The sequence below is a fragment of the Pituophis catenifer genome, unplaced genomic scaffold (assembly GCF_029215685.1).
Source record: "Pituophis catenifer annectens isolate HBS135680 unplaced genomic scaffold, rPitCat1.0.hap2 SCAF_1, whole genome shotgun sequence".
Classification (NCBI taxonomy): Eukaryota; Metazoa; Chordata; class Lepidosauria; order Squamata; family Colubridae; genus Pituophis; species Pituophis catenifer.
In genome coordinates, this window is record NW_027256881.1 from 243,120,958 (window position 1) to 243,265,136 (window position 144,179).

The 144,179-nt window shown below is 38.6% G+C and overlaps 2 protein-coding genes across 3 annotated transcripts; one reads left to right on the plus strand and one right to left on the minus strand.

Moving 5' to 3' along the window:
- Nucleotides 1-957: 957 nt before the first annotated feature.
- On the minus strand, nt 958-60,949 carry HRAS (HRas proto-oncogene, GTPase). Of its 2 annotated transcripts, XM_070932568.1 has the most exons (6): nt 60,678-60,949; nt 29,434-29,588; nt 16,017-16,195; nt 10,435-10,594; nt 9,189-9,313; nt 958-2,590 (listed from the first exon to the last, which is right to left on the minus strand). In XM_070932568.1, the coding sequence occupies exons 2-5, from the start codon at nt 29,542-29,544 to the stop codon at nt 9,194-9,196; spliced, it is 570 nt and encodes a 189-aa protein (XP_070788669.1). In that variant the 5' UTR covers nt 29,545-29,588; nt 60,678-60,949; the 3' UTR covers nt 958-2,590; nt 9,189-9,193. The 2 variants fall into 2 exon arrangements, with proteins under 2 accessions (XP_070788669.1, XP_070788679.1); XM_070932578.1 differs by lacking the exon at nt 29,434-29,588 and having other exon boundaries at nt 60,678-60,696.
- Nucleotides 60,950-71,522: 10,573 nt separating this feature from the next.
- Nucleotides 71,523-122,949, plus strand: LRRC56 (leucine rich repeat containing 56). The gene is made up of 13 exons (XM_070957376.1): nt 71,523-71,541; nt 80,870-81,036; nt 95,175-95,262; nt 100,454-100,514; nt 104,273-104,369; nt 106,239-106,436; nt 110,339-110,516; nt 117,075-117,272; nt 117,919-117,983; nt 118,535-118,665; nt 119,762-119,964; nt 120,975-121,326; nt 122,757-122,949. Exons 1-13 carry the CDS (start codon nt 71,523-71,525, stop codon nt 122,947-122,949), a joined length of 1,950 nt encoding a protein of 649 aa, XP_070813477.1.
- Nucleotides 122,950-144,179: the final 21,230 nt, after the last annotated feature.

The window sequence follows — 144,179 nt, forward strand, 5'->3', positions numbered from 1 at the left end:
TGGCAGATAATTAATTATGCATAGTTAACAGGAGACTGTTTAACAGCAACAACATGTTGGACTTGATCTGGTTTATTAATTAGATCTCAATGCCTTAATTCAGGAACATTCCTTTTTTCATGTAAACAGATGCTTAAAGTTTGTTAGCCATTACAAGCAGCAATGAAACCGAAGCCAAGAGTAGAATTTGTGAAGTGGCAGCCTTTCTACTTTGGCCAAATTCTCCGGATAGCTCATAACCCATGAAAAGATGAGCTATTTTAACAAAGGGGAACAGCGAAGGAAGAAATCCTGCTGCTTTATAGTTACTCCCTTAGGACATTCCTGGGCAGCTACCTTTGGGTAGAAGTGCAGTTATCAATTTCTGTTAGAATTCACCTTGCCCTGCTAAGGTACTATAACAAATTAGGAAGCATCTCAAGTCAGTTAATTGTTCTTTTGAATTATATAGATGGAAATCAATGGATCAAACTCAATTGCAATCCCATTATGGGAACTCAGTTCTCGGAACAGTGAAAACAACCCCAAGAGATAAGCTTTTTGAATAAGCTGCCTGTAGATCTGATGCTGTGGTGCCATTTTCAATGTTTCATCTTGATACCGACATTATAATAAACGCAGAGGTCTCTCCCAATATCTGGTCAACATCTACAATGAGCCATTCTGCTATTAAGGCAGCCTGGATCCAGAGTGTTGAGAAAGACTGATCAAATAGTAAAGTCATCCAGAAATGAAACAGGTATTTTTAGCAATTAACAGAAATGAACCAATTTTTACTTTTTAAGATATATGTTCCAGTGGCAAAAATGTGTGGTCAACGAAACTGTTTCTTGGGGTTTAAATATCGATAACTATTTTCATCCTGAGATATAGTACAGGGAGTTTGAATAAAAGGAATATAAACCCCAAAAGGTACAGTATACACACCAACACTTTTGAGAACAAAATCGCTTTTAATGACATTTAAGGCTAGGTTTGGGTTCTCTTTAATACTCCCAACAGTTTTAAAAAATCATGCTTGTTATCTAATTATTAGGCTGGTTTTCTTTAATTCAGCCAGTGATGAGGGATCTGGTTGTGATATCTTACCAGAAGAGCTTTGAATTACAGCAAGTACAGTCACAGACATACAGAGGAACTGCTCCCTGACAGCAGGATTCGGAGCTGTGCATGCAATTACGTAGGCACAGCAGCTACAAGGGAGAGTGGAGAATGGAGCAGGAACACGGAAACAGGCTCCCATGTCTCCAAAGACCAGCTCCACCTCCAAGTAGTACACAAATTTTGCAATAAGCACACCAGGGAAGACAGCCTTGACACAGGCAACAAGCATAAAAATCTGGGGAGGCTGGTGAGGTGGGGTGGGGAGAGAGAGACCATGCCAACAACAAACAGGAAAGCCTACATACAAGTCAACCTTTCTTGCCCACTGGATAATTCTTCCCAATCAGCCTGTAAGACACAAAGGTTGTGGAAAATAAAATACAAAAAGTTTCCCGGGTCTCCTAAACGGAGGGACTGTTTCCTTTTGATGCAGCAGGGAATGAGCAAAGGTTGGGCTCACTGAATTCAGAGTTGGAAAATCCAAGATCCTCCAATCTCCATCAGCAGGTTCAGGTAGAGTCAATCTATACATTTACAGGTTCTCCCAACACCATAAAAAGGAAGAAGAAAAAAGGTATACATCTAAAAACTGGCACCCTTCTTTCCCTCCACCCCTTCTCAAATACTCCTGAGGGTACTGTCCAGGCCTGAAGAGAATGTCCACCAGACTGACCATCTACTCTCTGCAAGAACGACTCAGTTGTTCTAGCACAGGGGAGACAATATTAGCCCAAAATAAGAGAGGCATTATTACCTTCTCTGTTTACACAGAGATAAATCAATGGGCAGAGACATGTGGAACTAGTTATAGATATAATTATTTTTATGCCTTTCCTACCCACTTCTTGAAAACAAGAGCATATTTTCCCACTACACTTCCCCCCCCCCCAAGTGGAATGACAGGCACGTGAATCTTCTTGGCAGTACCTTCCAAAGAGCCTTGATCTTCTGCTGACAACAGCTAGCCGCCTTTCAGATGGAGCCCTTCAAGCTGTGAATTAGAGTTTGCTCCCTGCCTTACATGCCTTGCAGCACCAAAGTGGGAAACCAGTCCACCTGCAGATGCATCCAGGCTTTGGCCTTGGTGAGCTGAGCTCAAGCTGATTGAAGAAACAAGATGGGTCTTTCCCTGCATGAGCTTCCTTTCAGACACTGTCAATCAATCCCTTGGAACAATGACAGAGATGGCAAAACCAGTGTCAAGACCACCAAATAATAACTTACTGCAATTCCTTATGTGGCTTTGTACACACTGCCAGGAAGAGGGGGGGAGGCAAAAAAAAAAAAGGGGGGGGGGTTAAACAATAAAAGAGTTCCTTGCAGGCCTTGGTGAATTTTTAAAATTGTCCATGTGGAGCACTTGGGGGGGGGGCTGCAGATACCACCCCATCTCTCCTTTCCCCGAATCCATTTGATTCTATTTTCACATCGCCTCCATCTCCGTGCTACACATAGTAGAAAGCCTTCCAAATCACAGTCTGGTCCACTGCAAACAGAAAAAAGCAATGAGTAAAATAAGCTGAAAGGCCTTTACAAAAAGTTACATATTTATACAATTCAACAACATCAGAGTACAAAAATTAAAACAGATCAATACAGTACACGAACTAATAAAACTATTAATACAGGGGGAAAAAGTAATCAGAGGGATCAATTTAAAATGCCAAGGATGGTATGTGTATATATTTATTTAATATGGTCCTGAAATTATTTCATGGTTAATCCCGGTCACACATTCCTAAAAGGGAAAAAGCTTGGACTTCAGAATTTTGTTAACTGGGAGTGGGAGTGGGGGATAAATCTATACACCAGTGTGTTGTTTGCTTCACAGGATGGCAGTTCTGATTTGTTTGCTGCTCTTGTTCAAGAACTGACCTCAATAGTTTGATTGCGGATAACAGACCCCCAGGCAGTGTTGCACTTAACATGGTATGCAGAAGCAGTAGCTCAGCAGCAAGTGGTAAATGCTTAGAATAGAAGCATTATGCTCTCCTACAGTAGCATTTCACAGAGCAGTACATTTATGGAGTTGCAAAATGAGAGCCAGTGGCAACTTACAGTGCCAACTATATTTTGCATCCGCTGAACTTATCTAGTAACTATGAAAGTCCTACATTTGGTTTTCATTCAAGCCTTCTTCAGGCTGTCAAGTCTACCTTTTCACTCACTTACTGGTGAATGGGTAAAGGGTCTCCAATGTGGGGTGAGGACTACAATTGCCTCTGAGTGTTCCAAACTCATTCATTGGCATCCTTCAGTCTCAAGAGACTATGGTATCGTGCTCTGGAAAGAGGTCCTAAAACAGCATCTGGTGTGACTAAAAAGGCCAATTTGAGAGTGGCAATCCCTCCCACACCGAGCTCAGATACATTCTGTCCCCTGCACCTGGTTCCAAACTGTTACACCAATTAACAGTCATTAATTGTGATAGCTTAACCATATGCAAACAATGGATCTCATTAAGATACCACTTCCTTGATCACTGCTGAGCCGGAAAAAAAAGAAAACTGTCCTTTGCTGACACAGTGGAAATTTACTTACCAATGTAGTTCATTGTTTAAGTAAAAAGTGACTGTAGTACTATTTACTAACCTCAAGATGATGCTGTGATTACATCAATGTTTTGATTTACAAAACATGGCGATAACGGAGAGAGTGGGAATTATAAGCCTTCATATTCTTTTTTTTTTTAGTTTCAAGTTTTTTTAATTTTATTTTACAATATATCCGTATCAATGTGTGAACAGTGTGGCACCTGGGTATCATACATTTTAGTACAAATAAAAACAGTGATATTAATCATATTTGTTACATTCCTCAAGCTTATGTAGTTTTTGTGTTAATACACATCTTTGTATTAAATTATACTTTCCTTATTTCGTTATTCAATGTTTCAATACGTTATTCCAATGCCAATCACAATATTGTTTAAGCATACATAATACTATCATTCACTTTCTAATCTTCCCTCTTATTACTTTTGTCTTATTGTATAAAAATGTGTATACTAATATTCCCCCTCTCTCTTATTTCTATCCCCATTCTAACTTTTAATCAAACCACCATTATATTTAAAAACAAATCCTTTCTATCCGTCATCTCTTGACTGCTTTAAAGCTTTGTTTGTTTTTTAACTTGCCTCCCATATTCCTCTCTTGGATCTTATCCTTATCTGCATCTACGTCCCGACTATTCATTTTAAACATTTCTCCCATTTCTGCCCTTTTCCATTGCCTAGCTTTCAAAATATCTACTACCCATGCCCCTATCTCCCTTTCAAAAATGTCTTCCTGCATCTCCAGTTCCCTTTATAAATCTCTTAAAATGTTTTCCCCTTGGTTTATTTCATCAGTCATTGTTGTTTTTGTTATTGTCTCCTTGTCATTTTGTTTTGTTTGCTGGTTAATCTGTTCTGCTTTTTCATCTGCTCTTTCAATTGGCTCCTCCTTTTCCTGGGTATCTTGGTCACTCATTGTCCTTTGTATAATATTTCCCAGTTTTTTGTCTATGCCATGCATTAATTTCTTAATCTCCTTGTGGTTTCTTATCAGAATGTCCTTGATGCTTTGAAACATCGATGCCATTTCTTCCCAAGTTCCACTCATTCTTTCTTGATGGAGCATCTCATTTTATTTTAATAAGTCCCGCTCTTGTCTAGTGATTCAAAAACCTTATATTCAAGCTTAAAGTTACTCCCCCCAAAAATTCAATGTTCACAATTTTTTTGTATTCCATAGTTAATCAATCTGTTCCTTTAAATAGTCACAGAAGCTTTCCAGAACCTCCTTAAATCCCCTTTATGTGTTCAATCTTATATTATGGCATTCAGGGGTCTCTTTAATGAATATATCTTCCTTATTCTCATATTTAAATCTCCAGTAGTGACGTCGTAGGTGCATAAAACATATCCTTGTCAAAATTTTCAAGGATTTAAGAATATGTTATACTTTCCTTTCATCAACAGATGGCACTCTCAGTTTAGATTTCAATGTTAACCAGTTTTAGTCAAATAATCAGTCAAAATATAGAAACAAAGTTAGTTTTTTAGGTAAATAGTTCCAGTATTTTTAAAATGCCTTCCCAAAACAACGCCTGCTCAATTTAAAAGTCCAATTTTCTATATTTTTAAAAGTTTTTTTTTTTTTGCTTTTCTCTCTTTGATTCTTTTCTTTCAATTCTGAAGTTTTTCTCAAAGTGCTTAGTCGCTGCTTTAACAAATAGTTGTGACCCTCTCTTTTCCTGGATTTTTTCCTTTTGGGGTTAGATTTTAAATAGAAAAGAATCCTCTCACCCAGTTCCAGACACTGTTCACTAACTCTGCTCCAGCACCAGTCTTAGGTGTTCCTCAGCTGCCCCAGCTTCGTGGCAGCCATCTTTAGGCCGCCTCTTCTCCTCATCGTGGCTGAGAGGGAAAGAAACCCCAGGTCCAGCAGAAGAGTTGCAACTCTCTGCGGTCTCACAGAACGCCCCTCTTTGCTTCGCTGCCCCGCTTTGGCTCTTTTCGGAGCCCACCAACAGGGAGAACTTGACCCAGAAGCAGGGAGTCCTGCTCCTCGTGTCCAATCTCGCTGCAACATTAGCCAGAAGTCCAAGCCTTCATATTCTTGAGTTCCCCAGGTTAGGGAAATGAATTCATTGGATTTGTAGTATATGCTCATTTGCTTATAGTACAATATTGTAGATGCAGCCCAATCTCTATTATCTTCTTCTGTTTTAGATATAAGAACTCTTTCACATGGGCAGACCTGCTGGTCTCACTATTTATTAATTATGCAGAGCACAAAGGCTCTCAAACTTCTATTTACATGCCAGCCCTGCTCTGTGAAATGTCATAGGTACACGCTTACTTTCATCCACCATAAATTCGAAAATAAGAATAGCTGTTTCTCTCCCACCCATTGGTGATTTGATACAATAACAGTGAATACGATCATCAACCAAATTGGTACAGTGATTAAGGTACCAGGCTAGTAACCAGGAGACCATGAGTTCTAGTCCTGCCTTAGATAGGCATGAAAGCTGGTTGGGTGTCTTTGGGTCACTCACCCATCTCAGCCCAATCTACCTAACAAGGTTGTTGTTGTCAGGAAAAAATAGGAGAAAGGAACATTACATATGCCACCTTGAGTTGTTTATAAAAATAATAAAGGCAGGATATAAATAAAATAAATGTATTTGATTTGGGTTCAGTAGTACAGAGACTAGTATGTACATGCCTAGTTTAACTTTTTGTTGTTGTTGTTATTATTTAGTGTAAGATCAGAACATGACAGAAGTGAAGTAAACCCAATTTAATCCTTTATATTGTTGCAATGGCATACTTTTCGGAGCTATGAAATGGGAGAAGAGCTCAAGTACAGCATACAGTTGAGTCAGTCCCAGAGAAATGTAAAATATGCATACCTATAGGTGAGTACTGTACTTCCTCAAGGCAAACTAACATAATAAGGCACTCCTCTTAGGCCTGAGTCACCTGTGCTGCTGCTAAGCTCAAAGCATACTCTTCTCACAGCACACGTGGGTATCGGGTGCCTGAATGTGCCCTGTGCCCAACTCTTCACAAGCTCATGTGAACAAAAATGGCTCAAACACTAAGGCAAAGACCGTTAAAATGATAATGTCTCCTTCAAGTGGTTTCACCCTAAAGAACACGAGACCCAGTTTGGTATAGAGGTTCAGACACCAGGCTAAAAACCAGGAGACTGTGAACTCTAGTCCTATCGCCATAAAAGCCAGCTGGGTGACTTTGGGCCAGACATGCTCTCTCAGCCCAATTCATCTCACAGGGATGTTATTGTGGTAAAAAACAGGAGGAGGAAGGTATATTTGCCTCCCTAAGTTATTTATAAAAACAATGTAGGCACGTTTCTAAATGTGTTATATAAATAAAATACATATACACGTATAAAACAATGAGAAAGTAAGAGCGGATACAAAGGCAGTGTGAACAGAGAGGAAAATGAAGAACTCCATAACCTCCTTTGTGTTTACTATGTGCCGTGCTTTTTGCCTTATCTCCACCTTGGTATAATTCTCCAAGCCTTAGAGAGAGAGAGAGAGGGTCTTCTTAGAAAGATCCTGTTTGACATAAAATCAGATCCCACTTATATTATAACTAGTTAAGGGAAAACCAACTCCCGTCCCTCTCCTTAAGGGAGCGCAAACCACACCTAGATAAATATTGCCAAGTTATGTTCCCCTCAGAGAAAAGAAAGATTTCAGGCAGGCCAGGGCTCTGCCTTCAGGACACAGTGTGAGTATTTGCAAAGGATGTAGGAATGAAGACACACTTGGCCGACACTGGCTTTTCTCCTCCCCTCAGCCTTTGGCAGTAGCCTCTCTCTTAGGCCAAGCATTTTAAAAAGCATTTGGGATTAATCTGCAGTTTCAGCAGTGAGAGCACAGGAAGTTACCCCCACCCACCCCATCTCACATCACAGCCTACAGGAAATACTGAGACATCTGGATTATTTGCACATCTGGACACATACAAACACACACACACACACACACACTTTAACAATAGCAGCTGCCCTAGGTACATTTAAGAAACTAGGCCTTCTGGGGAATCTCAACTGATGAAACTTTACATCCATTCACTTCTCAATTGTATTTTTTTTTTTTGAAGGAAGTGTTCTTTTTATAAAGGAACACATAAAATAATATAACCATAGAAGGAAGAAATTGCTCTGATTCATGCTCATCTGCTATCCTCTCTCCACTGAGATTCAAGGCTATACAGAATAATCTTAATAGTCATGTTCAGAAATTTAGGAGGATGTATCTATGGCTCTATAGGCTCTATAGGCTCTAATGTTCTCCAACAACATTTCCACAATCATGTGGCCAGCATGGCTATACACCAAAATCATACAAAATGCTGTTACCTTCCCACCGAAATAGTATTTATTTATCTACTCACATTCGCATGTTTTCGAACTACTAGGTGGGTAGGAGCTGGCTGGGGCAAGTAACAGGATCCCCAGGAACAGAAACGTGGCTCTTGAATCTTGAATCTTGACTGCCAGATGACAAGCTGGGCACCTTTAACCACTGAGCCATCACAATTTGTGTGTGTGTGTGTGTGCACGTGTGTGTATTGGCACCTGACTCCTGAATAAAAAAAGAGTACTCTGGCAATGAAGAGTTTTTCTTCTAATTCTATAAACTATGTACAATGTATCTCCAAATGCCATTTTCTTCTCTTAGTTTTCTCCTAAATAACAAATACACTGGAGCGGGGTGGAATCATTCCAATATGTTATCTATTTGTATTTCAACCACAGGTCTCAGAGCTTGAATTTTAAATATCTGGATTTTGAGTGCTGTTAGGCATTAATTCCTCCCTATAAAATCTCTCAAATAGATTCTGACCACCAACATATACATTTTGTTCTGTTATTATTAAATCCAGGACAAACTTTGGCTCTTTAAAGGTGACTTCATGCAGCATCCAAACAAGAAGCACAATGTATTATCTAAGGCGTCCATTCAAAACCTGGAACTACAACCATCATCATTCCCCTTCAGAATCATCAATGCTAGTTAGGATGATGGGAACTGTAGCCTGAGCCCTAGCTATAGAAGATATATATGACACCTATCCACAGAGGAAGACAGGACTAAGATATGGGAGGGCAGCAGTGCAAACCTCGCCTAAGAAAAGCAACAGAAATCATACGTGGTCAAACCTGGAAAGCAGGAGGAGATAAGAAAAACAGAGGCAAATAAAGTAGGGTATCCAGGTTAGAAGAGAAGCAAATACAGATGCAGGCACTTTGTTTCAAATCAGTCCCATGGATAAAGAAAAAAATGGACAATGTCTCCTCATTCGTGACAGTGTTCTAATTCAAAACATTTCCCCCTCAAGAAGTGTAGTAAAAATAGACTTCCTTTTGAGGAAGTGGCCAGTTTTGCAACCAGTGACAAGACACATTCTGTCTTCTTGAAGGGGATCAGACTCATAACACTGAGAAAGGCAGGGGTTGGGACCATGCATGGGTCCAAGGGAAACAGTTTTTCGGTATATAATCTGAGCAGCCTTTTTCTCTAACAAAACTGCTCCTTTTCTCTCAGTGACTCACCTTGGTCATGATATTACACACTTGCAGTTCATGCAGCCTGGACCACTTTCATCTGGGGGATTCAATTTACGTAGTTTGTGCTGCCGGATCTCTCGCACTAAAGTATAGAAGGCATCTTCGACTCCCTGCAACAAGTCAATGAAGTGTTTTGAACATCATGTAATTTGCGTGTATAAGCAAACGGAAAGGACATTTCCAAGAATAGTTAAACATATGTTTTCTACTGCTGCTGAGTTCTGAATGCATTACTAGAGCTAATCTAGGATCTGGTTCAAAGACGTAGCTGTCCTCCTTCTCCTCAAAATACAAAAAACAAAACCATGTAATTGTGAGCTGGTAGACGTTATAGAAATAACTGGCAGAATTGATAGATGTGACAACGGTGTGACTGTTTACCAAGTGTCCCTATTTTGAATCCAAACCATAGACTCAGAGTTGATTGTTTCAATTGGCACAAATACATGCACTTGGGCAGAACAGTTTGGACAAATGGCAGAGTATAGAATACCCCCATCACTGTTGGCTGAACAATTGCCTTTGTTACTGCTACTGACAACTGCTAAACCTGGTTACCTGCCAGTCATGTCCCAGCATCACCTTAATGGAACAAAGCCACTCTTAGTCCAAACTTGCTGAAATTTTCACTTTTGTTGCCTAGTGCTCAGGAACCATTAGCAGAAACTACACAACCTGCTCAATAATTACCAGCTGGAACCCTAGTAACCCAACAGTAAATACACATTATTGGCTAAATGGAGCTAAGGGCCAGCTCCAGCCCAGTTAAGTCAGGCAACCACAATAGGCTTATATAACCAAAGAAAGTAAGCTGAACAGCCATCTGTTTACACAATTCAGAAAGGTATGTAATTTCCTTGAAGGGGCATGGGTTGGACATTTTTCAGAAGAGATAGTCAGCAAAGGTGGAATTTAAACCAAGCTTTGGTAAGTTTCTTTGCTTTTTATTACTGCACAATTCAAATCCAGGGCCAACAATTCAATACAACAAAACTTCAGCTGGTTGCAGAAGCAATGCAGAGGAGCCAAAAAGTTTCCCTTGACTTACAAGGACAACAATGAAAAGTTCAACTTTTGGAACTTCTGGAAGATAGCTTGGTTTTCACCACAGAAACACCCTGAAGATTACATCTTGCAAGTATGGAGTAGATTCTTTTCTAGAGTGAAGGTAGAAAAAGTGAGTCTGCATTGTTTGCACTTTCCTCCCCCCTCCACTCCAACCTCAGTATACCTGTCTAGTTTTGGCTGACGTCTCTATGTATGGAATCCCATAGCTCCGAGCCAGCTCCTGGGCTTGCCGTGTTTCCACAGTCCGGGCAGGAAGGTCACATTTATTCCCCACCAACACCATGGGCACATCATCGGAGTCCTTCACTCTCTTGATCTGCTCTCTGAAACACAGAAAACAAAACTGGGACTAATTAACGAAAGCCAACATTTCTATACATGGGCCATGATTTTTAAGAGCTTAATGGCATAAGAGTATGATAAACCTAACCTACAGAGAGGTCGAGTTGAGGCATTATCATCCCCTCATTGCCTTGCGTGCAATCATTGATGCGTTTGTCAGTACAGCTTTTAGGCCAAAATACACCACATTCCTCCTCTGGACACTGTTTGCCTCAGAACCTAAGTACATGGGATTAGTCTCAATCCCTGCTTCATTCCTCCAGTAAAACCAAATTCTCCAATTCAAGTAAACCAGGTAGGGAATTACTGAGGTCAGAGTGTTCACATTTAAGATTTGTTCATTGTTAAAAGACCGGTTTTCCTGTTCCTGGAAGAAGCTGGCATCTTAAAGAAAATACAGCTGATACAATCTAATTAAGCAGAGTATTCATTTATGCAGATAGGGAGGTGTTGGGGCAAATCCTGTAACAGGAAGAATTGGAAAGGCAGATTTTATAGGCATCAAGGCCACCAGCTGTCCTTCAGAGTTCTTGCACATCAGGAACATAAAGCTCCCAGAAGATCATTGCAAAGGGAACAGAAAGGTAAGCTTTCAGGACAAATAAAAACGGGAGTATCCTAAAATTCTCATTTGTATCCCCAGGAATTTTGTTTTACTTTTGCAGGAGACTTTAAAAATTCCTTGCAAACCTTAAGACATCTCAGAGATATAATTTTGTTAATTTGCTACAGAAAAACAATAGCCCAGATTCCTATGGTACCTTAAGCACTGCTATCTTTCACAATTACATGAGGCAGAATGAATTTCAGATTGTGCAACTGCATGAACAGATTCAAACTATGAAAATATATACCCTGATGTATTTGTAACCCTACAAAAAGGTATTGTGTTTGAAACACCAAAAGCCTCAGAGTCTTATACAGAATCTCTCATACTAACTAGGCTTGCCATCACACTGTATGCAAAATCATGTGTAATCTGCAAATATGTGGCAGAGAAGGCAGAATAAAGATACCTGCTTGACAATGTAGCAAAAAGTCCTAAACTATCACCAACCTCAAAAGGAACAGCCACATGGGACAGAGAAGTTCTCTGATTTTCTACTCTTTATTTTAATAATGTTATCAAAAGTTTTAAAAAGAAGAAAAACTAATACAAACTAAGGTCAGGAAGGAAGAAAAAAAAGAAAAAAGAAAGAAATCAAAGAGAAAGCTAAAATGCAAGAAAAGAAGAAAAAAGAAAAGAGAGAAAAGAAAGAAAAAAGATTTCCAAAAGTGGTTTCTAATCTTCTTTACTGCAGTTACAAGTACAATTATAAATTTACCTCTTTCTTTAAAATTACATGTCTGTCTTCTGTCTAATTATCAAATCCATAAATCACAACCTCACTTTTTAATGTTTTCCATAAAAAGTGCACAAGGGATTTCCAGTCAGCAATAAACAGTAACTGTCATTTCCCTAATAAAAGAAATCTATTTAAGCCATTTCAGCAAGTTTCACCACTTTAATTGGCCATTCCTCCACTGTGGGTAATACTGAATCTTTCCATCTTTGTGCATAAAACAATCTTGCTGCAGGTATCACATACAAAAAGAAAATTCCATGATTTTTTTCTCAACTGTTTATTCATCAGTTTATTCAAAAGACTGACCTCTGGCCTTAATTGTATATCAAACTTTAAAATCCCCTGAATCAGTCTATATATTTGAATCCAAAATTTTCTAGCTTTACACCACATCCACTAAGCATGATAAATTCCCCTTCTTGTTGTTCATGTGCATTTGAAATGCTCCGATTTTGTACTCGTAATTAACATTTCCCACAACAACTGATAACGACCAAACCTTCTATCCATCACAAGCAGCAGTGCAGGTCACAAAATAGCAGAAACTGGGTTGATGTAATCAACTGGTGGTTACTGATAATTTCCTGGTAATGGCTAATCTCTTTGTGGAAATTGATAGATTCTTAACATTGTGATTTCCCTGACATAGCAAGTTCAGCAATTGCAACTTCTGAAAACATGTCAGTTAAGGGCTGCGGTTATCGTAATTCAACCTTGACATTTCTAGCCGAATTTGCTGATCCAGAAGCTCTGAGTGTGGAAGATTTAATTTTTTCCCCTCTGCTATCACATAGTTCAAAAGTATTCCACCATAGGAGGGAGATCCTCCTTTCTTTCTTCCCTGAATCATGATCTCGTTAGCCATCTTTTTTTCAGTTCTACACATGCTGCTCCCAAGATGCTTTTATTGTAATGGGGGGCGGGGGGGGGGGAAGGTGTCCAGCTGTCTAACCTCATCACACAGAAGCAGCCCTGAGTCATGGCCCTTTTCCTCCTGCACCATAATCTGGACAGACACGCCATGTATCTTTGCTATTCTGATTTTTTTCCTGGTCTCTTCTCTCTCATCATACCCACAATCATACCTTCTTTACAGATGACATCCTCTTACAACAACATTTGAATTGAACAGTGATCAGGCCTCCCTGAACAAGGAATAGAGCACAAATCCTTTGTCGGAACTCAATTACAGCTTCAGCCAGCCTGGAATCCAGATCGCCAACCAACCTGGCTGCCTTACAGGTGCAGGGAAAAGTTCCCTTGTTCCCCAAGGAACAAGCCTGGCCTCTTTTACTCAAACGAGCCACCACTGAGCTCCTTGCTTCACAATAAGTGAAGCAAGGACCCAAGCGATAAGCACTCAGGCTTATCAGAGCCAATTAATTTCCATTAAGCTTGTAGATTTTCTAGGTGATTTGAGCAGTTTTTCTTCAAGGAAAGCTATGACTATAGGTAATTCTCCAGTTACCACCATTCATTCAGTGATCGTGCCTACCTAAGGATGGCCCTGAACAAACGGTACTTAGGCCAAGTCTCTGAAGTTATGGCTGTTGTAGTGCCCCTCTGGTCATATGATCAAAATTTGGACACTTGTCAGCCCACCTACCACAGGGGCACTTCAACGCCCCCATCCGCCTGCTTCCGGCTGCCCTGCAAGCAGCAATCTTCAATGGCAGCAGCACTGGGGTTGAAACAGAGGCTCCAGGCCTTCATCAGTCTCAGTCATTTGCCACATACGCCTCCCCTCCGGAGCTCTACTTCAGCCCCAGTGCTGCTACAGCCCCAAGCACCTCCCCCAACCTGCCTGTGCTCTGCTGGCCCTGCCACCATGCACTCACTGGCCCTGCGCTCACAAAAATGGATTGCGCAACTTGGATAATGGCACAAGCAGCCTCAGGGAGACGGTCTGGCACAGCCACACATAAGTCCAGGTCAGGAGCATTTCAGCAGCAGCAGCAGGATGGCAGCAAAAGTCACCTGGGGATGGTAGGGACAACAGAGCGTAGGGTGGGAAGGACAGCAGAGGTGCTGGAGAACAGGGCAGCCAAAAGGGCAGAGATGGGGGGGGGGAGAATAGATGGGAGGGGGAGTTGAAGAAGAGTCCTTACATTACCAAGGCTGGGGGCGAAGTGGGGGAAATAAGTTGGGAGTGGGATCGGGGTGAGTCCTTCCCTAACAATCTTTGGGATTCAGTTATCAATATCAATGGGGAGTGTCAGGATTGCCATCACTGAGTAATGCAGTCACGCAATGTCATGCTTTACAATCACATTATTTAGTGACAGAAATGCTAGTCCCAATTACCATCGTCATTTGAGGAATACTTGTAACATACTTCTCCCCACTGGTGAAATGTAAAATTTGTTACTACCGGTTCTGTGAGCGTGGCTTGGTGGGGGAGGGGGGTATGTGACTGGGTAGGTGTGGCCAACTTTTTTTTTTTTACTTTTTTTAAAGCAATTTTTTACAACCTATTTGGGTGAATAGGTTGTAAAAAAATGCTTTTAAAAGGTTAAAAAAGGCTCTGACAATCGTGCGGCACAGCTGTGATCGTCAGAGACTTTTTTTACCTTTTAAAAGTAAGAAGTAACGACACCCGGGTGGGTGGGCGGAGCCTTGCGCCACCATTGCTACCGGTTCTCTGAACCACCTGCCACAATCGCTACCGGATCACCTGATTCAGTCCGAATCGGGAGCATTTCACCCCTGCTTCTTCCTCATGTACAGTATGTAGATTTTTTTTCTCTTCTTAGCAGTGAGCCACAGAAAAACATATACTATTTGTTTTATTTAAGACTACTAAAATCCTATTATCAGGGTAAAGTAATGTGCATTCCCTGTCTTACTTGAGGAAATATATTTTGTATGCAGCAATTTGGGAATTCTGTATGACAGCTATCCCAATTGCACCCTAATTGCTCATAGGTGAAAACTGACTATTCAGAATGGCCATGCTGACTAAGTATGATGGGGAAAGAATTCACTAGAGAGCAGTACAGGAAAACAGATACAGGAAAAGAAAAACAGGCTCCCTCTGTAGGCCTCCAATGGAACACCCATTTATTTTTTTACATTAATTTAGAAACACGGTGACAAACAGCAGAACTTAAATTCTTCCTACATCTTACCAAGGCTTTTTTTTTAAGACCCTTTGAGAAGCCATCCTTTTCTGATAAACTCGCAGTTAGATCCCTCTGCATTTTAATGATGTCTCTGAGAAATAGTATTCTTTTTTCGTACCCATGAATGCAATGGCCATTAAGCAACGAACAAACATGTTTCAGTACAAGATCTTTAAGAAGTCTAGAGGAATCAAGAAAGAAGTAGAATTCCTAACTAAAATGGAATGCATTACTAGGTGCAGGATTTTGTATCTGCTGAATTACATACAGGAAAGGAAGCTTGTGGATGTTCTGGTTTAGCCAGTCCTAAAACACAACCTATAGGAAAAATCAGGCACAGGGAGAGGGGGATTGGGGGGGGGGCATCTCTATTGACAGTGAAGATGGGTGGGGGCCATAGGATGTCAGTGCTCCTGGCACTCAGTTACTCGATTGATGACTTCTAAAAACAGCATCAGCAAAAGCGCACACATTGCTAGGAAAAATATTAGCAAAGCCTCAATCAACCTATCCATCTCTCTCTCTCTCTCTCTCTCTCTCTCTCTCTCTCTCTCTCTCTCTCTCTCTCTCTCTCTCTGCCCTTCACATGCAATCGATACAGGTTTCCTTCTCTTAACACGTACAGCACAGCACCCTTAATTAAGGACAAAGGGAACAAACAAGAGAGGATGTCTCCTGCTAGTCACAGCAAACATTTGAAGGCTCCCACCTTGGGACTTTTCCTGATTGACCAGCAATTTGCTTGGATGGCATCTCAGCAGAAATGCTGTTGGAAACTTTCTGCTTTGATCAGACCAAGAGGAGAGGCTTTTTATTTTTTTTAGGATGGGCTGAAAAAAGGGTTAGCCACGTATCCCCTTATTCCAGATGTCTGGAATAAAACAGGATACACACTGTCCTTCGCAGACAGTATAGGTGAAGGTTATTCTACTCACCTATACTGATGAATATCTTCAAAGGACTTGGTGTTGTTAATAGCAAAGACACAGAGGAAGCCTTCTCCTGTCCTCATGTACTGGTCTCGCATGGCACTGTATTCCTCTTGGCCAGCGGTGTCCAAGATGTCCAGTAAGCAGGTCTCCCCATCGATGACTACTTGCTTTCTGTACGAATCCTGCAGTCAGGAGAGAAGTAAGATTGATTAGGGGCGGTGTCAGCCATATTTGCTTATGGTTGTTATCCCTGACTGCTCCTCTTTTTGCTTCTCACAAACTTAGCTATTCACCATTCATTTCCCTTTTTGCAAGTTTTTGCACCATTGCCATCTCCATGGTTCTGACGTTGCTGCTCTCTATTCCTGCAAGCCTCTCTTCTTTTCTTTCACATGCTTTGCTTCTTGACCAAATCTCAACTACCTTCTCCCCAGCCCATTCTCCCCTTTCATTTGCATCGCCCATAGGTCTTTTCTGTGTCTCCCAATCTGCACCTGCTTTGTATAACATCCGTCTGCCTATAAATGTTCCCGCTGGAGAATTCTGGCTTGGCACAGCCCTTTGGGAGGACAATATCAAAACAAACTAGTTGCTTATAATCCATAGTTCGTGCCCTGGGACACATTACTCTGGGTTTGCTAGAGCCAGCAATCTGAACCACATCGAGAACCAGAGGCAAGGGTACACAAATTTTCGATGGCCAAGGAACCACTTTTATTCTGTCCCCCTCCAGTTATAATTGATAGAGGGCAGTAACATTTCAAAGACTTTTTTCTTTCCTGTTTTGAGGAAAATGGAGAGGTTGCACTCTCCACCCACATTTCTCAAGGTGCACTTCAGAGAAAGGATAAGTGTTCATACGATTAGTGTCAAAGCAGCAGCTTGTGTTTTAGAAGCGCCAGTATTCTCCCCTGACAGACAAGGTATGTCTTTGACACCACGCTGTTCAGGCTTTGCAAACCTATTTTCTTTACTTTAGTTAGTATGTACTTATCCTTTTAAAAGTAGCTGTGCCAAAGGAGGATCACAGTCATCTTCTTTGACCTGTGCACATATAAGCCGGAGAGTAAATATGAACGTGAGCAAACACTGGGTGGAGTTCATGAGCAATATAACCATGTCTTCCCCACCTAGCCATAATATTGTCCACCAAGATAAAATTATCTTGGGGAAAAAATCAGCATAGACCTATTTCTATTCTTCTGGGCTAGAAGTATTCTAATTCAAAAGGCTTTTCTCTATTCCTAAATAAAACATATACCCATATCACTTGCTTTACCTTTCATTTTAAAATTTTAACAGCATCTTTAATATTTAATGATTTTTTCATTTCTAATAATTTATTTAAAAAATTAACTACAGGGTTGTTTTTTTTCAGATGTTCTAAGAAAATGAAATGGTGACATTCACTTTCTGAAAAAGAAGTTGTAAGTAAAAGGCTAAATACTGAAAGTCCAGAATTAAGAGACAAAAATGTAACCTGCTACCGTAAAATGTTAAAAATGTTAACTACACACAAATCTCACTTGGCTTTTTTTAAAATTAAAAATACCTAATCATTACAATTCTCAATAGGGGGATTTTCTCAATGCCTTACTTTACTTTTTACTACATATTTCCTAGCAAAGCATGTAAAACACCTAATCATAGTGTCCCCTGTCTCTAACATATGCTTTTTCCTCTGGGTCTTTTCTCTATATTATGTTGCTATTCACCCACTTTGACTCAACAGAAAACTATTGGTGTGAAGCATCCTTACTGATGATCTTTTCTATTTCCAAGCTCGGTTACCTGATTTCCCTCCCATGCAGTGTGTTTTAGATTTTATCCACCCTGAGGAATCCTTTAGATTGTGCTGGAATAAAAGAAAAAATACCCTTCAAGACTGGTGCAATTAAGGACAGCTTAAGCCTAGCTTATTTATGAGCTGGGAATGAGATGAAGACAATGTCACAATGACACTCTCTTTGACTGCCAGCATGGTCTACTTTATGCACGCTGCCTATTTCCTAAACTTGAATCCCCCGTGGGAATAATGCAAAGTGTAATCCAACCTTCCATTTTGTTTGTGTGAATTTTCATTGGGTTTCACCTGCAACAATGCTGTCCTGCAGAATTTGCTACTTAACTTGCTTGAAAAAAAGATCTTAAATATCTTAATTGTTCAATACATCTTACACAAGTTAACTTCAGTGCTTTAGCAACGAGTACATCCCTGGCCTGCTTTAGAAATGCACTGAAAACCTGTTTTTCCAATGAGCCTTGGGCCGAGGTGTTTTGTGAATTGGAGCAATGACTGATGAGGGTTGGCTGAAACTGAGCTTTATATGCTTCCCCCACTGCATGATATCATTGCCATACTTTTTGCATTTTGACTGTTTGCACTGTGTTTTAAATGTAAGTTCAGGGGTGAAATGCTACCGGTTTGCTCCAGTTCGGGCAAATCGGTAGTGATAAAAACTACCAATTCAGGTGAACCAGTAGTAAAAAAAAGCTACCGGTTTGCTGGAACCGGTAGTTAAAAATAGTTACCCATTCATCCGAACCGGTATTTCTGACGATCAGCTGTGCTGCCCGGTTTAGCTTCACTAGAAAGCAGGAAATCCTGCTGTTCCCCTTCCCCTCGCTGTTCTACTTACCTATGAAGTCTTCTTTTTCCAGGCAAAGCACATTTGGTGCACATTGCACATGTGCATATAGTGTACTTTTGGTGCACGCTGAGCCTGTGTGCATGCAGCACGCATTTGGCGTGCACCACGCATGCGTGGGAAGCGAACCAGTGGTGATCCAAGGAGGATTTCACCACTATGTAAGTTGCCTTAGTCTTTCTGATCTGGCAACAATGTAGGGCAACTACACAACCAAATGAATGGCTGTGGTGGAGATAAAATGAGAGCCCCATTGGACCATCTTGACCTTCCAGAAGAAGTCAAGCGTTCCGATGTTATTCCAAACGATTGTTTAAAAGAACAAAATGAAACCCTAGTGACATCTTTGCATGCTACTCCTCAACATCATCCCAAGGAGGAGAATAAAATGTCCCGTTCTCATTGTAATTTAACCACAATTTAGAATTATTAATTAATCTTCCTTCAGATGACATGTCAAATGAAGGTTAATGTAAAACAGAAGGAAAAATGTCAAGGTTCTTGGAATTTGATGAGGAACACAATGTAGGCAAACTCAAGGATCCCTCTGGTTTGATTTTGTCAAACTTGTATTATAGTACTGTACACCATATTATACAAAAAGTTGCCACTGTTCTTATGTTAAAAAACAAACAGGCCAAGGGCCAGGGACAATAAATGACTTCTAAGAAAACTGTTAAGAACTGACCTCCAAGTTCCTTTTAGAAACAGAAAGCAGGAAACTTTTGTAATCCATATGGCTTAAATCCAAGAGCTAAAAATACTTTAGATTTCAAATATACTTTTCTGTAGCCTATTCAAAACTGGGATCTTTTATCTAGGCACACTGGAACTACAATAACCAGAGTTCCCATGGATTTGTAGTACCCCTTGGTAAACAAATTCCAAAGGAGAATCTGGGACACAGAACAACGGAGCTGCTGCTCGGTTGGATACTGTTTTTAAGATGACTACTACCTGATTCTTTTATGGGGAAAAGGCATTTTATGTCTCTATCAATCATGTATTAGCAACCTCTCTTTATCGCTTGGCAGAGGAATGATAAAAATGGTTGCCCTGTATCCACCTTCGTTTACAGTGCTGCCTGCTTCTCTGTGGTTTGCTGTAGAAGGAATATGAAGTGGCCAAGCAAATTTGGTTCCATTTTCCTCAAAAAAACCAAATAGCAAATTCTCAGTCACATGTACTTCCGTTACACATCAAAAACTTAGGTGTGATATTTGAAAGCATCAAAAATAATATGGCAAGAACAGATCTAAAAAAGAGATATCATTTGTATATCAAAGACATTTATTAGATAAGCATGATGAATAATGACATAAGATGGTGTGGGCCAATATTTTTTTCTAAGACGAATCTAGACAGAGGAAATATTGAATATTAAAAAAAAAAAAACAAATTGCATCCAAGGGGAATTCTGTGAAGCAGTCTGGTGGAGACAACAGTGGCATTAGAACTATTTTTTATTTATGTATGAGATTTAGAGGCTCCAAAGTGACTTTGAGTGGCTTACATCAAATAAGAACAATCAAAAATAATTGGGGAAAGTTGGGGTTTGATATCTGGAAACATCCCCATACTGGCAAACAGAAGAATGGAGTGGGGGGATGAGTGCCCCGAATTTCGCAATTAAATATATATTAAGTCAAGGTAAGAACTTCCATTAACAACTGAATGTATCTGTGAAGCTACTTCCCAGCTTCTACAGATATACTCACATTTGGTTCATTGTCAGTTAATGACAGTATGTGAACATTTTAACAATAGATCAAATATAAATGTCACAGAGGATTTTTCAATTAAAGCAGCCTATGTGTGTAGCTTTCAATCGTTTAGAAACAAAAACTGCAAGGGCAGCTATTAGCCTTTAAAAAACTCCAGTGAATATTTTTAAAGTTTTCATCTCATACAAAGGGATTAAAAAATAGATCACTAGAAAACAGTCCATTTTTTTTTCTTTAGTTATTAAATAAATTCTTGGGTCTCTTGCCATGCATCTGAAACACTGATTCATCCAATGCATGATACAATAATTCCCAGATATGCCTCATTAGCAGATCATCAATTTATAGGAGACAGCCTCATTTCTCAGTTATATACAGATAGTCCTCGACTTATAACAGTTCATTTAGTGACCGTTCAAAGTTACAACGACACGGAAAAAAGTGACTTATAACCGGTTTTCACACAATCGTTGCAGCATCCCCAGGGTCACGTGATCAAAATTCAAATGCTTGGCAACTGACTCATATTTATGACGGCTGCAGTGTCCTGGGATCGTGTGATCACCTTTTGTGACCTTCTGATGAGCGAAGCCAATAGATTCACTTAACAACCGTGTTATTAACTTAACATCTACAGTGATTCTTTTAACAACTGTAGCAAGCAAGGTTGTAAAATGGGGCAAAACTCACTTAACAAATGTCTCTCTTAGTAACATAAATTTTGGGCTCAATTGTGGTCATATGTCGAGGATTACCTGTATGCATTCTTATTTATATCAGCTTGTAAATTTGAAAAAAGGGAAAGTTTATTACTAAATTCTCATGCTTGAACTTTAAAAAACATTTTTCTACAAAACTGTCCAGTCTTTTTTTTTTATTTCCTGTGTTCAAAACACAGCTTGTAATCATTAAACCATATCCATTTCATGGATAAACTTACAAAAGAGCTACAAGAGAAAGATGACACAGAGTACTACTTAGCATGGCAAAAATGGTAAAACTGGTTGGAGAAAAAGTTAGAAATACATTTGTAGGGACACTAAAGAATAAGGTCAATTTTGAGACAAAATTTTGAGTACCAATTAAGGAGTGTAACAATTTAAAGATGGAACGTACATTAATGCTTCACATGTAAATACGTAAATATACAGATACAGATAGATAAATAAGGGAAAAGAGTCTACTGATGTGACAACTTTAAGAGCAAGTCGTAAGACTTGATTGATGTTTGTTTGTTTGTTTTGTATGTTGTATTGTTGTATTTATGTTTGTTTGTACTTTTTAACTAATAAAATTTATTTTAAAAAAACCCATATCCATTTCAACTAATCATATAATAATAGCATAGCTTCACGTTCAGTTTCTAGTCATAAACTATGTTTTTTTTCTGCTTTGGCACTTTGTAAATCAGAAAACATTTGCTGAGAAATCTTGTTTTAAAACAAAAAGAAAAAACATTATGTGATTCCAGATGAAAGGAAGGTAATTACCTTGCTGGAGTATAAGACACACTGAAGTATAAGAGGCAGCTTAATTTTTGGGGAGGATAATAAGGGGAAAAAATCTGCCTATCAGGTATTCATCTGGCTAGCGTCCTTGGTCTGGTCAGCTTCAGCACATTAGTTTGCCGGTTTTGAGCCCGCACATTTTTTATCCCCTGCTTGGGGATAAAAAACAGCTTCTAAAGCACAGCTGAGAGGGAGCAGCAATGAGAAAAGCAGGCAAAGCAGGGGAGATCGCTTCACTTAGGGCTGAAAAAAAGCTTCTAAAGCCCAGCTGAGAGTCGGAGGGAGATCGCTTTGCTCGCTAGCGTCTCATTAGGGCTGAAAAAAGCTTTGAAAAAGCTACATTCGGAGTATAAGACGCACCCAAATTTTCAGCCTCTTTGGGGGGGGGGGATAAAGTGCGTCTTATACTCTAAAAAATACAGTACTGCCATCCAGTGTGAGGAAGAACAATTTTACACAGGAGAGGCACATTGCTGTTTCATTAGCTCAATACACACTCAAGAAATCAAAATAGTCTACGCTGTATTTGTAGTAGCAGGTGTGCCCCTTTAAAATTATAGAATTCCACATGTCTTAGGTCAGGGGTATCAAACTGGTGGCCCGCAGGCCGGATGCGTCATGCGCGGGCCATGCCCACCACAGCTCCGCAAAAGGAAAAACCATCGTTATACATTACATGATGACCAAGTGATGCTGCGAGTTTGACACCCTTGTCCTAGGTGAACAATTAAGACAGGTTTTCCTTCCAGCTGGAGTACCTTCCAGCTGTCTTGAACTCTACCACCTACAATTCCCAAAAGCAATGTGGGCTGTGAATTGGTGTATTAAAATCCAACACTTCTCAAGAGCACCAGCTTTTGGGGGGTGTGGGGGGAAACTACATTGAAATTTTTAGAAATGCTCAAAAGCTACAAACTGAGATAATAGTATTCTCTACCTCTATTACAGGCTTGGAAAATAAGGAGATTGAATTAAAAGCAAAAATACCTACTAGGCAAGTTGATCTGCACCAGCCTACATTATTACCTCCACTTTGTCGCAATAGGAAAAAAAATCTTTTTTCTGACCTCATCTGCTAAACAATAGGAGCCACACACATCTGGAAAACTGACCCACAGCACTGGCCCTTGAAGATGGAAGCTTCAGCCTGGCAATTGTGAACAGAAGAAGAGAAGAGAGCCAGATTCAACTGAGTCAAGCCCCAAACAAAAGCCATTCAGGCCCCCTCCCCAATTTTCTCATTTAATTTTGCTGATCAGATTTTATTACACTGCTCCCAACTGATCTTCCTGAGAACAATACAGGCTACTGTTTTGCAGTTCAAAATGACAAAACCAGACACTTAAGCCACAAAGCAGAGCCCGCAGGATGTGCAAGTGTGTGAGCATACACACAGAAAGAAAGAGAGAAAGAGAGAGAGGAAGGGAGAGAGAGGGGAAGGGAGATAGAGGGACGGAGAGTTCTTCTCCAGGCAGCCTATCCCTTTCACGAGCCTAGCTGCCTCCATCAAAGACAGAAGAATGCGCAGTGGGATGTTGTAAATGTAACCTTTCCACCTCTTTCTTTGTAGGCAAATTTGAAAAAGACACCAGAGAATGCTGAAAGATGCCCCAAAGTAAAAAAGCAGGCATGAAACACAACCTTGCAGCTAAGAACCATACCCAAGCACAATGACACTTTCCTCTAAATACCTATTTTTAAAGTGATATCAAGATATCAAAAAGTTCAAGGCTTCCATAAACAACAAAACAGTTGAAGAATGTCCTACTGTTCCTTTTAGAACCTACTCAGAGGGAGATCTGGGTTTCACAACAATAAGGCCCAGTTGATATACAAACAAGGATGAAGTCATCAAGCTCTCTTGGGATGAATTCACACAGCGTGACATCATCCCATCAGGATGCAGGTTCCAACACAATATGTGTGCTATTTCCCCTCAAAAATCCCCCTTTTCCGTATTTCTGTAATGATCTGGTTTAGCTATCAAAAAGTATTACAAGGTCATAATACCATTGGCTTTCCTTGGGGCACTCTTTGAGGTAGAAGGGTGAGCTACTTACAAACCAGAAGAATCATGCTGGGTGTTTCTCTTTAAGCATATGAAACTAACTACAAGAGAATAAGAAGGAGGATTCTCCGATAAGAGGGAGTTGTGAAGTTGTCAGGTTTCCACGGAGAAGGTGGAAGGGGGTAAGGAACACTTTGTATACTCTACTCAAGGAAATAGTGGGTAGAAATAGATGTAACAAATAAAAATAGAATTCCCATTAAGTGCACAGGGATAAAAGAATGATGGCTCTAACCTGTGCATTTGACAGAAAATTGGTCAAAAAACTCCCTCAAAACAGCCTCGGCCTCAAATGAAGACGAACTACAATGCTAAAGGTTGCCAAAAAAAGGGGGGGGGATAATCTTTCTAGTATTACTTTTCCTGCTGCAGTTACATATTATCCACCTCTTGTTCACGTTCTAAATATAGCAGATCTTGCGCAGAATTATTTGTCACATGCAGCTGCATTTTGAAAAGCTACCACCATCACAATCCTGCCTCACACACAGACAAGCTCTGCTGCAGATCTGGATGCCTGGGCCATACTATCCCACTCTGCAAAAGGGGGCCCGACTATCACTTGAGAAAAGAAGAATTCAGTCAATAAAAAGACAAGAGAACATCTGAGGTAACCATCACCAAGCTCTCAGACAAATCTCTCAAACAGTGGGAGGCCTGACGCACCAAGGCTGCTCCTCAGGCTGCAGCAACCGAAGGTAGCCTGGAGAAAGAGAGGGGAAGATTTACATGCTTACCTTCCCCACTTCAGCAGCTGACTTGAACCCACAAAAGTGTCCCCCTCCACTACCTCTTCTTCTACCAAGAAGGCACAAGAAAGAAACTCATCAGCCTCAGAGCTGACTCAACGAAGGCAGCAGAGGAGGACCTGGCCAGTTAACTGTTCTTTTGACTCTTATGCCCTCAGTCATTCTCTGGTTCTCTACACCCTACTTTTTAAAGCAAAAAGAAAAAAGAAAGAAAGAAAATGAAGGTATGTGATGAAGTACTGACATGGGGGAGCCCAAGTTCCACTTTCTGCTGGCCCCAAGGTCATGGTCCCCTTTGCATTTGTCCTTTGTTTGCCATTGTCTCATTAGACCAGTGTTGGGCAATTAATTTTCCTCAAGGGTCACATGGGACTGTTGTGGAAACTTGAAATAAGAGGGCTGCACGCACGCACACATGCAAATGGAAAAAAAGAATAGCAGTCACCTCAAAATAAAAGCAAGGCAATTGTATTGTGTGCATGGAATACACTTATTTCCATTTGATTTCGAATTTCTGGCTGACCTCATGCGGGCCAAATAGGGACAGTTAAAAGGCCAGATGTGTCCGGGGGGAGGGGAGACATCAAATGCCCAGGTCTGCATTAGACCCTAAAATCTCCATTGGGAGAAAAAAATATCTAAAGCACAAGTGACTCCCCATCTCATCTTTCTGCTTTTTTGGATCACAGCAATTGACACTGAACCTATAAACTCTGCTCATATGGCACCTGATAAGCTCAAATTTGGATTTCTAGTTTACATCAGAGATCAGCCATAGCCAGCTCACATCTTATCAAGAAGTGAGCCATTCATGACAAGAGATGACATGCACGAACCCTACCCTGCCAATCCACCCTATCCCAAATCAGATCAAGAAGTACACCTGCAAAATGCAGTTCTATTGTGAGATATGTTGCACTTACAAACACATTTCTGTGTTAGAAGCAATCTAAATTTCTGAGGTCTTTACCTTGAGTTCCCTGTTCTGTCTCTAACACACTTCTTCTGCTACAATCTGGCTATATTTCAGTCAAGACTCAATTATGACTCTGCTGGTTGAAGTACTGGCTTAAATAAATGAGGGGAGGGGGCAGGCAAATCTTGAGCATAATTAGTTTTGAAAGACAGGCATCAATCTTGTTGAAATAATAGATGATCCCTGTCTGCATCCATGCTAAGCTTCAATGAAGCCCAGAAAAAGTTCAAGCATGGAATTTAGATTTTGATTTACCAAGAGAGAATCAACACTTGCCATCACTACTGCAGTAAGCTCACACACAATTCTTTTTCAATTCCCCCAATATTGTTATCATTTATCAGTCCCACCTCACAGGAGGGTCTTGATATTGGTCATTTGAATGGGATTGCTGGGCAAATAAAATGGCATTCCTTTCCAAGAGCATTCACATTATCTGCTCAGACTTTAAAACTGGTATGGTAGCTTACATACTTTTGGAACGCTCTATATCAGTTTTGGAGGGCAGTGCTAATCTCCCCTCTGTTTACAAACTGTTCAGACCACTCTCATAGGATAGTTTATTTATTTATTTATTTAATTTATTAAATTTATATCCCGCCCTTCTCCCCGAAGGGACTCAGGGCGGTGAACAGCTGAGTAGTAGTTGCACACTACTTATATTATAAGTATAAGTAGTTGCACACTACTAATATTAAATGACAAGGATTGAGAAGTTTCTAGAAATGGAGCCAAATTTACTACTAAATTTGAACCTATAGGCAAGTAGAAGTTTTTGAACCTGATTGCTTCCTTGGGTATACCTACTTCAGGCATGAATAGGTTTTTTATTGGATAGGTATGCATTGTGCTGTTTTAACTTCTATGTTTGGTCTGTGATGATATTTTTAAAGGCCTAAACCAGTGATGGCTAACCTTTTTAGCACCAAGTGCCGAAACTAGAGCGCACTGGAGGGTCAGAACCTGGAAGAGAGCAGCTGACCGGCGCACATGCGTGCGACGGAACCCGGAAGAGCAGCTGGCAATGGCGCACATGCCCACAGAGAAGGCTCTGCGTGCCACCTCTGGCATGTGTACCATAGGTTCCCCATCACGGGCCTAAACTACGCCCTGCAAAGAGTCTGGGATCGATGATGTTCTGAGAAAGCCCCAGGGTTGCCATGGTAACCCTGGAATCCTGAACCAGACAACATTAGCATAGATACCAATATAATTGTTCTGAGATTCTCTAAGAATAGATACTCTATTTCTAGTCCACCAATCTAGTCCACCAACAAGTCCCCTATTCCACTTTGTAGGGTTGGATGTCTGGTGAGACAAAGCTATAGGATTTCTATAGATGGCTGCAACCCTTCCTTGCTCCTCCACATATACAAACACCAGATAGCAGCACAGGAGTCAGTAGACAGGTTATCTCATAAACTTAGTCCAGGTGGAAAGAAGTTCAGGAAGAAGCATTTCAGAATGCTTAATTAACTCACTATAAATAAGGCTAGGAAATTCCTGATTGTTTCCAAGACTTTGTATTTACCCATATCTTACTGAAATCTTACACTTCCCATTTCCTTGGTCTTGCCCAGTTTGGGAGGGAGAAAGTATATAATGTATCAGTACTATCTTATTCCAGCATTTTCTAAAAGAATCACAAAGTGAGAGGGGAAGTCAGCATGGAAACCCCAGGATTTGTTGATGGTGTAGGCAGAGTGAGAAGTTTGAAACATCCAGATCAGAGGTGGGTTTCAGCAGGAGAACCGGTAGCGGAAATGTTGAGTAGTTTGGAGAACCGGTAATTACCACCTCTGACTGACCCTGCCCCCATCTATTCTCTGCCTCCCAGCTGATTGGGAAGAAATGGGGATTTTGCAGTAATCTTCCCCTGGAGTAGGGTGGGAATGGAGATTTTACAGTATCCTTCCCCGGAGTGGGGTGGGAATGGAGATTTTACAGTATCCTTCCCCTGCCACGCCCACCAAGCCACGCCACCAAACCATGCCATGCCCACCAAGCCACACCCACAGAACTGGTAGTAAACACTGTTGAATCCCACCACTGATCCAGATCCTGGAGCTCTTAGATAATGTATTTATTCCCTTTCAGCATCTTTCTCTTACTTTCCCGTTAGGAAAAAGTAATAGCAATAGCAATAGCACTTAAGACTTATATACCGCTTTACAATGCTTTACAGCCCTCTGTAAGCAGTTTATAGAGTCAGCATATTGCCCCCAACAATTTGGGTCCTATTTTACCCACCTCGGAAGGATGGAAGGCTGAGTCAACCTTGAGCCTGGTGAGATTTGAACTGCCAAATTGCAGGCAGTCGGCAGGCAGCAGAAGTAGCCTGCAGTAGTGCACTCTAACCACTGTGCCACCGTCGCTCATAATCATATAGGCATGCTAGAATATCCACACAATAGATGACTATGCCAACCCAGTTTCTTTCTTCTAGAATACTGCAAGTTCTCTCATGCTGATGGCACACCACTGTTGTCATCTCAAAAGGAGGGTAAAATTATATGCTATTGTTTTGCAAAGCTGCCCATTATTCATTCTAATGGATAAAACAGCTGATCAAGGAAGGCTTAAGTCACTAACAACTGTCAGTGGGTATGCAACTCTACAGTTTTCCTTAAGGCCACACAAGTATTTACCAACTGGGGGCATGGATTTCACTTAAAGAAAAAAGGGTGCATTTTATAGCTTGTATACTGAATTAAGATCCACTAAATAGGCTGCAGTTACTTCTGAGAAAGCTATATAGGATTTGGGGATATAACTGCAATTTTATGCATACTTACTTAGAAGAAAACCCATAAATAAAGCACTATGATTTGCCTCTATCAGACTGAAAGTATCAAACTAGCTGGCAACAAGTTCCTTTTTTGTGTTTGGACTCTAGTAAAAATCATTTAGAAGATGCACTCTTCTTGGTGAAAAATAAATGTGGCTGACTTGAAAACTACAATTCTATTTTTAAACTATTTACATTTCCAAAAAAGAAGCCAGTTGTATGTATTAATATTATATATAGGCAGACTGCTCAGCTTTCCTGACCTATCACAAATCAGTCCTAAAATGCAGGTATAGCTCATAATCCCTATTTTATAAAATATATGTGTGTGTGTGTGTGTGTGTGAGAGGGAGGGAGGGAGGGAGGGAGAGTGCATGTGGTGGAGGGAATTTAAACATTTCCTTGACAGCAGAACATTCCTTTGCAAAGTCATGTAATGGAATTTCAAGATAATCCAATTCATACTTAACAGACCATGTAGATTAGTACAACATAAGACATAAATTATATAACAGAGCTGGCTTGGATTTCCAAAGTCCATAGGACCATCTTAACCATTAACAAAAAAAAAACAAAAAAAAAAACATCAATACAAGGATGATAAATGATGCTCCCAGCAAAATGATAGAATGCCAAAGCTAGTGCCTTTCAGAGGAGCTAGACTGCAATTTCCCATTACCCACAACCAGCATGACTCTGAAATGGCAACTGTAATCCAAAGCACATGGAAACAATCAGGTTATAGATTTAATGGTGTATCTTCTATTGTGGTTTATTTTTCTTTGGATCACCTATTATCTCATTAGGAAAGAAAACATCAGTTCGTTTCTCATTCTTCATTTACATTTATGGTGGAAAGAATGATTAAATTCAAATTATAAGCATGGATTGTGTACATACAAATATTAAGGCTAAGAGAGAAGGAGACAACTTTGTGAAGAAAATAGCGGGTTCCTCACCTCTATGGTAGGATCATATTCATCAACAAAATGATTCTGAATCAGCTGAATAGTCAATGCACTTTTCCCAACGCCTCCTGCTCCAACCACCACCAGTTTATACTCTGTCATCTTCTGGACTACCCCAGCTCAGGGTCTGCTCACGACACAAGTGCCTGGAATAAAAAATAAAATAAAAGAATATGAAGATCATAAAGATCGGGAAAGTGTTTCTCTCCATATCCCAAATGATTGTCATTCATGCTACCTTACAAAAAAAGCACCCAGAAATAACTACAGGAAAGGCACTGGAAGTCAGAGCTGTAGCTGCAGATAAGTACATCCTTAGATTCTTTTCATTATATAGACAGGGTAACCACATTATCCAAAAGCTCTAAGAGGGAACAGAGCCCTCTGAAAAGCATTGTGTAAAACAATACAAGGCAGGCAAAAGGTGCACGATGTGGGGAAAGGAGCTATTCATTATTCAGGGCCAGTTAATCAGTATTTAAAATCTATTGCTGGCCTGGTACAGTAAACAGAGTGCCAGGATGAGCTATGAAGTCGTCGTCCTCGTGCACCTATGCCTTACTTAAATTTATGTGGCTGATGCAACTAAGATAAAGGATAAAAATACTTGTAAATACGAAACTGCTCCTCTTTTCATGCTGGAGTTTATCTCCCATTTCTCTCTGCTCATAAATAATATTTTCCAATTCTGGAAACAAACAATTGGATGAATTTCCTAGACATTCTAAATGTAAAAAAAAAAAAAAGGCTTTTAAAAAGTAAATTTGTGGACTATTAACAAATTGTTCTAAACACTTTTTTCTCCTTTCATATATGTGAACGTGAGAAGCAATCACAGATACAGCTAGCAGCAATTTCCACAAAGGAACTCCAAAAGCATTGCTATAATGACAGAAATTTTATGATGCATCCCGATGGCACCAAAATTGTGCTCTCCCTCTCCTCTCCTCGTCTCCTCCCCCCGCCCAGACATATATTTATTTTGTGCTGTATGCTATATGAAGGGACCTGGCATAAAGGTAAAGCTAGAAAAGAATCGTACAGGTAGTCCTTGAGTTACGACCACAATTGAACCCCAAAATTATGTTGCTAAGTGAAACATTTGTTAAGTGAGTTTTGCCCCATTTTAAGACTTTTCTTGCTACAGTTGTTAAGTGAATCACTGCAGTTGATAAGTTAGTAACATGGTTGTTAGGTGAATCTGGCTTCCCCATTGACTTTGCTTGTCAGAAGGTCACAAAAGCAGATGACATGACCCCAGGACACAGCACCGTCATAAGTATGAACCAGTTACCAAGCGTCTGAATTTTGATCCTGTGACCGTGGGGATGCTGCAACAGTTAGAAGTGTGAAAAATGGTCAGAAGTAACTTTTTTCAGTGCCATTGTAACTTTGAACAGTCACTAAATAAACTGTTGTAAGTCAAGGACTATCTGTAGTTTACAATTTAAAGCATAATAAAGAATAGCTAATGAAACTATATCCAGGGGTATTAATGTCAAACACTCTTAGGAAAGCCTGAAAATATCATCAGCCAGGTGTTTTCTGTTTTCCCTTTTTACTTTCTTGATATACACTACACCCAGTAGGACTTCAGAATATTATTTTATACCTGAATAAGCATTTAAGACAATGGTGAAATCCAATTTTTTTTACTACTGGTTCTATGGGCGTGGTTTGGTGGGCATGATGTGGCTTGGTCTGCGTGGCAGGGGAAGGATACCGCAAAATCTCCATTCCCACCCCACTCTGGGGCCAGCCAGAGGTGGTATTTGCCAGTTCTCCGAACTGCTCAAAATTTCCGCTACCGGTTCTCCAGAATCTGTCAGAACCAGCTGGATTTCACCCCTGATTTAAGAACTGTTACATGTGTCTATGGAGAGCTTACAATTTGCTCAAATTACAGATTTGCAGAACCAGTGTGTGTGCTTCTTAAAATAGCCTTGCTCCCACACAGCCATATTTTTCACCTGAATTGCAGCTGTAGGTGTAAAGATGGGCTGTCCATTTATGCTTCAACCTGTCCTCCCCAATACCCGCTCCGAGAATTGAAGAACTTCAAGAATAGAAGACTGACTCTAAAAGCGGCCTGGGTATAAATCATATTGTCTAAGACTTTGTTTAAAAATAAGACTTTTATTGCTCTCTTTATCTGTTCCTTTCACCTTTTTCTTTGTTGTCATAATTCCCAGTTTCCAAATCATAGTTAGAATGGGAATGTTACATTTCCCAATTGACATTTTCATGACTAAGAAAATCCTGCCAGAACAAGTTAGATGTAATCTGCCCAGAGAAGTCTTTGAATTAGGAGGATTAGCAATTTTAATAATAATAGTAGTAATGACAACAATACATTTTCCTCAAAACCGAATATACGAGTGTTTTAGATGACATACATGAATCTTGGGAAAAAAATCTATGAATTTTACATGATGATGATGATATCCATTCAGTCATGTCCGACTCTTGGTGATTCTATGGGCCAGGTCTCACCACATCTTCTGATCTGCATTACTTCTTTGAGTGTTTCTATGCTCTGGCTGGTGTCAGCTATGATGGTGTCCAGCCACCGTGTTCTTTGATGGTCTGGTTTCCTTTTACCGCTAACTCTTCCAAATATAATTGCTTTCTCCAGGGAATTCCCCCACATGACATGGCCAAAGTAAGTGAGACAATTTAATAATAACACTTGATAATACTCAATTATTAATCAATACTTTGCTTTTTGTTTAATAAATATATTTATTTATTAGCTTTTTAATTTATTAATACTTAGCTATACTCTTCCATTTTGAGTAAGTACCGGTCAACATCAGAGACAACTAGCACAGTGTTTTATTTATATAGGACTCATTCTTCTACACTACTATAGTTACCTGCATTTTGTGACTACAAAAAAAAAAAAATGGAGACAGAGCCAAAATACTGCCTGTATCCACAGCAATGTTTTCATGAAAAGGTCCCATTTGAACAGAGTATAGGAAACTAGTTTGCTTTTCTAGAAGACCAAGATTCTCTTAGATAACAAAGGAAATAAATTAAAGAGAGGGACATATTTCATTCTGAAAAGAGGGCCACTGTTTCCCAATTACTCCCATTACATCCATAGCTTATTGCAGAAGGAACAGAAATGAGTAAGAAAAACAACTTTCCAAAGTTGCTTATTTAGCAAATTAAGTTTGTTAAAATGATTGCTCATGTGCCTCTGCCACGCTGTTGCTTGGAGTGTTAGTTCATAATTTGGAAGAACAGATAAGAACAGATATATGACTGGTTTGGATCGGTACTTTCCAAATTCATTTTGAGCATTGTAAGTTGATTATAGGGTTGAATTGTGTTAACAGGTGGATTACTTGCTTCTGAATCTGGTCATTTTCTCCTATGGTTCTCTTCTTGGAGGAGGTAAATCTGCCTTCCACTACCTGGAAAAGACTGCAGAGAGAAGAATCCCAGAAAGATAGATAGAGCTGCAGATGAGTTGGTAACCAAGCAGTTGATGGTTGGGGGAGAAGAAGAGACGTTAAAGTTCCTGTAACTAAGGCAATTCTCACTGCAGCTGGCTTTTAGCAGTTTACTGCAACAAAGTAAAGTGAACTTTTAAAGAGGTAATCAGAAAAAGCTATTTCCCCATCATTAGGCGTTTCACACACATAATAAACTGGTTTTTTGGACCACAACATAACTACATTCCATGGTACAATTAGAAATTCTTTGATGTATTTTCCACCCACTTGGGCTGCCGTGAGATCCCTTTGAAACACAAGACGAACCACAAAAAGACAGACTATTACAAATGAGAAACAAAAAGTACTTTATTATGGAATGGATTACGTGTCCCACCTTTTGCTTTGGGTCTTATAAATACCAGCACACAATCTTTGATGCACACTAATGTCATAACACAACCAACATTAAACAGCTTTTAGTAGTGCTGAAAGATAAAAATCCCTGTAGAGCCCCCTCCCCTTTGTCCAGGTCACAGAGCAGCCCAGCCCACCTCTGATCTGCAGGCACACCTCAAAATAAAGATACAAACAAGCCACTTAAACTTTATCTCACCACATTGACACTTGGGGCTACAATTGATTAAATGCACCTCTTCAGCACCAAACATAAAACAGAATGCCCTCCAGATAAGGGAAATAGCTGCACCCTGATGTTAGACCTGTCACAAAAATCCAAATCTAGGCAAAGATCAACACAGGGCAAGAAATGATTTTCCTCCCCGGATTTCACACACCTCCAGGTAGGAATTCCTTTATTTATGCATGTTTCTCATCAAAGTCTATTACTTCACGTTTAAAGTCCATTGTTACTATAAGTACTACCAGTCTCATGTATTAATTTGATAGCCTATCTTCAACTGCTATTCTCTATGTTTAAGCCATTGAATAAATCTTCCTTTTCAAGCAGTTGCCTTGCATGTTTAGTAGTGACCCCGCTTGAATTCTAATCCAGAATCTTTTCTTCTAACAATTGGCAACCACTAAGATTCTTGATCAGCAAGAGAGTAACTTGGCCGATGTGAAATTTCATCCAACCATCCTCAGACCATATTTTCTGGAGGCTGCTGCTTTGAGCTCTGCCATGGCACATAGTGAAGGGAGTTTTTGATTGGGACCAAGCAGCTTGAATTGGATGACCCAGTTGGTGACTACCTCACAAATTTGTCTTTGTGTGCCCAGTGAATGAGTGTGTGTTGCTGCCCAGAATCTACACCCCATGTCATCCTCAATCACACCCCAACTCCTATGTTGAGCCTCGTGTTGAGCCATGATTGGGAGACATTGGAAAACAAGGTAGATTGACAGGGTTCTGTAGGTCCCAGCAGGCTGTGAAAGGCTGAATGAGTGGGCTTCTGTCTGGGCAATTGCTAGCCTAGTCCCTGCGAAGTCAAAATAGAAAAGGGAATGCCCATACTCTGTTTAGGGAGTCCTCCCAGAGTCTGTGGCACTTGAAAACTGACTGGTGGATAGGAGTGCCTATACTCTTCCAAAAAGAGTCCTCCCAGGTGCATGGCACCTGAAAACTGACCATGGATAAAAACTGACCTTCTTCATCCTGTCTGACTTTCAAGCACCATGCCCTACATTTTAACTCATGCAAAGGATTGAATGAAACCATGAGACACTGAGCATCAAACAATGCTAACTTGTCCATTGGAAACAGGGAGAATTTAGCAATAGGATAACTGCATTATTTCAGCAGTTTGGAGATAGTTTCATAAGCATCTTAATGCTAATAAGAGTTTCTTTGGATCTGAGAATTAACTGGAAATCAAGTTTTGATCACACAATTACTTTTAATTTTAAAAAAGGCGATGAAGTGGCATTTCTTTCCTTGGGAAAGCAAATAGCTTCAAAAGAGAATACAAGAAAAGAAGGCTGAAGAGTCTTCAGGCGGATTTAATTCACAAGAATGGAGAAGAATTCATATGCCCTGAAAATTCTCTCTTTGTGTTGGGTTCCTATGCCTCCGGAAATAGATTCAATTCCTGGCGCTAATCTGATTTCACTCACGATAACTTAATCCCTTAAAATGAGATAATAACAACAGAGAAAGGGAACTATTGGCTTTGTTCAATAGGAAAGCCATCGGTATCATTTGAGCATGGCCACTGCTTGGCTCCTGGTGCTTCAGAGCAGCTTCTCAGCAGTTGGTCAACCACTTCATAGTAGGGCCTCCCAAGAAGAGTGGCAGCTTGTCACCACCCCAGAGTGCTAAATAACCTCCCAGACAGGTCAGCCCCTCCTATCAATTACCCTGAAGATATAACACAAACATTAGGAGAAGGGGGGGGCCTAGCATAGCAACAGCAGGTCAGCTGCGTTTCTAAGAAGCAGTCCAGGAAGCATGTGACCAAGTCAGTTAAAAAGGAGACATTACCATTCCACCAACTGTCACACTTCAATTTCTAGAGCTGGACCTCCATCATAATACTCCTGACAGCAGTCTGACCACTACATCACCCATCCACTGCAAATGCCACTGCTAGGTTTAACAGTTGCCTGTTAACCTGTTAAAATTTGCTTTTCAAGCAACAATTGGATAAACTGCTTGGTGCCCCACAATAAGGGAATAATTCCAGTAATGTCTATTCCCTTTCCATATTGAAGTATAACTATAGAAACACACAACCATAATGTTTTCTGAATAAGAAAATATCTTGCATTAATTAAATCATTAATTAGGATGCAGGAAAAGGAGCCCATAAGAAATTAATTAAGTTTGGTCTAGTGGTTAAGGCGCCAAGATAGAAAGCAGGAGACTCTGAATTCTAGTCCCGCTTTAGCCATGGAAGCCATGCCAAGTCACTTTGGGTCAATCATTCTATCCCAGCACCACCTACCTCAGAGGGTTGTTGTTGTGGGGAAAATAGGAGGAGGAGGATGTGTTGGATATGTTCACCACCTTATTTATAAAAATACTAAAGGCAGAATATAAATAAAAAATAAATAGGCTTATTTCTTATAAAGGGGAACTGTTTCCCCAAATAACATCATTCAAACGCATTGGAATTACAATCCCTAGCAAGAATGACAAATATCTGCACCTGCTGGGATTTATACTCTAGTCTAAAACATCTGGAAGAAACCAGGATGAAAAAGTTCACCTCTGTCTTGGCAAGAGGATTTTTAAAAAGTCTCGTAAACTTTGGGATGTCCCTTAGCCAATTACTCTTTTCTTCCCTCTAGCTTGGCTAAAAACTCTAGAATAAATACAACGGAGTAAAAAGTCTATAAACGACAAGAATAACTCCCCAGTTCAGCGTACCTTCAAAGATGCTACCTCTCTTCTTGTGGTGTATTGACAAAGACTCAGGTTAATTAACCAGGCAATCCATTAAGCAGAATCTGATATCTTGGACTTAGAAGGTGAACTTAGATTTTCACATTCTATAAATAGACAGGCACCATTATTCAGCTTCTGGGATTGTATTTGTTTACATGCTGATCCATTCTTCCCATAGCCAGCAGAACATCTGTACCTCAATTTGGCTCCAGAAAGACTACTGTATAAAGCCAGCCAGCACACTCAGAATGGAAATCGATCACGGGACTTCACTCTGCTCAATTCTGTGAGTCAGCACCACACACACAGACACGGACACACACTCTAACTGGAGTCAGAAAAATAATTCCTCTATATTTCCAAATACTCTAGGAAGACATGGTGTAATTTTAGTTCAATTACCCTTGAAAATAAATAATTCATTATACTCTAGATATTGTGAACTACATGGGAATAAAATTCATGAAGTTTTATGCCATATTAAATATGTCACACTTTTAAAATGCCATGAAATCCTTTGTTGGTTCTGCTGCAAATGTACTGTATTTTTACAGCTATACTACTTTTATCGAAAAACAGGGTAAATAATTATGGAACATAGAAACATAAAGCAGCATAAAGTTGGAAGAGGCAATTTAAATTATGTTCAACTGCTGTTCATTTTGGGATTCAGGCCTCCAAGTTAAGCAAGCAGGAGAGTTATTTCTACTATGGGGGAAACTTGGACTTGAAACTTGAAATATATGTATCTGTGTACCTCAGATTAAACACTGCATCAAACAATATGTAAGAAAAGTGTTCAAAGAAGACATGTGTACTAGTGCATTAGCTATTATATATCTTGAATGCCAATATGAACTTCCCGTGTGACTCTGCTGAAATGCTATGTTCTTCCTTGAAAGTCTAACATTAGATGTGTTCTGTTCTTCTCCAACAGAGCTTGCTAAGGTTATTTTTTAAAAATTTGGAGCCCCAGATTCTAGAACATTTGTGTAAAGTAAAATAACTCTATATCAAGTCATTTCCTCTGTCAGGTGAAGACACAAGTTTGCCCAGGGATTTAGATCTTCTACTCTATTATATTTTAATCTAAAATTTAAAGCTGAGGAAGGTCTGCCTCCTTTGTATTATTGCTTTTGCTTTTCCATTTATCTGTTTGCTGCAGTTTTAAAATCTACTTTGTAAATGACACTTCATAACCATCTTTGGCTGAGGTGCTTTCAACCAGCACTGACTTGCTACAATGGATTTATAATCAGCCTCTTTAATTTATTGTCCTCTATCATCACCGATTAAGGTATTTTCTACTATATACATATTTTAATCTTGAAAAATGCACTTGTACACAAATTCATTTGTTACCCAGACTGTTGTAATTCCTTTCTGCATGTATGCTATTTTCATAATGCCCAAGATTACGACGTCACTCAGAAACATCACCCAAATATATGCTGCTAAACCAGAATTTGGAAAAGAGGCCTAATTCAACAACAGATCATCATAAATTTCTATGCTGCCTCCCAGGGTTACCTCATGGTAAGATGGGCATCCAATAAATTTATAAAAAAGCAGATAAACAAATAAATGTTAGTAGTCTTCCATTTTGTTATATTTTGTAGACTTATTGGGTGAACTGGATGGTTGCAACTCCTTACTGGTATTGTCTGTGACATGGCTGGAGTCCATTTTGACAGATTTTGTAAATCTGCTTTCACAGAAAACTTGGTCAGTCCCCTTAGCAGTAAAGTAAGATATTCTGCCATGCAAAGAGTCTCAGGTTCACCCCTAGGCGTGACCAACTGCTAGGATGAAGCAGAACGTGGTAAAAGATCTTTGAAAATAGTGTTTCCAGGGGCAGAGTTCCTAGAATTTATTAATCCAGCTGCATTTTACCCAAAAACCTTTCCTCCCAACACATTTACTCTAAAAAGAAAAAATGAGGGATGAAGTAATATGAATAGAGTTGGGGAACTGCCTACACATGTTACCTGGATTCTGAAATTCTGTCTACCAGGCAGGGTGACCAAATGATGAAACCTCATCTAGAAACAATAATGTGCACTATATTCCAATTACAATCCATGCGTTTCAGTGGTCCACTCCATGCTCAAATTTAAACATGAGTATTTCAGATATTTTTCTTGGTAAACAGAATGAAACAGGGCACTTGTATTCAGGATACATACCAAAATATAATTAAACTGGGCAGAAATGAGCCAGGGAGAGGGACCACAAAAATGGGGGGAGGGGATCAAGTTGAAGGATTTTCTTAGTGAAGGTTGCTGAGGAAATGGAAGATGCTGGCAAGAAGGGGAGACAAAGAATTAGATATCTACCCTGAGAGCCAGTTTTTGAGATCACTGGGGTAAGAAACAGAGGGCCAGGGCAACTGTACAATGATGGTGAATAGAATCAAGAGAAGGAGAAATTCTGGGAAGACTGAAGAGTTAGCTATGTCACAATGAGATATCAGCAGTGGCTGAAGAGAGGAGGCAGCGGCAAAAAGGAACAGAAGATGTTGAGAACCCGAAGAGGTGGACATACAGACTATGTGGATGGGGTGATATACACCAGCTTTACTTTACCCAACATTGTATATCACTGTGGGAGCTCTTCAGATTTTAACACCAACCAAAATGTTCAAAATTTGCCTCTTGTTGTAGAACTTCAGGAGCATGGTCATTCATTGTATGGTTGAAACGAAATACATTTACCATTTTATAAATATCCCTATTTAGGAACATCAAGAAATTCTGCAGAGGAAAGTAAGTAATATGAAACTAGACAGCCCAAAGACCAGACTGACTGTAGGTCAGCTTTAAATATTCCCAAAGGAGATTAAGAGGATGGTTTTGAGAATCTTCTGTAAGCAACAACTCTCCCCACCAAAAAAGATACACCCACATTTTCAAGTAACATGGGATAGCTACAGGAAAGCATTATCAAAGGTGCTTGGATAATTTAAAAATTACTGTAATTATATGTTTAGATTAACTATATAAAATCTTTTTGAAGATTTTTTTTAGCAACCAGGACATAAACTTTATTGACTAGATGTATCTATTTCACCATCATGGTTTTATAAAATGAAGCAAGAGATTCTCCATTAAATGTAATTAAATGTTTATTTCACTTTTCAGATCACAAAGAATGACTAAATAAAACGAAATGTGTTCCCACAGTAGGCACAAACAGATTAATCTATGCAAATACATAACTGGTTATTGAGACATCAAGAGTGATGCTGTATGAATTTTCATTTTATATATTAGGGGTTGGATCTAGTGTTTTGTAGCATGACATGCTTGCCAGTAAGAGACAACTTTAGCTTATATTATTCCTATGCCCTTAAAAATCTCCAGAGAACAATACCATGGAAAGTGATGGAGATGGGATGGGGAAAGAAATACAATGCCAGAGAGAAATCAGCAATTCAGGGTGAAACACTGCTGTACCCAAGTCACTTGCATTCACAATGAAGTTTTTGTGTAGGTTTGGAATCAAGCTTATAGTTTTACAATGACTATCTTTAAATACAATGTGGGTGCATATAACTTGTAGGAACATGCATAATAAGCAGGCTTTAAAAGGAATAAAATAACTCAGAATTAATTGTAGCTCTTGAGTCATAATGGAAAACAAGATAGAGAGAAAAGAAAGAGACAGCACACTTATTAAAATGAACACCAACGCCATTCCAAATTTTGTTCAAAATAAACACATTAAAACCTAAGGCACAGTAAAGCCATTTCAATAAAACTTTAACATACAAAACTCCCTACACCTTTGATACAATTCACTCCCACTTAATGTATAGTAATCCTACCTGCAATACCTTTCACTCTTTTTTCCAACTTTATGGGTCAAATGGTAAACACACAAAAGAATGGCTTTATAACTTCCAAACAATAAAAACCTCAGAAAAAGTGTATGTCCATTAACCCTGATTTCTGAATTAAAACTAAATACACATGGTACTCCTCACACATTCAAAAACAGAATACAATTTTTTTTAAAATAGTATACCTATAAAGAAGTTCAGCCCCCACATCTCAATCATTACTCTGGAGTTGGAAGAACAATTCCAAAACAAGTATCTCATGTGGAGTCATAATGAGCAATTCAATCATATTCAGTGCCAAAATGTGAGGCTGGCTGGTCTCCTCCAGTAGAATTTCATGCAAGTAAGCAGCAAGAAACCTTCCTAAAGTAATTGGGTTGGCAAATACTTTTAATAGTTTAATTATTTATTTATAAACATACACAAAAGCAGTTTGCTGAAGCAGACTCCAAAAATTATTAGACTACATCCTTTTGCTTCCATCTGGAATCCACAATTCAACAAGAAAGTCCACGATCAGAGAAAATTCAGATTTGTGCTGACTGTTTCCCTCTGTTCAATCTTGGCTAATCCATGAGAAGTACATAGATCCATGAGTAATCTTGAACTAGGAATTTAAATATTGCCACACTGCCCTGCAATGGTTTGAAAGCACTGCAGATCTGCGCCTACAGGAATTGTTAACCCTGAGGGAGATAGACTTTCAAATGAGCTTAGACAATCCTTAAAACCTGCCTAGGTTATATGATTACCTAAAGACCAAATTAAAGCTGATGCTGCCCACATTCCACAAATAAGTTTAAGATTACATTCTACCTTAGATGAAAGGATTCATGTGTGTGTATGTACTCACCTATACCTGCATTCCAAGCAGGGAAGAGGACAAAGAGAGCCTCTAGGCAAGATTATATGTATACTATATTGAGAAATAGTGTTTCCTTGTTTGCTTGCTTCTTCATCACTCAAAAACAGCAGAACTGAAACTTATATCATTATATTCTCTGCTTACTATATTGTCAATACATGATTTGGAACAGAATAGAACATTTATTCATGGATTAAAAGCCTACGTTTAACTTTTCACTCATTCCAGCTACGTATTTGTTGAGCTGCCCTATGTCAAGATTAGAAATCTTGAAGCTTATAAATTTGACAATATTAACATTTTTACAAATTTGGCATTCTGGTTTAGAAAAACAGATTTCAAAAAAGCTCTGGATTGTTCGAATTTCAACTATATGTCCTAAAGCAGATATAACAGAGGCAATTGAAGTAAAAAGGTTGAGAAAATTATATTTGTACTGGATTAAGCATGTAAACATAGGCATTAGATAATTTGATAATTAGAAAAATTTTAATAGCGTAACTGTGATGCCATAGTAAACAACAATAACAACAACAACAAAAATAAATTGTGGACAAGTAGAAGGTGTTAAACCAGCCTTTAACAATGTTGAGATAAATTATTTTAAGTTACCAATCACCATGTTTTTGTCAAATTTCTCCTTCCTTGCAATGTGTTGCTATTTTTGATATAAATACCACAGATACTTCCTGAGTTCATCACCCACCCCAGCTACTCCATAGTTTATACATGTCTCATGTATTTAAATATTTTCCTCTATCAGACTTCGTATTTTCAGAAACTGTAGAAGAAATCACTGAAATGTCAGAATTTTAAGTACCCAGTTTGATATCAAAGATTTGGGATTTAAGTTTTGTATGCTGCAATTCTGTTTAAAGAAACTAAAGCAAGAATGGGATTCGGTGAGATTTGGCTGAACATATTCAGTGAATTCAGCCATAATAGTTTATAAAATATAGCTTAGCAAGTTGCATAAATGCTTCTAATTATAGTTATTCATGAAACAATTTTTAAGCAAATAAATATAACATGTAGTATGAATCCAGGCACAAGATTTTATGGGGGAAAGGCAGTGGTGAAATCCAAATTTTTTTACTACCGGTTCTGTGGGCGTGCTTGGTGGGCATGGTGTGGCTTGGTGGGCATGGCAGGGGAAGGATATTGCAAAATCTCCATTCCCTCCCCACTCTGGGGCCAGCCAGAGGTGGTATTTGCCAGTTTTCCGAACTGCTCAAAATTTCTGCTACCAGTTCTTCAGAACCTGTCAGAACTTGCTGGATTTCACCCCTGGGGAAAGGATATATATTTGCACCTTTGATGCAAGATCTGAATATACTTTCTATTATGAATAAATTCTGGCCAGAAGAATTTGATTTATGTCATTTTTATTTTATTTTCTGCATCATCTACTTTGATTAGAGTATTTAAAAACCTGAAGGAAATGTGAAGCTCTAAAAATTTGCATTTACTTTTGAACATTCTACAGGAAAACGATGTGCTAAGTATAAACCAAGGAGGAAGATATTTCCATTAATCAGCTTCAGTATTTCTCAATCTCATTTTCCCCAATTATTTCCTTGTTTTATTTCATGTTCTTTTTTTTTTTATCTCTTGTATTCACTGTTTGGTTCTATATAAATAAATAATTAAATAATATCAAAACAATCTGGCTTCTATCAGAAAAAAAATCCCAGAGCCTAACATTTTGCATAAAAAATTACAAATGATGTAAAGCATGGGTGTCAAACTACCACGTCATGTTGCTGTCATCTAACATATTGCAATGTTTTTTCCCTTCGCAGATACCCCTGATATAAAGGTTCTGTACTAGCTAATATTTTATTTTTTTAAGTAGGCATTTCTGATTGGACATCTACTATTTTAAAAACTATTTTACTGAAATATCAATATACAAATTCTACAACCAAACAAGCAATCTGAATAAACTAGGCATCAATACCAATGTCCGCTATGAATCAATAGTGACAAATGATCTAATCCTTTCAACCCTAGAAACAGCTTTCAGTCTAATATACAAAAGATCTTAACTACAACAGGGTACCCTTTGGATAATATGAAGCATTCATAAGTTATATACATAATTTATACACATTGAAATCTCTTAATACTTAAAATTTCACTTAACACAACTGCTTACAATCTAAGTAATGACTTATATTCATAATGGCAAACAGAATCCTATGTCTCCCAACTTTTTAAAATTTCCTTAATATTGTAAAATCATATTTTGAGTAAATAAACAAGGTAAGGAAAGCACACAGAGCAAAGTTTCTGGAATGTTCTCCACTCTCTTAACAGCAGCTCCCACTTGGGTCATCTAACTGGAAGAGAAGAGAGACTAAAGAAGCAGTATTTGGCAGTAACAGCCTTTCTGGTACAAATGAATTGGGGGATTTTGTTTTTCCACACACACCCTTTGCTGAATTTGGTCCATTTTTTAACTTCATTTTTCTTCTGACTACCTGTGTCCCCACATCAAGATTGGTCCATTCTGTACTGGAATTGGAGCTATCCTGCTGACATAGTCCTGAGCCTCTTCATGTCATTTCTCTCCAATGGCTTGGGAAGAAAAAAGTAGGGTTTTGAATAAGTTCAGGGAATTGCTTTCCTTCATTCACACAGGCTAACACTAAACTAAAGAACACAATGGAATGTATTCTTCCATAATTGTACTCCTGGGATTTTCCCATTTCAACCTTGCACGCTTCTGAACTAAAGATGTTTTCAATCAAACCAAACTAGAGCTTTCCCTTATCACAGAAACTCTGCAGTCGGAATCCAACTTGCTGATTGACCACATATTCATCAAAATGCCCTCTCACCACAATCTACTCATCCTGACGGGGAAAACCTACAAGGAAGCTGTAACTGCATTATGCTAGTACTATTACAGTACTGTACTGTGCTCTTCTTGTAAATGTAACACAGAAAACCATATTCTGCATTTTGGAAGTTCATCCCTTTATGAAGCTACACTATGTTTCAATTAAGTCTCACTTAAGGTGAGAACAGACTAAATTGTGGTGTGCTTGGCAGAAAACAGCAATATTGTGCCAATTTAAAAGGCAGGTTTCTAAATAAGCTGCCATAGGCATTTCAATAAAACTTAACTCCAGCATTTAGGAAATTAATAGTCATCTTGTGTATAACATTTCATGGAAGATCATTATCTGAAGAATGAAACAACAGAACAACCTAATCTATGCCAATTGCTATACTGGTTTTCTTGTCTTCAATTAATCATTTCCTAGTACTCAAGTCCTAAGCCCTCTTTAACAACATGAGAACATATTTCATATGGCCTACAAAATTAAAAAAACAGATTAATTTTTGTATTTCAGATGCACAAAACACCTAGTACCATATTAGGAATTCACATAGACTACCCTACTCAAATAAATTCTAGTTACAATATTACAGAATATTCAGGGATTATGATACTATACATTTCTATCACCTAGATCAGGGAAGGGGAAGCTTTTCTTATATAGCATGTTTAACACGTCCATTATCTCACTTGTTGTTAGTTGCAAAGTCGTGTCCGACTCATCGCGACCCCATAGACAACATTCCTCCAGGCCTTCCTGTCCTCTACCATCCTCTGGAGTCCATTTAAGCTCACAATTATATCACTGCTTTCACACAAAGAGACACAGTTCCTGCTAAGGCAATATGTCACAGTGGGGAAAATGGATCTCCTTCACAAGACAGTCTCTTTGCACCATAAAATATGTAACTGGATCCTAATTGGAACCAGATTTAACTTGACCAAGCCATTGCTAAGGTGGGATATCTGTCTCCAATATGAAGTTGGTGTTGACTTTTAGTCACTAAAAGTCAACACCAACTGAATAGAGATAATCACCCAGGTTTGATGACTCTCAAATAGGATGAAACCAATGATCCCCTTAGTGGGCAATATAACAGAAGTATGGGCAGAGCTGTAATCAAGGTAACTTATCTCTATGTATTTTATACCATTTTATAGAGTGAAAAAGTAAACACAAAGAAAAGTGAAGGAAGAACAGAATGAACTTTTTCTAAGGAAGAAAGAGAAAATAATAATAATCAACCTGCTAAAAGCTACCGAACTGTACTATTAGGTATCCCAATAGGCTATTTTCATAACACAATAAATTACAACTCATGATTTGCAAACATGGATAAACCAGTGGTCAGGTTCAAACAATGAACTCAAACAATACCAAACAAAAATATTATTGCTAAGCACAATATGTGAATCCAATTTACCAGTGCATTCATATTCATATTCCCATTCCCTGACCCATTACTTTAAACAGCAAGATTTTTTTAAGAAATTTTAAAATATCTGAAAAGAACTGAAACACTACAGAGGCAAACATACATAGAAGTATGGTATGCAGATAAGAGATGCTAGCTGTCTGCTTAGGTATATTCTATACATTAAGTGGACATTTAAGATTGCAGATTTACAATCTAGAAGAGAACCAAAAAAAATAGTTTGACACATAATGAAAACCAGCCTAAAATACTGAAAACTAATCTAAGGTAGAGATGTAACATTTTTAGAATTTTGAAGGAGTCAGAAAAAGTCTGCTTTTCTAAAAGACATTTTGGGGAAACCAGGAGGAAAACAAATGTAACTGAAAGGTTTGGTCCCTTGTATTTTGCACTGTGGTTATTCTAATGTCTATGTGTATTAAAATAAACAGTACTGATTCAAATATATTACGTGCAGAAAAAAATCATGAATGAAAGTAAGAATAATTGAGTAAATATTAAATGTATACTATCCATTATCTTAAAACAACTCAAATCTGTTGTAATTTATATTATTCAGATTTATCAATCAATCAATTAAGAAAATAATCTTAAATTAGAATGCAATTGTAGTTTGTAGTTACTTCAGTAACCTATCACTTCTTTGCATCTTCAACTCTATAATTAAAATAAGGAAAAGATTCATATGATTTTTTAAAAAACTAAATTTTAAAGCCTTTTTCCAGACATTGCACTGAAGGGGTCCTGTTTCAATCCTGTCTAAGGTTTCTTTAGTCTTTCTAGCATTAAATAACAGCAACCAGATGTGCAAAAAGCAGCAGCACAAGCTTTTTACAAAATGAAAATAAGCTGTTATCACTTGCCAATCTCTACAGAGCAGACAGCTGTTAGAAATAGTTTCAGCAACCTTCGAAGAAGAACCAATAATGCTACGCTTACAACATGTACTTCATCATTTAGACTTTGGTACCATCCCAAGAAGACTTTGTATTAATATGAGACTGACTCCAGACCTACCCAATCTCATGCCATCAGCTTGCTTGAGAATTGAGATGGTGTTTTGAAAGCTCTGCCATGATTTATATATCAGTTATGGAGGTAAGCCATTCTTTCAACCACGGGAAAAGATGCAGTTGCTTTAAAGAGTTGTAGAGAGGTGTAACATTTGAACTCTGAAGCTTCTTTTCCAAATGATTGCTGAAGTGCTCAACAGCCCTAGTGCCTAGAACACAATTTGCCTCATTTATTCATTTGAGTAGAATTTAATTCATTAGATAGAACTATAGTTCGAGGCAGTATTTGCAGTATATAATTACATTTTCAATAAAATAACGCTCATAGCAACATAAAGATGCTTATATCTAGTGTTCACCTTATCTTAAATTACTACCATCATTATGGAACATATTACCAAACTCTGTTGATTATCAGGTTACAGCTACCTTAGCAGAGATGCTAATGAGGACAATGCAACTCAACATCCAGTCATATCAGATGCTTTGCTCAGTGATGGCTAACCTTTTTGCCATCGCATGCCAAAAGCGGGGGGGAGCGGGGGGGTCATGGGTACGTGTGCCCACATCCATAATTCAATGCACCTCGCCCTTCCGCGCATGCGCATGTGACCCCCTCACACTTCCCCCTGCTTTTGGCACGCGATGGCCTGGTAGACCCGTTTTTCCACCTCCCCAGGCTCCAGAGGCTTTCTAGGAGCCTGGGGAGGGCAAAAACAGCCTTCCCCATCCCCCTGGAGGCCTTCCGGAGGCCGGAAACAGCCAGTTTTCCAACTTCCAGTGGGACCAGAAGGCCTGAAAATTAGTTGGCCAGGGCGCGCATACGCGCTGGAGCTGAGCTAGGGCAACACTCGCATGCCCACCAATATGGCTCCACATGCCACTTGTGGCACCCGTGTCATAGGTTCGCCATCATGGCTATAGGTGGAGCAAATCAGAATAAAATAAATTATGGTATTTTTTTCATTTTAAATAAGTAATTCAGAAGGGATAATAGCTTATCAATTCCATAGGTGCACTGTCCTTATCTAGACTGATAGCACCACAGATATTGCAACTCCTGACCATCACTGAATGTATGTGTAAAAAGAAAAGAAAAAAGATAAGTAAAAGAGAGAACCAGTCCCTAAACTTACCCTGTGTTCATTTGGATAACATGGGGGAGGAAACTTAGCCTAACAAAACCCTGGAATTATTTTGACTGAAACTACCCCACTCTAACACCAGCATTAATTGATTTAAGGGTTGGGCACGGCATGCAAATCTCGCAACTTAATTAAGCCTGCTGAGCAAACACAAAGAGGGACTTTCCTTCTACATAGTTTGAAGGCTTTCTCTAGTACAAACGCAACTTCAGGGTTTTCTGTGTAACACATGTAGCCATTGCCACATAACAAATTTACTGCAAAGACAGTACTAACTACTCCTCATGATTTAGTATATTCTAAGAGAGCCAACAATTAGAAAAGGCTTTTCCACAGACAATTTGCACAACTGCTCTTATTATTAGAAGCACTCTTATAGCTAGAGTAGGAAGTCAACAAACATTTCAGAAGGAGGCAAGGACAAAATATGTAATTATTTTGAGAAAACTACATGGGCTGAGGTCACCATTTTACTTTTTTTATTTATGGCTGCCTGAGATTTCTCCTGTCTCAATCTTTACATATAAATCTATACAGTACCAGTGCCCCATCCATCTCTAATCTTCTTAATCCTTGGTTCCTTATTTTACCAGAGGTACATTAAAAGTAAGTGCATATCTTTGCTTTTCTGCTAGCTAGTATATGTGAATATACTAGCCTCACTCTTGAAGTTATTCCTACATTAAATATTCTTGCTTCCATAATTTTCTTATATGGTTAGCAATGTTGCCTTTGAGTTTCCCCCTTTACAATGTAATAATAAGACTCCAAGAAACTGCAGAGAAACCTACAATGGCCATAAAGTTCTGGATCTGATAGGATATTGTTGGGCGATTATCAGAAGCCACAATGAACTTATGCAGAAAAGAAGTGGGACACAGATAATCCTGGGAACAAACAGAAGGGTGATTGCAGGCAAACTGTCCTGCACTAGGAAATGTGATTTGGCATGTGTGACTACATGACAAGATGTCTTAGCTGAAGAAGCTTTGTTGGTAAGTCATGTTTCTAGGGATAAGACAAGACACTCAGATGGAAATGGCTGACTGGATAAACATTAATTTTCAGAAATCCAGGCCATTGATTTCTGGGTGCTAATGCATTTAGCAGTTTTTAGAAACATTGTTCTTTCCTAAGGAAAGCTACTGCTTTCAGATGTAACCTGATGCTGCCAGAAAAAGCTATCTTTGGAATCTCTCCTCCCAAGTACTCAGACGGATGATATCATAGACACGTTCACACAGAAGAGAATTGGATATCCAGAAATCTAAAACCAGATGGAACTTTTCTCTATCCATAATGTCTCTTTCCTGTCTCAATCAGTTCTTCCTTTCCCTTCTTTCCTTCCTCACAATTTTCATGACTGATTTGAGTGAACAAACACCACTATGTTCTTGTAAGTGTAGTAAGCTCTCCAAGTTAGCTCAGTTCTTGGTGAAGTCATGGACACTTACATGTAGCTTACTTGATATAATAAGTGGCTATTTTCTTTCAAAAAGGTCAGGATTTTTTCTTTTTCCTTTTCCTTTTTAGTCTAGCCTAGTCTTTCTGAGGGGGTGTGGTGGCTCAGTGGCTAAGACACTGAGCTTGTCGATCAGAAGGTCGGCAGTTCAGCAGTTCAAATCCCTAGCGCTGTGTAATGGGGTGAGCTCCCGTTACTTGTCCCAGCTTCTGCCAACCTAGCAGTTCGAAAGCACGTAAAAAATGCAAGGAGAAAAATAGGGACCACTTTGGTGGGAAGGTAACAGCGTTCCATGCGCCTTCAGTGTTGAGTCATGCCGACCACATGATCACGGAGATGTCTTCGGACAGTGCTGACTTTTTGGGTTAGAAACGGAGATGAGCACCGCCCCTAGAGCCAGAAACAACTAGCATGCATGTAAGGGGAAACCGTTACTTTTACCTAGACTGTCTGAATGGTATACCACCTGCGCACTAATCAGGTTAACCCCTGTGTAGTTTTTTCAGATCAACCAAGGTTAAGAAGATGCTACCACCAAACTGAGCTTCTTGAAAATATGAATTCTCACAGAGCCAAATTTGAATATGACTACCCACATGTATGGCTGCTATCTTTGAATGTTCTTATTTCCAGGAATTTTACACAGCACTGCAATTATAGTGTGAAATAAACATATTTGTTACAATTCTAAAACCAACAACCTTTCAAACTATGGTTATATGATAGAATAGAAACAGGAAATATTAACTCGGTGCAGTGATTCATGTATTAGTATGGCATTATGATAAAGTAGAGATGATTAAATGTCAGAAACATATTCTAATTTACTACATCCATTTTTAGAGAGAGTCAGGATGATGTAGTGGTTAAAGCTAGAAATCGGGATACTGTGAATTCTAGTCCCACCTTAGGCATGAAAGCTGCCGGTGACTTTAAGCCAATCACTCTCTCAGTCCTAGGAAAACGGGCAATAGCAAACCATTTCTGAAATCTTGCTAAGAAAACTATAGGGACTAGACCAGGCAGTTGCTAGTAGTCAACATTGATTCAAAAGCACATATATATTATTATTTTGCTTTGCTTCTAAACAGTAAACCACAATGAATAGTTTCCATTATTTTCAGTGCAAACATTAAAATAATGTCAAATAACCACTGTGTGTTTCTCCCTTTTACTCATTTATATCATAACCATCATTCAATTATATCATTTATTCATTTATATCATAACCCACATTAAATCAATTTCCCAAAAGTTCTTTCTTTCCTAGTGTTTCATGAAATTGTCTTTTAAAATCTCATCACTTTTTCTGCTTTTAAAAACAAAATTATAAGTAGTCCTCCACTAACTACCATAATGGAGCCTGGAATTTCCAATGTAAGTCACAGCGGTCATACGTCAAAACACCCACATGACCAGATCTTATTTTATGACTTTTTTTTTGTGGCAGTCATTAAGCAAATGCTGCAGTCATTAAGCAGATCAATTTATTCCTAGGAACATTTTTTGCCGAAAACCAACTGAAAAGCAAAAACATTGAAATTTGTGGTCACATCACCACAAAACGCTGCAACTGGCCACAAAGATGAGCAGACTTCCAAGTACTCAAAATGAAGTCATGTGACTATGTGACGCGTGCAGCTGTTGGAACTCTGGAACTGGATCAAAAGTAGCTATTGAGGGGTACAGGTACAGTTGCTACACAACTACAGGTAGTCGAGTTATTACCACAATTGAGCCCAAAATTTCTGTTCCTAAGCGAGACATTTGTTAAGTTAATTTGGCCCCATTTTACAACCTTTCATGCCATAGTTGTTAAGTGAATCATTGCAGTTGTCAAGTTAGTAACATGGTTGTTAAGTGAATCTGGCTCCCTCACTGACTTTGTTCGTCAAAAGGTTGCAAAAGGGGATCGTGACCCCGGGACACTGCAACTGTCATAAATGTGAGTCAGCTGCCAAGCATCTGAATTTTGATCTCGTGACCATGGGGTTGCTGCAACGGTTGTAAGTGTGAAAAACAGTCATAAGTCACTTTTTCCAGTGCTGTTGTAACTTCAAATGGTCACTAAACAAACTGTTGTAAGTCAAGGACTACTTGTGCACAGTATTTCTTGATTCTGAGTTATAAATATTGCTTGTTTTACATTTGTTATGTTTCAGATGTGTCACAGAATACAAAGATATTGTTCAGCAGTGCTACTTCACTATCAAAAGTGCATAGTCATCATTTCAATTCTGCTGTCAGCTCCGGTGTGCCAACCGGCCCGGAGCTGCCATTCAGGGGGGGACGAACATCACGAAAAACCAGGAGGCTGGGGGGCTACGTGCTACATCGCCGACCTGCTGGAGACCGGGATGGACAATGACGAGACTTCCCGTCGTACGCAGAGGCCACCATGTCACAGAAGAGCTGCGCGGCTGCCAAGCACTGAGAGGCGGTCACACGGCGATGACGTCACCAGGGGAGCGACAGAAGCAGATAGAGTTGCCTCCTGTCTCATTTCTGAGTACTGTTGTCGATGCCAAGTTCTGGCTATTGCCAGAGCAGTAGCTGATCCATCTCCTTCATGGAATTAGCAGCTGGAACTTTAGAGGCGTGGCACAGACTGAATGCCGAAGCATAGGCCCATTCAAAATACTTCGGGTCACGTGGGAGGGATGGACGTTCAGGATTGGATAATGAGGGTTGAATGCACGGGTACAATGTATAAAATGGTGATGGGAAGCAGGGTGGATAAAAATCAATATTTTTAAAAAAAAAATCAAAAAAATCAGATTTTTTTGATTTAAATCGGATTTTTTTGATTTTTACCGAATTTATTTTAATAAAAAACTTTTGGGGTAAAAATCTATCGTAAGATAGTTTTCTATTTAAGATACATAATTTAATTTATTCAGCATGAAATGGAGCTTAGTTATGTAGCATGAGGCTGTCTATTCTGCAACACTGGGACTATCGGTGGGTCAACAGTGGGTCAAAGGAGTAGCAGAGATGACAGTTGCTCTTTAAAAATTATGTTTTAAATCGAGTTGATTTAAATCAAGCCTTTTTACTAGTGATTTAAATCATGATTTAAATTGTGATTTAAATCAACTCGATTTAAATCAAATCCACCCTGATGGGAAGTATAGGCAGCTAGCCCTAACAATATTTTCGTTTCAATGGTCAGTACATGCCAGAAATAAAAGGCAGCAGCAAACCAGGTTTGTTTTTTTTGTTTGTTTCCTTTATTCTTATTCTGGAACCTGACAAAAGGGGATCATGTGATCCCAGGACACTGCAACTGTCATAAATATGAGTCAGTTGCCAAACATCTGAATTTTGATCACGTGACCACGTGGTTGCTGCAATGGTTGTAAGTGTGAAAAACGGTCATAAGTCACTTTTTTCAGTGCTGTTGTAACTTCAAAGTCACTAAACAAACTGTTGTTAAGTCAAGGACTACCTGTGCACAGTATTTCTTGATTCTACTGAGTTATAAATATTGCTTGTTTTAAGTTTATGTTTCAGATGGGTCACAGAATACAAGGATATTGTTCAGCAGTGCTACTTCACTATCAAAAGTGCATAGTCATCATTTCAATTCTGCCTCCCAGCTGCACAATACATTAATCCTGCCCATCATGCTGTTCCCCTGATGGGTTGGGAGTGTAACAGCTCTCCTACACTCAGCATGGTCAATGGTGAGGAATTCTGTATTTAGCCTCCACATATAAAAGCTGTCAGATTCTAAAAATCTTACGCTACATTTTGAACTGAATATTGTTTAGTAGTTATTCAGCAGTTTATACCTGAAGACTTATTTGCACCCCCAGCATTTTTATTCTCTAACTCTAAAAGCTCTTTGAAGCATACCTGTGATTATCTCCATTCCTCTTAACTTCAAATAACTGAAGCAGAGTGCAAAAAAAAAAAAAAAAAAAAAGTAGTCGTCACTCATGGTCCTGCATTAAATTTTGCTGGTCCTCTTCATCCAGGCCACTTAGGGGGAACAAAATAAATGGCTAATACTCCTCACCCACATTGTTAGTTTAATGCCTGGCTGGAATCTCTCTGATCATATGCATTAAAAAAAGGGGGAATCTGAGCAATTCTTATGAGAACCACTACAAAGTCACCAAGTCAGTCATCTTTCCTCTTTTAAAAACTCTGAAGTTGAAGTTGAGGATCAGAAGGTAGGTGAGAGAACTGACATAAGTGGAATAACACAAGCTTTGTAAAACTGCAGTAAAGAGAATTAGCCTCTTTGATCCAGTCCTACTTGTAGAACCAGAAATACAGAAATAACTCAACTCTTATTCAGAGTCAGTGTTATGGGGGCCTGGCCTATTCCTGAACTGTTGGAAAAAATTCATGTGCGGGGTATCCTGAATTCCTGATTGGTCTAAAACAGTTTTCTCAAATATTCTAAAAATCACATTTTAACCTGTTTTGTTTCTATTGTGTGAGGTATCTGATCATGCCGAGAAAGCAAATTAAATGTCCATTTTAGCATTTATTAAAATAATTATGTAAGGGTCGGTGTTGCCCAGTTCTTATTATTCTGTTCAGATTATTGAATATTGAGTTGTTTTTTTTTAAACTTTTTCTGGAATGCTTTCAATTAACGTGGATTATTGATTTTCTTGAATAGCCACCCCCGACATTTCCTAAGTATTATATTTGGTTGCAAGTATCTGCATATGATTCTCAGTGTTTTGACAGTATCATTATAAAAATCCTATATTCCTTGGCATACTGAGAGATACTTAATCTTTTCAAAATGAAGCTTTATATACCCTATAGAGTTGTTCCTTACCTGTTGCCTTTAATATGAATATCATAATTATCTTCTCCCAATCTGGTTTCTTTCAGATCTGTTGATATTATAACTCCCATAACCCTCAGTTAGTTATGTGGAAGTTGTAGTCCAACATAACTAGGAGTAAGGTTGTGGAAGGTTGCTATATATTATTGGGGTAATAAATATTGCTCAGACAATAAGTGTTTTATACATAGGTAAGTTTTAAGCTCTTCTCTTTTTTTGTTTGTTGGTCTTCAACAAAATAGGTTTGATTTAAGCCTAAAACTTTGCATAACTGAAGTATTATCAAGCAAATGAAGAGCTGGGTTTGTACAAATGCTACATCCTGCCCCATCCTCTTTGTAAACAAGACAGCTGCATGCAGCCTGGTGGAATATTTACTTTTGCCATGTGCTTTTTCAATCTCCAATATTTGGTTTTGCTTTATTTTTAAGACTGGAAAAACATTTTACTGAGGATATTTTTGACTATAGATTATTGATTCTAGCTTGCATGATTCCAAGTTGCAGTAATTGAAATGAAAAAGTCCACTGCCCAAATCACTCCAGAAATATGCAGGAACCACTGCAATTTCAGTAGCAACTACCACTTACACAAGAATAACACCAGGCTGCAACTGGCACTGCATGCTTGTCTTCATGATGCTACTTGGGTTTCTGTACTTCCTACAGAATACAGCTTGGATGCTTCTTCAAACGGTGCGGAATGGGTAATTTCCTACCAGCTCCAACTTTTTCCTCACTCCACTTCCCATGATTCCCCTGCTGTCTTTGGGGAATGTCCCTCCTCAGTTGTTCCTTTGTCATACATTTACAAAATAGTAATTGTGAAAATAAGCATGGCAAGATGAAGATGTGGGCAGCTGAAGGATAAAGTGAAAAGATATGTTCTTTTAGAAAATGAATAAAATTATCTAAATTATCATCTTCCGTGTCCTTTTGTTTAAAGAAAAAAACCCATAAAAGTTAAACAAGGAAAATCCAAAAATTAATAAGATAAATAAAATAAATTTTGAGAACAAAATCTGAAGTAATGCTAAGAGCCATATTTCAATATATTGAAAATAGGAAAACAGCTACAGAGGTGCTGGATGTTACAGAAAAGCTGGATAACATTTTTGTAACTGCTATTAGAGTTATCCATGCCTGAACAGATATTTTGAGGGATCCCGAGTTAGTAATGTTAGTAATAACAAGAGATAAATGTCTAGCTCTTACAGAAAACAAATTGCTAAATCCAGAATATATGCATGAAATGAAATTGCTCATCTAACAAAAATGTGATATGTCCTTAAGATTTGGCTTTATGCTACAAGGACATACAATGTTTAATATAACATAATCTAAACTTCTTTTTCCAACTGAAATATACAGAAAAGCAAGTTCTGATAATGAATAATCAACATGATGCAGTATATGTTTTCTTTGCAATTCCTGGACAAGCAGACCATCACAATCTTGATACAGCTCTTTAAGAATGTTAAAAAGAATGTAAACATAGATTATAAAAAATTATTTGATTATTACAAGGTTCTTGATATAGTCTAATTATCCAAGGCTTGGATAATAAACGAATGGTTGATAAGAGGGTATGTAGCATACATCTATTGTTCTTAAATGATCTGAAGTTAAAGGTTGAGTAAGGAAATTGATACGTTCGCTGATGCCAAATTGTTTGAGAAAATAAAAACAAAAGTAACTGAAAGTGCTTTCTATTTCTTTAATATGTAAGGTAGTCCTCAGCTTACAACCACATTGGGTCTAGAGCAGTGGTGTCAAACTCAAGGCCCAGGGGCCAGATCCGGCCCACAGGGTGCTTAGATCTGGCCCGTGGGGCCACCCTGGAAACAGCAAAGGACTGGCTTGCAGTGCCTTTGTCAGCAAAAACAGAGTGCAGGAGGGCCGCATTTGCCCTCCCGAGCTCCATTTTCACTGGGAATGGGTTGCAGGAGGCCGTCGCAGCCAAAATTGGAGCTCGGGAGCCTGTTTTCTCTGGCAGAGCGCTCAGGCCGCCACAGGCACCCCCAACACAAGTGATGTCGAGCTGACCCCCCCCCCCCCCCGGCCACACCCCCCCGGCCCTCCGGGGTCAAATACAACCCTGATGCAGCCCTCAAGGAAATCAAGTTTGACATCCTGGGTCTAGAGCCTCCATTGCTAAGCAAGGTAATCAGTGAGCCACGCCCAATTTTTTTTGCTGCGGTCATTAAGAATATCATCATACTCGTTAAATGAATCATATGTTCATTAAAGAAATCCAGCTTTTCCCATTGTTTTTGCTTCTTGGACGCCCACTAAGAAGATCACAAATTGCAATCATAGGATCCTGGGACACTGCAACCATTGTAAATACATGCTGGCTGCCAAGTACCTGAAGTTTGATGAGGTGACCGCAGGGATACTAGGGATATTACACCGGTCGCAAGTGTAAGGATTGGTTGTCACTTTTTTCAACACAGTCATCACTTTGAATGGTCACTAAATAAATGGTTGTATGTTGATGACTACTTTTAATTGTCTTAAAATGGCACAACCAGTTCAGTACAAACAAGCTTGCCCAATGTGGTAAAAAAAATTACACACATACACACACACAGTTTGATTGCTGACTGATCAGGTTCTGAGGATAACAGTGGATGAATCTGATGAAAGCATCAAATCCATGTGCAGCTATTTTGAAAATGGCATACAGATAGTCCTCGACTGATGACCAGAATTGCGTCCAAAATTTTTGTTGCTAAGTGAGACATTTGTGAGTCTTGCCCCATTTTACAACCTTTTTTTGCCATAGTTAAGTGAATTTGGCTTCCCTACTGACTCCTCGTCAGAAGGTTATAGATATAGATGATCATATGACCCCAGGACTCTGCAACCATCCTAAATAAGAGTCAGTTGCCAAGCATATAAATTTTTATCATGTGACCATGGGGATGCTGAAATGGATGTTAACTGTAAAAAATGATTATGTCACTTTTTTTAGTGCCATTGTAACTTCAATGAAGCTGAAAGGCGAGAAACTCACAATAGACAAAAGAATACCTCCACATACAGGAAGCAAAATTTTGGAATTCATTACAAGTTGTGTAGTACCACCAATATTGGAAACTGTGTGGCTTCTATACCTGTGAAAGGAGATTATAAATCATACAGGTTCTGTTATAACCATACCTGCTTCACAACTCTTCATATAAAATTATCTGGCAACTGTAGGAATAGAACAGTAAACTAGGTAAACTTTTCATCTGATCCATGATAGCTTAATCAATGTAAACTTTTTCTGCAGGGTAATAATTGTGTGTAAAATATTGCCATCAATATTTTAACCAATTATTCCAAAGGGAAGTTGATTGAAAAGTTCTACATGATATTTCATCCCCTATAGTATCCATGGAATGACCTCTCTGATGTCCATGCTCTTTTCTTTTTCTTTCATGGTTTCTCACTTCCATAAAAGCTCAGCTAATTAAGAACATTTTAGTTTAGTTATTAGGCTGAGTTTTATTATTTAGCCTAAGCTCAATAGTCAATTTAGGGCTTAGGAGCACACATGAACTCCACTTTTATATTTTTAAAAACTCAGTAAATATGTAGCCACATTTATTCTTCTGTTCATTCTATTCATTTCCTAGCATTTCTTTTGAAGACATTTTCATTATTCAAACTTTCCATTTAGTTGTTTAATTTCTATAGCCGCCCATCTCAGCCAATGATTCTGGGCAGCTTACAATTCAAAACATATATTACAATTAAAACACTAAAATTTTTGAAACATTAAAAACATCAAATAAATATACTAGTATTTTAGTGCCTAAGGAATTCATATCCATCTGAAGTCTAATCACTCACACTAACTTCCAATAAAACAATTCATACATAATATTAGGATGGAGCTCCCTATAACATCCACCATATAGTTATGAGAAGTAAATGTTTACACCACCCCACTTTTTTAAAAAAAAAAATCCTTTCATTGCTTTTCTGTTAAAATGAACAGGCTTTCTATTTTAAGTTCAAATATCAATATATGCTTTTGGAGGACGAAGAGCAACACAAAAATAAAATTAGTAACAATAGTTTTAGCTACATTTTATCACAGTAATGAAAAATGTTCACTATCTAGGCAATTCAAGTCAGGATTCAGTTCAACTACAACTATGGATATACCTTCTTTCATCATCAAGAAACTTCAATTACCAATTGGTATTAAAGAATAGGATTTAAAATGCAGTGCAAAGCTATGCTTTTTATACAGAAGGAAGACTCTTCCAGCCAAGTTCCTATATCCTTCAGGATGCCAAGGAGTTTGTCAACATGAAATTGTAGCAAATTGTAGCAAAATAATGACCAATTTTATTCAGTTACCAAAGAACACCTTATTTTCAACTGATTTTCAACATGTTTTTCATTCTTTAATAATTATTTCTAAATGATACCAACAGAAAGATGGGGTTCACAAATTAATTAAATGGATTTGCCATTCACAAACTCATTTCTTGCACTTAGTGGATGCACATAGGGACTCAATCTAAAGAGAACTGTGGGAATATGAGCATGTATTTGCACATTTAGGGATATAAGAGCCAGTCTGGTCTAGTGATTAAGGCACTAGGCTAGAACCCAGGACACTGTGAGTTCTAGTCCCACATTAGGCATAAAATCTGACTGGGTGACTCTGGACCAGTCTTAGCCCATGATGTCAGATTCAAGTGACAAGCTGATCATTCAATCCCTGTACTTGTGGGGTGGGGTGGAAACTAGGAAGAAAAAGAAAAAAAATGCATACTTGGGATGTAGCTTCATTTTTCCTGAGCCTTTATCCAACATTGCTGTTCAATGATGGCTCATTTAACATTCCCAGAGGAAGCTCTTTCCAGAATTTCATCTGACTGATGGTCTACTACACAGCTAAGTGTTCACAGGGAACATCATGACATAAGTGGAGAAGAAACCTGTTTCCAGGGGTGGGGCTCGCAGGTGGGCTCTAATTTAGGAGACAGAGCCAATGCTTGGAGTCAGTGCATGCTTGGTCATAGGACTGACCCTGCTGCCTAGAATGACTTGTCTTTAAGCAACAGGATGTGAGCCTCTCCCACCTGCTTCCCAACTGTGTTTATTCCCTCCAGTTTAGCTCAAGATGAAAACATGCTTAAAATACTCAAGTACTACCAACCTGTTTTAAAATACAACAAACACACACACACATGCACCATAAAACAAGCCATCTTACACGATACAGGGAAGACAACATTCACAGGCATGAAGCACAAAATTATTGAAGCTCCTGGGAAATTAAGCAGCTGGAGATTTTTCTCCATTAACAGAGAGGAGGCATTCCCAGGACCTATTTTCTTCAAGTGACAGTTTGCAAACCTGGGAGTGGCATCCACTAGCAAGGAAGGAAGCCATGTTAACCCCTCCTCAATCAGTACCCAATCATAACAAAAGGCTACTATAGGCTGGGAAGTAACAGAAGATCAGAGAAAAGGATTAAGAATCCCAAAGGGGCAGAAAGGACCAGTCCACATTAAACACTGCAGCTCAGGGCCTTTTCCTTTCAGAGTCTTCCAAAACTATATAGTGCAGATTATTCATGTGTGTACACGTCCAAACAAGGACCTTAATCTGCCCGCTGCATCTGCAGCTGTGAACCAAACTTACTTCACTATTCTCTCAGACCACTCCCTAAACTGGATGGCAGGGGGGAAAAAGTGCAATCAAAACCCACAACTACCTACAAGCTTTGGCAAATGGCTCAAAGAGAACATCACTGGAAGAGGAAAACCGGGGGATACAGAAAATATCACCATTAGCATCGGTGGCTTCTAGAAGATGCAATCACTGGCACGCCTATTAATCAGCCGCCACCCCCCACCCCTCTCTGGCGCTGACAGGAAGTGTTTACAGAAAGCACAGTCACAATATAGCTGGGAACAGAGACGGGCAAGCAGGTGGTGGGTCAACCCTCCCGTTCCCGAGCCCCCAAAACCCACCCGATTCTCCAGGGCAGCAAAAATTCCCAGGCTCTAGAAAAACGCCGAGCCGGTGAAGTTCCAAGCGTCAAGATATGCCGGTACACCGCCTAATACTAGCGTCTGTGTGAGGCGGCGGCGGCGGCGGCGGCGGCTGCTAGACCGGGAAATCGCGGGGAGGGGGGGGGGAAGACCGGAGAGCGTGTTGTCACACATCATCCTTGGACACGCCTCACCCCTTTGCACAGCGTTCCACCCAGGGCTTTCTTTTAAGCCGTAGAGCCGTCCCTGCGTGGAATTGCACTTTAGCCTTTGGATTTCACAAGTGGGCGATAAACAAGGAGAAGCCCACAGCTTCAGAATGAAGCCCACCCGCTTGGCAGCATCCCAAGACACCCTTTCAGCCTCACTGCCACCTCCCTTAACGTCCCTCGACTTGACAATCGGACACACCCCATAATAGCTTGTCTTCTCGCGCACGAGGCTGTTTCCCCCTGACAGACGCAATCGCCGCGCCTTCCCTTCTCGTACACCGAAGACCGCCTCCCACGTTGCTTTTGGCCGAGGGAAGCGCCACCTCCCCAACCGATAATCCTCCGAATCTCTCTCCTACTTAGAAATGAGGGTGGCGAGGATGATGCTGATATAACCTGGGGGGGGGAGGCAGGCCTTTACACCCCCACTTCGGAGATTCGGGTTACAACCGACTTCAGCCAAGATCCAGGGAAATAGATGTTCTACAACCCGCAACCCGCCTTGTTCCTCCCCCATTTTGGCTCATAAAAGCCAAGCGCTGCCACTAACAGCTCCGTGTACACGGTTGCCCTGGGGCGCGCCGTGTGAACCACTGCAGGACCTCTGGCTGTTACAGCCCGCACCTTCAATATTCCCAAACGGTTGAAAGCTGAACGCCCACAGATCCGCAGGCGCTTCGTGGCCGCCTTCCCGAGGGCTGCTAAGGCGTTACTTACACAGGTGAGCCGAATCAACCTTCAAGGCGAACGTGCTTCTAAGCCCAAAAACAGCATTTAAGAATTGGAGGAGAAAGCTCTACTTACTACTTTATAGCCTGCGAGGTTTTCCTTGCAAACCAGAAAAGCAAAGCTGCCTTTTTCCTAGAGGGTTTTTTTTTAAAAAAAAAAAAATTGGAAGCGTGCGAGGAAATGCAAAGTTTGCGTGGTGCCTGGAAAGAGCAAAGCGCCTTTGCGAGACTCCGCGTCCCCCTCCGCAGAAAGACCGGCTGCTCTCTTAGTCAAGGCTCCGTCGGTCCGATGCAGCGGCGAACTTTCCACCTAGGCGGCGGAGGAGCCCCGTGTTTGCAACGCCCTCCCCGCATTGGCACCCAACACTGAGGCACCCGCTCCGCCCGGGTGCTGCCGTGACGGCGGCTTGGACAATGTGTGCGCGCAAAGCCAGCCCCAGGCAGCGGGCGGCACACGCCCAAACGCCGCTCGCCGCCCACTCGTCCCTCGCAACCTCCCGGAGCAGCTGATAGGCGCTCCCGCTCAACCTTCGGGCTCCAGGCCGCGGCTCCCCCACTCCTCCGACCTCGTGGTCGGCTGCGAGACACGTCAATCACTCCCAGAGCAACCTTCTCCCTTGGCCCCGCCCGCTGCTGTGTTGCTGCCGCGGCTCCGGCCTGGGCTTTTGGAGAGCGGCGAGGGGCCGGAGGAGGAGGAAGAGGGAGGGAGGGAGGAAATGGGTGTAGCGTGCTGGGAGAAGGGAATCGCCTCTCGCGTGGCTTATTTTTAGAGTCTGCTGCTTCCTCCAGGCAAATAAAGCCTCCTCCTCCTCTGCCGGGATGAGGAGATGCGCGCCCTCCCTTCCTCCCGAGGTAAATATTCCATCCAGGTTTAGTTCTCTTGTGAGGGAGGCCTCCCTCAGCAGCACTCCCCCCACCACCATTTCCTTCCTCTTTTTTTAGGACCCCTTTTTGTGCGTAGCTTGGCTGTGCCGCTGTGTCCTGCCGCTGCTGCTCCTACTGTTGGAGCCTCTTTCTCTCTTATCCTTTCCCTGCCTGCACAGAGAAATGCAGGCTGTGAAGTCGGTAGGATGTGGGGAATCCGCGCTAGCCTGGTTGGAAAAGGCGGAAGGGAGGATGAATAGGAAAGCGCACAAAGGAATGGCAGCTTTCCCCAACCTGGCGCTCTCCAGAACTGAAGTACAAATCCCATTATCCCCTCCTACGGTTGTGTGAGCCGCATTATCCTGGGCAGGCAACTAGAGTGCCGGTAGCCATGGTAGAAGATTGTAAATTTGCACCCTCCTTACTCGCAGGTTCTATTAATTAGATTAGTAAGAAAACATTGCAAACAATGGTTCTTAAAAAGTTAAACGTTCTTCAAAGTGAGGGACGTTGTTACATTTATAAACATTTGGCTTTGAATATTGACTTGGAATTAAATGGCCAGTGTGGGATCAAATATATAACTCTAGAATTCTGGTTATTAGGGTAATTTTTTCTGGGAAGATTTTTTTATGTTATTCTGATTTAAGCTATTTTTTAAAAATGGTATATACTGTGCATAACCTGAAGTAAAGTGTAAATTATCTGCTTTGCAGACTTTATCCAGACACTACAATATAAGCGAGGAGAAACAAACTTCCTGCTGTGAAATCAAATACTGTAAAAACATTGCAAAGAATCAAACAAGATCAAAGTACAATAGCTATAAACAGAATGCTCCTTTAAATCCAACATTTAAGTTTTTATTATATAAAATATGAGTGCTTAGCATTGTGATATGCCCAAATTTCTATAAAAATGTATATTTACTATATTTTTATACCACTGTACTCTACATAGAATTGTGTACAGTAGAAACAAAGTTGTCATAAAATATCAAAATAAAAGCAAATATAGCAATATATTAACACTATCAATCCCTTCAATATTGTTATGTGATATAGCAGGGTTCCCAATGATTGATCTTAATAACTCTGAACAGCTTTATTTTGATGGCTTTCCTGCAATTCAGAAGCAATGCTGCCACCCAGTTTTCTAGTAGGAGCTTTTCAATAACAACAACTTTATTGTCATTGTACAGGTATACACAGTATACCCATACAACGAAATTCACCTAACACCCAAAGACCAGGTCCAACACACATAACAATCCCCGAACACACCCCCACCCACCACAAATTCCCCACCCCTAAACCACCCAAACATCCACACAACAGACCAAGTAATGCTGTCCAACAGCTCACTGATGGTAGCCCTTTAGTTCATTGTTGAGTACAATTATAGCTCTGGGATAAAAACTATTCAGAAAATGTGTGGTCCAAGTTTTAATTGTTCTGTATCTTCTACCAGAAGGCAACAGTCCAAAAAGATTGTAAGCAGGATGGGAAGAGTCTCTGAAAATGTAATACAATTTCCTCAAACAGTGAGATTTGAAGATGTCATCCAGGTCTGGTAGCTGGAGCCCAATTATAATAAGGAAGATGTATTACAGAAAAATCTACATTACTTGCTCTCACCTAAATGTCTCATGTAGAAGGAACCCTTAATATTCTTACCAGGTAGTCCAAACGGGGTGGGTAGGATCCATTGGAAGCAGATAGTCCTTTGGGTACTTAGGTGCCAAACAATGTAGAGCTTTAGGTCAAACCCACCACTTTGAATGGTATCTAGTTTTCCATTGATTTGCAATGCAGAACCCTCAACATTGATATTATGTATAAGTAATGGTATCCATCCACAAGCAAGCTACTACATCTGGAGCCAATGCATCTTTCGAGTACCCTTCAAAAACAGGTCACATAGAGTATATTGCAGTAATTGGAAGATGACAAATGTCAGTCATTTCCAGGACTCCAGGAAAGTCCACAGCCAGCACACCACGCAATTCTGGGCCAGGCCCCTCTAACAACAACCTCCAACTGTCTTATCTAGCCATGAGTCTAGAAGGACCACCAAGTCACAGACTGGCTCCTTCATTAAGAGTGCTATCCCATCCAAAGTCACCATTGGAGTAAACTCAGACCCAGATGGCTAGGAGTAGTAGATCAGTCTTGCTGAGATTCAGCCTCAGTTTCTTTCTCTCCATAAAGATATTTACAGTCTCCAGGCACTGGGTTAGAATTCCCAATGCATGTCCGGACTGAGATGGAGATGCAGGTCAGGGGTTCTGATTATACCAATCTAATAGATTACTTCTCCCGTCAGCTTCTATATTCATTAGCAGCAGAGAGGAACTTTGTGCCATCCCATTTTGGAGTAATCAATGAGTTAATTCTCCTCCTCCATACCTAGGGACTGAATCTGCCCATTCAGGAAGGCGCAAAACCACTGCAACGCAGTGCCCAGACTTCCAATCTTAGGAACTAAGGCCAAATTTCAACCAAAAGTTTACTGGGTGGGGTCTTAAACCATAATGTAATTTGTTTGATTTGAGCACTACCGCTTAGTCTATTCGGCACACCTAGCCATTTATAGTTTACTCAATAAGTTATGGTTTAAAATAGCATGTAAGCAAAGTCATTCAGAGCTTAGTGGCAAGAGATGCTACACTACATTTGGTGAGCAACATTCAGAGGGTGTTCTTTTACGTACACCATCTTGTTGCTCTCTAGTCTAACCCTGTCCTAACTATATCTTTTGAGCAAGATATAGAAACTCTCCAGTGCCGTCTGAAAATGAAGTAAGCACATTCTAATAGCTCTAGTATTATATTAACTGAACAGAAAGGAAAATGATCAGGACAGAAACAAAAAACAAGCTGCCCCAAAGCTGGCCTTTGGCTGATTTGCAGGCATCACAGCAGTCCTGAGAAGGAGGAATAGGTTAAAGAAAAAGGTTCCAGCAGTCTCATATTGCTAAGGCTTAAGCAGCATGCATATTTCAGAGCAGCAATCTCAAGCCACTCACTCTTAATGGGCCATAAGTGCACATATAAAAATCTAGTTGTTTTTTCTCTTTAAAAAGTCAGAACTGTAGAACAATAGCTATAGCTTTCATCACCCTGCTGTAAACCATGCCTGCTAAGTCAGTGTATGTGTTTCCCCAGCATGCTAAACCACAAATAAGCAAACCATGTGATGAATTAACACTATGTTTGAACCATAGTGTCCATTAAAGAAGCAGAATTTCTAGCCAAAAGAGCACTTGGTTATAGGCTAACAGCAAAGATCTTCACATGAAGAAATTAGTCAGTAAAACTTTTCTGGCAATTCTTTACAAGTTGTTTTAGGTAGTTTAAAACTCAGCTATTTCTGGGATCAAACTTGATCATTTTGAGATCTGTGTTTTAGTGAAAAGTAAAGTGCTTTCTTTTATCACCTAAGAATATGACACAAGCACTTTGCTATAGCAACCCGGCCCATGAAATAGAATAATGTTGATATTGGTTGCTATGGTGAGTAAAACTGAGATTGGTGGCTTTGCATCATTTAGAAGACAGGTTCTTGTCAATAAGAGCCTTTACAAGGATATACTTGAGATAAGGATCAAGCTAAAAGTCCAATCACTAATAAAAATTAAGTACATAAAGTTATGTATTATACAAAATTAATCACATTCAGATGAATGATTCATAATCTGTCTCCCATAAAGAACTGAAACTGAACTGGTACTTATTTATTCTTCCCTCAACTGATAAAACATTCATTGCACCTACCAAATATGCATTAGACTTGATAAATCTATTTATTTTGCCTTTTGGTGACCAAGAAAGAAAGAAAGGAACCACATTGCATATCTGCTGGAATACATTTGGTTCTATATGTAATATTTCTGATATTCAGGTTTAGCTTTCTTTTGAAGCTTTTTGTTGTCTACTTTATCCTGCTGTAAAATGTTCACATGACTTAAATCCTTAATATCTAGAACAGGTTTTGCATGTAGCCACTTGCAAAGAATTAAGCACTTGATATTACACATTTGCTGTGAAAAATATGAACCATGTTTTGAGATTTTGATTATCCAGGTTCTTGTTCATGACAATGACTTTTTCAATTCAGCTGATGATCAGATCACTGTCTTTAATAAAAATATGTGTTAAGACACTAATCTGATGATGATGTGGCCCTGTGATTTATCAGCAATTGTTACTATCTTTTTAAAGAGAACAGAACATAGTATATAGTTCTCCAGCAATAAATTGTTGAATCATCCCTACTGGCAGAAAGGATTGTGGAGCAGTTTATGGCAATCCAAGGACAATTAACTGAATTATGCCACTACTATATAAAGAAACAAGACTGTTTGATTTAAATGTAACCAGACAAAAATGTATGACGTTTCTGACTTGGTATCACATGCACTGGAATGAAATTATGAGTTTCACATAGTATATGAAATAAATATTGTACCTGCTCCTGTGATGATATGTGGGAAAGACCTTGGGAGATTGGGATGCTGCCAAGGGAACAGTCAGATAAGCGACAGTAAAATCCATTGCTGAATAGTGGGTGAGGGCGGGCAAGAGTCTCAGAAGAGACCCTCACTGGTTTCTTAGCTATAATGATATTGAGGGGGGGGGGTAGTACTTTTAGATTCTGTTAATGTAGCTTTACATGTGGAATTAGCTCATCTGGTCAGGTTTCCTCACTGGCCTACCATGTCTGAAAAGTTCAGATAATGAAAGGATAGTTGATGGAATATGGAAATTAACAAGATGCAGAAACTTCCAGGGAAGAAATGGCAAACTGAAGAAAGTGACAGAAGGGAAAGCAAGCGAGTAGACCAGCTCTTTGTAATTCCTCTATAGACAAGGAAAAAAACCCAGACTTCTAAAAAGTGCTCCAGACAGTTGCTCCAAGTGAGGAAACCATAAGATCTCTGTTTAAAGTAAAGTTCTGGGAGACAAGGGAATAAACCTCTTGCTGAAACTGCAGTTGGCACCTTCAGAAAGGACACTACGTTTGCATATTTGCTTTTCTGTTTACTTCTGGATATTGCTTGTTAATTCATTTTCAGCTATTAGGAACCTTTGCATCAATACATTGTACAGCACCAGGTGAGTTCTACTCCTGCCTTAGTCATGAAAGCCAGTTGTGTGGCCTTGAGCCCAGTTCCCCTCTCTCAGCCCAACTCACCTCAGATTTATTGCTGTGGGGAAAATAGGACAAAGGAGTATGAGATACGCTTGCTGCCTTTAGTTAATTATAAAAATAATAAAGATGGATTTAAAAAAATTACAAATTCAATTTAAAACATTTCTTTTGGAATAAAAAGCAAAAGGGTGATTAGAACTTCGATTCTGGAAACTTGCAAACTAAGGGTCCACATGGATTTGATTTTAAAATTAATTATACTTCCTGTGAGCACATCCTTTTGTTTTGAATTCTCTTTAAGATAGGATGGGACTTTTAAGGTTGGATATTACAGAAACAAGGTCTTCAAAGGTTTGATATTACAGGGAAGCAGAAGGAACTAAAGATTGCAATTAAAGAACACTTAAACTTGACCTAATACAGAATGGAGCAAAATATTTTTGATATTATTTGAAAGGACTAAAGGTTAAGATTGTTAGGCAAAAAAGAAAAAATATAAAATTGATTTATTTGATCAAAGCTAAAATAGATACATTATTTTCTCTGATAAACTTTAATGGACTTTTCCTGTTCAGGACTGAATGTGGTTTTAAGAATTTGTTTATAGATACAGTAAGAAATGAGATATGGGAAGAAATTACAAAAGTAATTATACTTGTGATGAAGGAGAAAGTAATTGTGTGTGTGTGTGTGTGTATTGTATGTATATTTTCTTTTTCTGTTTTTCTATTTTCTGCACTTTCTATTTTTTTAATTCCTTTCTTTTTTGTTTGTATTAGTTTTTATCTTTTTAATTCTGATTTTTAATAAAATTACTATTAAAAAGAAATCAACAGGTGCCATATAACAACATAATCTGGGTTTGAAGAGAACCTTAGATGCTGGTCAAATATTTATCATTTCTCATCTTTCCCAGCCTGAATGATTTTCTTTAAGGCATGCAGAATGTATTATTATCAGTGGTCCTTATTAGATGGACATTTCAAACTTCCCTTACTTGAAACAAATTTGCCCTTATGATTTGGAGATTGAAACCATTGCTCATGTACCTCTCTATTGCAAATTCTACCAAGATATAAGGAATTACCTTAAAACGTTAGCATTATCAGTACTATGATTAAATTTTTTGTTGCTTTACTTAAAACATGCCATGAAATAGTGCATCCTTGATTATACACACAGAGAGATACACAACACAGAAATACACACACTCACATGGATCATAGTTATAAAAGGTATAAGTACAAGTAGGTAGATAGCCATATTTTAGCAGCATTTATTTTTCTTGGACTGATATATCATCTATAGTCTTATACTATAATTTTACCTTAATATAATAGAAAAATTGTCTGAACCTAAATGTTTTGTTACATTGATCACATTAAGTCAACATCTATCAAAGGATCAATCCTCACTCTAGAATTAAATAAAGTTTGAATATAAGAGTACATTAGTTTTATCCAAAGAAGTGTGTCTATGGTATATTTATTTACAGCATTAGAAGGCATCAAAGATATTTTGGTAGAAAATTCAAATGACAGAAATCAATTTTATAACCTTCCCAATTTGACATTTTCCTGGGGCATTGCTAAGATAATTATTTGTAGATTGGAAAAATAGTGCTATTCTTAGATTCAAGAAGCTTACCTGTTTTTGAAAAGGCAGTTTTATCTGCTAATCAAAAATGGCTCAATATATTTTTCTATATCATAGGCTTTATATTTTGTAAAGGTAGAAAATCATTTAAAATCCCCCCTAAGGTACATTTAGAACTCTTTATGACATATTTAGTTTCCCCCATTTTTGTTTCATTTGTTTTATTGTTATATTGAATAATTACATTTTTGTAGCTTTAATGTATTTTCCTTTTTTTGCATTTTGTATTTTTTTGTAAAACTTGTTAAGCTAAATAAAGAAATTGCATTTTTAAAGAGGGTGGCAAATCAACTTATACCAAGTATAGAAAGGTTTATCCATTAAAACATTCCCACTCCTTTCCATAAAGATGATGCTGGAAGTTTTTTCCAGTAGGATGATCTGTTGGCCAAATCTGTTTCTTTCCTTCCTAAGGATGGCCAAAACTTGCCAATGGCAGCCTTCTCATTTTGCTTTGTGATAAAATATCTGAAAAAAATACTGAATTATTGTTATTTACATAATAGTTTAGTAGACCCCTAAAAAGGGTATAGGAAGTACTGATTGGTCAATGATCATAAATAAAAATAATGCTATTTAGAATACTGCTAGATCTCAAGAATTTGATTTAGAATCAGGAGTGTTTCTAAATATGTTTCTGATTTTGTTTATACTACCTATACAAGGAATAAGACTCCACCATCAATCTTTGAAGTTTAGTAGCAAGCTAATTCTATGAGTAGATATTTAGGTAGCCAAAATAGCAGCATGTACACACAAAAAGTAACAATAGATTTTGTTATGACCAACCCAGGGCTGGCAAAAAGTGAAAATAAATCCAAAAATAGCTACAGAACATGAAGCATTGAAAGTGTGAGGCTATCTCATTATCTTACTATTTTCAAGTAATCAAGTAGGTATTTAATGTCTTGCAAAACTGATCCAGCACTCCAACTGCTGAACATAATTTTTTTTTTGTCCTTTGTTGCATCTCAGCAGGGAATATGTTCCACATCATACAACTGCATTGCCTGCAGATCTACAAGCTTTGGCATCTCCCTTTTGTACTACCCAATGACAATAATTCTGAGCATAAATGACTCCTTTGGGAAATTGTGCCAGCAAGTTACAGCTGTGTCTTTGATAGCTGCAAGAATGCGTGAGTGAGAGAAGAAAGAAAATTTCAACATTGTGTTTATAAACATTCTGAAAGAGTTGTACAACATACATCCCAGAAGACTCCACTATAGCTTGGAAAGAATTCTGATGGATGAATGGATGGATAGATGGATGGACAGACAGACAGAAATGTATAGTATGTAAGAATGTGTAGATGTAGACCTGTGTATCTAAGGTCTATTACACATGTAAATTTCTCTCAATGCCTTTAAAAAAAAATCAAATTTCAGAAAATTGTGATCAAAGCTGAAAATGGTCTTCCCCTCCAGCTGTTTATCTCTAAAGTCTCCTTCAGATGTTTTCCCTTCCAATATTTAATGAAATAGAAAAGGGAAATATGAACAAAAAAACCTGCCAGCCAACTCCTCCTTTTTCCTCACTCCTTCAGTGTAATGCAAAAATAATGAGAATTACCCAGCGTTTAATATGAAGCTTTTAAAACAATTACATTGCTCTTTTGTTGTAATAAAGCAATAAAATACCATGAGCCAGAGATGCAGACTAGGAGGGATGTGTGTGATATGGGCCGCGCGAGCTCCTTTTATTAAATATGCTTTCAACTGGGGAAAAGGATAGAAGGCGAGACGACGACTCTCCCGTCAGACTGACTTTCCGAACAAATACATAATCCGAGATGTTCTTTGGAGACCATTGCAACTACCGCCAACCCTTGCATATTTTAAGCCGGTATTGCTTATAAATCAGAACACACATGCTAGGCGGCCTTCACGCTCAACCAGAAAGACTCCACAAAGAAGGCGGGAAACCGACCGGCCGACTGACACGGTTCGGCTCCCTCGCGCTTAAGACACTCGACTTTCAGCGGACAACGCTCTTCTCTCGGCGATTGGTGCCTCCCGTAAAACTTGAGGGGCGGCCCCTGTCGCAGAGGCTGGCACTTGTCGCAGAGGTACGCCACGCCCATCTTCCCGCAGGCTGGCGATTGGCTTCGAGTGTTCCGGGCTCATGACTATGTAGCAAGTGTATTCAAATCAGGCGGTTGCCAAGGTAACTTGGGGCCTTGCGTACACACGCTAATCCTTGGAAGAGGCCTGGGAGGGCCGAAAGGACCAAGGACGAGGGAGTCCCCAGGCGTGACTCGGTGAGGGGTTCATTTTCCCTTTTTCTTTTGACGTGCGGTGGTGTCTTTTTTCTTCTAGCGGCAGTTGGAAGAAATTAGAAGCAGGTAGGAAAGGGATTGTCAAACATTTTTTAAAAAAGTGACTGAGGTTTTTTTTTCTCTTTAATTCAAGCCCAAGTATTATATTTGCTCTTTTTGCCGCTTTTTCAATTGATGGGGAAGCGCATTCTATAGCCTCCCGCTGTTTTTAAGTCGCCTTGCAGCGGGATGGGCGACAAACAAATTTAATAAATAAACTTCTCGTTATTACTTGGATGTTACTCTATGATGTGCTTTGACTTAGGAAACAATGAATGCCATGGTCAAGTAGCCACCGGTAGTTCCCTTGACTTAAAACTCAAAGCCCAAAAAGGTTTATTCAAGAATAACCCTTTTAGGAATAACTACTAAAAAGGGGGGAATTTATTTTTGAGCCACCATGAGCAGAATTCTACTGCAATTCCAGTCCTCACTTAAAAATCAACACTATTGCAATGGGATGGACTGCATTTTAAATCCATATGGATATAGGATGGATATATATGATACTTCAAAGCATGGAAGTTACATTCTTTTCAGTAATCTGTACCCTGAACATAAAATATTTACCTAAAGTGAACTGCACAAATAATAGATAAAACTGATAGTATATAGCATATTAGCTAGCACTTACTGACTGTTCTATTAGCTATCATATATTTAACAAATATGCAGATATGTTTTCTTTAGTAGAAAGTAGAAATTTCCACTGGAAATTATAAATAGAATTCTATATCTACAATAAATCTATAAAGTATCTAGGCCTATGTAAAATATACTGCAATAAAATTTTGAATCTACATCAAGTAATTATTGTTCAATTTTCCCTTTACTTAACACAGGAGAACGTCAGTGCCATTTCAAGAAGATAAATAGAAGATAAATAGCTCAAATTTGTATACTGCAAGTGGTGTTGCTGTTGGAAACAGACATGGTGGATGGCATGACAAGTAAATAGTGATACAATAACAATTTTAAAGATACAAAAATGTAGCATAAAAATGTATAAAACACCTTCGTGAGGGTACCTGGAGGAAGGCCTCCAAAGAAGGCCAAATGCCTAGGTAGTCTGTATGGAATTTTTCATGTTTGATAGCCATGGTCTGACTTGTTTGGTATTTTGACAAAGGAATAAGTGCAATGACAAACGGTAGTGGTGATAGTGAGCCTCCTTGAAAGATTCCTCTCTTGATATAAACCTTTCCCAGTCTATCACCATTGACCAGCAACTGCATCTTCTGTTATGCCAATGATCTTTGCACAAAACTTCTGATGTTTCTACTGATTTCTGTTATTTCTAGACATTTTATTATCATATGGGAGGGAGTTGAATGCCTTTTTATAACCAATCTAAGCTACCTTCAAGTTGGTCTTCCTTCTCTTGCAGTTTTCCAAAATTATCTTGTCAATTAGGAGCTGATTTTTTGTTTATTTTGTTCCTGTGCTATTGAGCAGTTTCCTTTCTGTTCAGGTGAAGAGAGCTTGTTTTTAACTAGATGCTCTTAGACTGCAACAGCTACCACACTAGTTTGCAATTTGAAAGTTGTAGGTAAGTATATAATCAGCGGATTATCTGGATCTGTTCCAGTTGGGTTTCAGGCCTGGGTATAGCACGGAAACGGTATTGGTCGCATTGGTTGATGATCTCTGGAGGGCTCAGGACAAGGGTTGTTCCTCTGTCCTGGTCCTGTTAGATCTCTCAGCGGCTTTTGATACCATCAATCATGGTATCATGCTGTGCCAGCTGGAGGGGTTAGGAGTGGGGGGCATCATTATACGGTGGTTCGCCTCCTTCCTCTCCGGCCGTACGCAGTCTGTGTTGGCAGGGGGGCAGAGGTTGACCCCAAGGTGCCTAGTTTGTGGGGTGCCACGGGGGTCGGTCCTCTCGCCCCTCCTGTTCAACATTTATGTGAAGCTGCTGGGTGAGATCATCCATGGCTTTGGGGTGGATTTCCATCAGTACGCTGATGATACTCAGCTGTACATTTCCACCCCGGGCCACCCCAATGAGGCCCTTGAAGTGATGTCCTGGTGCCTGGAAGCCGTACGGATCTGGATGGGGAGAAACAAGTTCAGACTTAACCCTTCCAAGACCAAGTGGCTGTGGTTTCCAACGTCCCGTCATAGTCAGTTGACTCCATCACTGACTATTGGGGGTGAGATCTTGACCCCCTCAGAGAGGGCTTGCAACTTGGGCGTCCTCCTGGACTCGCAACTGTCCTTAGAAGACCATCTGACAGCTGTGGCCAGGGGGGCTTTTTATCAGGTTCGCCTGATTTACCACTTGCGTCCCTTTCTGGATCGGGACTCCTTACGCACAGTCACTCACGCCCTCGTCACTTCCCGTCTGGACTATTGTAATGCTCTCTACATGGGCTCCCCTTGAAGAGCACCCAGAGGCTCCAACTGGTCCAGAATGCGGCCGCGTGGGTAATTATGGGAGCGACTTGGCGCTCCCATGTAACACTGCTCCTGCGCGAGCTGCACTGGCTCCCGGTGGTCTTCCGGGTGCGATTCAAGGTGTTAGTTGCCACTTTTAAAGCGCTCCATGGCATGGGCCCTGGGTATCTACGAGATCGCCTCTGCCACCGATAGCCTCCCATCGACCAGTATGCTCCCACAGAGAGGGGCTCCTCTGGGTGCTGTCAGCTAGACAATGTCGGCTGACAACCCCCAGGGGGAGAGCATTCTCTGTGGGGGCCCCCACCCTCTGGAATGAGCTGCCCCCGGAGATTCGTAGGATTCCCGACCTGCATACCTTTCGTCGGGCCCTAAAAACATTACTATTCCAACAAGCAGGACTGGCCTAAATAATAATAATATTTTTACTATTTTAATGGGTTGTTTTATTAGAATTTTCAGCCAATTGATTTAATTGTTTTAAATTGTTTTTAATTTTTATACTGTCATGGTTTTATTTCTGGCTGCACACCGCCCTGAGTCCTTCAGGAGAAGGGCGGTATAGAAATTTAATAAAATAAATAAATAAATTGGTACATAGTTGCCTGGTGCTGCCCTTTTTTTGGATCTTTTATTAGGTTTTACCAGATGTTATTAGATGTTAATCAATTTTAAATTTTACCTCCCTGCAGTACATTGTTAAATTACTATGCACTGGCATAGACCAGTTAGATGTTTTAACCAAAAAACATGCAGTCCATCTTCATCTGGTCCTGACCAATTCTTGATCAATTCATCTGGTCCTGACCAATTCTTTGGGTGGAGGGGGGTGTTGGACTAGATGACCTACAAAGTCCCTTCCAACTCTGTTAATCTGTTATCTGTTATCTGTTATTGATATTCCTTGCCCCTTCTACCATTTCTGCTTTTTAAATTCTTATTTATCTCCTTTAGTTAAGATGCATTTTTGTTATATTTTTTGTGTTATCTCATAGCTCTGTGCATAATTGCAGTTTCTTCTTTGTCAGGTGTTGACTGGTTCACTGCGGTCTCTCCATTGATGGATTGGTAGAAATAATTCTGGTTCGACTAAAATTGGAAATTCTACCTATAGTGTGCAATTCAGGCTTTTTATCTGATTTTCTTGGCTACAGCTCTTATTTGTTGCTTTGTTATTTCCAGTGCTTCCCTAATCTTACCTGTTTCCTATTTATTGATTGGGTATTATTTGGTATTTTCTTCAGTTTCTTTTCATTCATTTGTTTTAGTTTGTATCTAATCTTAGCTTGCGGATCTTATTTTCCAGCCTGATTTTTCATTCTGATGGTGCACTGTTTGGCTATTTTTCTCCTTTGTTGAATTTGCATCTCAGGTATTCAGTATAACTGCAGATATGCTCTACATTAGTTGGTTTCTTGTAGTGAGCTGGTGTTTATATTTGATATTACAATATTGGCATCATTTAATATTTGTGCTAGCTGTTTCTTCAGAACAAGCTGAAATTCAGGTAACTTTATTCTGTTGTCCTTGTGCTTTTTCTAGATGATCAGTTATTCTTTGTTTTAGTTCCTTTTCTTTTTTTAGTTAGAGTGCTTGGCTCTTTCTGAGGAGAAGGCAGAGAAGAGAGTTCTTGGTTTGGGAATGAAAATGATTCAGTAGTGATGCTGGCTTCTTCTACTGCTGATTCCCCCAGCTTGCCTTTACATACTGAGTACTTCTAGCAAGAGTTTTGTGTTGTTCTTTTGGGATTTGTTTGTTTTTTGCCCTGCGTAGATCTTTGCAGTACTTTCAATTCTGCTTCCGTAAATACTTTATTTTATATTATAAAACCAGTATTGACCTTATAGCCTCATCTGTTATTTCTGATTCTGGATGTTGTTCTTTCCAGAACTGCATTCTTTTCAGATACCTTCTTTTATTGACCTTTGGCTGGCTGGATTGTGGCCTGTTTAGTAATAACAGATAATTGTCTTTTTTGTTTTCAATCTTTGTACACTTCGATGGGTAAACAATTTTAATTCCAGAAGTTTTGCAGCTACTGGCCTTGGTTGCTCAGCCAACAAGCCTGAGTCCTGTAGCCCATTTACTACCAAATGTTCAGGAATTCCAGCCCCTAGCATGGTCCTTGTTGACCTGGGCAATGATCAATGCAGTATGGTAGATTATGTCTCACCATATTGTTTATTGGAGAGACACTCTTCGTCTGACTCCTTTGATGAGACCTGCCCTGTACAGTTGAACCTCTGGCATTGTTTTCATCTTCCTCAGAAAACACAAGCCCAATAACCACATCAAGGGACCTCTTCACTGGGGGGGGGGGTTTATTAATTATTATTTGAATATTATTTTTATAAATATTATTTAAACATTTTAAATGTATTTCATTTTCTAAATTACTGGGTGGCACTCTCCCTCCAACTTTTTATTTTTATTTATTATGCAGTTTTATGCATAGTTATTTAATGTGTGATTTATTGTTTTCAGTAGGGTTTATTTCCAGGGACATGGATATATCATCACAGATGCAAAGTGCAATAAGAAAGTAGTGACTATTACTACTTTATCTCAATAGATCAATGAATATGCAGTGATTTGAAAGTTTGGTCCATTTGATTCCATCGTATGGTTTTTCTTTATTTTTTTTCTCTTTACTTGATAATTCTGCATAAAGACAAAAATATAAAATCCAGAGAACATAGTGTAACCATCCAATTTGACCTGTCTCTGGTCTTCAATAATTAAAAACAAATATGAACATTATTTGAAATGTGTTCCCTAGCTTATTTGGCAAGAATTCCTTGATACAATTAAGAATACAGCAGATACCCCCAGCTGTTCATGATGGTTGATACAGAAGGTTTTGTATGACCTTTGCATGCACCCTTGTTCTAAGGGAGTTGTGGGGATTTTTTTTTTTTCTATTTTCTCTTTAGCAACCTGTGTAAAATATTTAGCTCCAATCCTAGAAGAAAAGAGAGGATTGATCTGCCTCCTAGAAAATTTATTTCGTGCTTGCCTTTAATAATAAAAATCTCCTTACGGATACCAAGATTGGCCTAGGCAGCTGCTGAAAGCCATGACAAATTGGGTTGATGCAAATAGCCATGTACAGTATTACCTTTTTTGTATACCAGATTGGGTCCACATTGTTTATCATTTGTTGTTTTTATCTCTCCGATCTTCGTAAAATGCAGCTTTCTCCACTAAGAGGTGGAGAAAGACTCAGGGATGAACATACACTCTTTTCACCATGCAATCTTTCTAGAGTGATAATTGTTCTTTTCCATTTGTCTCAAAATTAGGGACCTAGCTGAAGGTATAGTTCCCCCTTTTATCTGAAAGAAAAAGACCATAATCAAAGATTATTGATTATCTGAAGTCAATTGGTACATTTAAATGACAAATACATACTGCTTTAAAGTAGCTTTTTATATGAAGGTACACTTAATGAAAACTCAATACTGTATTTAAAATTTTTAAACTGACCTTTTCATTATTATTCATAAACAAATATTATGTTATTGTCCAGGAAGTAAAATGAATTGTTTACTGATGTTTACAATGATAGCTATATCTCTGTGCTCTTAGCTTTTAGTTCATCTACAACCAAGTCTTATATAACAAGATCAGGTTTTATGTGATGTAAGCTTATACATGAATACTGTAGACAAGAACGATTTTTCCATTAGGAACTAATTTACATAGTTTCTTGATGACATAATAATAAATCTTGTTTTCTGAAAGATAGGGTACTTTTACAAACTAAAGCTAAAATGGTATTCATAGTTCTTAAAGACATTCAGAAGAATGCACTATAGATTCTGCTTCAAACTCACTTCTCTAATCTACAGATATTATGTCTGCATTCCATACTTATATTTGATCACATTTTCAATTGGTAGAATCTCAGTATGTTTGATAGTATATCCCTTGTAAAGCTCTGTCTTAATTGTTCAAGCATTCAGCACTTGCAAGTTAATCTTAACAGTACTTCTATATGGAATTATTTTTGAGGACAGCCTGAAAAGTCCCATTGATTTGAAATGCTGTGATACAGTAATGCTTATATCTTGGGCTTTGTCACTTTTGGCTGGCCGGATTGTGACTGTTGAGGACAAGATATTTGCACATTGTAGGCACCTTAATAATGGAATTGTCTTCCAAGACAGGAGAACAAAGCTCCGTTCGCCTACTTTTAAGTGGGCGCAAGATTAATTATTTTTGTTGTCAACTTTTACCCTGAAATACTTGTATCACTGGTCTGCTTTTGCAGCCTTGTCTTTGAAAAATGGGACATAATAGTTTAAATAAAAAATAATTATAGAACAAATAAAACAGATGTTTCTGGGTCGGAAATAAGAGTTTAGAAGCAAAAATTTAAAATTTGAATATCTCAAACATTTTCAAAACATTGCAGAAAAAATATTGAATATTCATGCATCTTCAGTGATTGGCACTTTGCACTTTGTATTGTATTAGTTTACAGTTCAAGTAATTCTATTAAAAAGAGTTGTGCATTATTGCCACTACGTTGCTACATTGTAGGATTTTGCTGTTCTTTAATAGAAGTATACTTGTTATCAAGAAGATCGGATTACCAGGCATCCTTCTTTTTAATTTGTTTCCAAGTTTTGTAATTGTGTTGTTCCCCTAAATGTTGGAAAGGAGCTACTGGGCGTAGTACTTAATACAGCTGTTATGTATTAGTGAATACTAGCTTGGATTGTCTTTCAGTTCACTACCGTAAAAACTTTGTAATACAACACATTTTATTTTTGTTGTATAAATATGGAACTGGCTATTTTTTCCACATCACCCAGAGAACTCTGATATACAAGCATTCAGAAATCTCCACCCCAATTGTAGTTGAAGGGCAGTGTTAGAGAATCAGAACAGTATAATTGCTCTTTGAAGTAGATGAAAGCTTGAATAGTATATTATTTCCTCTGTTCGATGCAACAGAAAATTCTTACAAATTTGGTTTGTCTTGATGATTGTTACAGTATTTTATTTAAAGTCATGACCATTGATTTTATGAATAACATATAATTTGTTAAGAGTATGATCTGCCCAGTTTCATTGAAACTTGGGTAGCACATAACTTTAATTATTAATAATAAATTTGTCAATTTAGAGTTTAAATATAATAAGAATCAAATTAATTTTGTTTCCATGTTTAAATATCAGATATACTTTCCCTAATTTGAAGTCTGGTTGTATCAATATGGATATATGACATTTGTTTAAATTAACTCTTTGGCTACTCTTAGCATAGTTCAGAAAGTGAGAGTTGTACTAATGTAGGATGCCAGCTGAACTGTATTAACGAGGTCTGACTTGCTTAGCTTTTTTTCCAAGTTCTGCTAAGACCAATTAGATGATGCCACCTGCTGTGAGCTATACATGAATATCAGTATATAATAGCTATAGTATCCAGCACATAGTTTGTTTTATAATAATTCATACAGTGTGCATTTCCATAATGACTTATTTTTCTATCTTATTACCATTAATCCTTATCACTATCAAAACCTATTGAATTTTGAGCCAAAACAAATGAAATTAATAGTGTTTTGATTATTTCCAAACTTCTATAGTGTCATCAAATTTAAATATGCAAGATTCATATGAAGTCAGATAACTTAAGGATATAAAATTTCTAAAAATGTTGAACCTTAGAAGAAAAATCTTGTTTGTGTGTTATTTTTGTCTTGTTTTAAAATGGATATTTTTGAAAAATGCTTCGAATTTTATTGTTAACGTTCTTTTCAGATCTTTATCATAAAATGTATTGTGCATATCATAGCTTATTTAAATATCCATATTTGGCATATTTAAGCAGACAAATGGTCTCCTATCTTAACAATTAACAACACACAGAAACATACTTTAATATTTTTATTAAATATTTTTATTTTAATATACTTTAATATTTTTGTTAAAAAATTATTTCAAAAATGATCAAGGCATCTTACAACCCCTTGCTCACCCAAAGGAAGACACCCATACAAGGCTGCATTAATGTTCCAGCCCCAGCTTCTGAAAGAAAAACCAGGTCTTCACAGTCTTTCAGAAAATCAACAGAATTGGAGCCATCCAAATCTCAGGATAGAGACTGTTCCATAGAGCACGTATGACAGAAGAGGCACACTTCCTTGGTCACATTAGATGCAATGTTTTGCAAAAACTATTGCAAAAGGTGAAGCATGCCCATCTTGCCAAATCTAGGGGAAAAAGCAAGCATTACTGGAGGCAGATGGTCCTGCAAATAACCTGGTCTTATGCCTTGTAGAGCTTTAAAGCTTTGAAGCCGGTACTATTCTTATAGCATGAATATGAGAATATCCTATACTTATAGTAGCAGCGTTTATGCACTAAACTACATTCATTCATTGCTATATTCTGGACTAATGAATCTTTCAAATGTTTTAGGAAAAATCCATGTACACTGGATTAGTGAAATCAGAGAATAATTTAAAGACACGAGTAATCTTGAGCAGTGCCTCCTAATCCAATAACAAGCCCAGCTGGTGCACAGAATGAATTTGTACCAAAAACCCTTTTTGCCATACTGCCCACCTGCTCAGGCAGGGGCTATGAGATCAGAAGGACCCCCAAGTTGCATACCAACTCTATCTGGGAGAGTACAATCCTGTCCAGAATTACAGTAATAATTTTTAAAAATGCAGAATTTGTAGATCTAGAGGGCCCTAAAACTACAGGCACTGAGACTTAACTAGAGTTAAGCTGAAATCTGTTCTTCCTTAACCAAAACCTTTAGGTAATGTAAATATGCTGATGATATCCAGTTATATCCTCCCCTACTCAGTGTTGCCCTTTAAGTTGAGAAAGATCTTAAAGGGCATCATTTGAATGGGGGGGGGGAGGTATAACTGGCTATCATCTGCATACTTAACACTCCTTATCCTGTACCAGTGAATGAGTTCGCCTAGCAGCTTTATATTCGCGCTAGGAAAAGTGGAGAAGAAGTGAACCCTGGAAAAGAAAATGTTGGAGATAGGATGAAAATGGCCAGTGTGGTGGATCTAAAGGTGGCTTTTAAGAAGATATTTATTTATTTATTTTATTTTATTTTATTTTATTTTATTTTATTTTATTTTATTTTATTTTATTTTATTTTATTTTATTTTATTTTATTTTATTTTATTTTATTTATTGATTTATTTTAAAGGTTTTGGATACTCTTCTAATCATATAAATCTTTTGCCCTTAAGGGCTTTGGATATTTAATATTTTAGCCAGCATCAAAAGATAGAAAAGATTCTCTGGAATTTCCTGACATTCAAATCACTGGGCAATAAGAATTATATTGATTCAGTACCCAGTACTGATTATTAATTTTTTGAGTGTCAATCGATTTAACAGATTGTTAAAGTTATATTGCTTAGCTGATTGATTTGAATTCCAGTATTATCAAAAGACAATAATTTGTTACAGGTATATCCCATTTTTTGTCTAAGAATCCAGTCGATAGACATAAGAATTTCTTCTTAATTTTATCTCTTATTTTACCCTCAACAGTTTTGTGAGATAGGTTTTGCCAGTTACTATGTTCTACTCAGCAACTGTGAATAGGGATTTGAACTTGATTTCCTGGCCAACATTTTAACTATTTTGTTATGTCTGTTAATTAAAAACAGATAGTATCAAATATAAACAAAGTACAATCTTTTTCACACTTGTTAGTTATATATAAAACCTATATGCATATAAAACTAAGCATATCATTCTAATTAATAAATATTTTATATTTTTCAATCTTCATGAACATTTAGCATAATCCTACATTGTTTTAGCTTATGATGCATGGACTCAGGACTCAAATAATTAGCTTGCATTCTTGTGTTTAACATTTAGGGCATTCTGAAATGAAGATAAACTGGAAACTAGATAGAACCTCAAGACCAGGTTCAGCGACAGTTAGGGTTACAGATCTTGGCTGGCAAGGTCTCCTGAACCCGAATCCATCTATTAAAGAAGATGAAGAGCTCCTTGTGGATGAATATCTTTCTCCCCACAAGCTGGTGAGTATATACTATGTTATTGTATCTATATTAGATACATTAATGTCCATTTCACTACTTTGGCTATCTGAAAGTATTGCAGTTAGATGGAGCCACTGAATATTGTTTTGAATAATTTGCTTTTTTCATAACCATACATTTGTTCAGACTGTGTGATTGGAAATCACATGAGGCCTATTTTATATTACACTAATTTCTATTTAGTTATTAAAGACTCAAATTAGGGAATATTTTAATATAATTAAATTTGTAAATATGATACACCAATGGTTTATGTTTATGATTTGTTTACCATGCTAGTAAGATTAACCTATCTTAAAATAACTGATCTGGAATATCCGAGTAGTTCTACTAGTTACTCTTTTTAAAAATGCTTTGTACTCCTTAACAGCTTTTAAGAAATAATTTCATGTTGGCTTTATGTTCTGTTGCTAATTTCCTCATCCACATGTGTTTAAATAAGAACACTCCAGAATACTGGGCAAGATCTAACTTCATCTCCGTCCGCAGAAGCATTCCCTGTATAACTCTATGCAGCTCATTCTTGCTAGCAAGTTAGAAGACGAGGTGATCTTTTTCTTTGTTGGACTCCAATGCTAAAAAGTTCTGGAGTCTCCTCAGTCTCCAGAACACATTTTAGGATGATGTTGAGGATCTCAGATTGAACAGAAAAGATAATTAACATTTCCTCAGTAGGATTTTTGTTCTCTCTGAGCTTGGTTGTTTGCTTGCAGATTGTCCCAAATGTGCTTTTTCAAGAAGCAATTGGACTTTCTTGGTTTTTCTTTGAAGATGTTTCGCTTCTCATCCAAGAAGTTTTTTAAGCTCTGGATAGGTTCTTGCTTCTTGGAAAAGAAGCGACATGTCTTCAAAGAAAAATCAAAAAGTCCAGTTGCCTACTGAAAAAGCACCTTTGAGACAACCATGACCTGGACGACTGAGAATCTCCATAGACACTTTTCTTGCAGATGTTTCATTGCCCAACTAAGCAATATCATCAGTGCTAGGAGGGGTGGATGTTTGCTTTCTGTTTATATGCAAGTGTATGTTATAATCTTGGTGGGATTGTTCTTGGTAATTCCTTGATTGGGCTGTTGTTTACTGTTCATTTGTTTGTCTGAGTTGGTAGTTCCTTGATTGGGGTATTGTTTATGCTTTATTGTTGGCCTGGTAGTTAATCAGGCCGGTGTCAATCTTTGCCTGTCTGGGTATTGATTGCTGAAGAGGCGGTATTTTGGTCTTTTTGTTTCTTTTTTTTAGTTTTTTGATTGGCTCTTTTGAATTATATGTAGATATTGTTTATCTCTATGTCCCAGTTGATGACTGATTTGTCTAAGTACTAAGCTTCCAGGAATTCTCTAGTGTTTTTGAACTTAACTTGGTCTAGGTTGCTCACAGTTTCCCAATTGAAATTATGATTAACTGAGTTTATGTGTTGTGTGATTAGGGAGTTTTCATCATGTCTTCTAAACTGCTAATTGGTATTCATTGATGCCCTCTGCTAGAGTTCTGCCTGTTTATCCTACTGTTGGAAGAAACATCCCTCTAGGTTCTGCTCCAAGTGGGGAAAACAGACACTGGAAACATGGAGACTGCTTGGAAAGATGGTTTAATGGTGGACAGGATCACATGGCTTGAGTTCCTGAACAGAAAAGGGCAGATACAGTAAATCCTCGGGTTTTTATGCTCTCTCTGGCTCTGCATTTCTTGGGGCCCCAAAAGAGTATCCTGATTGGTTGTCAGACTCCCAGGGGGTGGGGGCCTTGCTGGCTGATGGTCACATGTGCTTCCCAGGTCACATGTGGTGAGTTTCTGCTGCTATTGTGTAGAGGGCTAATCCCATCTTTGGCAATTCCTACTATGGCTCTGCCTGAAGGAGGCAGATCTTTGTTATGTAGAATAGACTGGCCCAGGCCTTAATGGCCCATTGACAAAGGGTGGGGGGCAGGAAGGTGGGAGCTGCTTTGTCTGTAAAATATGCTTCTCATATTTCTCATCCAGGGAAATATAATATTCTGCCTTTTTCATATTTCCTAAAATATTTCACTCTTCCAGGAAAGGGGTGGGTGCTAACTTCCTACACTACATAATGGCTGTTACAGTCCTTACAGTATATATTGTACCTGACTCCTGTTTTTTCTTCTGGGAATCCTGGGTCTTTTGGGTTACTTAAGATGTTTTGGAGGGCTTTAGTTGCTTTGTGTGCTACAGTGATGCCATGTGGTTATAAATGACTGTTGGTTGTTTCTGAGATGATTTTGATGTATGGTAAGGTTATCCTTTTCATGGCTTGTGCTGTTTGTGTTGTAATGGATTAAGTGGTCATGCACTTTATGATAAAGTTGCGTGGATATCCATTTTATTAGAAGGTGTTATATAGATATTCTATTTTTCTGATGTTCAAAGTTGCTGCAATGTTTTTGATCTCATTTGGTGTTCTTTCAGAACTTCTCTTGTGGGCGATCATCTCTGTTCAACAAATTTATAAACATTCACATTCTTTTAATATTTAAATGTTTTACGTTGGTAAAACAATTGTGCTGCATTCTCTTTGATGAGAATGAGGCTAAAGTTCATCATGATTTTTTTTTATTCTATTATATCATGCATTTTTTATTTGGTTAACTAATTAAAGCCTGAAAAAGCCTAAGGTGTAGTTCATGTCCTTGGCAGTAGGGTACTTAGTTGATAGCTTGTACTTTGTTGTGAATCAGACATAACAAGCCAATATGTAGTTTTCTCTGTGGGAAAGGAGTTTGAGAAATCCTTTGTCTTCTTTTTTAAGGCATATAATTGGGAAAATTTTCTTTATTTTGAAAAAGTGAAGTTTGATATAGATGAAAACTTTTTCCTCTTGTGTCTGTTGATGAAAAGTAAATAAACTTGTTGCTTAGGAAGCCAAAAGGAATGCAGGTGAGAAAAATGCTAAAATAAATGAAATGATATAGTCAACATCTTTATTAAACTGGCAACCTTTTTATATTATTCCAGTTTCTAAAGCAAATATATTTAACATAAACTTCTGGTTTTAAAAAGTGCAATTTAAGTGATCTAGAATGTTGTTCAGAATTTCCATTACATTCTGCCTCCTATGCCCATAGCTACTACAATTATTTACTGAGTTGTGTTCTAAATCAAATGTCAGATGTCATGCATGTAACCTTCCAACTCATCACTCACCTAGCTGCATTGTTCTACCACTGTTTCCTTCTGCTTTCATATCTTTTCTTGTATTTTCTGGGACAAAAACAATGCCATTATGAACCAAATGCTCAGCATTCAGACCATCCACATAACAGTAGCTAAATTGGGACATCAGTGATTTGCTGAGCAGTTCTAAACGTTCTGTGAAAATACTGTTCTCCAACGCGCAGCTTGGAGAATCCAAAGCTTCGGGTTGTTCAGCAGTTGATAGCCTACACTGAGTGTGTTCCTTTAAGAGATTTCTCTTCAGACACGCCCACTTGCTCAACAGAGTCCCAGTTTAGTTCACTCAGTTGAGCCTGTGACACTGTCTGAATTTTTCTCTATATTTCTCTACTAAACTGTTCCTGAAGCTTTGGATTCTCTTCATAATTTTCTGCATTTTTGTTGGATTAAATTTCTCTCTTCGATTGGTTGGCCAGGGGTGAGTTTTGCCTGCCACCTCAGGCAGGCTGTCTGGGACTTTTTACCTTCTCCGGGACCCTGGCCACTTATCTGAATCCCCGTTCCACTTTATAGCCGCTGGCGTGTGGGTAGGTTTCCTGGCCTGGCCGGTAACACCGCCCCCGCCCCTTGGACTTGATCTTGGACATTAGCGGCTTGGGATAGTTGCCCTGCTCCCAGCGGCAACTTTCTCATTTAAATTTGATCTGGTGGCTGGCGCTGGGATCGCTTCTGAACGATCGCGCGCCTGGGAAGCACAGGGACAACGCCGCAACTTCCCCTTGCCGATACTTCAATCAGCAGCTTCAATTTTAAATCGCAAGCGGCTTTTCTCAGCTCCAGTCGTCCCACGCAGCCCTGGAAGTTCTTCTGAGGCTTCAGCTGCTCTTCTCTATCGTTGGCTTCCCTCCTCGTCCTCTCGCTTGCTGGGCAGCGGCGCTAGGAGCATTTGACATTTTCGCGCCCTTTTTCGCCCACCTCAGCGCTCAGAGCCGCCATTTGTGACAGCTCACGCCAAGTTGCCTGTCCCTCCGGCGAGCCTTCTCTAACCCTCCCTACAGCTGGGCACCTCGCTTCCACCATCAGGGGAGGCGATAAGCAAAGGACTCCCTGCCAGAAAAATCATTTATTCTTCTGCAGCCCTCCCCTGAAGCCATTCCCTCCACCCTGGTGCAAGGAAGTCAACGGCTGTTTTATTCTGCCCAGCAACTGCCTTGCGCATGCGCAGTTGGCTGCTGGAAGCCAAAGCCTCCTGCTGGCAATTTCTGGGGCTTATGACATTGCCTCTGTGTTATAACTGTTGGAGTTCTTAGTTCTCCCATTGTTCTTTGGACTTACCTGCTGTGCTTCTTTTGGTTCTTCTACTGTAATCATCTGTTTTTGCATTTAAAAAAAAAAAAAAAAAAAAAGAAAAGAAAAGATCCTGATTAATTCACATTCAGTTATAAATATTAATTAAAAAGAAAAAAAAAAAAAACTTATCTACATAACCATAAAAATATAAGATACTTACTTGAAATTCATCTTCATCATCTATAAAAAAAAAAAAAAAAAAAAAAAAATTAATAATAATAATATAATAATAATAATAATAATAATAAAAAAAAAAAAAAACAACGAACGGGAAAGAGACAGAACAGGAAGCGAAGGTTCCGACATGGCAGAACGTGCTCTCTCCTCGGATCTGGAGGACAACAACAGCTCTCCCGAGCGCCTCCACGAACAGGCCAAGCAGCGTAAAAGGTCCCGGAAACGCGCTGCGCATCCGTCTTCGTCGGCTGCTCCATGTTCTAAAAAGACAAAACACTCATCAGCTGCTGACAAGGACGCCTCCAGGAGACACAAGGCCCTGGAGCGCCAGTTCGAGAAAGCGCGCAGCCAGTCAAGGCAGGCGGCACTCACTCACTTACCGACGCCACTCTCGCCCGTTGTCGAAGCTACGGTCCAGCCCGTCCATCAGGCTCCTCAACAACATTTGCAACCGTTGTATCAATCGCCAAACATGGAAGTTTTCCCTGAGGCTTTTTCAACACACTGCTTGGAACCGGTGGACCTCTCGTGTAGTGCCATTCTTCCTCGGCGGTCTCAGCCGGAGGCAACCTTTACTCCCACGGCGGCAGGCTTGCGCGCCACGGAGGCAGCTCCTCCACCTTCTCAGTATGATATTCAGCAGATCATCTCTGACACGGTTACCAGGACACTGGCAGCAACTTCTCAACAAGCTGCACCATATGGAGCCTGGCCTCAGCCACGTTTTCCTCCTCCTCCTCTGGCCCGGGACTCTCAACAGGTCCCTGCCCAGTATCAGACTATGACGCATGGGTCCGAGCTCTATCTGGACCATGGTCACCGCGAGGAGTCTTCTTCGGAGGAGGGAGAGTGCGACCCGTCGGATATGGACTTATCTGATGATGCAGATATGCCACCCGAAAAGCCAGCCTTCTCTGGGCTCTTTCGGCCCTCGCTGTTCAAATCGCTCCTGCGCAAGGCCAAGTTGGCCACAAATATGGCTGACCCAGTCTCTCAAGTTGATCAACCCGGTACCTCTCAACAACATGAGGCCTTGTTTACGGCGCCTAAGGCGCAAGCGGACTTTATTCCATGTCCACAGCTTTTTTCTGAGGTGGTCCAACGATCCTGGACCGCGCCCTCCTCCTTGCCCGCTCCTTCGGGCCTAGACAAAAAGCTTTATTGTTCGGCGCCTAGTCTCCAAGATCTCCTTCAGTTACCGACTGTAGACGCGCCAGTGGCCAATCTGACGGCTTCCTCTGTAATTTCCAACGACGTCGCCGACGGTTTGCGCTCAGAGGACCGAAAAGCTGAGTTTAACTTCCGACGTACTCACAACGCGGCCGCCTGGGCAGTTAGGGCAGCCACCTCAGCTTCCTTCTTCAGTCGTGCCTGCTTAATCTGGCTCCGCCAACTTCACGAGCGCCTTCCCCCGGCGGATTCACGCCTCCGCCAAGACGTCAACAAACTGGTGGCGGCTACTGAATATACGGCGGACGCTTCGCTCAATGCCGCGAAGTTCGCTTCGCGTGCCCTGGTGTCGTCCGTCACATCTCGCCGTCTATTATGGCTTAAAAATTGGAGAGCTGATGCCAAGTCTAGGTGGCGCCTCGCCTCAACTCCATATAAGGGTTCCCGTCTTTTTGGAGAGGCCTTAGACCCCATCCTTGTCGAGGACAAGGATAAACGGAAGGTGATGCCATCCTCGTATAAGAGGGCAGATCGTAGACCATCGTCCTACTTCACCAGGCAGCCCTTTCGGAACGACTCCGGCCCTTCGGGGTCCTTCTCCTCAAGGCCCTATTCTCAAGGATTCGACCGTTCCCTCGATAGATCCTCCTTCAGAGACCGTGGTCGAAAGGCCTCAGCACCCAAACGGCCATTTCGAGGTACGGGATCCCGTACCTTTCGAAGAGGGAAGTGACTACATCCATCTTCCCATTGGCGGCCGTCTGACTCATTTTCTTCCCCAGTGGGAGATCTCGACGTCGGACGCCTGGGTGCTCCAGACAATCCGTCTTGGCCTTACCCTGGAGTTCCGCTCCAGACCTCCCTCACACTTTGTCCAATGCCCTATTTCTCCCAACCTGGACAAGCGCCAGCTAATGGAGGCAGAAGTCCATCACCTGCTTCAAATCCAAGCCATCGAACCGGTTCCCCACCATCATCGCGGGACCGGCTTCTATTCAATTTTCTTCCTGGTCCCCAAATCATCCGGGGGTCACAGAGGCATCCTAGATCTCAAGAGGCTGAACGAATTTATAGTATATCATCAGTTCAAAATGGAGTCCCTCCGATCAATTCTGGCTTCCATTCGACCATCGGACTGGATGACCTCTATCGATTTGAAAGAAGCTTACCTCCACGTACCCATACGACTGTCCCATCGTCGTTTCCTACGCTTTGCCTACAACAACAGGCATTACCAATACAGAGCAATGCCCTTCGGCCTCTCCTCCGCCCCAAGGGCCTTTACAAAGCTCCTGGCAGCAGTGGCGGCCCATCTACGTCAACATCCGGTCCGGCTCCACTGCTACTTGGACGATATCCTAGTGCTCTCCCCTTCTCCGGCCCGGGCATCCCGAGACCTAGAAGTGGTGTGTCGCTGCCTTCGTCATCATGGCTTCTCCCTCAACATCCCGAAAAGCCAACTGCAGCCCACTACTCACATCCTTCACCTAGGGACAATAATAGATTCCGTAAGGGGTCAGGTGTTCCTGTCAACGGACCGGTGTTCCAGTCTCCAGTCATTAACATCACAGGTCCTCTCCTCTCGGAAGGTGACCTTGCTGCTCCTGTCCCGCCTGCTCGGCAAAATGATTTCCTGCCTGTCTGTCGTACCTTGGGCGAGATTCCATTCACGCCAGCTCCAATGGTTCCTCCTCCCCTTTCAGAGAGCCAGGAGAAGCAACTCTCCCACACAAGTTTCCCTCCCGCCAGAGGTCGCAAGGTCTCTCCTCTGGTGGTCCTCCCAGAGCCTACGTCAGGGCAGCTACTTCCAGAATCTACAGCGCCTGGTAGTGACAACGGACGCCAGCCTGACGGGATGGGGAGGTCATCTTTTATCCCACATTGCCCAGGGAACGTGGTCAGCAGAGGAGAGCCTCAACGGGATCAATTGGTTGGAACTCCGTGCGATCCGCCTCTCCCTCCAACGGTTCCAGCAGATTGTGTCGGGGCACCATGTCCTGATACGCACGGACAATGTAACAGCAAAGGCGCACGTGAACCGCCAGGGGGGGACTCGCTCGGGTCCATTGATGGAGGAAACGACCCTACTGCTGATCTGGGCGGAGACGCACGTCCTGTCCCTTGTGGCGGAGCACATCGCCGGGACCACGAACATCACAGCGGACTGGCTCAGCAGGCAACACTTGGACCACGCCGAGTGGCGACTTCACCCAGATCTGTTCGCCGAGATCGTCCGCAGATTCGGCACGCCTCTAATCGATCTATTTGCCAGCCGCGACAACACTCACCTCCCCAGGTTCTTCACCCGGTACCAGTGCCCTCAGGCGGAGGGAGTCGACGCCCTCGCCTCTCCCTGGCCCAGGGGTCTCCTCTATGCCTTTCCCCCTCTACCGCTCCTTCCTCGTCTGATCCGCAGGATAATAGCAGACAGGGCAGACGTCGTTCTGGTCGCACCCCACTGGCCTCGGAGGTCCTGGTTTGCGGATCTGGTGGACCTGTCGGTGGCACGGCCGTGGAGGATTCCAGGGGACAGGATCGTTCTCAGCCAGGGGGTCATTCTGCACCCAGACCCGCAGTGGTTGCAGTTGACCGCCTGGCGCTTGAACGGATCTTGCTAAGGCGAGCCAACGTGCCTAGCAATGCGATCCCCACGATTCAGGCGTCAAGACGGCCGTCAACATGCCGCATTTATAACGCAACCTGGAACTCCTTCTGCTCCTGGTGTGCTAAATTCCACCTGGATCCAACGTCTGCTTCTGTCCCCGAAGTGCTGGGATTCCTTCAGCGGGGCATGGACAAGCACCTTGCGCCTAACACTCTTCGTCGCCAAGTTGCTGCACTTAGTACGGTCCTTTCGACTTCTGCAAAGCTTCCTCTCTCCCAGGACCCGACGATTCGTGACTTTCTGCGAGGGGCATCCAACCTGCGCCCTCCTGTTATACATCGATACCCGACCTGGGATTTGACTCTGGTCCTTCAGGCCCTCATGCACCCTCCATTTGAACCTCTCGCCTCCATCAGCCTCCGCTTTCTGACTCTCAAGGTGGCGTTTCTGGTCGCGATTACTTCGGCTCGCCGTGTCTCCGAACTAGCTGCACTGTCTGTGAGAAGCGACCTTTGTGTCTTCCACGCAAATCGCGTGGTACTAAGACTAGACCCCTCATTCCTGCCTAAAGTAAATTCCACATTCCATCGAGCCCAGGAATTGATCCTTCCGGACTTCTGCCCCGATCCTCGACATCCTCGGGAAGCGGACTGGCACCTGCTAGATGTCCGACGGGCTCTGCGCCGGTATATTAAGCGGACTGAGCATTTCCGGAAATCTGAATCGCTCTTCATTTCCTTTCTGCCCGCTTCCATGGGCCGGAAGGTTTCTTCCACGACAATTGGGAGATGGATTAAATCCTGCATCTCTAGGGCTTATTCGGCTCGGAACAAACCGGTTCCGCAGAGAATTCTTCCACACTCCACCAGGAGCGCCGCCACTACGGCCGCCTGGGCCACTAATGCCTCCATTTCCGACATATGCAGGGCGGCTACCTGGTCATCCTTGAACCCCTTCATCAGGCACTACAAGGTGGATTCCTTTGCCTCGGCGGAGGCATCCTTCGGCCGCCGGGTGCTCCAAGCTGTATGCAACTCTTCAGACGACGTACAGCAGCCGGGTTCCCTCCCTGTCTGAACTTGCTTGGGTAAATCCCGAAGCTTTGGATTCTCCAAGCTGCGCGTTGGAGAACGGACGTTGCTTACCTGAACGTCCCTTCTCGACGCGCAGCTGGAGAATCCAACCCACCCGGCTGGCTGCTGGACATTCCTTCCTGACGCTCTACTGCTCCTTACTTCGTGAACAAAACTGGGACTCTGTTGAGCAAGTGGGCGTGTCTGAAGAGAAATCTCTTAAAGGAACACACTCAGTGTAGGCTATCAACTGCTGAACAACCCGAAGCTTTGGATTCTCCAGCTGCGCGTCGAGAAGGGACGTTCAGGTAAGCAACGTCCGTTTTCAATACAATTTTAAAATTAATAATATGTGTCCCATGCAGACCTTAAAAATGTAGCCCCTACCTGCAAAAAAGATTCCTTACTCATGCTCTTATTTAAATTAGGTAGTGACCATCATACATTGACCAAGTCCAAGACACATCATATCAGCATAGCAAATGGTCAGGAACAATATGGGTTGCAAAGTATGACATTGTTAGGATTTCCAGTTATCAGAATCTGTTCAATCTTATAGCTTCCTGTCGTCCATGGAGCTCAGTCATGGCATTTTTTCTATCATCTAATGATATATTATTTTATTTGAAAAATGTAGAACATATCCTGCCTTTTCTTTTAGAAAAGGTTAGCATACCTCCTCTCTAATTTCTTTTCCTACAACAGAACCCATGAAGGGGTTCTTTTCTCTTCTGTTCTTTTCTCCCTCAATGAAAAATATTAATGTTTTTCTGTCAATGTCATTTGCCTACTTTGCTGTTGGAAGCGTGGGTATATACAGTTAACTTTGTTCTGCAATCATCAGTAAGGAAAAACAACATTTTTATTGGCAAGCCATATCCATTATTTAAAATCACTTCCTTTTCCCACTTGGCAGAGACTTATTTTTAGGTAATAAAAGTAAATGAATTTGACAGGGAGGCCACAGGCAAACTGAACAAGTACAAAAATAGATAATTGGTGAAGCTTTCTGGAAAAAAAGAAGAGCGCTATTTAGCTCGGCATATGCAATCCACAAGTCACAATTAGACAGCATGGCGGCAGTGCAACTGTGATTTTAATTGCACAGTGATGGGAAGTTGTAAGAAATCAAGGACAGATTATCCAGTAACAGATGAAGGCCATGTGCTATAAGATAAATAGTTGGGGGCCAGTAACAGAAACGCAATTAAGAAATAAAGCCTGTTGTTACCATATTGATTGATTGTTGTTATTGCTGCTGAAAACTGAAGTGGAAATGTTGGATGCTGGAAACAGGTTTTAACTGGAATGTAACACAGAGCTGGATCATGTTGGTTGATTTGAACCCAAATCATGAAGATCAATGCTGGCCTCTGGAACTAGATTTCATTTTAGGAGTTGTAGCACACTCTGAGTGTGCTGACAATATAAATCCTTGATAGGATGCTCTCTAGGTAAAATATATTAGTCACGCTAATGATCGAAAAGCATTATATACTTTTCCTGCTTCATTCTGAAAGAATTAGATGACAGCACTATCAGTTGCTGTTGCCAACACCCAATTGCCAATTCCAGGGATGAAGTGAGATTGTATGTATTTATTTGTGCATTTAATTAATGTGTATGCTACTTAATCACAAAGGGAACTTTAGGTATGTATTATGTACTAGAACAGTGGTTTTCAACCTTCCTAATACCGCGACCCTTTAATACAGTTCCTCATGTTGTGGTGACCCCCAACCATAAAATTATTCCTAAAACCATTGAAAATATGTGTTTTCCAATGGTCTTAGGCGACCCCTGTGAAAGGGTCATTCAACCCCCAAAGGGGTCGCAACCCACAGGTTGAGAACCACTGTACTAGAATTAAAACATAAGAATAAACACTGGAAATTAATTGGGGAAGAACAAAACAAACTGAACAACAGTTAGACACAAATTCAATTTAATAGCAAGAAATAGTTCATAATCAATCCTGCTCTCCAAAGTTTGCTGGGAAAGCTAGATCTTTAAAGATTTGCAAAAGTAGTGAGTTTTAGAGGAATGCTGTTCCATAGGGCAGACACAGCCACAGAGAAAAGGTCTGTTTCCTTGGACATGCAAGAAGGCATTGCTGTATGGATGAGAGTTGGAGAAAGCCAACCATGCCAGATAGAAAGAATAAGGAAGTGGTAGTCCCATAAGTACTTGGATCCTAAACTGTGAAGGGTTTAAGAGGTGAAAATCAATATATTGTATTTATAACCAAGCAAAAGCAACAAGATAAACCATTAAAATATTGAAATAATAAATATTTAAAATTGATTTAAAATTAATAAAGATGGCAAGGAAGAGAGCAAGATACACATGGAATGGTGGTGGAATCTTTTTGCATCCCAAGCCCCATTGGTAACCATGCAGCTCACAAAATAGAGATGTTACATGGGTAAAATAAGCACAAGATGATTTATGTGCAAAGACCCTCCTGGCCACAGGGAGTCGAGTGTTGAGGAAGACCCTGAATTATGCACCAGTTCCACATGGGGTAATACAACTCCAGTTTTCAATTATTTTCTATCCCAGACCTGTTAATCCCTGAATATTCATGTTTTCTCCCTTGCTGGTTTGCGTTGGATGTTTTTTTGTGGCTACTGCTAAAACACTAAAGATGTCTTACATAAGTGTGTCATGATTTCTAATGCTGAGTGCATTTCTTCAAAACAAAGTTTAAACTGGACAAGATGTTTTGTTGCATTGTTTTATTCTCTGTTGTAAGCCGCCCAGAGTCCCTTGGGAGTTGGGCGGCATAGAAATGCGACAAAATAAAATAAAATAAATAAATGTTTGACTGAGGAATAGCAAAAATAGAGATTTTAACCTTACAGATTGTCTTATTATTGCCTTATCCATGTAACAGTAAAAAATGTTTTCCCTATTTCCAATGATTGTTCATAGGTTGTATAGGGATTTTTTTATATCATGGCTTGACATTATAAATACCGGCTTACACAACAATGCGAAATAGAGTTATCTGACAGTAGGATTAACTTTTCAGGAAATATGCTTATTATGCTTTCAGTGCAGATGTATAAAATAATTTATTGGCTTTTGTATAGCATATGAAATATTTGGGAGAGATTAATTACTTATTTAGTTATGTAAATATTTGGACAGAGTGTGTAAGACTGTTTCAAGCAATTGCAAGAAACTGACGTGTTTTCCAGAAAAAAAAAAGTCCTATGCAAATAAGTATGATAAAAATTAGCATATTTACTCCAGTATTCTTAATCTGCACAACTGTTTAGGCTCTATTATTTAATATGAAGAAAAAAATAAATCTAATATATAAGATCTGAATGCTGCAATTAAAGAAAATAAAATCATTGATGTGTGGAGAAAAAAATATTTTTATTGGGATGTTGGAAATGTTGAGCAACGGGCAGTATAATTACAATTTCAAGTACACTTCTTTTTAGAGCAAACACCTGAAAGGTAAATATCATACAACTTTGAAACTGCCAAACTTTACTGAAGTAGAAAATTTCATGGCCTACACATCTGCCTAGAAAATGAATTAGCAATTCAAAAATTCACATAACTTGAAAAGTTCGCAGTAAGTTCTATTATAGTCCCAACCTTTCTGACTTGGTGGACCAGCTGGGGGGAGGCTGGATGGTTCCGTGCAAGCAGCAGGCGCACGTGCTTGTGTGCACAGCTCCATTTGCGCGAGCGGCAGGTACGAGCACTCAACCCTCATGCAAATGGAGCTTTGCATATGAGTGTGAGCCCCACTACTCACACAAGTGGAGCTATGTGCAACCTCGCCTGCTTCTTACAGCCCGGTTTCAAACGGGTTGCAGCCCATTAGTGGAGCATTTTTTTAAAAAAAGCTTTTGCAAAATAATTGTGAGGTTATTACATTCTAAGAACTCAGCAGTGTAATTTGTATGTTTTATATATTTTATTATTATTATTTTCATATATGGTTTTGCTGTTAGAATTTTAGCAAAGTGTACGTATGTGTGGATAAATATTCCTTTTAGTTATGTACATAAATAATGGGGAAAAGAAAGAGTTGAATGTTTCTTTAATCTTTAAATATTTTATTGACTTTATATACATACATAAAATATAGTAACAATTCTATTTAACATCGGATATGCAGTGTTTAGAGTTGAATGTTTCTTTCTCCACTCAACTTGCTTCAATATTATTTTTTGTCCTAGATACTCCTATTAGCAATTATTATAATTAAAGAAGTAGCTTTTATTTCTATTACTGGTGAAATAGTAGCATTTCTTTTGCCAGGTTTTTAATTGTAAATAATTTTGTATATATTTTGTTATTAATTTTATTCTGTATTTTTAAATTCTCATATTGCTAGGAAACCTAGCCTTTATCCAAGCAGCATGACTATAGAGCAGTTGTTTACTTTAATAATATATTTGGTATTACATAGACATATCTGCCTTCTTGTGTTATATTAAAAGTTAATGCAGGAATTAGAATTCAAAACTAATATTTGACTTCCTAAATTTTCTGTTTCCGAATAAATTTTAGCATGAGAGTTGTTTCTTGAAGTACTGTGATAGTGGACCCGTAGCATATATTTATCTTTTTGTTTATTATTGCAGAAAACATTGACAGGGCTAGATGATCTGTGGCAACTGAAGGCCCTCGAGATGCGTGTAAACACCAGAGAGAATAGTCTGGGAAATTTTGGTGAGAGAAATTTTTATTCTGTCTAAGATTATTCAAACCTTTCAATGAGCATAAAGAATATATCTCAACTCACAGGATAGTTGTGGGGAAAATAGGAGGAGGAAGCATATTAAGTGTGTTTGTCACCTTGAGTTATTATAAAAATAAAAAGGTGGGTTATAAATAAAACTAACATATAAGAGCCATTAATGAACCAATAGTTGTATTTAATATTGCCTTTAGAAAATTCATTAAATTGATTTTATGTCTGAAGCTGTTGTCTTATCTGGGTAAAAAAAGTGTAATGATAGAAAGTGAACTTGATCATTTCTAGAAATAAAAAAATACATCTATCAAGTAAAGGAAAATATTTGAAATTTGTTTTATAAATTCATTTTTTTAGAACCGACCCAATGGAACATTTTTCCCTAGTATTGGTTATGTCCTAGAAAGGGCTCATATAATCCTATCATAAGTGTAATTACAATGACAATAATAAGCAAATACTTGTACAAAAGAATGACCCACTGAAGTTCTGTGAAAAAGCATTCTCCCTTCAGATTTTCTGAATTCTTATATTTTTCCCCCAGAATGTTTCAGACTTCCATTTTAAAGACCCTTTTAAACTAAATTGTATAACATGATTAGAATGATGATGTGTGTAAAATTATTAACATGAAGATTAATCAATATTATGATGCTATTATAATTATGATGATTATTAGTAGTAGTAACATATGTTTAAGTGATTAAGTCTGTTTCTTTTATTTTTGAATGTAACTTTAAGAAGTTGTATAGTTATAGTTGAAAGAGATATTAATTGGAAAATACCCATATCCGGTAGGTATTAGGAATATTATTTACAACAAAGAAAAGAAAGAGGGAAATAGAGTGGAGTGGAAGGGAGTAGGAGAGGAGGGGAGAAAGAGTAAGGGTAGAGAGGGGAAAGGAGAGAGGGAAGTGGAGGGGAAGAGAAGAATAGAAAGGGAAGGAGAGGGAAGCGGAGAAGAAGAGAGAGGAGAAGGAGAGAGGGAAGTAGAGGGAAAAAGAGGAGAAGGAAGGAGAGAAGTAGAGAGAAAGCGAGGGGAGAAGGGGAAGAGAAGGAGGAGAAAGAAGAGGAAAGTAGATGGATTGTTTTTGTAAAATTGGGTGAAATGGTGTACAGGAGAAAAGAAAACAGATGGGCAATTTCATATTTTTTTCTACTTGAAGTTATACTATTGAAATTATAACGAAAGATAATACGGAGGACGCTAAAGCATATCGGTTTAGATGTTATTGCATACTTGTTAATATTTATATGAAAATAAAAAAAATTGTGTAAAAGATAGGGATAAATAATATGGAATAAGGAAAATGGAATGTAATAATTATGAATATGTTTATCTGTATTGAAATGTATGATACTCAAACACCACACCATCCACATAATGATATGTATAAATTTTAAAAAAATAAAAACTTGGAGGAAAAAAAACTAAATTGTATAACAAAAATGATACAATATAGAGCCTTTAGTAACCACTTGGTTTATTTTTTTGTAAAAAAATATATAATTTATTTTATGTATTTTATTTTATCTTAACAACCAGTCTCTATACGAACTTGCTAGTCCAGAATTTTCTTCACTATGAAGTGGTCAGGAGCAAGTGGATTTCCAACCAATGAAATTTTATTTTTAAATATTCATTGTTGTTATTTCCACTTTTTGGATTTATTGTGTGAGATTATGTTGCTTAGCCCAGCATATGTGGACTCATAGTTGCCCTCAAGGCTTGTACCTATTGTAATCTTTCTGAATATTAATACTCACAAATGATAATACAAGTAGCAGCGTATATTTTAATGAACGAGTTATTTTTCAGCCATTCATCTGTTTTTGCAAACCAGCTGATTCACAATCAATCTGGTCAACCACCTGGTGTTGACCTGCAGATCATCTGTGTTCTGTGGGCTATAATTTGAGAATTACTGTTTTAAGATAAACTGTCTGTAATGATGTTTTTATTTTAATTGTAAATTGTTTGATTTGTTATATGTGATCCATAGTTTACTACATATTGAAACAGTATAATCTACTAAAACAAAATATTTAAAAATAGATCAAAAGTAGATTAAATGTCTTTACCAAGTTCTTTTCAATTATGAAGATAATTTGAGGAATTGTTAAAGATACCTTAATCTGCAAAACAGTTGCTTATTTGATATTAAAAGTTCACTGAGCCAACAAGTGTAAGGCAAATAGGACTTGTCAGAGGAGTTCTACAGTTAAATTTCCTCATGTCTGAGGGGGAATTTGAAATGCTGTCTGTCCATATAGGTTTGTCAGTGAGTGGACTGAAGTGAGTCTATCCTTTTACATACTGAATTTCTGGGGGTGTACCCTGAAGAGCTTGCTCATTTGTTGATTGTGTGTACTTGAAACAGAGCAAACAAACAGCACTTCTATTTTTTATATAAGCTAGCTGGTATCAAGAAAGCAAGCAGATACTGTAAATATAATGGAATTAGTTGGCAAGAAAAGTTCTTAACAAAATTCTCTATAAAATAACCCAGAAGCGAGCATTAAAATTAGATATACACCACCTGTCAGACTATTGATTCAGATGGCTGTTCCTGTCCTTACTTATAGGTAGGTTATAAGCTTTCTGACAGATAGAAAGCAACAGGTGAACAGCTAGAGAAAATCACATTGAATACCCGAACAATTAGCACAGGCATCCCTGAGGGCTGTGTGGTCTCTCCATTACTCTTTTCTCTATATACCAATGACTACATCTCTATGGATCCATCTGTTAAAGTTTTAAAGTTTGCAGATAATACAACAGTCATTGGTCTCATTCAAGACAATGATGGGTCTGCATATAGATGCCCTGTGGTGCAGCCAGAACAATCTGGAGCTGAACATGCTTAAAACTGTAGAAATGAGAGTGGATTTTAGGAGGAGCTCTTCTATTTTACCACCCCTTACTATATTCAACAGCACATTATCAACAGTAGAGTCCTTCAAGTTTTTGGATTCTATACTCTCCCAGGATTTGAAATGAACACCTAACATTAGAACAAACCATCATTAAAAAGGCACAACAAAGAATGTTCCTCCTGCATCAACTCAGAAAGCTCAGACTGCCCCAGGAGCTGTTGATACACTTCTGCAGAAGAATTGTTGTTGTTTCTACTTTTGTAATTGTCTGGTTTGGTACAGCAACCAAACAGGACAGATACAGACTTCAACAGATAGTTAGGCTCAGAAGGAGGGCTGAGAAAATATCTACAGACCCTCACTTCCTGCACATAAACTGTTTCAATTCCTCCCTTTGGGATGCCGCTATAGGGCATTGCATGCCAAAATAACTAGACACAGAGACAGTTTTTTTGCCTCATGCCATCACTCTACTGAATACCTAATTCCCACAGTACTGTTTTATGTATATTTACCCATGTAGAATGGCTGTATTACTATTATCCTTTTCATCTTTTCTTCTACCTTCTCTTCTTGGTATCATTATTATGATTATTATTATTCCGTTGTTTTGCATGTACACTGAGAGCTACTGCACTGGAGACAAATTCCTTGTGTGTCTAATTGCACTTGGTGAAATAAAGTATTCTATAAGGGCCATTATGCTGGCAGTATAAACATAGCTAATGAATAAGTTTCTTTGGGTAGTGATCTACAATTTATGCATTACGCTTACTTTCTTGTCTGAAAATAATATAGCCTATATCAAGGTATGGTTTTATAGGAAAAAAACAGAAAGATATGAGTAGCAAGTGGCACATTAAGGTGGGATGCAGTTTTCTTGAGGGAATACAAATTGAGACAATAAGAACACCACAGAGATGACACTGAGGGAGAAATGGAAAGGAAAAAAAAGAAGGGAGTCAACTGTGTGGGTTAGAAGAGCAAAATTAGAAGGGTGATGAAATTTCTGAAAAATCTATATTTTTAATTGTTTAGTTTAATTAGTAATTCAATTACTACTCTTTTTCTGAAAATTCTGGAACATTCTAAAATGTTTAAAGATTCAGAGACTTTAAGCCAATGAATTAATTTTGTTGTGTACATCACACTTTCTAGCAAAAAGTACTTTTATATCGGAAAAAGTTACTTTGATCATGGGGGGAGGGCATCTCTAAATCCCAGATTTAATTTTTTTTAAAAGTTAACTATAAATGTCTTTCAACAATTATAATGCAGCATCAATATAATATAATATAATTCCCAGTTGCCACTTTTAGTGGATTTGGCATGGTATTATCATTAAAAGGAGAGTTATTAAACAATTTCAATGTTTAGATAATACTAATGAAACTACTACTTATAAGCTATAATCCTCAAATATCTGTTCGCAACATGGGGCTCAAGGGATGTGCTGAGAAGATTCCAAGCCAGCATGGCAGTTAGCCAAGTTGCTTGTTTAAGAATATTATGTCCACCTTCCTTCTCTTTATACAAAATAGCACAATAGCAGTTATACCTATGAGTAGTCTTTGCTTAACGACTGCTCATTTAACAACAATTTACAATGGAGTTTTAAGCTATATTGAGCTGTGGTGGTGCGATGGTTGGAATGTAATACTGCAGGCTAACTTACTTCTCACTCGAGGAGTTTGATCCTGACCGGTTCAAGATTGACTCATCCTTCCAAGGTCGGTAAAATGAGGACCCAGTTTGTTGGGGGCAATATGCTGACTCTCTAAGCCATTTAGAGAGAGCTGTGAAGCGGTATATAAGTCAGCAATTGACTCACATTTATTATCAGTTATGATCAGAATCCTCATCATATAAATACAATTTGTGACTTTTTTCTCATTTCCCACAGAATACGGCAAAAAATCCACTGAGTTGATATGCTGGATTTGCCTAAAAACTACAGGGTTCACTTAATGACCATGTGAATTGTTTAAAACCATGGTGACGTGCTTTACAACCATCCTAAAAAGAGTTGTAAAACAAGTTCAGTAATGGAAAAATGTTATATTTTATGTCAGTTACTAGTGGCCTAAAATATAGTTGGACATAGAATGCATCATTTCTAGGCAACTTTGGTAAGAAATGTTTTTGTCAAAAAAATTAGACATCAGAAATCAGTCAAATGTCATGGTAAACAAATGTACAAACTGAAATTAAAATAATTGAAATTAGATGTTTGAGAGGATTACAACATATATATTTGCTTATATTCATTTTTCTTTCCTGATCTTACAGGTTCTTACCTCCCTAATCTGAAACAACTAAAACTGAATGGAAGTATACTTACATCTGTGAGGTAAGAATAATAACTAGAAAGAAAGTTAAGTAAGAAAGAAAGTTAAGTCAGAAGTAATATTCAAGTCTCTTACTACTTATAGCATTTCTTTCTACTTCAGAGATTGACCACACATTTTATCTTTTGTACATAAGAAAAACTTGATTAAGTCTGTTCTTTAACTGTAGTGATTTAAGATTTAAATCTTAAATCTTAAACTATGCAAATATATTACATTATGTACTTGGTTATATCCAGCCTACAAAAGCATAAATTATTATGCATAATTTTTGGACATTAGTAATCAAATTACTCCTTCTATAGATTTAAAAGATATTAAGAGTCCTTTGCTTTATTTTTTCCTGCAGAGAATCTTGCAGTATCTTAAAACTTATAGATAACTCTAGTGAGGTAGAATCCAGTCAATTCATTATTCCTATCATAGGGAAGATTGGATTTCTATACCTAGCTGGAAAAAGAATCCACTATAGTCAGAATAAACTGTAGTTTGTAAAGTAATATTCTTAATTTTCCTTCATTTGCAAAATTATGTTTCCTTCAGTATTTGTAATGTTTATCCAATATTGCATAGGTAGAAAGCAGCACAATCTGGAAAATTTGATGAGATTGAGTGTGAGGGAAGAAATTAAGGGCCCGTCCACGTTTGACCCCTGCCCAAATAGGCTCAATACTTTGATCTAATATTGTCTCTGTTTAATAGTTGACCAAAGTTATTTCTGGTGTAGCTGAGATTTAACGAGAAATGCATCACATGTTTCTAGTAGAAGTGCTACCGCTTTGTGAAGCTTGCAAGGACATTATTTCCATTTATTCTTCAGTCTGTCTTTGGGATTTCTTTCCCTGCAGGGTTTAAGCTTTATGTAACTATTTTCTCTTTGTTTTAATAAACTGAGCAGAGATGTGGCTCCTTGCTGACTTTGGAGAACTCAGATGAGCCTGAAATTTGGATGAAGAGATATCCGGGTTGCTTATAAATTTGTAGATGACACAAAATTGGATGGAATTGCTCATTTCTAGAGCAATAGAAATAAAATTCAAAATGCTCTTGATAGGTTGGAGAAATTGATTCCAAATAGAATGAAATTTAACAGAGACAAAGAATTCTTCATTTAGAAATCAGATGTCAAATGAATAGAAATAGAATTAAGAACATTAGCTTTGTAATAGTACTTGTGAAAAAAATCTTGAAATAGTACCAAGTAGTTGATTTCAAAAAGACTATGAGTCAGCAATATTATGTGCTGCAAAAGTGTAAAATATATTTTTATATTTTACTATATTAACAGAAGTTTAGCTTCTAAACTAAAGGTAATTAGGTCCTAAATTGAATACTGGGTCCAGTTCTGGATATCACATTTTAACAAATATTCAGGCAAACTAATATAGGTTTTGAGAACAATGAAGATGATTGGGGATATTACATACTACAAAGAGGGACTGGGGAAATTAGGAATATATAACTCTGAGTATAATAAAACCAAGGATGGATATGATAGTATTCCCCTTCAAATTAAAGATGTTATAGAGATAAAGGTCAGAACCCGTTCTGTTTTTCCAGAGTTCAGCAATTGTTAAATGTTGGGATTTTATGTTTTATAAAACACACTTGTTTTAGTTATGAATTCAGTAAAAGATTCCATTGTTTTGATACCATAGTAAACAAAATCCATGTAATATTTACTGCACATATATGCAGTAAAAATGATGTATTGTCATTGCAACCAATTTCCTGATGTAATCAACTTTTATGTTCCAGATTTAGTACTCTGTGAATAGACATAAAAGTAAAGTCTGCCTCAAGTTGGGCTTGACTTCTAATGGCTAAGGGTGTATGTCTGTGTTATTTCCTTGGCAACAATGTGGACATGGTTTTACAGTGCCTTCTTCTAAAATTTCTTTCTGCTTCCCTGTGTAGGCTACTACTCTGTAAACTAGTTTAAAAATACTTTCAGGCTATAAAAATAACCACACAGGAAAGCATAATCCTAACTTTCTCTTAACACAGCTCTGCCTGTACTTGCTTACATGGAGGTGAAATTCATTGAGATCATTGCAAGTTTGCATCTGTCTTTCATTGCTAGAAAAGTTGTTTATTTTACCTCATTTCTTGCCACCTGATTTTTTTTTTTTGTATTGTTGCTGGTTGTTAACAATACAGTAATTCTAATGATATTGATACTCTGGGAGTTTTTAATTCAGTACAAAACTTGATACGGTATGCACAAACTGTACATGATACAGGTACCATGTCAAATTTTAAAAATTTGATTGGAAAAAAAAATTAAAGATTTGATACCTGTTCCAAAGAAGATCAAGGACAAACAAAATATTTGATGCCACAGTTTACTAATTGTTTTAATATTTACTTAATTTGTATAGCTACTCCCATTATAAATTATACATTTCATACTGAGCCCTGCCATACTGTTAGACTATCTAGATTTCTGCTCTTCCCAAGTTTCCAAAGTAATCTATACTTGCCTGAAATGGTTTGGCCTGGAAAATACCTGAACTTGATGAGAATAACAGTTGCTTTATGACGTGCTCAGTTTTGGTGTCAACATGCTAGGCGAGGAAGTTATCCTCCAAGAAACTTTTTCCATGCACAAAGGGGACAGAGTTCCAAATATGGAATTTGCATCAAGAGCATTCCTCATTGACATCATTAAGTGAATGCAATTAGTTGTTAACCAAGGATCCACCCCAAGCCAAGCCATTCCAGCCTTGGTCTTTCTCAGTTCTAAGCTTCAATAAGGTAAGTGACTGCCATATTCCCAACCCCATCTACCTAGGGCCCAAAGTCTGATCACATGAGTGCAGGAATACTTTTGTGGCCATATCCTCAGGCACAGGTTGTAGTCCCTTCATTTAGCACCATCATAACTTTGCATGGTGGCTGGATGAATGGTCATAAATTGAGGACACTTAGAATGAATTTGTTAAGATGGAATTGCTTAAACTTCTTTATCCCAAATTATTGAAAGGCTAATGGCTCTTTCATCTTGTAATATTGAAATGTTCATTTGTTCTTTATTTGTCACATTTTACATAATTATCTCTTTGACAGTGCCCTTTTATTTCTACATGAATACATATATACAGTTGCATAATTGTTGTGATTTGTTAGTGTCAGTTGAAACTAGTGCCAATGCATAGTTCAAACTAAGCAAAACTGTCCTGATAGGGACATTCCAGATGTTTCATTACCCAAACTAGGTAACATCATCAACAATTAAACTCAGAAAACACCCTCATTTCAATCCTGAGTTACAAATATTCTCCTTTACTAAAGACACTCCATTTTTTTTCTTTGACCTTTTCTTTTTAACTCTCCAGATTAGATTTTTTTTTTTTAAAGTATTTCAAGTTTTGGCCAACTAATAAACACTGAAATAGCAATAGCAATAGCACTTAGACTTATATACTGCTTTACAGTGCTTTACAGCCCTCTCTAAGCGGTTTACAGAGTCAGCATATTGCCCCCAACAATTTGGGTCCTCATTTTACCCACCTTGGAAGGATGGAAGGCTGAGTCACCTTGAGCCTGGTGGGATTTGAACTGCCAAATTGCAGGCAGTGGGCAGTCAGCAGAAGTAGCCTGCAGTACTGCACTCTAACCACTGCGCCACCAAGGCTCTTGGTGGCTTTGAGTTTTTTGTTTGTTTCTCTGATGTTAAACAGCATATTTTCATTAACTTCTAAAGATGAAGCTACTCCTTTGATAGATAATGGTGAATCCTGGTGTTTGTTCTTTTAAGGGACCTTGGAACAGCACTGCCTCGTCTTCAAGTCCTATGGATGGCTCGCTGTGGGCTCCCAGATTTAGATGGGATCTCTTCCTGTTGCTCTTTGAAGGTAGGAGAGTCAAAGACTTAATATATCGTTTTGCTTGACGTTTACATAGTGCACAGCCCTTACTACTTTGAAAGAAATTAGGTCTCAAATCCATGTTAATTTACAGTAGTGTCCAGTTTAAGACCAAATTCCATTCCCAAGGTCCATCCTTAACTCAAATTTGTGTGTTAAGGCGTAACACAATTATTGTGTTGATGCTGGATAATGCTGCATAAGTAGTATTGTGTAATTATTGTGTTAATGCTGGATAATGCTGCATAAGTAGCATTGTGTAATGAACTTAAACTTTTGTATGTTTAACTTGAATTTTCCTACAGTAGGCTCATTCTCCTTATACGAGGGTGTCCTTAATCCAGGGATTGGCTGTATTTTTAAAAAAAATTATTGCATTTTAAAAAAACGTATACATATAGGTAAAATCTGATTCGTAAAATACTGCCTTGTCCCAGGGCTGTCTTAACGCATGGGCCTGATGGGCACTTGCCCGTGGGCTCCACGAGCATAGGGGCCCCATACTAATCTGTGTATGTTAACCCTTCAATGCACCTTGTATCATATAAATACAGCAACATATTTATTACATTTTACTGTATTTTTTTTATTAATGCTAACATGCAAATATATATTTAATTTTATCGACCATTTACATTTTTATTCCTGTGAGTAGTTGTCATAGGGGCTCCAGTACACTGCTTTGCCCAGGGCCCATAATGCTGTTAAGACGGCCCTGCCTTGTCCAATGGCATTTTACTTAAAAAGAAGTATCGTAACTGTCAGATGGGAAGTTGAAGTAATGTCTCCAATGAAGACAATGGCAAATACTTCCTTCTTGGTGCTAAGAAAACTACATACAAATGTATTTGTGAAATCACAAGGAAAAGAACTTGGCCTGAAGATTTTCCATAATTATCATTAAGGAGCCCTGGTGGCACAGTGTTTGAATGCAGCATTGCAGGCAAGCTCTGCCCGCAGCCTGGAGTTCAATCTTGACTGGGCTCAAGATTGATTCTGCCTTCCATCCTTCCGAGGTGGGTAAAATGAGGACCCAGATTGTTGGGGGTAATATGCTGACTCTGTAAACCTCTTAGAGAGGGCTGTAAAGCACTGTTGGGCAATCTATAAGTCTAAGTATTATTGATGATGACAATGATGATGATGATATCGATAATATCCATTCAGTTGTGTCTGACTCTTGGAGATTCTATGAGCCATAACAGAACCAGAATTTGTTAATTCAGTAGCCAAGTCACAATAAACTTAAAGTGAAAAAAAAGCCAAACCTGTGGCTTATTCTATGAATCAAAAATTGCTTCAACTTGATCTCTCATTCTAGAATATGGGTGTCAAACTCGATCGCGTCACGTGATGTATCACAATTTTTTTGCCTTTGCGGAGCCAGAGTGGCTGTGACCTGCACATGATGCATCCAACCTGTAGGCTACCAGTTTGACACCCCTGTTCTAGAAGATGTATTTTAAAAACAGGGATGGTTTCTAGTTTTTTTATTGGCAAACCAGAAATAGTCTCATTTTCTTAATAAACCAAAATTTTAAATCATGGTTTGTTTTTAATCTTCTAATTTTGGCAATACTGGGCATAGACCATAGTTCCTATTTTTCCTATTATCTGTTGCATAATACTAAAGAAACCATGGCATATTGCAGATTTTATGTTTATTAGCCATATACTGTATGCTAGGAGTAAAAGCCTATGACAACAAACAAGCAAATGAAGTTCATGCTGCTTATTTATAAGAAAGTCTGGGAGACTTCCTTTTACTATTATGTCTTAATTGTTTGTGACTTATTATTTTTATTTAATATATCACATTTCTCCTTAATATTGAAAGAGTCCTTCAATTTTCTTTAGGAACTCTACATAGCCTACAACAATATTGGTGACCTAAGTCAGATTAGCATGCTGGAGAACCTTGAAATTCTAGATTTAGAAGGAAACAACATTGAAGATCTTAGTCAGATTCAATACTTGCGGCTCTGTACTAAGCTGACCAATCTTACAATAGAGGGAAATCTTATTTGCTTGAAGCCAAGCCCGCAATCTTCAGAGGTGTGTGCTAATATGCTACATGTAATCTAATATGTATCTTGCTGATTTATCTCAATGCAATCATGAATGAGAGCTGTGGTTTAATGCAGCAAAGTTATCTTTGTGAATTTTGCCTTGGAAGAACTGTTTCCCAACCTGGATGAATAGGTAAGTGGCATACTATAACTCTTAATACAGAGAAGAAGACTTATACTTCAAATCATTAATCTTGGAGATTTCCAGCACTTTATTCAGCATTCTGAAGACAGAACACTGCAGTAACAGCATAGTTGCTAGGAGAAACCCTAGTGAAATCAGTACAGTACAGTACAGTACAGTTCAGTGAAATCAATACAGCTTGTGGTCACTTAGTAAGATTATACACTGCTCAAAAAAATAAAGGGAACACAAGCAGAAGACATCCGAGATCTGAATGAATGAAATAGCCTTATTAAATACTTTGTTTGTTACATACAGTAGTTTTGTGTTTCCTTTAGTTGTTTGAGCAGTGTATAAACTACTGTATGTAAAGTAGTTCATTCAGATCTCGGATGTCTTCTGCTTGTGTTCCCTTTATTTTTTTTTTTGAGCAATATATTTTGAAACAGCAAGGAGAGATATGTGTACTAAAAATTACCCTTTTTAAAACAATTTTCTTCATTTCTACTACTGAAGTTCTTTTGTGGCCTTGCAAATGACTTCTGGAATTCTCAAGAGTTTGCAATGCTAAGGAGAGACTGCCATGCCTGAAGCAAAGCAGCATGTATTTTTGTATGCAGAGTACATAATGCAATCAAGCAGAACAAACTGAAGTATAATAAAAAGATGATATAGAGTTTTGGTTGAGGGTTCTAATTTGAAGCTGGGTTGAGGTTATATCTTGCAGTCAATGCAATCCTCCTAAATCACTTTGCAACTCATTTTTTTCTGTATTAATCATTGCTCTTAAAAGCCAAATAGCAGTTGCGGCCAGAATCCTTTTTCATCAATTTCAGTGGGTTTGCTAGATGTGCCTGGCCATTGTCAATTCTTTCCCAGGGAGAACTGCTATTCCTTCCAAATGAATAGGCAAGTAGCACATTACAAATGTGATGTAGATAAGATTACTTTTTCTTTAATATCCAGTTAGATTTATTAAAATAGATGCTGTTGGGGTGGCTTTTGATGACTACCGGTATTTAGAAACTCAGAATTAAGGTGATTTTTTTTTCTCTATTATATTAAACTCCCTGTAAAAAATTAAAACAGTAGTAAAAAACAATAATAAACATGGTAAACTTCAGCTATATTTGTATAAAGCATGTAATTGTAATGTTATTTCACTTGAATAATGGCCCCAGTTAATTTCATGTTATTACCTTAACACCTCTAAATTGCCTGAGACTAAGCTATATTAGGATCTTCCATGTGAGCCTACTATCTATTCAAATCAATAATACAAGGCCCAGTATTTTCATGTGTGTGTGTCTTTATATATGTGTGCGTATTTATGACTTTTGAAGAAATTGTTAATAGATAAAAATTGTGTCTGGACAATTATAATGAAATATCTTCCTTTATGAAAGCATTGTGTTAAACTTATAATATACATGCACACATACACTCACACACGCATCATACATCGTTGTTGCATTGCTTTGGGGGTTTTCTCCTTTTCTCTTTTTGTTTTTTGTTGTTAAATAAAACTACTTCATATATTTATTCACTATAAAATAAACAATCTGGGTTCATTTTCTATCTTTCTTATGTGTAACAAATACATGGCTCTTTTCACCCAATTTAATATCTGGTTTATGAGTTCTGTATTTTAGAAAGATTAATAATTATAATTGTTTATTGGATTTTGAGTTGGGCTTTTATCAATTTTTATTGTTAGTATTGTTTTTCTTATCTTAGAAAACTTTATTCCTGACCTGGTATACTCCAAGTGTTTGGAATTACAATTTCCACATAAGATCATAGAGTTGAAAGTTATTTTAGATGCCATCTAATCTAACCCCTACTCAAAGCATGACTCACTAAAACATTTTTTACCACTGGCTTGAAATCAGAAAAAGTTTTAGTTGAAACCATCTGAAAATACTAGATGATAGCAGGCATTTTTAGACATTGTGAAATTGAAGGAACCTCAAAGGTCTAGTCCAAGAAACTGTTAATTGAGAAAATCTGCTCCACCACTGCCCTTACTCAGCTTTTATTTGGACATTTCCAAAGAAATGGAGTCTGTCATCTTCTATTTATATTACAGTGTTTTAATCAAGATCTCTCTTTTAATTTGAAATATTTGTTTTATGTCCTTCTACCTGAAACAGAAATACAGTGTACTTGCTCAAGTAGCTAAATGTGATTCTCACAGAGAGAACTTGCTTCTATAGCTTCATCCCCTTCAAGAGATATGTCACTCTGGCTATTCTCACCTTCACACATTTTACATTTTTGTACAGTTAGTCCCCATCAGAAAGCTAGAACTATCTTGATGAATGAATAACAATCATCTTGCCGCTTCTGGCTTTTGCTAGAAAGCTGAATAGCAGCTGTAGGGACCAGAAACTACCAAAAACTGAAAGAAAGAAAGAAAGAAAGAAAGAAAGAAAGAAAGAAAGAAAGAAAGAAAGAAAGAAAGAGAAATTTGCATATTGATTTAAAATATTTTATACTGTCTTTTTAGCTTTTTAAGGTGGTAAGTAGCTACTTAGTTTGAAAAAAATAATAATTATAAACAAGATTTAAAAAACAAAAAATAAATAATGTTGATTTCCTTTTATTCAGTGTGAGCAATTAAAGAGGAAAATTTTGCAGAAGTGTTTTCTTCAGTATTCCAAATGCTTACTCTTAGTCTACATTGTGGTTGAAGCACAACAGGGGAACTGGACTCTGTGTGTTAGGGGCCTCTTTTGATTTTCACATTAGGGATAAGAGAAGACACGTAGATTGTCCTTTATTGCTGACTTTTGTTATAAGAAAATGTTACAGAGGGAAACTTAGAAAGAGAAGCTCCCACACTTTAGATCAAGGATTGGATTTTTTAGATCAGGGAAAGGGATTATCTTAAAAAAAAAAAAGAATTGTGAGGGCTAGCAAAAGGATTTTCTAGGAAGGACAGACAAAAAAGATGACTGCAATTTATTTAAATTAAGGCTTAAGCATCTTTGAATTCATGGTCATCCTTGGAGTGGGCTTCTTACCACAGTAACTAGAATGGTTTCTGTTCATACAAGTCATTAAATTGGTTTCATCTAATATTAGGGCCAAATATTGGATAATGATAATAGTCACTGAAGGGGCAATTGCATGGCTGTTTTGTTTATTTGTCAGCAAACTGTGGTTGTGGATAAAGGTGATCTGCAGAGTCTCAAGATTAATCAGGCCCCTGTAGCAGTTAATTTGCCTTTTTTAAAAGATGCAGGTTTTTCTTGTGGTCATTGCCAGACAATTGGGAGGCAGAAACCCAGACCAATCTAGATGATAAATGACATAGACCTCTGGTAGCAGACACTATCTTATCTAAATGTGTTAATTGGAAGATAAAACAAATTTAACAGTAATATATTATGTGGTGAAGATGGGAATAAAGAGGCAGTAGAAAAATCTGAGGGAGAAGAAAAATAGATATTAAAAAGTTGACAAAAGTTTTACGGACAGTATTTCCCAAAAGCAATTTGTTTAATAGTTACCCAAATAAGTGATTAAAGTGATTAAATAAGTGAGTTGAAATGTATTTACATGGGATGCATGTTTAGGGTATCTGTAACTAAATAGTGCCTGGATTTTATTTATTATCATAAAAAGTGCTAATCTTATAAGAAGTTTAGCTATTGTTACATTTATAGTTATTTTCCCATTTTACCTGTTCCTCAGATTGTTTCCTATAAATGTGATCAAAATAACTAAAAGGAATTCTTTTCTCTGGGGCTTTTTTCTAGGACCCAGATTACAATTACAGAGTTGAAGTGAAAAAACTCATCCCTCATTTAAAATGTTTGGATGAAATACCAGCAAATCAAACTGCTATTCCTTTTCCATGCAAAATGAATAAGGACTGGCTTATTGTCAAGGAATCAATCAAAGAAGGAAGTTTAATTGAGGAAGCTTCAGGTTCAGGTGTGCTAAATTATTTTATAAGACTTTGTTTGATTACCAATAAGAGAAAAGAATATCTGTACATACATACAAAACTGATTATCATTACCAACAATGGGATATGTTTACTTATTTGTCCTATCTATATGGCCGCCCATTTCACACAAAGTGACCGTGGGTAGCATGAAATAAAATTAAGTATCATTTGGATGCATAAAGAACAGATGTTGGGTAAAGCTAAACACGGTAGCAGTAGAACTGTGCTTTTAAGTATTAAAATATAAATTATGCAAAAATAAAAAAACAAAACACCAACATGTAGACCCTACATGTATAACTTATAGATATCCTGGAATAGAGATATCTCCAGGCCATTCTGCTATTTTATAAGAATCACAGAGGAAAAAAACCCATTAATTTTATATTTTTCAGGGGGAAATGCCAAAGTAGTATTGGACTTGGACCAGATTAGGTTCATGTTGCCGTTCAGCCATAAATCTTCTTGGGTACTTTTCAGCTGGTATCTGTTTGTCAGCCTATCACATCTTATAGAATTAATATTGTGTTAGGAGATATGCCCATATAAACTACTTTGAAGTCTCAGGGAAAAGATGTGCTATAAATGTAATAAATTTGCATAAATTGAGGCTTGGGTGGCATGTTACTAGGCAGTAAGGATGAACCATAGATAATTAAAAATAATACTTTCTAATTATATGAGGAATAAAATACAGGTAAACATTCAAATATACCATATATAGTCACATATAAACCCATCCTCATATAAACCAACACTTCAATTTTTAAGCAAAATACCATGAAAAATGTGCCACTGCAGATAAGCTGATCCTAATTTTTCATAGTATTGTTGTTAAAAATTGAGGTGTTGATCTATTTGAGGAGCTTATCCCAGTGGTGAAATCTAAAATTTGTTACTACCGGTTCTGTGGGTGTGGCTTGGTAGGGAGGGGGTGTATTGTTACGGTGGGCATGGCCGAAGAGGTTGTAGAAAAAATGCTTTTAAAAGCTTCTGACAATCCCAGCTGACTTGCCTGAGAGGCTTTTAAAAGAAAGAAAGCCTCTGCCGATCAGGCAACTCAGCTGGGATCGTCAGAGCCTTGTAAAAGAAAAAAAGCCTCTGCCGATCAGGCAACTCAGCTGGGATTGTCAGAAGCTTTTAAAAGCATTTTTTCTACAACCTCTTCGGCCAAAGAGGTTGTAGAAAAAATGCTTTTAAATTTTTTTTTAAAAGCCTCTGATGATCACGCGGCTCAGCTGGGCATGGGGGGGGCAGGGATTTTTGCTACCGGTTCTCCGAACCACCCGCCTCCAGCGCTACCGGATCGGGTGATCCAATCCAAACCGGGAGCATTTTACCCTGGCTTATCCATAAGTATGCTGTATATGTGAACTTTTAAAAAGTATTACAATACTCTACATACTTCTGGATAAGCCCATCTGCAGATAAGCTGAACCTAATAGTTTTTTTATTTTGCCATAAAATTTCCTGTCTTATCTGTGAGTATATATAGTACTTTTGCTGTTACAAAATTGTTCTAGGGGCCTTTAAGGAGAAAAAGAAATCACTGACATTTCTATAATTTCTAACAAACTATTTTTTTTTATTTGATTTATATGCCGCCCTTCTCCAGAGACTCAGGGCGGCTTACAGTGCGTTAAGCAATAGCCTTCATACTTTTGTATATTTATACAAAGTCAGCTTATTGCCCCCACAAACTGGGTCCTCAATTTACCTACCTTAGAAAGGATGGAAGGCTGAGTCAACCTTGAGCCTGGCGAGATTCGATCTTACTTTAATTGCAGACAGCTGGTGTTAAATTACAGTGCTTCTGTCTGTTGAGCTAAACCAGGCTCCTATTTTCCCCCAAATTCATAGTAGGAATGTTCCTGTAGGACTGGAGTGGAACAGAACTGTTTTTTCATATAATAATTAGTATGGATAGTCCTCATTTAGTGACCTCACTAACTGATCACAGGTCACTAAGTTAAACCATGACTATGCTTATGATCTTACTTCAGTTTTCCTTTGCTTTACAGACCTGTGAAGGTCATAGATGCAAGGATTGCATTCTCTGTGTTTGTTATGAGGCAGTCACCAATAATGTTATAGTTATTTCCAAGCATTAATCCATATGAGGGGCATATGAATCACAAAGTTATTTTTTCATCACTGTCATAACTGTGAATGGTCACTAAGTGAGGCAATCACTAAATGAAAATTACTTGTATGAGCATACGCCCCATATGCCTCTTTTGCTTGAGAGCAGCCTCACGAGCCACCAGTCTCTTCAGGAAGTGATTTTGTATGCTGTGGTGAGATCCCACACATTCCCAAATGTGGCTTCCCATCAGTCTGATTTCAATAATATCAACTTTTTTTTCTTTTCAATCTGCTCTTTTAAGATAGAAGATTCTTCCGTATAATATTCTTTTTCATCTGAAATCTCCTGATGATTTCCCACTGGGGCTGCCACCGCCACCTTGACTGCTTATATACGATTTTCCCTCAAACCAGTCATATGCTGATGGGTAGCATATCTTTTAAATTCAGCTACTCCTTGGATCTTAGCATCTTAAATTGACTTCTTCATAGGCTGATTAAGTCTAATAACTCACTCTTTATTTTCTGGGGCATCTCACTGGATAAACTATTTTATATTTTCCCAGTTGCATTTAGGACAGAATGCAAATTGTTTCAAGGGTTATATTTAGTTAATTGCACTGTCTGCCCCTCATATGGATTAATGCTTGGAAATAACTATAACATCCTTGGCGACTGCCTCATAACAAACACAGAGAATAAAAATCTATCCTATTATATAATCATTAACCAAATAATTGTTCACCAGGACTGAAATCTCTACTATCCTTTCAAGTGGAGGAGTGGAACTGATGGGAAGATACTGGATTCTTTCTCAACATGCTATTTTTTTCTTCAAAATCCCCAAATTCTTTTGTATACATTTTGCTAATTTGAGGCTGAAGATTGGGAGCAACAGACAGGCCAAGATTTCAACATCTCTCAAACTGCTTTTCATTTCATAACTGTTCAATTCAAGCTTGTTTTAAAAGACATGGGTCTGTTGCCACCATCCTTTCTGTTGCTTAAGACCATCTTGAGGTGGCTTTTGACCTTTAACCGAATAGCTTAGAGCAGTAGACTTCTAATGAGGACTGTTGTAACTCTTTAATTAAATTGCTTACAATGAATCCTGATCTTGTGCTATTATTTTTGAGGAAAATGTTGTTGTTCTTTTATAATAAGTTCTGTAGCTCTTACATAGGACTAAGTGTGATAGAGACAATTTGTTTTGTTTTGAACTTAGAAAAAACAATCCCACCTGGAAAGCTTTGCAGAATGTTTTGAATTAGCTTCGTTCTGGCAAAGCAAAACCAGATCAGCTTGAGGATTCCATTGGGACAGAATTCAAAATGTTCTGGGATGCTTTGGTTTTCACCCAAAAGCTACAAAAAAGGGTGGGATAGTAATCCACGCATAATGCTACTGGCCAACCAATCTGTGGGATATTTGGTACTACGGGATGTGTAGGCAAACATTTACTTTTTTCTTTTAATGATCTGTAATCCCTTGCATCACCCCATCTCCACCCTGATTTTTAGGCAAACACATAAGCATATAAATCAGAGGCAACTCTAATAGAACAAATAACTTTTTATTCTTACTGTGTTAGAAGATGTATACTGTGTATAAGACAAAAAGCAAATCCGTTCTCAGCATTTGTTAGTTAGCGGTTAATTAGCATCTCCCACCTTCCTAGTCTCATTGGCACCAAGCATAATTTCATTTCCAGTCTTCAACTATACTGTAAGGAAACCCTATAAATTCTATACAGTTTCCTTAAATACTTCCAAGCATTACTAGTGGATTGTGGCTGCTGGTGGCTGCGAAAAGATCCTAGTGCTATATGACTGCATGAATAGCATTGATTAATATTAAAACAGTAAGACCAAAGACACCATGCCACCTGCGACTCCATATTTGCCAGCAATGCAACATTTAAATAAATCTACTAACAGCCCATTAACAAAACACAACCAATGCTCTGCATACAAACAAGCAACCAGACAGACAGAGGCAATCAGTTTCTTAAACTCACCCTGTAGTATATACATTAGAACCTCAGCAAACAAATACAGAATTTTATTTGCAAGCAGTCAGATACAGCCAGTAAGACTATGAAAAGCATTTGATGAGTGCTTCACAAAGCACATTTGTTGAAATGTTAAGCAGGGACATATTCAAGAAGACTTTGGGCATCTGCTTTGAAGATATTCACCAATGACCTTCATCTGTATGTATGTGCATAGCTGCTTTAATGGCAGACTTAATTGAAGTATTGTCTGAATGCATAAAGAAATGAGGGGCAGGTGAGCAAGAGAACCCTTTGAAAAAGCTCCAGTAAACATTTTAGTACTCCCAGTATTCCATTCCCAAATATCATCCAATCCAGCCAGTAGTAATTCCTTATATAGGTAAAGAAGGGCATTAAAAGCAGGACACAAGACAAAAATCCAGTCAAGTTGCCTAGAGTGCCACTTGAAAGATTTCTTTATTTGAAATGAAGCCCTTGAAACACATGTGCTTATATTGTGTAAACTATTTTGTATCCCACTGATCTTAAAATACATGCTTTTTCTTTTTCCCCTTCTGGCATGAGTAACTCTAGGGAGGCAGCAGGGCTATGAAACTATCTTTATTTTGGTTTAAACAATCAATAAAGATACGACAATAGATACATTTGCCTCATGCAGTAGCACCTTCTGCTATCCACAGAGCTGACATATCATGGCATGAAGACATTCCATATCTTACAGTTTGCTGAAGATATTCCTCATAATGGAGTTTCCATCTCATACGGATAGGCTATCTGCCTGCTGCTTAGGGAGGCTAAAGCTGATCCAAGATGTAAGGTGACATCGGTAGGGGTAGCTATCTGCTTGACTACGATTGTCCCAACAGGGGTAGGACTGACCACTTTCATCCCATCTTTGCTTTTGGCTGTAAGGAAGAGCAGAAGCCTGGCTTCTGATACCATTGCTAGGTTAATCACCCCTAGATTCTTAGAATGTTGGAAGACCTGAAATTTACTAGCCTACACCTTGCTTAAGGCACATAAGTGGAAAATGTAATTGAATTCTTTTCCCAGCAACAGCAATTGCTGTTCTTAGGGAAGTCCTGGCTCCTCCTCTTTTTGGAAAGTTCCTTTAAAAAGTTCTGTCCTCCAGAGATTGGAACCTGGTACAGATAGGGCTTAACATAGGCAGACATTTTTCTCTTTTGTCCTTCTGAATATGTATATCTTAATTTGATACCAGAAACAATAAAATTATTTCTCAAACTCTGGTTCTTCAACAGTATTTAGCAGCAACTGCATTCTGGCCGCACAAATCCAAATTACCACTAGATTGCAGCCAAGAGAGACAAAAAGCTCTTGACTTTGATGTCATCAAATGGTTAATCAATTGGTTGAGAGGCTAGTCATTTTGGAGAAATTATGACAGTATTTGTCATAAGCTGAACATCTCTCACACAGACACACAAAAACCACAACCTTGAACTCTGGCTCCAAGAACACTTACATCACACTTACATCTATATTGCACAAATGGAGGCAACCACTATCTTGCAATTAAAAGAGAATTCTTTGCTGCCATCTACTGGTTTTTAGGTTGATAAGTTAACAGTCCTTTTTGGAGATCAGTAGCAAAATAGCTGAATGGATGAAAAGGCCAGATCCCAGGATGGGACAATCCCAGCATGATCCCCTAAGTGACTGGTGGCAGCTTTTCCTGTAGTAAGTGACATTCAAATTTCAGGCAGAGAAAATGGCAAGTTATTGCCCTTATATAGTGTCTTGTGGAAAAGCAATACAGATAGTACAGCACACTCCCCATCCTGCACATTAAGGGAAACTGTGGGGCACAGTGTGACATGCTACCATGATTTCTCAGCTCGAGGTTACAGGATGAAAGCATGGTAATGCAATTCAGGGATGAGCTCCTTATTTAGTATTTCAGGTATCGCATGTAATATGTATGCATGTTTTTCTGTTTTCAAAATCCTTACATTGCAATGGTCTTTGTGAACGATTACACTCTGTTGCATTCTGACCTGAATAATCACTGACACAATTCATTTGCACAAAGAATTGTGATTAATAAATGACAGAGTGTTCCTGATGTTAGCCTACAAAGTTTCTAATGTTTAGTGTAGTCATGGATGAATCCATGTACCATGTTTCCCCGAAAATAAGACCCTGTCTTATATTTTTTTGAACCCCGAAATAAGCGCTTGGCCTTATTGCCATGCGCTCAAGAGCCCAATTGGGCTTATTATCAGGGGATGTCTTATTTTGGGGGAAACGGTAGGGTTTTTTTGGTAACAGTACAGAAATGTTACTTTAGTGGGAATATTACTTTAATTTACAGACATATGATTTGTTTTCTGTGCTTCTCTCAAGTGGACACTTATAGCATATTCATGTTACAGTATCATGTTATCATTCTTCTCCTGACCCCTACCCTTCTTCGGTTTAGATTCTCAGTTAGGACTCCTAACAAGAAGGCTAGGCTCTGCTCTGCGGCCTGCTGCAACTCACTTTTTACTAGGTTCCAGACCTCAGACTCTCCAGAGATCTCCCAGTGCTCATTTGCTTTCTGGTTGTAGCACTCTCCTGGAATCCACCATCTGTGATGAGATATTGCCTGATGATGATTCAAGTGACCTGACCCATGGTAATGGAACACCTTGTGCTTTTCTTGCACATTTCCTATCCTCTAGCCTCTCCTTAACAGAACATGTGGAAGCAAACAAGACCGAGATTTTCTCTCTCCTATAAAAATGTTTGGATGATATGTCCATTTATCTGCTTATGGTAAATGTATTTACACAAACATTTCCATTGGCTTTCTTTTGCAGAAATTTTTCTGTAACTCAAATTGGGAAATGAACACATGTGTTAAAAATAGTGGTTCAGTTTTATGTTAACATTAGAGATGGTGTTCGATCAAGTAATCTCTTTGTTGTGGCTGGCTGTTCTCAGATCTTTTCCTGCCGAGATAATGACATTTCTGTCACTTTTTTTCCAAAGTCAATTTAACTATTATGCTTACCTTAAACTGAATGAGGAAAGATGTTCTTGAGCACTTTGCCCATTCCTACTAATCCCACCTCAGCTCACAAATGTGTTTTTTTCCTGTGGGTTAGAATAACAACTGACCAAAATAGAAAGTTGGTTTATTTTTTCTGAATATCTCTTTCTAAATATGGAGGAAATATAATTGTATATAAGCTTGTATATGAAATTTCAGGTAAAGAAAACAATTTTTTAAGTATATGAAATTAGAAATTATGACACTTTTTAAATTTTGTTTTTGACAGGTGTCAGCAGAGTTATATGTGGGAACCCCATCAAAGCTCTTCATGCACGAAGACAGAAATTAGGTGTAAGTTTCTTTATAAGTACATTTTTGAAGCGAGGGAACGTTAGAAGGGAGTTGTCATGTAAGAAGAATAAGCCTATGTTTCTCAGTCTGCTGAAAAGCCCACATAAAGTTTTCTGCTTCTTGTTAGGATATGTTGCTAATTAAATTATCAGCCTTTTTCTTTTGATCATGAATGGGTTTCTGGCAAACCTTCTCACTCACCATGGAGATTCATACTTGTGAAAGTAAAGTGGGAAAGCTGTTAGGGACATTTCAAGGGAAGGAACAAATCTGATGTAGAGAAAAACACACCTAAGCCTTCCCCAGGAGACAAATAACAAATGGAACTGGGTGGCAACATTGCCTGATCTTGCATGTTTGCAATAATATGCAGGCTGCCCCTGTTACCTCCAGAAACTGTGGCACAACAGCAGATCCCTGTTGGTATAATAAACATTGGCCACGATGGGAAGATTATGAAAGAAATTAAGATTTCAAAAATAATCCTTGGCAAAATTATTTTTTTTCAGTGGATGCAGATATATTTTTATATCATTTCTCTAATATTGTAGTCTGCAGTAACAAACCTGTTCCAGCCACCGTGTCATCTGGCAGAATATAATTATGATTTTGAAGAAACTGGCAGTGTAAATGAGAGAGACATCTTTGCTGAGCTGAAAGCCTTGCAAGAACATCATTACCAGTAAGAGCCAAAATTTAGTCCATTATTAAGCAGAATTTTTTAGAGTTTCCCAAGATAAATCAGCAAGTGAATATAATCTCCACTTGTTGATGAACAGATTGTATTGCGACACTCTAAAGCCTACGGAAAGACAAACATTAGGAATGTTTTGGTAGGGAATTGTTTATACTGCTTTTTCTGGTTTCATTCAACATATACACAGTTTTTCAGGGTGAAATCTATGAAAGTCCATGAAAAATCTTTCCTTTAATAACTATTCTAGGTTATCACTTCTGGAAAAAATAAGTTGAGCTTTTCTCTTGTTTTCATTGTCATAAGCATGTCAGCCATCTTGTGGCCATGCTCAGGAACTGTTTATATTTCCTCCTATTTTCATTCAGTGTATAATTTACAAAGGAGGAGAAATCAAATAAAAACTCTTAAGAATTTCTACATAGATAATTGTTTATTCAAAATTAAAAACACCCACTTCAGTTCATGCTTTTGCTATCATGTCTGATTTCCCACTTTTAAGCTATTGTCCTCTCTGTATTGGTGGTAGAATCAGTCAACTGTTTAATTATTTGGAAGAGAAAATTCATGATAATAACCAGTCTGCATATTCTGGTTTATTTAATGTTACAGCATTCCATCATGCTCACTATGAGGAATTACTGTGCTAACATCAGTGGTTACAAAATTCCCATATTTAGGATTTTAGGGCTAGTTTTCTTAAGAAGAATAAAGTGGGTGGGTGAGGGGACTGTACTGATGTCAGATTAGAAGAAAAACAAAAACAATGATATCAGAAATAAATCCTAAAGTTTTTTTATGGCAATTATTTTCTCAAGAGAGATTTGCTAAAGACTGAATTAGACTATTTTCCGGGAAATACCATAAAATCTGGGTTTGGGGTTATTTTTTTAGAGCATAGCATGGGGCAAAGTTCATTACAAAAACTTTACTGTGGATTTATTTTTTTTGGGGGGGGGGGCTTCTGGTAATTATTTCAGTTTAAAGATATATAAATTGGATATGGTATGTGCAAATATTAATGTACAGCATGTTATAAAATTTGGGCAGGATGGTACCTAATTAAAAAGTAAATCTCTGGCAGGCACTTGCAAGCCTTCCAAAGAGTGAAATCTCCCCAGCTGCTGAAAATAACACACAATGATGAAGAAGGGGAAGAGAAAGAAAAAGGCTGCAGCCTGAGTGACAGCTGTGATGAAGATTTTAAAGAAGCCTTTCAGGGGGACATCACACAAATTACCACATCAGAAGCTTCTTGTTGTTCCCATCTTTCTCAGGTGTCATCAGGTATAGAACTAATAGGGCAAACTGGAGTGTCATTTGTATATAATATTTAAAGATTAGCGTGCAGTATCATTAAAGCAAGCAAATACTGGGGAAAAGGAGATGGTACTCTTAGCTCACTATGAGAGAGAGAAAAAAAAATAGATATGGAATTTATAGTGTGTTAGAAACAATAGCAGCAACTTCTGCATTCTCCTGTCTCACTACAGGTATTGATCAGCATCTTTGGATGCAAATAATTTAGATGTTACCAAAACGGTTTAACAGGCAAGCCACTAAGTTGAGCCAACTCTTTGCTGTGTAAACTCAACTACAGTACTGTAGTTCATGGTTTGCAGTTGTTAAATGGCTTAGCACGGTGTTCAAACTGTTTAGGAAAAGAGCTGAGAGATACATTGAGAATCTGAACAGATATATATATATATATATATAATCTTTTAATCATAGTGGAATTACATAGAAAATTGTTACTCAAATTCTAGCTTAAAGATTTTTAAATTCTGCTATTGTTTTTCTTTCAACTGTGTGTGATTCTCAGAGAATGCCTGGACAAGTCCCTGCAGTTTTTCCCAAAGTGGGATTACAGAAAGGGATTAGCTCAAGGTTTACCCATATGGCTTTTTTTGCTTAAGGTGATACTAGAACTCATGGTCTCCCAGTTTCTGACCTGATGGCCTTAACCACTCTACTTAAAATTGGTTCTCAAGTTCTGCTTAGCACCTGCTAAAAATGTGGTAGAAGAAGCTGTTCAGTACAGATTCTAAAAAAACTATTTTCAGAACTGCAAATCTAAATATTCTTTATTATTAGGCTATCTAAAATATTCAGAAAAGACAGATATGGCACTGAAATTGAATGTGATGTATAAAATCATCAGTTTAGAATTTTGAAATTATTAAAGTTGGGAATTCAGACCATTCCATCCGGGTAAATTCCTCTTATAGAACCCAGCAATCTTTTGGATGAAATACTTTGTTGCTACACTGATGGTGTGCTTTTCCCTTACATTTCAGATTCATCACATAGCCTCGCAAATACATTACCGAGCATTGTAAAGCGCTCTCTCCAACCTTCTCCTCCAAAATGCCCTTCACCTGGATCCATGGGTGTGACAGCTGGACTTGTGAGAGCTAGACACCTGAAAATACCTAATTCAAAAAAAGCTGTGTTAAAGCTGCAGCCTCCATTAGTTGTGAACAGGGATGAAGTGCAGCATATGGCTGAAAGGACTGCTGTTCTGAATCTCCACAGGAAACCAGATGCACCCTCTAATGCAGCACTCTTCACACAGAGGCAAACAGTTTGTGGCAGCAAACAGATTAGGAGACCCATTTCAGGACCAGCAGCATTTGGACCAACAAATAGGTTTGGATCTTACCCCCAAAGTATGGAATAAAGGCCGGTTCATATTATGATATTGGGCCAGGTTAGGTATATTTGAGCTTGCTTAAACCACTAGCCTAATGCTATCACAGTGGCCAAAAATCTAGTGACCCAGTTTTAATTTGGGGCAATGTTATTATTACATCCTACAGCTGGTCCTCAACTTATGAGAGGTCGCTTAGCAACCATTCAAAGTTATGATGGGTCCTTAAAAAGATTACTTATAACCTACATTTAAAATTCTAGGCTGTTTCCCCCTCCTCCATCATATGACCACATTTTGGGCATTCTGAAACTGGCCTGCGTTTATGGCCGTTTGAAATGCCCTGCAATCATATGATTACAATTTACAATATTTTTGCCAGAAACTGATATTTACTTCCAAATTCCAGCAAAAAAAACACCCTATAGTAAATAATGGATTTGCTTTATGACTGCAGCATTCATTTATGACCACTGCAAAAAAGATAGTAAAATTAGGTGGCCTGCTTAATGATAGTCACAACTTACAACTGAAATGGTCACAAGTCAAAGGCTACCTTTATAAAGTCTGGCTAAAAGATAACAACCAGCCTGAAGTCACCAAATAGGAATCCTTAACTGAGATTTGACTTGGAGCTGAGAATCCCACCCTTAGTCCAAAACCTTAATCATTATCACACATATATTTATTTATTTATTAAATTGCAAGCTAATTTGATCTTCTCTTGCTGAAAGTGTTGCTGTTGCTGCCTGCTATCCCTTGGTCTCTCATCCATTGAAAGAGACAGAAGTTACCTGTTCTTACTTCTGTAGCTATGAGACACAGCCAGGGCAGAGAAGTGATCATTTTTTCTACCCTTCTCCATTTAGCTCCTGGGAGGCTAGGTATGCAACCTTCCAATAGCCATTGCTGGTCTTTGAGTAGATTCAGTTGGTCCTTGTTCACATGCTCACATGCAAATGTGCTCACTGTAGAAGATGAGCCTGCTGAAATTTTAATTTCTGGAGTTTTAGAAAGGAGTTATCTATTCTTTCTTATAGTTAAAATATAATTTAAGCTATGCCTAAGCACAAGAGAATTTAAAAACATTTGAATGTGATACCTCATATTCAACAGGTATTTTCCCCATAACTAACAATCTACATGTGTCACTTTGTTCCTCTCCCTGATAACATTTTTAATTTATAACATTATTGCCACCTTGATTCTCTGCCACCACCAACCAGCAATTCATTATAGTGTGGCGGAAAAGTATTCAATGTGACAATACTCTGCCATGACTTAATGGAAGCAACAGTCTAGAAATAGTCTTCAGTAGGAGCCCAGTTAATGACCAAAGCATTGGAGATACTTAGAAGAATAGAAGGATATCTGTTCTTGTTTGGTCCAATAAACCTACTTTCTAATTTGTTGAATTTCTTCTCTTTAGAGCCACTATGGATAGAAGCCTACCTAAGACAATCAACCATCATATACCTGCCAGTCATTCATACACAAGTATGCCAGAGAGATTTGCAGTGCTGAACATGGGCCACCCTCTGAGCGCCAAAGCTGCCCTGCAGAGCTTGTCAAAAAGGCCGGATATCTCAATGATTGCTCAAAGCAAGACTCCCCAGTTGTAGGAAATGCCTCAAACAGCTGTGCATACCTTGTTGCCAGGTCTTGGCTGTACTTGATTTCTCATTTTCCCATGAGCAACACAGGCCAGCTTCTCTGATTCAGCAGCCTGATTCATCGCTGAGGATGACAGTGTCCCTATGCAAGCAGAGCAGTTGAAAGAAACAACTTGATTTCTCTCCAATTAAACTGCTGCTGTGAAGAGAGAATCAGTCATTCTCCCCACCCCCACCCCAGCAACTTTTCTTTTTAGCAGGCTTTGAAAGGAATGAAGAAAGGACTTGTGCCCACTGTAGCTCCTTCTGATGACTACATCACTGGTGTTTAGAACAGCTGTTTGAGTGGCCTCAGGAGCAAGGGTGGTTTCCTTGACTCAGCTAGTGGGAGGATGATACAACTGGTTCCCTCAGGTAACCAGCTGCAGCTCCAAAGTGTCAGCCTTCTCTCCTAGGGATTAAAAGACTGGGAACATAGGCAGCTGCACTTGGCTTAGTCTGAAGGATATGGGGTTTTTTTTTCATGTTCCTTGAGCAGCAGACTCATTGGTTTCAGGTACTGGTTTCTACTTCAACTAATGTAAACAAACTATGTTGCTTGGTTACCATTTTCAGCATGGAATTACCAAATAGCAAGAAATGTAGGACCAATTGACCAAATCATTTTAATTTATTTGTGCTTGAAAGAAATACGTGGCATACCTCGAGACTGTATTTTCTTCAAGTCAGGTGACCAGTATATACCCACATATTATATCAGACATGGGTGGTTCTTAATAATTCCTCCTTTACCTGAACCTCTTCATGTCTTTACAACAAATGTATTTTCAGTTCAAATTTCCCTAAGTTGTAGAACATTTTTAGATTGAAAGAGTAAAGTGCATTGTTCATAAGTGTCAACATTCAGGTAAGATGTGCAATGCTATTCCAGCAGTCTTGCCTATCTGTTGGCACATAGATGGGTACAGTTATCACTTGATCTTTGATTTGTAACGTGGGTCATGTTGTTATGAGAATCAGGGACTCCCACATATGGCTAGTAGGTGGCCCTGTTTTGTGATTGTGGCATTTGGAGTAAATGCTGCCATATTCATGGGATTTGTTACTTGCCATAGTTCATACTGTATATTTCTCCACACAAGTCCTACAAACTGTATCTGCTAACAAAAGAAACAAAAGTTTGTGTGAATTGGAACTCAAGTATGTATAGATAATTATTATTGTGACTATTTTGAAACCAAGTATTGTATTGTAGTTTTCAAAATTAATATTAGATAATTTTGGAGTGAAGTTTACAAAGATAAAAATTATGCAACAATCCAAGCTATAAGCTTGTTTTTGTTCAGATTTTTAAAAAATGCATAATGATATCAATGATGTTTACATAAAATTTTCAGTATGTTCTTATGTTGAAACTTTTAAATATTTGTAAACCATGAAAAGGGTTAGATGCTCCAAAACTGTGCTTCTATTCATGCCATAGTGGGGTCCTGCTGAATTCCATATCTGGAATATGGGTTTATAGGAAACCTGTACCCAAGTTCATAAAATGATATGTGGGAACATCAGCCTTAAGAATAGGCATATCCTATAAATTAATTTTCTTCTTCAATCCAGTTTTTGTAGTATTGAAAGTCTGCCTTTTCTACATATTCAAAATATGAGCAAGGAAGCAATCTAGCCTTTGATATGTTCATATACACTATCTCTATAAAGAACTTAATATAGCAAAAATATTTTGTAAATTGGATTCGGATTTATATACTGAAATCAAGGAGACTCCAACCAACCTCAAAACCTTGGAATTGCTGTGTGTTTTCCCTAAATAACTGATTCCAACCCACAGAATACTCAGTGTTATTTCCAGTCTTATATGAAGATAGTGAATAAACCTATCAAGTAGTAACCCATTCACTTGCACATATCATTATGCATAGGGAAATGCAGAATTTCAGTTATGATTGCAAAGTTAGGGCTTGATTGGAAAAGAAAAGTGGCTTTCATTAAATTGAATTCATTTTTTTATGTTTAAACATACTGTAGAACTGCCAATTCCTGTTTACCAATGCAAAAAAAGTTGACTTCTCTCATATTAATTGTGAAAAAGCACCAAGGGGAAAGGTGCCAAAGCCTTCCAGACCTCCTGACCTTCCATAAGAACCTTCCCATTTTCTTTTTCTTTCTTTTTATTTTCTTTTTTTTCTTTACTAAATTTGGTTGTTAGAAAAGTGATATATAGGGAAAAAATATTTCTGTGAAGATGCTGGGGGGAGAAGCCATCAATCACAGTTGGAGAATCTGACCCTTATTAGACGCCAAATTATTTGCCAACTTCTCAGTTTAGCAGGGACATTCCTTCCTTCAGCTCAACCCTTCACCATTTTGGTTGATCAACAGCAAGAGAACCTGTTCACAATGAATCGGGATTCTTCTTCTGATCTCATGCTAAAACACTTCTCATAATTTTTAAGATGATTCTTCCTTCCAAAGTAGCTAAACACATATTAATACCATACTTGCCTCAGAACTGGAAGTGCAACTCACAAAAGTAAGTGTACCTTTTCAGACAAATTATGATGCCTGCTTTATATTTGAAGAATCCACACACTCATCTTCACTCCTATTCATTAGCTTGCTATTTAGCATTGCAGCATCTTCTTAGATGCAGATCAGTTGTAGCAGGAAGATACATCATATAGTTGAAACCATATTTTGAGCGAACACTATTCCTATCAGAGACACTGTGGGAATTGTTGTGTCGAGTGGTGCCTTGAATGTCTGAAAAATGAAAAAGGGAGTTGTAGTTCATGATATAATGGCCATATAGGTCTTTGAGTGCTGCTGTTGGACTTCACAAAGTCCAAGCACTTTCCTTGTAGAACTATACAGAAATATTTTGCTCTTAGTTGTTGCTGTTGCTTTGTAGCCATCAAGGTAAGAGTTGGGAAAAGATACTAAGCTGAAAATGTTCTTGCCTCTGCCACACCCTTAACTCAAATGCTATTTTTCCTTTCGTAATTTGACAATTTACAATGCTGGCAAAATATATGACTGTGCACGTGAGTGGGGAAAACCAGACTCACGTCATCCTTCCTTTTTTTCTGCTCTTAAGATAAAGCCTGAAGCAGCATAACCTCTCTCTCCACTCAGTCCTATTTTAAGACATTAAATGCAAAAGGCATTTTATATGTTCAATCTGACTCGCACAGCTGCAAAAGTGATGGAATGTAAAGTCAGTTAGCATTTCTTCAATAAAAGACATTACTCAAAGCCTGAAAGTTAAATCTAAGCCTTCAGTGTACAGCACCACCACGGCTATATTTGTGTTCATTTTTTCTTTTTATTCTGCACCGTTAAATCTGGCCTTAGCACACACAAGGAGCACCAGGTTTATTCTGCCCTAACTCATTTTACTGAACAATGTAGAGGTAGTCCTCGACTTACAACAGTTCATTCAGTGACTGTTGAAAGTTACAACGGCGCTGAAAAAAGTGACTTGTGACCGTTTTTCACTTAACCGTTGCAACATCCCCCATTGCAGGTGATCAAAATTCAGATGCTTGGCAACTGGCTCATATTTATGACGGTTGCAGTGTCGCAGGGTCACATGATCAACTTTTGCGACCTTCTGACAAGCAAAGTCAATGGGAAAGCCAAATTCACTTAACATCCAGATGACTAACTTAACTAACTGCAATGATTCAATTAACAGCCGTGGCAAGAAAAGTCATAAAATGGGGCAAACTGACAAATGTTTCACTTAGCAACATAAATTTTAGGCTCAATTGTGGTCATTACTTGAGGACTACCTGCACCTGAATATAATCAGACACTACCATCAGGTAGTGTTGTTAACATTTTATTTCTTCATAAAGTGGTTTAGGCCAAAAAGTCTTTTAAGCCTTTTTTTTTTTTAGTTAATAAGATTAGCTGTGCACTCTCAGATTGTTATGTAAGTTGATAAACTTTTCCTAAGAGCAAGCCACAGGAAAGGAAACAAGATTTTTTAGTTAATAAGTCATCACCAAGAAGAGAGTTTTTCAGCTGGAACGGACTTATTGAGGTGGCACAGTTCCAGAAAGTCTGAGGGTTCCCCGCTCTCATGTTTTTCTCATTCTTCTTTCTTGCCTATGATATCAAATTATTACCCTGAATCAGTGCTACAGTAAAACTGGGAATTAGACCAGGCATCAGCAAAAGCTTGTTTCAAATTGCACAACTTTTTTTTATGAGGTAGATGTTCCTGAGTCTGAAGGATCAGAAGATATATTAGAAGATAATGGAAATAGAAACTTTCCTAGTATGCTTTTCCTCAAGTTACTGGCCTTCCAGCTGAACTGGCTGTGCAAGTGCCAGAGTCTCCAAATCGCATGAGAAGCAGCTGTCCTAATACAAAGAGGGACACTGGTGGGAATTCTTACACAAATGCGTATTTGAATGGCTGTTTTGTCTCCTAGGTTCCACTTGCTTTATGCTTAATATTTTATTTCTATCAAATCAGTGATGTGCAAAGATGCACATTGTAGAGTTCTTTTGAATGAAAAGGTAACAACTATTCTAAAGTACAGTCAAACACCCAAGCCAGAGAAAACTAACATGGAAGCAAAATTTTGCTGGCTAAAATAATTACATCTTGCACAAAAGCTCTTTATGTGTGAGAAACCTTCCCAGAGTCCTTAAAGATCAGCAGCTACCTGGGGAAAAAGTTATTTTCCTAATATGGAACCCACTGTTACTCTTTCCTCCGTGTCTTATTTGTTCCAAAGTCTCAAGTTTGGGGAGGAAGATGCAACTGCTAGCAATGGACTTTACTTACTCTCATTACTGGTTCCTGATGTGCCGGTTTCCATGACTGAAAACCATGACTGAAAAATCTTCTTCACTGTCCGAAGAGCTTTCTTTATCTGCTAAAATCAATAAAAATACTGTTATGAACTCTAAAGCTAGTTCTCCTTTCTGAAGAGCTTTCCCTCCCCCCTCCCCCAAGCTACAAGAAAAATTTAAATCATTTCCCTACTTTGGAAGTATCTAAGATACTAGAATATTTCTGACCCCAGGACAGGAAAACGTTTTGTGCCTCTCCTAGAATCTCCAGAAATGATGCTACCAAATTGTAAAGTTGAATGTGACCAAAGAGTGACATTATTAAACAGATAAAGTGTTATCCTCTTAATGTTTTGGAGGATGGCTGGAAGTGTGCTGTTCAAAGCTCAAATGTACACCTGTGCCTAATACTAATAAAAAAAAAGGGCAGCCCTAATTTAGCACTACTGATACGGATAAATGTATTCGTGTGCACAATATCAATTGGGTTTTATAATTTATACATTTACACATTTATATTCCATTTTAAAAAAAGATAAAGCGAACAGTTCTTGGTAATGGGGAAGGGGAATTTCATATATTGGAACCACAATGTGTTGAAGGGAGAAAATTTGTCCTCAACTTTTGGTAGAATCTAATGATATCTGTATGACTAGAGTGGATAAGCCTATCCACAAATACTTCTGACCCTATAATATAGCAGTTGATCAGAAATATTTTTAATGGAATATGTTTCCCTTTCTGATCTCTGAATGCATGACTATATATGTGCATTTTAAAAAAAATCAGAGCTCAAAGATGGTCCTAACATGTCTAACACTGACCAGAGATTTTCTCCCGTGAAGAAGGATCAGAACAGAGTAGATAAGAGGTGATCCAGCTGACATCATATACTTGGACTTTTAAAAAAATTGACAAGTCATTTCATGGACAATTAATTGGCTAAAGGATAGCTAACAGGGTAAAGAATAAATGAAGAGTAAGATATTAGTTCTAGAAGGACAGGGACTCTTGTGATGGGCTGTATTATATTTTTGTTTTGTTTGATTGAAATTGAGAAAATTACATCAATTTTTTTTAGAAGTGTAGGGGAGAATAAATTAGGAAAATTGCGTTTTAAAAATAAAAGTGGTTTCTCATTAGGGAATTGTTTATTAAAAATAAAATAAATATTTGGATTCTGTCTGTTCTTTCCCAATCCTTTTTTTTTTCAGGTTTTCTGAACACACCACCACAAAAAGACATTAAGCTTCATCACATATATCTTCATGAAATTAATAGTTATTAAGTGTGGCTGCTTATGAAAGGATAAGTTGTTCCATTTGTTGCAAAATAATTTTGGAGTCTTTGTGGTAAATGGTCTTTTTGATATGCCTACCATCGCCACACCTGATAGGAAAGGAAGAGAGGGTTTTTTTTTTAAAGAAAATGAAAAAAAAATTGTTACATTCCCCATTTGTTTTCCTGTTGTTTCTGATGGACCGGTCACACGACATATTGAAACTTGGTGAAGAATCTATGGAAAGTTGTATTGAGTGCCTAAAAAAAAAGAGAACATTCTATAGAAAGTTTCTTACTTTTCCATTAAGAATGAATAAGTGTTAAATAGCATGGTTTATTACATAAATTGCAATTGGTTAAGTTTGCACAACACACTAAGCCAATCTATAACATTTCAGGGAAACCCAAATTATTCGAATTTCCTATAAAAGTAAGAGAACTCAATAATGGAATGACCAGCTTCAAAGCAGGTTTAGTTCTTTTCATTGGATGGATGCAAGGTTGGTCTGGACGATGGGCTATCTGAAAATCCTGTGTTAAACTGGATTAAATTAACACCTTCTGCAGTGCCTTTTACTGTGCTGTATCACAATGTGACATAATTTTGAGCACTTCCAAATCGTACCAATACCTTCCCTTTGCAAAGAGAGTAGCATTTTCTTTGCTGTACCTTGGGCGGAATGAAATCTTGGAGTACAAGACTTCATTCATTTCTTCTCTGCCATCCCAAATGGGAAACTTGTCGATGGAAAGTTCCACGTTATCACTGTAAGCTGCTGCTGCTGCTGTAAATTGGTGAGGATTTACGTATTGTGACACCATCTTGAGAAAAAGCAAGGGAGAGGCCAGGGTAATATCTCTGCTGCTTTTAATGTTTACACTTGCACAATACCTTTTCCTAACAGATTCAAAGGTAAGGTATCAAAATAAAAATACAGAAACATTGCAATGAAATATACTGAATATATAAAGGCTCTTGGGACTCTTTGTTGTTTATGAATACTCTCACCTCGATTTTTCTTCTGCTTTTTCCCCAGAGCACCTAGTTTATATAGGTACATATTTTGTTCCAATAATCATTCACAGTACCAGCAGAGATGGAGCTGCTTCGGAACAGCCGAAGAGATTGTAGAAAAAATGGTTTTAAAAGTAAAAAAAAAAAAAAGTTGGCATGCACACCCAGTCACATTACCCCCCCCCCCCACCAAGCCGCACCCACAGAACCAGTAGTAACAAATTTTACATTTCACCATTGGACCACATGAACCCTAATGATATGCCACAGGGAAAGACAAGTCAGACTCTGTTATATTGGTTCTTTCTATTCAATGCTATCCAAGCCTGGATTGCTTCATCTTTCCAACAAAATATCAGGGAATTTGGATTCACAATTTCCATCCTCCATTCTCAAGCTGCAGAAATCAGTTCCTGTGGTATGTTATTGTGGCACTGACCCACAAAGGATGCCAGATCCTGACTGTTCAGGGACGCCATCTATCCTTTCTCTACTCTGCTGGGTTCCGTAATCCAGGACACAACTGATAATGTCTGTCCAACTTATCTTCTGCAACTAGTGCTGGTGAAGCTGTTCCAGATGCGGTAAGGACTGTAACATGGCCCAAAAATGCTTTCCCTGTGTCACCAAGGGAAATGCCACAAACTAGAAATGCTGCACAAGGCCAGTGACTCTTGAGGCCTCCTTTAAACTATGTCAATCTGATTCTCCAGCCTACCCATGTAACTAAAACAGTGATGGGAGAAGAAATAGAAAAGAGCCAATGCACCATTTTCTTAAAAAATAAACCAGTCCCAGCTATGGCCTTGTCATGCTTTCTCAGGGAAGAGAATGATTAACCATTTCTAACCGTTTCAGGGAGGGGAACGCTGGTTTAGGTATCAACCTCTTTAGCTACTTTCCCCATAAAGAAAATGTATATCAGATTTCTACCAAATGTTCCAAGGCCTGCCCAGCTTCAGAGAAAGCTATCATTTGCCAGTAGGGCACGGATTTGGGTCTTCTCTCGCCATCAGCCTTACAGAGATGGCCAAATAATAGCCATGTGACTCATTATAAACTTTTCTACAGGCCAGTGGAGGGTCCTGGAAGTACCGCTGTCATCATGATATGCCACAATAATCTTTTATTGCGCTTCTGGGCTTGCCCTGATTTGTTTCTTAAGCCTCAGGAGAAAGTGGAGCAGCTTCCATTTTAACAATCAGAAACCAACTAACTAAATTTATTTAAACAATTAATAAAAATAAATTTAATAAATTTAATAAATTAATAAAATAAATTTAAACAATAAATAAGAACCTTGGTAGTACAGGGGTTTAAGGCACCCTGTTATTAAGCTTATTAAGACCAGCTGCCTGCAATTACTGCAGGGTTCGAATCTCGCCAAGGCTCAAGGTTGACTCAGCCTTCCATCCTTTCTAAGGTAGGTGAAATGAGGACCCAGTTTGTGGGGGCAATAAGCTGACTTTGTATAAATATACAAAAGGATGAAGGCTATTGCTGAGCACATTGTAAGCCGCCCTGAGTCTTCAGAGAAGGGCGGCATATAAATCAAATTAAAATAAATAAATAAATAAATAAATAAATAAATAAATAAATAAATAAATAAATAAATAAAACCAGCCAGACACTTTCCTACTATTAGCCAAGACAGCTCACCTGGCCATTACGATCACTAAGAGTGGTAAGGCATTCAGGCCCTGCTCTGAAGAACTTTGTGGTGGAAAATGAAGGTGGTTCATGAGCCAAGTTGGCCCCTGCAGCCCAAACCTATTAAACAATGCATGTGAATAAGTATACAAAGATTAATGTATGCAAGTTGCCTGGCAGATTAAAAAAAAAAATCTGCAAAGACCATGGAAACCAAAGCTATCTCCCATTTTTTTTCCATAATCTTAAAGCTAATCTCATTGCCAAGGAATTTTAAAGTCTATCTTTGCACTGAGTACCTAATCTGCACTTTAGTATCATGCTATACAAGCAGTATACATTTTGACTGGAATATTTAGAACTTGAGCATCAGTTGTGATCCTGTACTGCCTCCTGCTGGCTTGGAACATCCATGGGCCAAGATATGCTATGGAAGCATACATCATTTACTGATGGGGAAGAGAAAACATTGCCAAGCTCCAAGGAGAGGTGGGCTTGTAAAAGACATATTCAGTGCACCTCCTGTGCATATGATTCTAATGCAATCCTCTCTCTCAACACATTCTAGCACTTTTGCTCTCTCATGGCTAAGATAAATGTGGACTTCATTTGCTGCTAGATATGATGATGACCACCAACTTAAATGTCTTAAAATGGGAAAGAAACACTTTCACAGAGGATAAGACAGAAAGTAGCTATTGGCCCTGATTATGTTCCTGTCAAAGGCAGCAAGACTCCATATGTTAACAGGAATAGAAGGGTGCCTTGGGTCAATTGGTAGGCCATTGTGGGAAGCAAAAGATTGGATTAGATGGGCTTTTGATGTGGTCCAGCAGGGTTCTTCTTTTACAAGGAAACAGCAAGAACCAAGAGGAGAGGAAACGGAGCCACAGCAGAGGCTTCAACTCAGCAATAAAAAGAAGCAACTGGAAAGACTGTTATACTCAGTTTCCACATTTCCTTCAAACTATCAGGGCAGGCTCTGTCCTATTCAGACAGTGAGCAAGCAAGGGACATCTTTCTTCGCTAATATTTTCAGGGTCATCAGAATGATCTGATAGCCCCAATTTTATCCTGGTCCCTGGTCCACTAAGTCTTGTTTTAGTCGTAAACCATGTGATGTCTGCATCCTCAACTCACTGGATTTCCATATTAGAAAAAAATCTGCCAGTACCAACAAGAGTGCAAAGAGTGCCAGGACATGGCATCATTACATCAGCATCTCCTTTGGTGGCCACAGCAATGCTGGGTTTGCTAAGGTCATTGTGGGGAAAGGCATCTGATTGTATGAATCACTTTTTAGAACGATTAGAATCACCGCTTGCTTCCAAAAAAAGCTTTCATTGTGCAATCACTCTGCCTCATTCATAATATTTTATGTTGGGCGCAGAGTTTTATCATTTTTCACTTGTTACCATCTCATACTTTCTCATCACTTCTGATGCAAACACAAAATAGCCACACATTGGGGATTTTTTTATTGGTAATTTAATACACCCTTTATCTGAAAGGGCTTATTGTTTGTATTAATGGGTAAGAAAGAAAACAATGGGGGCTGATTGTGCAAAAGATTCTGTGGTTTGAGTAATTAGGCTTTCGGCAGCAAGTGCTGAACCCAGATGCCCTGCATGTTTTCCCACACATATAGGGTCCTATTTACATGTCCTGAGAGTGATGTCCCAACATGTGTAGCATTGGCAAATGAGAAGGGTCTCTGTTACTTACAGTGATGTGGTGCTGGGCAGGCAGAATAACATTCTTTGGGAAATGGTAGATAGAGACTGGATATCCTCCAACCCACTGCTGGATGATGTAGCCACTTAGGTCGACCTCTTTAGTCAATAAGCAGTTGAAGATTCTGATAAATTTGCCTTTATGATGCACACTGATGATCCTTAGAGAGCTGGTTTCAGCATGGCATCTAAAAGAAGAGAACAGAGGACGTGAAGCAGTGGTGGGTTGCTCCCGGTTCGGTCCGGTTCTATAGAACCAGTAGTAAAACCGGTGGGAGGCTCCGCCCACTCGCCATGATGTCATCATGGGTGATCTGCGCACGCGCAGAAGCGCATGCGCACGATCCCGTTGTGAACCGGTAGTAAAGGTAAGTACAATCCATCCCTGACGTGAAGTAAATATAAATGGGTTGGATATTCAAAAACTTTTATTAAAAACCAATTCCACATGGCTGATTACACTGCTGGCCTTTATGTTGTGATAGACCTTCCAGAGCAATCAGTAAAGCTTGATTTAAAAAGGTAATTAAACAAAGAACAAAGCAAGCCAAGTGCTATTGTGGGAGAGACAGTACTGGGAGAATCGAAGTACATTGCAGAAAATCAAAACTTTTCTCAGAAGATCAGCGTTTGGGGCCCAATTGTGATTACTACTAGTTGTGGAATGCTGCACAGACAATGGTATAAATTAAGGCCCTTACCAAAACATGACCAGTAGGCTACAGTACATCTTTAATTCAGAGTCCCAACCAAATGAGTTTGGTTAACCCAGCTGAGAGAGAAGATCACAGGATTTGAACTTGGGGGAAGAGGCAATGAGGCCCAGAGTAAGTCCAGGAAGAAGTAGTAGCATTGATGGAAGCCCACTGGCACTCATAACACTCAGAACATGGCAAAGCAAAGTTTCAATGCAACAGTAGCTGTTTGCATAAACAAGATGGTGATGAACTATGTGAGCAAAAATGCCAAATATATTTTCAATCTGCTAATAGCAAGGAGTATAATACAAAGACAATATGAGTTGGCTTTAAAGGGCCTCGGGGATGACTTGCAAATGGAATGGAGCGTTGTGAAGCAGAACTCAAAGGTTTTATTGCATAACTGTACAGAGATATGCTGCAAGGACCATATCCAGGGAATTCTATATTCTTTAAATGCCATATTATCAACATTATCAACATTATCGTGTTTTGGGTTTTTTTGTATATATTTTATTTGTAGTTTTCCTTTAACAACCAACATATTTTGTGGACAGTGTATTGACTTGGGTCAATATATATTTTTACACAGTGCTAACAATAATAATACAATTAGATATACATAATCTTTGTCTTCCAACTTCTAACCTTAATATGCTCCCTGTAATTATAATAGATTCTTTATGTATCAATATATATATAACATTATTTTCCCAATTTGTACTCAGGTTTTCCCCACCCCATTTGTTGGGGTTCTTCTAGCTTCTCATCTTTGTCTTTAAACAATACCATTCTCTCTTTATGATTCTTTATCACTTTCTCCATAAATATATTTAAGCATCAATAACATCTCTTCATACAATGTATTTGTTGACCCCTGCTGAATCAATATTTAATATTTTAGATATTACTCACTGTTCCACCATAATTCCAATATTTCAATTTTCTATAAACACCAATAAAACCAATTATTGATAAAGTTTAATCAGCCCCGAGATTATATCTCTAAGCCCCCTGAATTTATAGTCCTTAAAAGCTATAAATTTCAATATATTTTTACACACTGTTAATAATAATAATAATACATTTAAATATACCTAATCATAGTCTTCCACCTCCTAGCCTTAATATATTTGTAGTTATAATAAATTCTATTATATATCCATATATGTGCTACTGTTTTCCCAATTTATACTTTCTACTTTTTTCTATTAGTTTTTAATACAATCACCATATTACAAAATATTTTATCTCTATCCATCATCTCTTAGCCTTTTTAGAATTTCCTCATTTATTGATTTTTTGGTGACTTTTACATTTCTCTCTTGGTAGCCTATATTTCTTTCTAACACTTTTGCACTACCTGAATGTTCCCTCTGCCTTACCCCTTGTCCCCTTCTGCTGCATCATTTGGATAACCTTCCATAACCCTTTCATTATTTTTAGAAATCTTCCTTTTTTTTCTCTGTTCTATTGTAAACTCTTAAGGAATTATCTATTTGATTCTTAGTACTTATTTTTACTGTCTCTTCAGTGTTGTTGTCTTCGTGTAATTTATTTTGATTTGTCTCCTCCATCACTCCTTCAAATTTCTCATCTGTCTTCTGAATATTATGTTCATATTTTCCTACTACTTGTTGAGGATCTTCTATACTCACACTATACTTTATCTTTGAACAATCCCATCATCTCCCTATGATTCTTTGTCACATTTTCATAAATACTTTTAAGCATCACTAACATTTCTTCATAGAACTTTATTGTCTCCTGTTGAGTCATTTTGTACCAGTTTAATATATTAAAAATTACTCAATATACTTCTAATATTCCAGTATCCCAATATCTTAAAACTCCAAAGAAGTCAATTATTAATACATTTTAATAATTCTATTAGACATTTCTTTCTCATCTAGGTCTTTAATCTTTCTTTTTCTCCATGTATCCAATCACCACTTTCTTGATGTTTGGAGATTATTTTTTTTAATTCTTTTACTTTGATTAAGTCTCTAGAATAAAAGTTGGAAGTTGTCTCATCCAGTTTCAATGCTCTGTCCACAAACCGTTCCAGCACAAATTTTATTGTCCCAGTTGTCACAGCTTGTGACTTGCCAAAAATGGCCGCCGTCCCTGCTGCCATTCAGGAGAGCTTTCTTTGGACCTAACAAGGAAATTCAGCCTCCTCGTGGTTGATGAAGCACCTCTCCTTCTTTCACCACCCCTCCAGGGCAGTTTTGACCCTGTAGGGTCTTCCAGCAAGCAGATACTGGCTGGTTTTCACAGAGCTTGCCAGAGCTCTGCTATTTTCAGCCATTCTCGCCGCAACACCAACCAGTTCTCAACATTCTCAATATTATTGATAAATGAATAAAAAAATCCTCCTTACTCTGATGAGGCAATAATAATAGAAATACCCCCATGAGAGTTGAACTCTGTGGACTCACCTTTTGCATTCCTGTAGAAAGGGAGAGTGCACCAAGTGGGGACATAGTTCCTCCTCTGACAGCCGTCCAAGAGAAAGACCAAGCTGAGTGAGCTTAGAAGGATACAGAGCGGAAACCAAATCTATGGGAAAGCAAAAACACTGTCCTTGTGTGACCCATTCATCTTTGCCAGTAAAACTTCAGGGGGGAAAATATATTTTTGCTTTGCATTGAATAGTGAATAATGAATCTTGATTAGAAAGATTTGATTTCTACATCGATGGTAGTCTTCATAACTGAGTTATCACTTTTCATGTAATTTCATCTAATTACAGTTTGGAGGGTGTAGGAGAGAGAGAGAAATCTAAGGGTTTTATTTTTCCTTCCACCTTCTTCATCTGCTCTGAAAGAAGATGCATTATTTGCTATATCAATTTAAAAAAAACTAGATGGAATATTCTAAATGGTAGGGTAATCTGAAAGAGTACAGCAGGATTGAAAAATAACTATATCTCATGAAAATTGGTAGCATTACCCTGGAAGCAAATTAATTTGGTTGCTAGGATATGGCATTCTTTTCAATGTCCAGGCTGGTAATTGAAAAGAATCAGCAAAGGAAACAGGGAAATTAACATTAATAGGAGAAAATCAAAATAAAAAAGGGTCATCTTACCAGACAGTGTAGAGCAGTGGTGTCAAACTCTATTTCACTGAGGGCTGCATCAGAGTTGTGTTTAACCTCGGAAGGGCAGGGTGGGTGTGGCCAGGGTGATGTCACTTGTGTTGGGGGCACCTATGGTGGCCCATGTGCTCTGCCAGTGAAAATGGGCTCCTGGGCAACATTTTTGGCCACGATGGCCTCCTGAAGCCTCCCCAAGCTCCGTTTTCGCTAGCAGAGGGTTGCAGGAGGCCATCGTGGCCAAAAATGGTGCCTGGGATGGCTGTGCGTGGCCCTCCTGAGCTCCATTTTTGCTGGCAGAGGCATCATGGGCCAGTCCTTCGCAGTTTTCAGGGTGGCCCCGCAGGCCAGATCTAAGCACCCCATGGGCCTTGAGTTTGACACCCCTGGTGTAGAGCATGCAAGGAAATTATTGACCTCCCCAAGGGAGAGGGGAATTGTGTGGGGAAGTTGAAGATACAAAACATAGGAGTTGGGGAAAAATATTAAACGCTGTGAAGTTGGGAGTGCAAAGGAATTCAGCACCAATAGATGCACCGAAAGAGAAAAGGAGGAGCATAGTATGCCTTCTACATTGTGTCAGACTGGTGCATAATCACCATTTTTAAGCAATGACAGTTTAGGCAATTCCTTAAGTCAAATTTTTTTGAACAAATTAAACAGATTGTTTAACAATATTTCATAGCAAATCCTGCTGTTAGTATATTATCCTTATTTCCTAAAATATATCAATTAGCATAACGTAAGACTTTGCTAATGTCTTACAAGATTTCTTATTATACAACACTGGCAAATGAAAATATATCTTTAGTGTTAGAAAGTGGTCGGAAAATTGCCCTGGAAACAAATTAACAGAACAAACAAGTTTGAAAAATTGACAGGGAAGGATTTGTTTTCCCTTGATATCTTTGTCTATCCATCTGCCCGATTCAAGATAGTGGCCCTTAGGTTTTTAAGCAAAAAATATAAATCTTGATTAAAATATATTGTTCCTTTCAGTCCAATTCTCCAACAGCTCAAGAAAACTTTCAACTGCAAATCTGACAAGGATGTATTCCATCTCTTTGCCTACGTCATTTATAAAAATTATGAAGCATGTCAGGCCCATGACTGAATCTAACGATACTCTATTTGACACTTCAGCTGCAGTTAGAAAAAGAATCATTAACATTTTTGAGTAGGATTTTCAGTCCAAGTATGGAAGTATTTAATAGACATGCCATCCAGGCCATGCTTAACTAGATTATTAATCATAAAGTTAAAAGGTAATTTTTTAAACTTTCCACTGAAATTAGGATATATTATACCACAGTTATTTCCACAATATAATATGTAAGTGAGGAAACAAGGAAATGAAATTTGTTCTTGAGAAGTCTTAAGGTGATTCCAATCATCTCCGCTCTCTTTTCAAGTTTCTTACTTTTAGATGGGACAAGAGACTTTCTTCTTTGGGAATACCCTGAATTATATCAGTTAATAATATTTATTCAGTCAATTACCAGCAAAATTTAAAAGAACAAAAACAAAGTGACTAACAAAACAACTAACAAAATAAATCACACAGGATAGCATTCACTCTTCTATTACTATGTTAATAGTTAATATACCTGTACGCATTCAATACCAGCTTGTGGGGATGATCAGGGATGTTTACTTTTTCACTCTTTTTTTTAAGGAAAAATTTCCTGACAGTCAGAACAATTGATCAGTAGAACAACTAACTTCCAGAAGTTGTGGAGGCAACTTAAAAACCTCTGGAGGTTTTTAAGAAGAGATTGACAACCACATATCTGAAATGGTATAGGGTCTCCTGCTTGAGTAGGGGATTGGACCAGAAGACCTCCAAGTCCTTCCCAACTTTGTTGTTATTCACACCTATATGGGTTGTATATTCTACAAAACTGACTTCCCTTTTTTGCATGAAAGTGAGTAAGGCTGGAAAAAATTATTTCATAACCCCAATTGGGATAGGAGGGACATTTCCCATTCTCCAGTTTTGTGTTTAAAACTAGGGCTTAGCAGGGCCCAAGTTAAGACATGAATATTTCATCTTTACTGATGGCAGTAGTTTATTTACCAGAGATGAAACAAATCAAGGCATTAACCTGGATTACAAACCAGAGGTTTTTGTGATTGTGTGTGTGATGCATGTATGACTCAGCCAGGCAACGGAAGTCCCACTGGAAAATTTGCACCTACCTTTCTTTTCTGGGCCTTTGTCCTCCAAGGAAGGTAGGCTGGAAGAAGATTCCGCCATCTTGCTCTCAGATAAGGCAAAATCTGATTTCAAAGAAGTGAGGATAGCTTGCGAGGATAGTTCAGAAGGTAGTTTGCTCTCTATTACTGAGCTGTGGGGTTAGAGAGAGTTCTGTATGGATACTCTATGCTTATCTTGCATATAAAGCAAAAATGAGAGGGCAATAGATTTCTATCCACTCACAAGACAGATAGAAAGCCAATATTAATATAGAGTATTAATATTAATAGAAACTTGACATCAAGTTGCCTTAAAGAAAAACTTCAATTACATCATGCCTCCTACAACTGGAATGGGGATGAGGGTGGGGACAGGAGGAGAGATCCTTCCCTTTGTGCTGTGGGACTTGCCAAATTCATGGTGAACTTGGAAGCCAGCCTTCTTTAGAGTGATCTATCTGGGTTCTGTAAAATGATTTTCCCTCTCCATTCCCCACTGTCCAGGCAGAGCTGAAGAAGCTTCTTGGATGAGAAGTGAAACGTCTTCAAAGAAAAAACCAGAAATTCTAGTTGCCTCTTGAAAAAGCACCTTTAGGACAACCATGACCTGGATGACTGAGAATCTCCATAGACATTCAATCCCATTGTTTTCTCTACTGAGCTCTCCTAGGTCTTGATGATACTTTACTCTTCCAGAGACCATTTCTGACTTGTGTCCTCCATGTAGATGTACCTGATCTCAGTTGTCTTCTTTAAGGTCCTCGGCCAGGCCAGGCTATATCAAAAATCTGCCAATCTCCATGAATAGGCTTTAAGACTAGACATTACTCTCTCCTAATCCTTCCTGAAGGTAGTAGAGGGAAAAGATATATCCCAGATGATGTGACTTTTGTTCCTCTAGGCAACCATATTGCGTGAAAGCTCACAGCACTGTCTCACGTTTTCCAGTCTGCTCATTGAGCCAAACACATCGGACACTTTATAATATTGGAATAACATTATTGACTTATCTGGAAGAGCTTTGTAAAGGTAAGCTCTTCCTCAAGTGATGGTCTTTGAATCTAATAGAGATTTTCATCAGGCAAGTGTCAACAACTTGTCTTTCCTTTGCAGCCTTTTGTACCTCATAATCTGATTCAAAAGTTGAAAGATTCTTTGAAAAATTTTAGGGTGGGGTGAGGATAGGTTGAGAGGAACAACAGGAGAAAGAGAAAAACTGTTTTTCTTTTTGCTCACCTTCATTATATTCAAGAGCCTTTCATCAGCAAAAGATTCAACCCAAAGAAATATAATCATTTTAGTCTGAACTAATAGATCCGCTTTAAAAGAATTGGGTTGGGGAAACAGCATCCTAGCCAGAATAAGCAATTTTTGTGTAGCACAAATATAAAGCCACAGTCTCTTTAGAGACAGTCAACTTTATTTCACCTCTTCCTGTAGAACTGTTTCTGATTTCCCCACCCCCCTCAAATTTATATCTGATTAGCTTTCCATATCGGGAGAAGAGTGGAAGTGAAGGCTGTGTGTGCATGAGAGAAAGAGAAGGAAAGAAGAAAAATTGAGAGAGAAGAAATATAAAAAGAAGGTAATCTAACCATTTGGGTCATTGAAAAAAGAAGCTTTCTGGACTAGACAAGGCATTGAGCAATTACTACTCCACCAATAACAAATAAGCAGGTAGGAGGCCAAGTTTCTTTATGACATAAAGTTCTCCAAAACTACCATGTCGAGCTGTGTGACTAAAGCGTAACCGACATACTATCTACTTGTGAGTAAACATTTCCACCTGACTTTTACACACAATCTTGTAAATTATAATCTTGCAAGTGATATGTGTGCTTATATACACAGCCAGAAAATAAGTCTTGGTTTTCCTATGGCAAAACCCAGAAGTTCAATACGAGAAGGCCATCTAAATGATTCCCCATTTCTATTGGGTATTTTCTTAAACAAACACTTTGATACAACTTCCTTTCGGGCTTAATTCCATGGTTATATCTTTCATCCCTTATCTCTGAAAGCTTGTGAGTTTCGGTTACCTCTCCAGTGACCCCGCTCCTAAAGCATCAACAGTGGGTGGTGAGTTTAAGTCATCAGAAGTTATTCTGTTGATTAATTCTTCTCTTTCTTCACTGATAAAGGAATCATCTTGAATCTGAAACAAAAAGAAGACAATGGCATGTTAGAATAATGATAAGGAATAAGTATGCACCCTAACCCTAACCCTCAGCAAATTCAGTGTTAACAGAGGAAAATGCTTTCAGTATCAGAATGAAGAATAATAAATGGTAGAAGGGAATATAATAGGTATTAGCTAAATAGCAACAGACTAGACCTCCTGGTAGAATTATCACATTTTCACAATAATGTTGCTAGGTGTCCACTATTTGAGCAGACAGTCCGCTTTTTTCACATTATGTTTACTATTTTTTTTCACAAAATAGTGGACATTTTTTTTATTCAAAAGCTTTATGATGAAATTAAAATGTAACTTAATATTTTACATATTATTATAATATATTTGATGTTTTGAATTTTAAGTAAAGTTTTGAAGTGATTATTTTAATACGTGTTAAAATGTTTGTAAGAAAATATATAATTTAATCGTAATTTTTTTTTTTAAAAAAATTACTACTTAAACCCAACCCTCCCCCCCGCTTGTCCGCTATTTTTTGGAAGCAGACCTGGCAACCCTATTTCACAATCTGTAATCCTGTAACAACAGGTTACAGGAAAATGTCCAGAATATACTTTAATAACTTTTGCAACTAAAACAACCCCCATAACAAAAATTTGCATGGAGAAACATCACTCCGATTTAAAAAATCTCACTCCAGACCTAACATTTGACAAATGATGATTGGAGAGAAGCCACAACAACAGTATGGGTTCCATTTACCTTCGCTACTGGTACGGAACTGTGAGAGCACATGTGCGCGTACTTGCTTTGCTCGCGCCTGGCGCTTCTGCACACGTGCAGAGTGTCCATGATGACATCCGGCCGGGGGAGCAGAGCCTGCTGAAACCCACCACTGCACAACATATATTTCATAGATCTATAAACAAAGATTGGGCCAATCTTTTTCCTAGATTGGAAAATGAAGCTTACTCCTCTGACCAGCTGGAAGGCTAGAGACACAGCCACAAGGGCAGAAGCACCGAAAGGAGAGAATTTCAGGGGAAAAAGGCTAAAAATTCAGCATTCACTGAAATTTTAGCATTTTTTTTTTCTAAAAAAGACTGGGCAGCCATCAGATTTTGACACAGATCCTGGAGGATTACAGATGGCACTGTTTGCGGAGTTGATTACCAACCACATATTTTTCCTTTTCCATTTGTGCTACGTTTTTAACCACTTTGTCTTATGAAGAGTATCTGGACATTCAAGAGCCTGCAAGTATCTTTTTCGACTTTTGGCTGACCTAATAAAATTATTGCTTCAGAATCAGTTGTGATATTTGTTTTCCCAATTGTCAGCCCCTATGAATCTTTTGACCCCCAAACTTCTCCTTTCTTCAAACCTCGCTCAATTTACTACCCCATCCCCACTGAAGAATTCACTGACCTTAGGAAAGGAATCCACGAAGCTGGTGTGTTTTGGAATTCTCCTAAGCCTTATATGACTTGGGTCTGTTAAGGCCTTCTCTCCTGCCTCCGACCACAGCTGTGCAAGAAAGGAAACATTAGTTACAACTAATGCTTCTTATTGAGTCCCAGAACTGGGGAAAAAAAGTACTGCTTACTATTTTTTTTTTTCATTTTTAAACAGAAATGAAGAAAAGCTCAGGACCTTATTATCTAAAAGCCATCACATCTTCTATGAAGGATAAGGCTGCCTTACAGGTAATTGGAACAAGCAACTCCGACCCTAAATGATGCTGTTGTAAAGCAGGGGTGCTATTCAGCAGGTTCTGACAGGTTCTGGAGAACCGGTAGCAGAAATTTTGAGTAGTTCAAAGAACTGGCAAATACCACCTCTAGCTGGCCCCAGAATGGGGTGGGAACGGAGATTTTGCAATATCCTTCCCAGTGGTGAAATCTAAAATTTGTTACTACCGGTTCTGTTGGCGTGGCTTGGGGGGGTGGTAATGTGATTGGGTGGGCATGGCCAATTTTTTTTAACTTTTAAAACCATTTTTTCTACAACCTCTTCAGCGAAGAGGTTGTAAAAAAATGCTTTCAAAAGGCTCTGACGATTCCAGCTGAGTTGCCTGATCGTCAGAGGCTTTTTTTCTTTTAAATGCCTCTGCCGATCAGGCAACTCAGCTTGGATCGTCAGAGCCTTTTAAAAGAAAAAAAGCTTTTTTTTCTTTTAAATGCCTCTGACGATTCAAGCTGAGTTGCCTGATCGGCAGATGCATTTAAAAGAAAAAAAGCCTCTGACGATCAGACAACTCAGCTGGGATTGTCAGAGCCTTTTGAAAGCCTTTGACGATCCCAGCTGAGCCATGTGATCATCAGAGGCTTTTTTTTTACTTTTAAAAGCATTTTTTTGGCGGAAGAGGTTGTAGAAAAAATGTTTTTAAAAGTTTTTTAAAAAAGCCTCTGATGATTGTGCGGCTCAGCTGGGCATGGAGGAGGGGGCAGGGATTTTTGCTACAGGTTCTCCGAACCACCCGCCTCCATCGCTACCGAATCGGGTGATTCGGTCCAAACCAGGAGCATTTTACCCCTGATCCTTCCCCCTGGAGTGGGGTGGGAATGGAGATTTTGCAGTATCCTTCCCCTGCCACACTCACCAAG

What these genes read in the sequence shown, in the direction of transcription:
- LRRC56 (XM_070957376.1), top strand. An exon ending in CTTCCTGTTGCTCTTTGAAG is followed by an intron (nt 104,370 to 106,238) that starts GTAGGAGAGTCA and finishes AATTTTCTTTAG; the next exon opens with GAACTCTACATAGCCTACAA. An exon ending in TCTTTCTCAGGTGTCATCAG is followed by an intron (nt 119,965 to 120,974) that starts GTATAGAACTAA and finishes CTTACATTTCAG; the next exon opens with ATTCATCACATAGCCTCGCA.
- HRAS (XM_070932568.1), bottom strand. Translation starts at nt 29,544, where the DNA reads ATGACAGAGTATAAACTGGTGGTGGTTGGAGCAGGAGGCGTTGGGAAA. An exon ending in AATATGATCCTACCATAGAG is followed by an intron (nt 16,196 to 29,433) that starts GTGAGGAACCCG and finishes TCCTGACTGCAG; the next exon opens with GATTCGTACAGAAAGCAAGT. An exon ending in CGTCAGCCAAAACTAGACAG is followed by an intron (nt 9,314 to 10,434) that starts GTATACTGAGGT and finishes GACTTGTTGCAG; the next exon opens with GGAGTCGAAGATGCCTTCTA.